Genomic DNA, 141,641 nt, shown 5'->3' with positions numbered 1-141,641 from the left:
ATTGTTACATCCGTATTTTAAAGTTTCCCATAATACACCCCAGGATGCATCATCTAGACATCATAGATATGTGACAGAAAAGGTGTGGCCTCAGGTAGAGCTTGAGATCCAGGCATGCCCCTATCACTCAAAAATATAGACTTTCACACATACCTGAGTCAAGTCAAATACACCCCTTTGTCTTGTCTGGTCTTCATCCCACTATGGGGTGGGTAGGCACTGTGATTGAGGTGGTTGTGATTGAGATGGTCTGACACTCTTGGGGCAGGATACCACCTGCCACGACTCCTTGGGAAGGCCCTGCTGATGTGGGGATTATGGTGGGCTCACTAACCTCCCCTTAGACATCGTTTCCCTGGGTCCCAAATGCCATCGGAACTGAGAAGATCGATACAACGATGTGATTTCTTATGAATTTCTACGAGTTTTCCCATTGAGCCAGTACATAGATACATTTATCGGTGAATTGCTACATTTGGTAATGTGCAGCGAGACTCTTTGTCTTTGCCTCATGCTGTGGAGAGGCAAGGTTCGTGGGAGGAGGTTTCTCACCCCCCCCCTTCCAATTTCCTCCTGGTAACAGCCACACCAGCAGTGCGGTGGCTGAAGAATGAGTCCCCAATGGGGCTAATGGTGTCTCCCAGTTCTGAAAAGTCCAAGTACTGCTCTTCTCAAGAGTAGGAGCCTGCACCTTGACCCATCTGCTCTCTCTCCTCCCAGCCAGCTCCCTGTTGCCCCATCCAGAAGAGGGTCCCTCTCATCAGGAAGATGGCGGGCTCTTAGCACGGCTATCCCACGGCGATGTCGGGGGCATCTTCCGGCAGGCGGGGAGCCGGGTGCGAATGAGGGTCCGGAACCGCAAGGACGTGGGTAAGCAATTGCAGCGGGCGTTTGGGGGAAGGGGGTGGTGAGGGGCATAAAGTGAGGAGCAAAGGAGCCTAGGAAAGGTGAGGAAGGATAGAAAATGGGGGTTGGTGGGAGCATTGCAGAAGCTGGAGGTCTGAGGGAGGAGGAAGGGCAGGCATTGGGGGATTGAAGGAAGGAAGGAAGGAAGGAAGGAAGGAAGGAAGGAAGGAAGGAAGGAAGGAGAGAAAAGGCATTGGAGACTATCTCCTCCTCATGCTGACTCTTTTGATTCACTTCCAGGAGTTTCCAGCGATTTGAACACAGCTGATATCGATGTAGGCGAATGTCCCCGGAGCCCCGCCTACCGCCTCCCCCAGCCCCAGGTATTGAAGGCCCTGGGAAAGGGTAGCTGGGGACCCTGGATGGGGAAGGGGCTGTCTGGGTGCTAGGTTTGAAAGGTGGTCAGAGGTAGGGGGGATGGAACTGGAGCGAAGGGTGAGTCAGGGCTGGCTGGCAAGTCTATGCCCCAGGCAAGGACTGGCCCTGCACCCCTTTTTCCGATGCCACCCTCGAGGCTCTGCACTTACTTCCCTCCCCACTCTAAGGCCTGCTGGCCTCTGCCACTCAGTTTCTTGTGTCTACACTGACCTGTGGGCTCCATTGTCTTTGCCTACCCCACTGTTACCGCCTGTGAGAGATCCAGGATTGGTGGAGCCAGACAGACTTCACTTTGTATAGGGGAAAGGCAGACCTATAAGGTGGTTGTTGGGAAACAGGGGGGAGAGAAATGAGTAAAGGGTGTCACTCAGTCAAGGAGCACATGCCTCCTGGCAGTAGTTATAATAACCACAAATTAATATACATAAGGATGGGGCAGGTCAGATAAACCGAAGTACAGTGGTACCGCGGTTTAAGTACCCAATTGGTTCTGGGGAGCCATTTGCTCCCCGAAAAGTACTTAATCCGAGTGCCTCTTCCACGCATGCGGGAAGCGCTGATAGAGCGCTTCTGCGCATGCACGAACCGCGCAGATCGCTTCTGCGCATGCGTGCGCCATGGAACCCCATGCGCCACGGAACCCGGAAGTAAAATTCTAGTTTGGATTAGGTTTAGTTCACGATGCTGGATGTCACTATAATTCAGGTTCAGTTCTGAGCCAAGTGGGAAGGCACCATAAGGCACCCTGCCTTGCCATTGGCACCTCACAGATAACTGCACTGGTGACTTGCAGGTGTGAATGTACAATTGCGAACCTGGAGGCACCTTCCATCACCTCCTGCATTCATGTGTGAACAGGCCCTTTAAATAGTTTTGAAAACGAACTGGGGAACAGTGGTACCTCGACATCTGAACGACTCAACTTCCGAAGTCAACAAACCCGGAAGTCTTTTCGCCCCGTGCACGTTCTGCGCCTGCGCAGAAGCAAAAAATCATGCTTCGCGCATGCGCAAAACAGGCACTTCGACAACCGAAGACTTCGACTTACGAAGAGCGCCGCGGAATGGATTGCCTTCGTAAGTCGAGGTACCACTGTATTCACACCTGTTGCCCATGCTGACCAAGTGGGAAAAGTCATCATCTAGGGCAGTATTTCTCTTTGAGTATCAGATGAGGGGAGGCAACAAGAAGGGGGATGACTACCACCCTCAGACTGCTCCAGTTGGAGACAGGGATGGGGAAGCTGTGTCCCTGCAGATGTTGCTTAGCTGCAGCTCCCACCATCCCTGACTATTTGCTGTGCTGGCTGGGGCTGATGGACTCTTAACAACATCTGGAGAGCCACAGCTTCCCTGCCCTTGCTGTACCCAATAGCCTGAGCCAATAACTCGGGGCAATCCTTATAACCTGCCTTTGTGGTTTCTCGCTCTCTGCTCTTCAGGAGACTGGCCAATATTCTGTGGAGCTGCTACGAGGACCCAGCGGTTTTGGCTTCAGTTTGAGAGGCGGAAGTGAATATAACATGGACATCTATGTCTTGGCCCTCATGGAGGGCGGACCAGCCCAGCAGTGTGGCAAGATTCAGGTATGTGATGCGGTTTGGGAACACCCAGTACTGCGGTGACGCTGGCGCTGGGCAAGTGCGAACCTGGCTGGTTTCTTGAATGGGAAACCACTTGAAGAGCCTCACCTGGGAAGATGTGATCTGTGAGTCAGGAGGTGGCCAGTTCAAATTTTACCATCGTCCATGAACTTGCTAAGTACTCTTAAGCAAGACACTGATCCTCAACACACATTTGTTTCCATAGATTATCCATAGATAATTATACTGGCCTACCAGACACGCTTTAAAAAGAATACACAAGAATAATGCATGTGGAACATTCTGAACTAACTCTCAAAAAGTGTTACTTTAATGCCACACACTATGATTATCAGGTTCCCCTGAATGGGCACCAATATGTGTGTGTTCTGCCTGGAGCTGTGCATATTCTATTTTCAGCATATTCTACCTTCAGAATTACAATTATTATTACTATTATTATTATTATTATTATTACATATTATTATTATTATTATTATTATTATTATTATTATTATTATTATTCCTCGCCCATCTGGCTGGGCAGCATACAGCACACAGAAAATAGTAAAACATTAGACATTAAAAATTTCCCGCTACAGGGCTGCCTTCAGGTGTCTTCTAAAAGTCAGATAGTTGTTTATTTCCTTGACATCTGATGGGAGGGCGTTCCACAGGGCGGGCGCCACTACCGAGAAGGCCCTTAACCATGCCTATCCAATGTGTGGAAACACATTGTGAAATCTCCAGAACAAAGCAAAACCCAGCCAGCTCTTGGCAGTGATAGTGAGTTTTACACCGTGGCAGGTGAGCGACCAGCTGGTAGAGATCAACGGAGAGCCCACGGCAGGAATGACGCATGCTCAAGCTGTGGAGCACATCCGCAACGGGGGGAGCCGGATACGCCTGGTGCTGAAGAGGGGCAACGGGTTCGTTCCCGATTATGGTACGTCCACAGACCTGGTCCTTTCTGCCTGTCCCGTCCCTCTCTTCCTCCACAGTACAGATAGTCAGCCTCAAGCCAACCCCGCGGTTAATGCAGCACATGAGAAATGATCGCAGGGAATATGGGATGGCCCAGGTGGAAATTTCAGGTGGAAATAGTCTGGCCCGTTTCCCCTGCCCCACCAGCACCTCTTCCCCTGACCCCTAAGGGAGAGGAGGAAAACCAGGGTTAGCTTCTCTGTTGCAAGATAGGGGGCATAACCCAGGGTGATAGGCCTTGTAATGGACTTCTCCCAGTTTCTTTAAAAAAGTATTTGCTGCTTTTCTGAGCAAAGCCTGTCCAAAGGGGCTTACAACAATAAAAAGTATACATACTAAGGACAAAACAGATTTTCAAAACTCCCCACCTTTTCTCTTTGGAGGGTGTCTGCAGAGAGGCAGGTTCTGGGTCTGCAATATTCACCCCCTCTCCTCTTCTTTTTTCTTTCCTGCCCTGCCGTCCTCCGTCCGTCTGACCCACCATACACCACCCTGACCCACCCATGGTGTTGTCTGACTCCCCCCCCCCGTTCTCTGCCTAATCTGTGCCAACCTCACCTTAACCTTTTCTGGTCTGCTTTGCCTTCCTGGTCTGTGATGGCTCCATCCCCCTATTCCCGGTCTGTGCTGGCCTTGTAACTTCCCTGTCACTTCCTCTCTCCCCCCAAGTCTCCATCTGTCTCCGCCCCACAGGGCAGCCGCTGGCCAGTCTGGCTCTCTGCGTGACCAACTCCCCGCGGGGGGAGCCCTGCTTCTGCCTCGTGGGACGGGTCGAACATAAATGGTGGGTGTCCAGCCCCCAGTCGGACCAGCAGAACCACTCAGCCCAGTCCCTTTCTCTCCCATAGTCTCCCAGGGAATCATCCTCAAACAACAAGACCAACAAGAACTCTGCAGCAGGTGGAGCCACTTCTCCTTCTTCCCCTGACTTCCCACCATCACATTAGAACCCTTCCCTAGTCTCCCTGCTCCTGTTTCCCCAGCGTCACCCCAACAGACCCCCCCCCCAAGCCAAGGCTGTGTGTATTCTGCAGTTCTGCACAAGTACAGAAAAGAAGCAGAATTTTGGGATGAGCTGCATAGTGCAGCCACTTCAGACTCCCGGGGCTGAAGACGGACGTACCCTTTTCGTAGCAAGGGGGGCACATGTGCATTCTGTTGAAACATACTTCCATTCTGCAGGGCTGGGTGCTAAAATAGCAGAAGCCAGCCACGAGCAGCACAGCTTGGTTGCTGGTTGTAATGTCACAGAGCCAATCACTTGTTAAATTGCAAGTCTTGGCTGAGTGACACATTATAATTTCTCTTTTAAGAGCAAATTTCTTACCCCTGGGGTTTTGAAGACTGTCTTTAAAGCATGCTAAAAAAAAAAAACCTTAAGAGGCAGATACTTCTATGCCAGGCATCCCCAAACTTTGGCCCTCCAGATGTTTTGGACTACAATTCCCATCATCCCTGACCACTGGTCCTGTTAGCTAGGGATCATGGGAGTTGTAGGCCAAAACATCTGGAGGGCCGCAGTTTGGGGATGCCTGTTCTATGCCCTGCATAGGCCATTGTCATTGACTAGTAGAAGCAGAATAAATTATGCAATCTAAATATTCACGCTTGCATAATTCAGCTTTCACGGTGCAGAATTGTGATTTATTTTTTTGTGTGCCCTGCCCATAGCTACCATTGCCTCTGGTTGCCTCCCCCATTTTCCATTTCTCACTGATTTGTCTGGAATTCCTCCTCCACATTTTAGCACATTGTGAAACATTATAGACCTGTATATGTAATACTGGATTCCTTCCCAAACCTCTTTCCAACTCCAACTTGCTGCACCCACCTAGCTCCTCCCCCCCCCTCTAGAAGCCTCCCTCCAGCCCAGCTAGGACATACACAAACCGCCCAAGTGCCATGTTGCCAAGCTGGCCCGGGGTGGTACCCCAAGGCAGAAGGGAAGCTTGGATAGGATCCTTGCTCTCTAGAAGCCCAAAGGGCAGGAAAGCAGCCTGGGAGATGTGAGGATGCTGCCCAGGGGTCCTTGGAGGGAAGCCACAACAGCTGGACCACTTTAAACTGGTGGGGCAGAGAGGCCTTTTCGGTGAAAAACATTCCAGAGGCAAAGTTCCCATACAGAGCCTAGATCCAATCTGGTGGCCTCAAGGAGCAGTAGACTGAAGAAACCCAAGGGAGCTCTCAGGGATATCCAAGAAAACAACAGAGCTCCCCCCCTCCAAAAAATAAAGCAGCCTTCACCAGTCTTGAGTCCCCATTTGTTGTTAGACTACAAGCCCCATCATCCCCAGCCAGCGTGGCCCCATGGTCAGGGGTGATGGGAGGTGTAGTGCAACAATACCTGGGGACCAAAGGTCAAGGAAGGCTGCCCTAAGGTTTCAGAGATGAGGGATCATATCAGAGTATCCTGAGGGATGTGGATTCCTGGGCAGAATTGGACGCTGGAGCTCCACATCGTGGCTGCAAGGCAGGCTTCCTCAATCTTGGCTCTCCAGATGTTTTGAGACTACATTTCCCATCATCCCTGACCACTGGTCCCACTAGCTAGGGATCATGGGAGCATACCTGCCAAGTTGCTGTCAGAGAAATAAGGGACTGGGCCGGAAATAGCAGACCGGAAGTAGCGCTGCCGCCATTTTGGAACTGGGCGGAGCATGCTCAGAAGTGACTTTTGATGCTGCTTTGCCCAGTTCCAAAATGGCCGCCATGCCAGAAGTCGCACTGCAGCCATTTTGGAACTGGGCAGAGCAGCATCAAAAGTCGCTTCTGAGCATGCTCCGCCCAGTTCCAAAATGGCCGCCGTGCCAGAATAAACCGGGGAAAAACAAAAAAATCCGTTTTTTCAGCTAGGAACAGCTGGAAAAACGGGGATTTCCCGGGGAAAACGGGAGACTTGGCAGCTATGCCTGGGAGTTGTAGGCAAAAAACATCGGGAGGAAGCCTGCTCCAAGGAGTATTTTTAAAATACAGCTGGTGATTATTTTAGGTATCGGAGAGGCAGCCACATTAAACATTCTGTCCTGTCTCCACCCCACCAGGATCTGCCTGCCCTGGCACTACCTGCCTGGCCTTGCCCAGAATGCCAGCATTTTGAAATCAAACCTGGGCAACTTTACCCCCAAGGCAGGGTGTAGCTTGGGATGAGAATTTTTTTCTTTCGTTTCCTTTCTTTTTCAAAACAAAACCAAAAACCCACCCACTCCGTGCAGCCCACCTTGCCTTCTACCAGGCATAAGCAAACTCGGCCCTCCAGATGTTTTGGGACTACAACTCCCATCATCCCTGACCACTGGTCCTGTTAGCTAGGGATGATGGGAGTTGTAGTCCCAAAACATCAGGAGGGCCGACTTTGCCTATGCCTGCCTTATATACCGAGGAAGGATGTCTTCAGGGTCTAATCTCTCCTGTTCTGCCCACCCCTCTTGTTTTTCTCCCCCCAGACCGTGAGTACAGTCAGAGCCCTGCCAGGTTGCAGCAGGCGCCGGAGACCGAGGACAAAGCCAGGCACCGGCACCGGAGAGCAAACCCCCCTGGGGGTCCCCAGTATCTGGGTCAGCCCCCCTGTGACGGGGGCAGCCGGGAGGCATCGCCCAGCAACAAGCAGCGGCAGCAGCTCCAGCTCCCCAAAGCCCGCCAGTCTAGCTGGCCGCACCGCAGCTCCGCCAAGGCTCCAGGGGAGGAAGACGAAGATGGAGAAGGGGGCTGGAGGCCCTTGCGGGAGCAAGGGAAGGGCGTGGAGGGAGGGGGGGACAGCTGCAAGCTCCTCTCCCCCAGGCCGAGCAGGAAGCTGCGCTCAGACCTGGTCCCTGGTCCCTGGCTCGTGCCCAGCAAGGAGCGCCTGTCCCGGGCTCTGTGGGGCGTCTGCATGGGCCAGGGGGAGGAAGAAGAGCAGAAGGGTGACTCGGGGAGAGGGAAAAGCATGGAGGTGAAGAGGCGCAGCTAAACCCAGCACTCTTTGCGGCTCCGCAACGCAGCCGTGTCGGGAACTACTCAGTGCCTGGGGCAATGGCCCTGTCCACCCCCATCCGGACTATGCAATATGATTTTCTTTATTTTCCTTTCCTTTGCCCGCTCCCCATATTCGTACTATGCAATGGCAGCTTCTGTCTTGCGCTCCCTGGCCCCCATTCCCCATCCATACTATGCAATGATTAAACACAAACACAAGCCTCCTTCCCCACCTTCCTTGGGGATTCTGCAAGGCAACCTTCTGTTTTGCTGCTGCTTCCACCGCTCCCAAGGACTGCGGTGGTAACATCCCTTATGCAACCTCCTGCCCTGGGTGGACTATAACCTATTGCAGTGCTACTGAAACTGTGTTGCGAAGATCCCAGGGGGGGCTAGGAGAAGTTTTATCCAGGGAGAAGATCCATAATGGCAGACAGAAAATGGGCTTGCCTGCTGTTGCCCACCCTGCAATGCCTAGCGCCAGAGGAGGGGTGGGGGCCATGTCCCAGGGCATTGGTGGGGACCCTGCAGCCTAATATGGTCAGCCAGGCCTTAGAGGTTGGCCTGCCAGGCTGTGCTGAGTGAACCACACACCCCTTTACCACACCTGACATCATATATATGATGTCAGGCACAGGAAACTTCAAACTATGGCTTACAGTGACAGAAGAAAGCACCAGGTTTTTAAAAGGTCACCTTTTGCCTGCAAAGGCAGGAATCGGAAGTGCGCGTAGGTTACACTCCATATTCTTCCTTTGTGGCCCCTGATCAAAATTAGTCTACTTGCAATGGCATGCTTTCGAACTGCTAGGTTCGAACTGGCAATGGGAGCTCACCCCGTCACGGGGATTTGAACCGCTGACCTTCCGATCAGCAAGTCCAAGAGGCTCAGTGGTTTAGACCACAGCGCCACCCGCGTCCCTTCAAAATTAAGATTACCAGACGTCAGGTGACTGACAGCAGGGTGGAGCTGGCCACTGTCAACGTGGCTGATGGAGGGGGCGTGCCACCTCTGGATCACCTGACACCAGGTGACTGACAGGTGGCTGCTGCGACTGGCCCTCCATCCCCATCCATTTTCCTGCTGCTGTTCTAGGGTTTGCTCTCAATTTGCACAATGCAATGACTGCATCCAACGGGTGTCACTAGTACTTGGCACAAACTGAAGGTGCAACACTGCCATCAACAAGCCCAGAACGTTCTGTGGGAGGCACACTGGAAGTCTGTCAGCAGTTAGTTAATGGGAAAGGGTTCCCCTGAGACTTGATCGTTTGAAAACCGCTGGCCCAATGTTCCATTCACAAAATCCATTGAGACTCGGTAGCAGTGAGAGTGTTGGGGAGCCCAGGGTTCGAATCTCTGGGTGACCTTGGGCAACTCATTATCTTTCAACCTAACCTGTCACTCAGGCTTGCTGTGAGGATAAAATAGCAGAGGATAAAATAGCAGGTATGGTGCTTTGAGCTCCTAGGGTACACCAAATTGCAACAGATCAACGAACAAACCCATTCCACACTGACTCATCTACTAAGGAACCCCTAAGCCCCCTTTTTTTTTGTTTTTTGAAAAGCCCACATGTTTCAGAGGATTCTGTAGAATTACTTTAGACCAGGGCATGCAGTCAGTTACCGCACACAAGCAGAGCACATTTCTGGAACATGCTCAATACTCCTCCCTTGCAGGGAAGTTGAAAATTGGTTGGAGTGGGCAATTCAGGGGGAGCCTCTTCTGCCATGACCGATCTTCTCCCAGAAGACTCACGTGCTTCTGAGGGAACCTCTGGAGCATGATTTGAAAACCACCGTTCTAGTGTCCCTTATCACATCACTTCCCAAGACCGTGCAGTGTGGTCCGTGCCATTCTGCTGCTGAACCACCTCCCCTTCGCTGCCCCTTAGCACAGTTCATTCTCCTCCTCCCCTCAGGCTGTGCAGTCATCCACCAGCCTCACGGACCTTTCCACTCCACTGGTGCCTCAAGCCCCCCCACAAGTGCATGGGCTGGTGATCCCTGCCCAGCCGCTCAGAATGCAATGGTACTCTTCACTCTGCTAGTGCCAACCACAGCGTGCATGAGAGCCCTCATGTGCTAAAACGCAGACTTCGCATGCCATACGGGATGCCTGTGGCTCAGAAGAGCCATGTATTTCTGTGCCATGTGCACACCCCAGACATGCCACCACCCGATGCTACGAAAACGAGTATAATATATAGATTCTTGTTAATTTGCGAAGGAGAATGTGTTGTCCCGGGGGCAAGTTGTTTCAGCTTCTTCTAATCAATCATGGGCACCGTTTGCTCCCACCTGTGAGCATTGTTTGGCCTCCTGTGTTGAAAAGGCACAGCAAACATGGGGTTGTTGTGTTGGTGAAGGATTGCGGGGTAAAGAAGTGAGACAGCACACTCCTAATGTTTTTTTTTTAAAAAAATTGTGGTTTCACATTGCATCTCCTGTTTAGCTCTCAGTTCCTTCTCTGATAATATATCTGCGCAGACACTTTGCAGCATATCCGGAGGTGGTGCTGGCACAATCCTGGGGCACACAGGCAAAAATTGTGTGCCTTGTGTCACCATCCTTTGTCTGGGGAGGGCGGGGGGAAGGTCATACGCATTGCATGCTGTATGCAAAACATGAACTGACATGAAATGTGCATGTCTCCAAAGGGTGCATTTGGATAAACTCTGGGCAGGGCTTCGGCTTTATACAACTGCGGGGTCAGGGATTCACATAAATGGGCACATGTAAGACAAACCCATGGGGATATGCATGTCCAAGGCCATGGCGCACCTAAGAAGCCCAGCCCCATTGCATTCAGGAGGCCTTCAGAGGCCCGGCAGTCAAGCTTGAAACCCACCGTGCAAAGCCCCAGAAGCTATCTTATCATGCAATACTACCACCCACACAATGGGAAAAGGTGCTGGGTCACAATTCTTCCTGGAGGCTGCATCAAAGTATCCTCCTGGTGCATTTATAGGAGTGGGTCATCTCAGAGGTGAGAAGGAAAGGCTCGCTTCACATGCTCAGAAGCATTCTGCAGTCCCAACCCATAGTTTTAAGCAATGCATGACATGGGAGTCTAAGGCTCTATGACCTGCCCTGGTTGAAACCCCACTTAACAAGGACTGAAGTTGATTCTTCTACTGTTACAGATGCGGAAATAGCTGGCTTTTGGCTAACCTGATACAAGAGGGGCCAGGGCTCCTGCGCTTTGAATGATTGTGCAGGTGCCATTTGGGTGGAGGTGGGAATGTCAGTGACACAAGAAATTGCTTTAGATATGTCTGGCAGTGCAGTTATGCCATAGGAAATGTTCTTTTTTAAAAATAAATAAAAAAATCTATAAATTAAAAGATTCTGATTTTGTTTTAAAACTGCTTTTGATTTATTGTCTTTGCTTCCTCAAACTGCATAATCCATGATCGAGGTTCTGAAACCTTTTTAGGGATGGAAAAATCACTGCTTAGGCCTGGTAAACTCCCTGAATGAATCAAGAGCGATAAGAAATTCCCCAATCCAGCTTCAGTCCTGTGTAACAACAACAGTGAAACAGCGAACAGTTTTTATGTTATTATGTTTTAATATACTGTATGTTGGAAGCTGCCCAGAGTGACTGGGGAAACCCAGTCAGATGGGCAGGGTATAAATAATAAGATTATTATTATGGAATAGGACATCCCTATTTTCCTTGGAGAAATGTTGGAGGGTATGTAACTAGGCTTTGGGAAAGCGGTGGGAGGACTCTAGGACCCTGTCATCTCCTTAGAATTATAGAGTTGGAAGAGACCACAAGGGCCGTCCAGTCCAACCCCCTGCTAAGCAGGAAACACCATCAAAGCATTCCTGACAGATGGCTGTCAAGCCTCTGCTTAAAGACCTCCAAAGAAGGAGACTCCACCACACTCCTTGGCAGCAAATTCCATGGTCGAACAGTTCTTACTGCCAGGAAGTTCTTCCTAATGTTTAGGTGGAATCTTCTTTCTTGTAGTTTGAATCCATTGCTCCGTGTCCGCTTCTCTGGAGCAGCAGAAAACAACCTTTCTCCCTCCTCTATATGGCATCCTTTAATATATTTGAACATGGCTATCATATCACCCCTTAACCTTCTCTTCTCTAGGCTAAGCATGCCCAGCTCCTTAAGCCATTCCTCATAAGGCATCATTTCCAGGCCTTTGACTATTTTGGTTGCCCTCCTCTGGACACGTTCCAGCTTGTCAGTCTAAAACTGTGGAGCCCAGAACTGGACACAGTACTCCAGGCGAGGTCTGACCAGAGCAGAATACAGTGGTACTATTACTTCCCTTCCCAGCATCTTAAAAAGCGGAGACATCACCTTGCCGACAAAGGTCCGTATAGTTAAATCTATGGTTTTCCCAGTAGTGATGTATGGAAGTGAGAGCTGGACCATAAAGAAGGCTGATCGCCGAAGAATTGATGCTTTTGAATTGTGGTGCTGGAGGAGACTCTTGAGAGTCCCATGGACTGCAAGAAGATCAAACCTATCCATTCTTAAGGAAATTAGCCCTGAGTGCTCCCTGGAAGGACAGATCGTGAAGCTGAGGCTCCAATACTTTGGCCACCTCATGAGAAGAGAAGAATCCTTGGAAAAGACCCTGATGTTGGGAAAGATTGAGGGCACTAGGAGAAGGGGACGTCAGAGGACAAGATGGTTGGACAGTGTTCTCGAAGCTACGAACATGAGTTTGACCAAACTGCGGGAGGCAGTGCAAGACAGGAGTGCCTGGCGTGCTATGGTCCATGGGGTCACGAAGAGTCGGACACGACTAAACGACTAAACAACAATTACTTCCCTTGATCTAGATCAGGCATCCCCAAACTGCGGCCCTCCAGATGTTTTGGCCTACAACTCCCATGATCCCTAGCTAACAGGACCAGTGGTCGGGGAAGATGGGAATTGTAGTCCAAAACATCTGGAGGGCTGAAGTTTGGGGATGCCTGATCTAGATGCTATACTCCTATTGATGCAGTCCAGAATTGCATTGGCTTTTTTAGCTGCCACATCACACTGTTGACTCATGTCAAGTTTGTGGTCTACCAAGACTCCTAGATCCTTTTCACATGTACTGCTCTCAAGCCAGGTGTCTCCCATCCTGTATTTGTGCCTTTCATTCCCCCCCCCCCCAAGTGTAGTACTTTACATTTATCCCTGTTAAAATTCATCTTGTTTGCTTTGGCCCAGTTGTCTAATCTGTTAAGGTCATTTTGAAGTGTGATCCTGTCCTCTGGGGTATTAGCCACCCCTCCCAATTTGGTGCCATCTGCAAACTTGATCAGGATGCCCTCAAGCCCATCATCCAAGTGGTTTATAAAGATGTTGAATAACATCTTCCCAAAGCCCAGTGCCTCACCCGGTTTTGGGAAGGCAGCAGTATGAGGGTTGGGGCTGGGAGGTGTCAAGTGTTACCAAGGGCCGTCAAAAAGGCCTTGAGGGCCACATGCGGCCCTGGGGGCCACATGTTGCACCATCCTGGTCCAGACTAAAGAGTTGGCAGGGGAGTCAGAATGCCCTAAAGCAGTGTTCCTCAACCTTGGGCCTCCAGCTGTTTTGGGACTACAACTCCCATCATCCTGAGCTAGCAGGACCAGTGGCTGGGGATGATGGGAGTTGTAGTCCCAAAACAGCTGGAGGCCCAAGGTTGAGGAACACTGCCCTAAAGTGAAGATATAGGTAAGTGCCTCAGTTTCAATGAGCAAGCTGGAACACCCCGTCAAAGGAAATACCGTACCTCCATACACATCAGCACACAAGCCAACAATTTCAGTGGCCAGAGACAACTCCTGCCGTGCTGGTTAGATTGGTTTTCTAGGAAAGGCTCCTGCCTGCCACCTCATAAACTGGTTTATTCAGCATGAATTCCAAAGCCTTGAGAAGCACCATGCTGTTCCTTCCAACCCTAAAGTGTTCCCATAAATATGTCTGAAGGGGATGCTTCCCCTGAAGCCCTCTGCTGCGGTGGCTGTCCCAGATTTCAGGGGGTCACAGATCCACTCTCAGCGCCACCAAGACAGCAGGACACAGCAGAAACAACACGCCCCACTGCTCTGCCACTCCAAGTGCAGGGTGCCCACTGCGTGGAAAAGGTGTCTCACTTTAAACCTGTAGATGGCTGTTAATGACTGCTGATGACTGCAAATGGTCCTGGGGGGGAGCAAGGGCTGAGGCGCTAAAGAAAGCTTGACCATGCATAATGAGATAAGAATCCAATGTCTTTATTCATCCCAGGTGGCTCCATGGTTTTTAAAAACCAGGGCCATTTGCAGTCATCAGCAATCGTTAACAGCCATCTACAGGTTTACCACTCCCATCAGCCCATCACCCATTCCCATCACCCCCACCCTCTGAATATACATAAGGGTTTGGTGGATTCTGTTTCAGTGTATCTGACGAAGTGTGCATGCACACGAAAGCTCATACCAAAATAAAAACTTAGTTGGTCTTTAAGGTGCTACTGAAGGAATTTCTTTATTTTGCTTCAACTCAGACCTTACCTGTCAGTTTAAAGCAGTGTGCAATCTTAAACAAGAAAAAGAAGCAGTTCAGTCAGCACATATTTACCACCCAAGGATTAGTCCAATTAATCTATGAAGACCAATCCTTCCATTGTGTCCTGACGCTTTGTTAGGGAGGTGGATCGGTACTCGCTGGAGGTCAGACAAGCCCCCTCCCTGCTGAACTTCCAGCACTTACTGAAGAATTCTTCTTTATTCCAGCAAGCATTTTAACGGAACTCAGATTGTTATCATTTTAACTCAATTTTATTTTCATTGTACTGAGTTTTTTGTACTAGAGGCACTGTAGTTAGGCGGTGCATACATTGTCAAAACAAAATAGAATGAAATGATCGGCTGATCTCTGCTCACTGGGCACTGCAGGATTTGACAACAACAATTCAATGTGTCTTGAACATGGGTAGGCAAACTAAGGCCCGGGGGCTGGATTCAGCCCAATCGCCTTCTAAATCCGGCCCGCGGATGGTCCGGGAATCAGCGTGTTTTTACATTGAGTAGATTGTGTGCTTTTATTTAAAATGCATCTCTGGGTTATTGGTGCGGCATAGGAATTCGTTCATTATTTCCCCCCAAAATATAAACCGCCCCCCCCACAAGGTCTGAGAGACAGTGGACCAGCCCCCTGCTGAAAAAGTTTGCTGACCCCTGGTTTTGAATGTTGGACAATCTCTCCCCTGCTTTCAGAGGGTGACCTCTCAGAGGGAGAGAGAGGCAGACTGTTCGGAGCCAATTCCGATGGACTCATCTACACAGCTGCAAATAAAACGTTTTAAATGTGTTGTGAAGTGCAATATATAAATGTGACGCTAGATGGCAAAAGTGAGCTATGCAAATTTCAATATATTTTTCAAAACTTTTTTTAAAAAATAAAACAAAACAAAGCATTATCCCAGTGTGTATATTCCACTTAGAGAAAGAGAAGGACCGAGATAAGAGCTAGCCAAAGATGAAAGCGCTTGGGGTGGCCTTTTTCTGAGAATTTGAGGATGGGTTAGTGAATCTACTTCCTGGTGTTAGGAGTCTTTGCTGCCATTGCACTCCACTTTTAATTTTGTCAGTGAATCGACAACTATGGAAAAGACAGCATAAATATCCAGTGCACTCTCACCCATGGGAAACTAAATCCTGAACTGTAGCTTCAGAGAAGTGAATGTGTTCTGTTGTTATTGCTGTTCTTAGGAGCATTTGAGATGCCCAGGAATAAATGGCTTCTAAGTTTTAATGGCTTAACTTTTGTGTCACTGGGGCAGTGAACTAATGAGAGGGGCAAGGGAGGAAGTTTGGTTGCTGAGCATCTTAAAAAGCAGAGACATCACCTTACCGACAAAGGTCCGTATAGTTAAAGCTAAGGTTTTCCCAGTAGTGATGTATGGAAGTGAGAGCTGGACCATAAAGAAGGCTGATCGCCGAAGAATTGATGCTTTTGAATTATGGTGCTGGAGGAGACTCTTGAGAGTCCCATGGACTGCAAGAAGATCAAACCTATCCATTTCTTAAGGAAATCAGCCCTGAGTGCTCACTGGAAGGACAGATCGTGAAGCTGAGGCTCCAAGACTTTGGCCACCAGGGCCGGCTCCCTGGAAAAGACCCTGATGTTGGGAAAGATGGAGGGCACAAGGAGAAGGGGACGACAGAGGACGAGATGGTTGGACAGTGTTCTTGAAGCTACGAACATGAGTCTGACCAAACTGCGGGAGGCAGTGGAAGACAGGAGTGCCTGGCGTGCTCTGGTCCATGGGGTCACGAAGAGTCGGACACGACTAAACGACTAAACAACAACAACAACACCTGAGATTAATTAGGACTTTCCTAAAAAGTTAAAAAGACAGCCTCATCATGCTCCCCCACCTCTTCAGATCAGTTTCATGGACTTGAGAGAGATGGGTATAAAATCTCATCTTGGTGTCATCTTCCCAGTTCAAACCCTATCCTGCCTTGCCCACTGCTCAGCAGTGGAAAAATATAAAGCACCCATATATAGTACTAAGAATGCTTGCAATTGCAGGACAAAAAGCAGGACAAAAATAAATATTATTATTTATTATTATTATTTAAGTATCTAGGAAAGATATTTATTTAAGTATCTAGGAAAGATAGGGACGCAGGTAATGCTGTGGGTTAAACCACAGAGCCTAGGGCTTGCCGATCAGAAGGTCGTCGGTTCGAATCCCCGCGACGGGGTGAGCTCCCATTGCTCGGTCCCAAATCCTGCCAACCTAGCAGTTCGAAAGCACATCAAAATGCAAGTAGATAAATAGGAACCGCTACAGCGGGAAGGTAAATGGCGTTTCCATGTGCTGCTCTGGTTCGCCAGAAGCGGCTTTGTCATGCTGGCCACATAACCTGGAAGCTGTACGCCGGCTCCCTCGGCCAATAACGCGAGATGAGCGCCGCAACCCCAGAGTCGGTCACGACTGGACCTAATGGTCAGGGGTCCCTTTACCCTTTACCTTTACTATCTAGGAAAGGGAGGGTTGTCTCCTCTGCTTTTTCCAATTTCCTCATGAGAGATGATTTGAAAACATATGTGTGTATTTCATCTTTGTCCGTTAACTAGCTGGTTAAAAGGCAGGTGACTAATCAACAAAAATGCTTGGCTCTGTTGATAGCAGTACTCTGCAAAGACAGCTCGGTGTGAAGGTCCCCATGCCAGCTGCCAAATCCATACTGACTGCAGCAGCTAAGGAACAGCGAGCGGATGCCTCTGGGACTGTGTGGCAGATGGCACATTACAGTACAGCCTCTGGCGACTGGGTGTAGATCAGGATAGAAACCAGCCTGCTGTTTATACATGGTGCAGCTCAGCCCCGCTGCATTGCACTCCCACGTCCTCAGCTTTAGTTGTGTGAATTGGCCCTTACAGGATCAGGAGAGGGACACCCACACAGGTCTTCCACCTAAACGTTAGGCATGAAACACTCGGAGCTCTGCGTTTCTGTGCCGTTCCATTTTCGTTTCCTTTGCAACAGGCGAGCTGCAGTATGCCATTCCTGGCAGGTGTCCTGCTCTTCCGCGCCCCTCCCTTGCCAGAGTCGAGGCTTTCCAGTGGAATTCCAGGCAAGCGTGTTGGGACCCATCTGTGCCAAGGAGGAATGCAGAGCAGGGAATCCTGTTGGTCCTGGAAATGGAGAGACCTGGAGGGAGTGTCTGAGGAACCAGCCCACCTAGGCTGAGTCATCGCAAGGAGACAGGATTTAACAAGAGATGGGGCAAGGTTGTAGCTTTTTCTATTCTGCGTAAATATACTGAAGTAGACACACATTCAGGGCCAACTGGCCTTGAGCTCAAAGGGGCCCTCAAATTTAGACACTTCCTGCATTTGATATGTTTTGCAACATGTGTTTGTATGCACATCAGACTAAAATGTGTTACTCACTGCTTAGAGAGGCAAGTTTACGCAGATAAAATATGTAATTTGATAGAAGATATACTTTTTGTTATGTGATACAGATTTTTCTTAATAGATACTTTGTTAATAATAATTGTTAATCAATGCTTTTCATTTAAGAATTCTGATGGCACAAACTTAGATCATGATATACATGTTCCTCTCTGATCGGCTGATTATATAAACAAACCTTCCCTTCCCTTCTGCAAATGGGCCAGTTGTCTCTGACACTCTGAGAGGTCCTGCATTCATTTGAGGCAATTGTGATGGTCATGAATTTCTGAAACTGTGATGGCCTGACCAGGGGGCTACATAGGTACACACCATCCATTTAAAGCACCCTCCGAGAAATCTGGGCATTGTAATTTGCCCCCTCAGAGAGCTACAATTCCCAGCAGCCTTAAGAAACTGCAGTTATCGGAATTCTTTGGTATGTGTGCACTTTAAATGTGCTTTAAATGCATAGTGTGTACACAGCCCAAGGGTGTTGTGTGAACTTGAGCCCAATGTATTTTGTGCGAGGCTACAAATCTCCTGCCCCTTCGCTTCTCTTAAACACTTAAAACCCTTTGCTCACATCCCAGCCACCTACCAGAGTTTCATACTTGTGGGGTCACTGGAAACTCCATGTCTCCAGGTCAATTCTGTGTCCAGTGCAGCTGAGACCCTACCTGACTGTCTCGCCAGAGTGGTGCATGCTCTAGTTATCTCTCGCTTGGACTACTGCAATGCGCTCTATGTGGGGCTACCTTTGAAGGTGACCCGGAAACTACAACTAATCCAGAATGCGGCAGCTAGACTGGTGACTGGGAGTGGCTACCGAGACCACATAACACCAGTCCTGAAAGACCTACATTGGCTCCCAGTACATTTCCGAGCACAATTCAAAGTGTTGGTGCTGACCTTTAAAGCCCTAAACGGCCTCGGTCCAGTATACCTGAAGGATTCTGCCCGGACACTGAGGTCCAGCGGCGAGGGCCTTCTGGCAGTTCCCTCGCTATGAGAAGCCAAGTGGCAGGGCCTTCTCAGTAGTGGCGCCCACCCTGTAGAATGCCCTCCCACCAGAGGTCAAAGAGAACAACAATTACCAGACCTTTAGACGGCATCTCAAAGCAGCCCTGTTTAGGGAAGCTTTTAATGTTTGATGGATTTCTGTATTTTAATATTTTGTTCCCCAGAGTGGCTGGGGAAACCCAGCCAGAAGGGCGGGGGTATAAATAATAAATTATTATTGTTATTATTATTATTATTATTATTATTATTATTATTATTATTATTATTAGTACAAAAACACAGCCATAGAAGGTGAAATCAGCAAAGTCCTGTTGTTGTTTTTTAAAAATTAAAAAATAAAATCAAACATTACCCAAACCAAATGGAAAACATATGCTTTTCTAACTGAGCACACTTTCCATACTCAGCAAAATGATACCGTGATAACCATCTCTGCGACAGTTAATTAAAGCAGCTAATTTGCCAATTCTGCCCATCTAAATTGATTTCTTCAGCCATTCTGGAGCATGTTAATGACTCCCAATGCTTCACTCCAACAATTTTGTCAGCCACTGAAAGATGTTTCGATAAGGGTCTTATCGCTACAAGCATCTGAATGTGTTTAAGGATCTTGCCTCACCTTAATCCCACTCTTCACAAGGAAACCTGTCAAAGCTCTTTAACACGTGGGTGCTCCGGCCACCATAGAGCTATACACTTCCCAAAATTTGGGAGTCATTTCCAGCAATTGAGCTAAGAAGTAGTTTTGTCATCAAGAGGGCACTCTCAGCTGCTTTTAGACAGACTACAGAATGCAATAAAAACATTTTGCATTTCAATAATTCACCCAAGTCTTCCAAGTGTTTAAAATATGACATCAACGGGCTTTAAAAAATCCTACAAGGAAGATCAATTTAGCAACCACAAGTTGCTAAAGCAGGGAAAGAATGGCTTCCCTAAGCCCACAGTAGTAAGATTATGTTCATACCGTGTTTCTCATATTATAAGACATGTCTTATATTCATTTTTTCCTCAAAAAAACACACTATGGCTTATTTTCAAGGGATGTCTTATTTTTTTCCTCCACCTCCTGCCGCGGCCGGCATTGCTGCTGCACCTATCACTATGTCTTATTTTCGGGGTATGGCTTATATTCCTTGAATGCTTAAAAATCCTGCTATGGCTTATTTTATGGGTATGTCTTAAAATATGAGAAACAGGGTAGCTGGGGTTTGGAACCAAGACTGCCCCAGAGCTGTAACACCAGCGCGTTGGTGCAGCCCTACAGCTTCCCTCCTTGTTCAAAAACATGTTGGGGGAAAAATATTATAAACCAGGGGGACCTCCCCGCCCTGCCCCACAGAGGCATGCAAAGTGAGCAGGACTCTCTCTTCTGCCCCCTCTGCCATGTCTTCCTCTTGTATTCCCTTCCTCCTTTCTACCTTAGGCCTGAGCTCTGAAGCCACGTTTTGTCCACCCCTATCCTAAAGTGGAGTTGTCTCTAGGAGTACAGAACTACCAGTGGCATTTAGCCCAAATTAATTGACTGGAGAAGGTTGTCCTCCTCGATGTTTCCTAGAGCTGGTGGTGTTTGTGGTGTGTGTAACATGGCACTCACAACTACTGCCCTGGTCAACTGTGCCGTGGCCTGCTGGCCAGCTGAGCTTATGCATCTGGTTCCCACCTGCAAACACTCTGTGAGGTGAGTGGGGCTGAGAGACTTCAGAGAAGTGTGACTAGCCCAAGGTCACCCAGCAGCTGCATGTGGAGGAGAGGGGACGCGAACCCAGTTCACCAGATTACGAGTCTACCGCTCTTAACCACTACAACATACAGCTTCAGCATACACTTCAACATACAGCTACGGGTTGAACAAGAGACTAGCGCAACATGCACAATGTATATTTCAAGCACTAGGTTACCACTTTAAACAATCGTGGCTTCCTCCAAAGAATTCTGGGAGCTGTCGCTCATTAAAGGTCCTGAGAGTTAATAGGAGACCTCTATTCCACTCACCCCCTTCATGGATCACTGCCTTGCTGTGGCGAAGGGGCTTAAATAACTTAGAGAATTGATGCTTTTGAATTATGGTGCTGGAGGAGACTCTTGAGAGTCCCATGGACTGCAAGAAGATCAAACCTATCCATTCTGAAGGAAATCAGCCCTGAGTGCTCACTGGAAGGACAGATCGTGAAGCTGAGGCTCCAATACTTTGGCCACCTCATGAGAAGAGAAGAATCCTTGGGAAAGACCCTGATGTTGGGAAAGATGGAGGGCACTAGGAGAAGGGGACGACAGAGGACGAGATGGTTGGACAGTGTTCTCAAAGCTACGAACATGAGTTTGACCAAACTGCGGGAGGCAGTGGAAGACAGGAGTGCCTGGCGTGCTCTGGTCCATGGGGCCACGAAGAGTCGGACACGACTAAACGACTAAACAACAACAACTATTCCACTCACAGCACTACAATTCTCAGAGTGGTCTTGACACTCTATCCCTCTGCCCAGGGAACTATGGGAATTGTAGCTCCGTGAGGGAAATAGGGATCTCCTAACAACTCTCAGCACTCTTAATGAATTACAGCTCTGAGAATTCCTCGGGAGAAGCCATGACTCCTTAAAGTGGTGCCATAGTGTTTTCAATGTATGTCATGAGTATGGCCTAGATTGAAGTATTCTGATGGAGCACTGGGAAGTGTGCAGTGATAATCGCTTCATGTATTATGGGTTATTTATGTGTATGTACACCATGACTAGGGTGTATCTGTACAGGTAGCACCTCTAGTGTGGAACACATTGTGCTCCTCTGGGTAATTTGTCCACATTTGGTCCCCACCCTGCACTCAGCTCTCACCTGTGGCTCCTAGAAGCTGTAAAGGTAAATGTGACGTGGTCTAACCACTGAGCCTCTTGGGCTTGCTGATCGAAAGGTCAGCAGTTCGAATCCGTGCAACGAGGTGAGCTCCTGTTGCTGGGTCCCAGTTTCTGCCAATGTAGCAGTTCGAAAGCATACCAGTGCAAGTAGATAAATTGGTACTGCTGCAGTAGGAAGGTAAATGGCATTTCCATGCATTCTGGCTTCCATCACAGTGTCCTGTTTTGCCAAAACAGTTTAGACATGCTGGCCAGATGACCTGGAAAAGCTGTCTGCAGACAAATGGCAGCTCCCTCGGCCTGAAAGCGAGATGAGCACCACACCTCATAGTCACCTTTGAGTGGACTTAACCATCCAGGGGTCGTTCACCTATACCTAGAAGCTGTCGGCACGTAGCAGTGGCCACACCCCAGAAATAGCTTTGACTGGCCAGCTAAACCAGGCTGAGGGTAGCCAATGGCTTTCAAACCCTCATTGAGTTAGGGACGTCCCCTGCATGCAAAGACAGGCTTGGGCAGATTGAGTGGACGTAACCAATAGCGAGTCCAACGGTCAAGAAGGTGGTTTCTGCATGTGCTGCGGAAGGAAGTGAGGGGCAGGTGGGGCTCGGCCACCTGGGAAGGGAGCTCATCGAAGAGAAGGAAAACTCTGATCCTAAACCTCCACTGCCTTGTGGGGTATCTCTGGGAGAAGAAAAGGCTAAGGAGTAAACCCTAGTGAAATGCAGAGTGGAGTCCCTAAGACAGTTGAATGGCATCTTGTGTGCCTCCTTCTGCAGCCAAGCTGGTGCCAAACATATTGCTCTGCTTTCCTTTGGACCACATCCATGAGGCGGAGAGGGGTGTTGTCCAGGGTTATGAAAAAGCATGAGAGAGAAGACTCCTACGCTCAACTGGCCATCTTTTCAACTGGCCACAACACTTGTGTCTTTAAGACAGGTAGTTTTTATTTGCTCAGACATTAGTTGGTGGTGATGTTTGTTAGCGTGCCATGCTGAGAAAAACATCACCTGCTGGTTTCTGCAGACCAAGCAGCTGGGTTTCCCCTCCATCATTTGGCAATCCTGCTCTCCAGTGAGGACAGTCAGGTGCTTAAGAGACACTGTAGACATAATTGTTGTCTTGTTTCTTCTCTCTGGGGGACCAGCAAAGCTGGCAGATACCTGGACAAGAGCAATAGCCTAGAAATGAGGAGGTGGGAGAAGTATCATCTTCCCTGGCTGTCCCCCCCCCTACCCCTGCAATTCCCCCCCCAAAAAAAGGATGCACTTTGGGGAATAAGTGGGGAATGCCTGTTAATCCTGACGTCCCATCATGTGGGAAAGTGCAAAAGAAAAATGGCCGACTGCCTGAATGCAAAAAACATTCATAGAATTGTTGAATTAGAAGGAGCCGCGAGGGTCATCCAGCCTCCTGCAATGCAGGAATTTATTGCCCAACATGGGACTCAAACCCACGACCCTGAGATTAAGAGCCTCATGCTCTACTGGTGGATTTGAATCACTCTTTAGCCAAAAGAGCCCCCGGAAGAGTTTAAAACAGAAATATGTGCAGTTGATATCCTAATGCAATAAAAAGGTAAAGGGACCCCTGACCATTAGGTCCAGTCGTGACCGACTCTGGGGTTGCGCGCTCATCTCGCATTATTGGCCGAGGGAGCCGGCGTATAGCTTCCAGGTCATGTGGCCAGCATGACAAAGCCGCTTCTGACAAACCAGAGCAGCACATGGAAACGCCGTTTACCTTCCCGCTGTAGCGGTTCCTATTTATCTACTTGCATTTTGATGTGCTTTCAAACTGCTAGGTAGGCAGGAACTGGGATCAAGCAACGGGAGCTCACCCCGTCACAGGGATTCGAACCGCCGACCTTCTGATCAGCAAGCCCTAGGCTCAGTGGTTTAGCCCACAGCGCCACCTGGGTCCCAACGCCACAAAGTCCCATAAATACACGCATGCATGCGCACACAGCTAAAAATGATCCTGTGGGCTTGCAAAAACAAAATTAAAAATTACTCTTTCCCTCCCTTGAACAAAAACATTGTTTCTCACAAAGGGATATTTGGGGGGGGGGGTTTAACGTGGTGGTGTGTGTGCAAATGCTGATGTAAAAGCAATTTGGTCACAAGCCACTATTAAAATCAATGGTCTTCCTAAGCATCTGTAACTTTATGCTAGGTGATGGCCACCACTTCCGAATGTAACTTGGGGAGAGGAGAGGACTCAGTGGTGATGAATGGACACCCCTTGTGACTGCTTTCTGGATTAGATTGCCTAAGGCAGGGGTAGGCAAACTAAGGCCCTTGGGCCAGATGCGGCCCAATCGCCTTCTCAATCCGGCCCGCAGACAGTCCAGGAATCAGCGTCTTGTTACATGAGTAGAATGTGCCCTTTTATTTAAAATGCATCTCTGGGTTATTTGCGGGGCCTGCCTGGTGTTTTTACATGAGTAGAATGTGTGCTTTTATTTAAAATGCATCTCTGGGTTATTTGTGGGGCATAGGTATTCATTCATTCCCCCCCAAAAAAATATATATAGTCCGGTCCACCACATGGTCTGAGGTATGGTGGACCAGCCCATGGCTTAAGAAGATTGCTGACCCCTATGGGTACAATCCTATATGCATTTGCCTCAAATAATCCCCACTGCACATAGTGGGATTTATTTTCAAGTCAGGACAGGGGGGAAATTTTGATCTGTTCTCATTTAAATCCAAGCCTATAAAATTTGCACTTTCTAAGACAATGTGAGAACCAAAACACAGCCAATCTTTGAAATTCACACTCATCCAAATATTGTGATGTGGTTTTCCAACCAGCCAAAGTTTACAAAAATGCACAAATTAAGGGAAAGTGTGCACCAAAAGGAATATATTCCTGAATATAACAAAAGACCATTATATTGTGATAAATTGCTGACTTCAATCAAAACAGCGTACAACAAAATGTGAAATTCGCACTAAATAATAGTAATCACAAATTGCTGTAGAATTGTAGGGAGCTGAATTTACTATTGGAAAAAATGAGGAATCGAGAGAACTGCAACTGGCAGATCTTTCCATCTCTACTTCCAGGTAAGCATGCACAGAATTGTGGTTGTTTGTCCTGTGCAAATTGGGAACTCGGAAGCTTTTGCATGGGAGACGGGTGAAAATTGCACAGGGCTGCCCCTGGTAGCAATTCCCACTTCTTCCTTTTAAAATTCTTATAACACCACTATTAAAGATGCGGGCATCCATCCATCTAGCCCACTTCCCCACTGGCCACTACCTGCTTCTCTGCCTCTGTCGTAATGTTGGCTTCCTGTCTGAGGGCAGGAAGTGGAGTCGGGCTCTTGTCAAGTGCAAACATTTCCACCCTGTTTGACTAGATCCCGATTGATTTCCGTGTCACCCTGCCCTGCTGAAAACCCTGATATAGTGTCACTACCCATGTTGGTTAAACTGGCAAAGACTTTATATGGAGGCGTGGCAATTCAAACCTAGTACATTTCCGAAAGATTGAAATAATCTGGAAAAGGAGAAAGAAAATATTGTTACCGGTAGGAGTTTGCAGGGGGGACAGCCATAGCTGTCAAGTTCTCCCCTTTTTTAAGGGAAATTCCCTTATGCTGAATAGGCTTCCTCGCAAGAAAAGGGAAAACTTGACAGCTATGGGACAGACCCCTCGTAATCTCTACATTCAATGGTTAGAATTTGAGCAAACTCATAAATTCATGGATTTAGCAAGGGCTGGAAATAATACTGGCTCTCTTCCTCTTTAGGCCAGTGTGGCAACAGCTCACTGGGGGTGGTTCTTTGAAGAAACAAAAGGCTGATAATGGCCTGTTTTGCTTGATAATAGTAGTACGCCATTGGCAAAACATAAGACCCGCTGCCCTGTAGCTTCTGGGGTAGTTTACCATTGGCCTGGTATAAGCAACACAAATCCTGAGTGAAGTCCCTAAGGCCTTGTACGCCTCCTTCCAGCAACTCCTGCAGCCAAGCTGGTGCCAAATGTATTAGGTTGCTTTCCTTTGGACCACATCAGTGAGGCCGAGAGGGCGATCTTGTCATCTGGGCAAAGTGCACCCTTGCACTTTGGTGCTGCAAATGCAACAAAAATAATATGGGACGCACAGTGGTGAAGGAACGGCATCCCGTACGGACTGCGTATGTGCGGCATCCCGTATGGAGTGCGCACACGCAGCAGCCTGTACAGATGCCCGTATGGACGGTGCATGGGCGGCTGCTCTCACGGTCGCTGTGCGAGAGGCAGCCCGTACGGACACCCATATGGACGGCGTGCAAGAACGGCAGCCCGTACGGATGCCATGCAAGCGGCGCCCTTACGGACTGCATGTGCCCTTGGCCACTCTACAGCTGGGGGGGGAAACCAGGGGCCATCTTGTCACACACACCCCAAGAGTGGCACATGGGGCAGTCCACCCCCTCCGCACCCCGCTTCGTATGCCCCTGGGGAGGCAGCAGTTATGAGTTATAAGTTCAACCTGATTGGCATGAAGTACAAGCACTACGTGTTACCTTCGTTGGTGGCAGAGATCATCGTGCCCCACTGGTCAGCTACTGTTTGCCTTAAACCAGACAGCCCCCGGTCCTTAAAGTGCTGGCCTGCCACTGTCCACTGCTTCAATGGGTGCTTGGAGCTCAGAGCATCACTCAACAAGTGGCCCGAACTTTCTGAATTAGGCAAAAAAGAAAGGAAGCAAACCGTCTTGCACCTAGCAAGCTGGAATGTCAGGACCATGTGTCCTGGCTTGTTTACTGACTTGCTGCAGGTCAGCGGTTCGCAGAAGATGGTCATCATTGACCATGAGCCGAAAATGCTCAGCACTGATGTTGCTGCTCTACGGGAGACCAGACTCACTTTGACTGCAAGCCTCTGAGATGGATTGCCTCTGGCAATGAGGTCATCCAGAATAGGCTTCGCAGTGAGGAATTCCCATCTGCCTGTGATAGAACCGCTGACCTCAGGACACTCAAGACACTTGCTTTCCCTCCGCCTCACAACCACTTCCAGTCTGGTTAACACCTTCAGGGTCTAGGCGCTCTGATATTCAAACCAACGATCAGTTTTATGAGGAACTGGACCAGGCTGTCCGGAGGGTCCCAGATTGCGAATACCTATTTCTGCTGGGAGATTTCAGTGCAGAGTTCAGAATGAACATCACACATGGGACAAGTGCATAAGCCTCTTTGGTACTACTGGCAGCATGAATGAGAACGACAGCCTCTGCAACACAAACACCTTATTCTCTACCAAGATTCCAACTACCGGTAAACATCAGAAAAAAACCAGGGGTCCCCCAAACTAAGGCCCGGGGGCCGGATGCGGCCCAATCGCCTTCTAAATTCGGCCCCCGGACGGTCCAGAAATCAGCATGCTTTTACATGAGTAGAATGTGTCCTTTTATTTAAAATGCATCTCTGGGTTCTTTGTGGGGCATAGGAATTCGTTCATATTTTTTAAAAAAAATATAGTCCAGCCCCCCACAAGGTCTGAGGGACAATGGACCGGCCCACTGCTGAAAAAGTTTGCTGACCCCTGGGAAAAACCATGGGCGCAGCTAGGATTTATTTCAGGAGGAGGGCAGGCTTTATGTTGGGGGGTGCAGAACCAAGTTATCTGTGACACAATTGGTCAGTTAGTTAAGTATTTTTATTTATTTACCGGTACTTGATTGGGAGAGGCGGATCCAACCCACTACGCTCATGGGAAGAACTTACTGACAGAGCCACAGGCACCAGGTTCCGCCCAACGGGGGGTGGGGGGAGCTTGGAGCGCACGCGTGCCGTCATGTATGATCTATTTGAGATTCCTGCATTGCAGGAGATTGGACTAGAATGATGCTCGGGATCATACCAGCCAGTTAACTCCACCTTGGGGATGAGGAACCTTTGCCTCCAGAATAAAATACATGAGGGGGCGCCCCCCCAGCTGATGGGCATTTTGTGATTGATTATGCGGGGTTGGGCTTACCTGCCCCCCCAATATTATATTCAAGTTGACACCCCTGCTCGGGATCCATCTCATCCCTAGTCGGCTTGCAGTAACGTCCCTCTGGAAGTGGCGGGCTCTCCTTCCCCGAGAGGATTTTTTAACTGAGGCTAAGCTCTAGGCTCAAGCCTGTGGGGTGGGCGAGTCCCGATCTCGCCTCGGGGCTTGGCGTTCCGTTTTAGCACCCAAGGGTGCGCAGCCCCTGCCTGGCTCCTCTACCCACGTGGGCTTCGGCGGAAACGTACAGGGGTGTGTATCGCCGAAGCAGCTGGAACCCGCCGCCCGCTACGTTCAGTAGGATTGACTCCAAAGTAAAAGCTGGCTTGCGGGGATGGTCGCCGCCGCCGCGCGAGGCATGGCACTGCCACCCAGCCCGGCTCTGGTGCGCCGCCCCTGCGCGCGCCCGCCTCGATTCCTTATTCGAAAGCGCCCCAGCCGGCCCTTTTCCTCCGGCTGCCCTTAAAGAGGCAGCGGCGATTACCCAAGACGCTCTGCCCAGCCCGCCGCCGCCGCCACACCCCGCGGGCCGCCTTCCCCGCCCTCCCTTGCCTTGCGGAGCCCGCGCTTGCGACGAGAAGGAGAAGAGCCGCGGCAGGAAGCGAAGAAAGCGACGTCTCCCCTTTCCGACGAGGGGCGCCGCGCTGCCATGGAGTCGTCCAGCAACTCCGAAGGGTGCATGGGGCAATGTACCGGCTTCATGCGCACTCACAAGGGAATGATCCTCCTGGCCGAAATAGTAAGAGAGGGCGCGCACGGGCGGGAGGGCGCGATCTGCAAAGGCGGGAGGGCGCCCAGGACAGGAGACTGGGTGGTTCACTAACTTCTCGGAGCGGCGGACGCTGCGCTTTGCCCAGAAAACTTCTTTCTCGCGTTTCGATAACCCAGCTCCCTCCGGACCCCACGTCCAACCAATCGGCGAAGTTCAGGTTTTCCAAAGTGGCTCGGAGGGATAAGTTGCAGCTGGGGTGCTGCAGCAACATGACTGTGTGGGTCGGACGGAGCCTGGCACCCAGCCCGTCCCTCCCAGCTCTGCCCCCCACCTCCGCTTTATAAGTGGCTGAGAAAGAACAGGCGGTCACGTCCGTTAGTGGCGCCCGCCGAAAGTTGTTGGCATGTGTGGCACCGGGCGGAGGTGCTTCCCTCGAGCCCCTCGCCACCCAAAGCTTCCCCAGTACCCTCGATGCTCGTGCCAGCCCGCTTCCCCGCGCTGGGGATGGAACCCAGACATCCGGGTGGCTTCACCGGCCCCGCTAGAGATTGTGCCGGGCGGGGAAACGCCCTGACGGGGCAGACAGCGCAGCGCTGCCTCGGCTGAGGAAGAGTTAAGGAGGAGGGACAGCGGACGTGTCTCCCGCGCGTCGTAGGGCCGCGGGTGGAGGAGGAGGATCACGGGACGGCTGCTGTCCAGGGGGAGAGAGGGAGGGACGGTGTTTGGAGACCGAGCGGGGGCCCCCGCAAGCCCAAAGGGGATGGATGAGCGAAGGACAGTTATCCCTTAAGTTTCTTCCAACGGAGAGTGAGCCATGGACGCCTTAAGTGCGTCGGTTTGCATTCGCTGAGCCCCGCTTTTCTCTTCCTGCTCGCTGCCACTTGATGCGCTTTCCCTTCCTCTTCCCTGCTGCAGCTCGATCTCGCCCCGGCGCTTTGCTTTGCGCGAGTTCGGCATCGTTAAGCTCCGCGGGGCAGAGACCCATCGGCTGCTGCCTCCCCTGGGCCGTGGGCATGGCGAGCATAGGGAGCCAGACTTAAACAAGCCGGACTTCCCGGGTCCTCCCCCCCCTCCCCTTGATGCCTGCAGGTTTGGAAAAGCAGCGAGGCAGAGGAGGAAAAGGTGCTTGCGGTCCTATCCCCGCGGCTGGCGGTTGTTCGACGGCCTTGGGGTGCCTTTACTGGCTGCTTGCCTCTCCCTGCCCGCGCAGGGCCTTGGTTTTTGGGTGCGGCTGAGCGTGTGCCTTGCTGGTCGCCTCCCCGGAGCGCCGGGTGCGCGCATCGCCGCGAGAGCGGGTGACTCACCGTTCCCCGTTGCTGGGCACAAGAGTGTGTGTGTCTGGCACGGTCATTGGGAGTGTCTCTTTGCGGTTTGAATTTATAGCAGTAGTTGCTAAACAGTTGCAAGCTTGTAGGACCATGTGGTCCCGCTCCACCTCCCTATGACATATATGGGAAAGGATAGGTTCTCCCCACCCTTCTGAATAAGCTGTACAGTATATTTATCCTCACTAGTTGTCCTGGGACTTAGTACACGTAGGGGTGCCAGCTTTTATTTTCCTGAAAATAGAGCTGAACTTGCCCCACACCATCACATGGCCTCCTGCTTTCAGAGGGGTTCTTCTCGCTGAATTCTTGCTTCTCATGCAGTTGTTAAAGGGGTACAAGTTTCTCAAGAAAAATAAAAGACATTACAACCCTCTTGCTCTCTCATAACTTGCCCACAAGAACTGCTTCCAAGTAAACCTATTTTTGGCAACTTAAGCCAGAGCAAGGAAGCTACGCAGCCTATTTCAATACCAGGGTTCAGCGCTGGAATATGTGGAAGGGATGAGAGTATTTCTGAGCATAAGGGGGGGGGTAATGGAGCCACACACACCTGGGATTAGTGGGGGGGGCACAAGGTCTTTCAGACCAGAGGTTGGCACTACCAGCCAGCTTTGCTCTGTAGCTCTTGGGGTTCTTAAATCCCCCCCAAAAAATGCTTATTAAAAAGCCTCAAGACAAATCATTGGGAGAATAGATCTATTAACAGCAAGACAAGAAAGTAGAGCTTCCACGTTCAGTGGCAGTAATGTCAGTGAATACCAGTAGCTAGCTGGCAGGAACCCTGAGCAGCGAACAGGGTAACGTTTTGCGTTGGGGAAAGGCTGTCACTCCGTGGCGGAGCATCTGATTTGCATGCAGAAGGCCCGGGTTCAATCCCTGGCATCTCCGGGCACAGCAAGGAGAGATCCTGAAGCCCTGGAGAGCTGCTGCCAGCCAGTGTAGGTGGTCAGATTCAGTCGAAGGCACCTTGCTATGTTTGTGTGCAAATCCCACTTGTCTGTTCTTTACCTACCCCTGGAAAGTGACTTGTAGAAGTGGAGCAGGATCCTCCCTTAGTCTTTTCAAAGAGGGATAGGACAATATGGCTTCTGTCTCCATTATGGGTGTAGCCCTTTTCTCCGCCATCTGTGGCAGAGAAGTTGTTGGTCTCCCCCCCTCCCTCTTTCACAAATCTTTGCCACCTCCATTAATAATTAACAGGAACCGTTTTTTTTCTAATTCAGTTTTTCAGCCCTGAGAATTGGAAGCAGAAACCTGGACGTCTCGAGTCCTAATACAAGTATTTTACCTTCACAAACTGGAGGGTCTTAGGAATGTAGAAAACTGCCTCATGCAAAGTCAGACGGTTGGTCCAAAAAGGATGTGCTTTAGCCAGCTTTTTAGACATCTTTGTTGCGACTTCCCTCCTTTTGCATGATTCCTTGTTTGCCATGTTATCCTCACAACAACCCTGTGAGGTAGGGCTGAGGAGAGTGACTAGGCCAGGCATAGGCAACCTTGGCTCTCCAGATGTTTTGGAACTACAACTCCCATGATCCCTAGCTAACAGGGCCAGTGGTCAGGGATCATGGGAGTTGTAGTTCCAAAACATCTGGAGAGCCAAGGTTGCCTATGCCTGGACTAGGCCAACAACTCTCACTGAGCTTCATGGCTGAATTGGGTTTATAACTTGGGATTTTTCAGTCTTAATCCAAAACTTAATCTAAAACCGCAGCACCGCTCTAATTCTGTGTTATGGAAACCAAACAGGAGATTGCTACCGTATTGCTCAAATGCTGCAGGGCCGATAATCTACTTTTTTAATCTTAGAAGAGAGCATGTTCTTTAAGGCTGCAGGGTTGGGTGTTGTATCTGCATGGGAATGACGGAGGGTTTTCCTTTTTTCCAAAAGGCGGGGGCTAGGAATAAAGAGCAGGTCCCAACAAGGCCCACAAGGAAGGCGAAGAGAACAAGGGAAGGATTTATGTTTGCCTGTGTGCGCTACGCCCTGTCACTCCCAAGGGCTCTGGGTGCAGGTGCTGCCCTGCCCTGTTTTTAAAATAGCAAGCAAAGACCACATGTTCGTTGAGTCAATTTCTCTTTATCCAGTGGCTCCCATCTTGGTGGGATGAACAAAACAACACCCTCTGTGTCTGACTGCCCCGTTAAGGCCCAAACACAGAAGAGAACATGGATTTGTTCCATATTGATTGAGGTGAAGCAAGTCCTACGGTACTGCTCAGTCTATGTACAGTTGCTATGTCAGATTAGAATCCCGCTTTGCCTGTATTAAGCCAGTGTAGTGTTTGGGGATGAGGAACTTGGTGTGCTCTAGATCAGGCTTCCCCAAACTTCGGCCCTCCAGATGTTTTGGACTACAATTCCCATCATCCCTGACCACTGGTGCTGTTAGCTAGGGATCATGGGAGTTGTAGGCCAAAACATCTGGAGGGCCGAAGTTTGGAGATGCCTGCTCTAGATGCTGCAGGACTGCTTCTCCCATCATGTCTGAAGGTGGCCCCTGTTGGCTGGGGCTGATGGGAATCAGAGTCCGGCACTGCTTGGAAGGCTAGTTGAGAAGTTGGAATAATGTACGTAGCAGCCTAATGTCACCTAAAACCCGCTCCTGTTTCACTCCAGATGCCAGGCATTCAACAGGGGAAATTTTGCATGCCAAACAGATACTCTACCATTGGCCAGTCCTATGGCCAATCATAGCATTGTAGAATTGTAGAGTTGGAAGGGACCGCGAGGATCATCTAGTTCAACCTCCAATCTTTGGCCCAACTTGGGGCTTGAACCCATGGCCCTGTTCTTCCAACTGAGCTACCCCTCCTTATATATCAGGTTCCCCATCCCTGATATAGCCTGGCAAAGGAAAATATTATTTTAGGACACTCAACCCATTCTTTACTTTTACCCGGTCTTTTGTCGACACTGTCAGTATCTGAGTGTAATCCTTGCCATGCTATATAGGTGACACACATTCAAGGATGGTTCTGAGACAGCGTGCAAGGCTGTCATTTGGAAAATGAGCTGAAATTGCTCCTGCTCAATGTTGCAGTTAGGTGATTTCTGACTCTGGTCTTGGAGTTCCTCCAGACTTCCTTCTGCTCTGTGCTTTCCAGACACAAGTCTATACTTTAAAGCTCTGCAACCAAGCAGTGGTTTATTTTTTGTCCTATTGCTTTCCTCAGGAACAGCTACATTTTACTTGTGAATTGGAGCAAATGGCAAGCTGCAGAAAACACATCTCTTCATCATCTTTTAGTCATGGTTTGGGAGTGGGGGGAAAATTCCAACCAGCTTTACTAAGGACCAATGAAACAGCAAAACAGTGAACTAGCTTTCAAGTTCCATAGAAATATCCCTCAGGCCTTATGTTAAAAGGGAGGGGGAAAGAGTGAAGGAAAATACATTGCTGGTAGAATAAATGTGAGAAACCCTTTCTGCAAATATCCACAGACTAATGTGGATCAGCAGTAGCTATTACAGGTGAAACTTGGAAAATTAGAAAATCGTTGAAAAGTGCATTTATTTCAGTAATGCAACTTATTATTTATTATTTTTCTTTTAATTTTACAAATGCTTTCTTTTGGAAATTCCACAGTAATAAAACCAATAGTTACAATAATACAAGAATAAACATCGCTATTACATTTCATTAATTACATTCCATTTATAATTGACAAATAATTACAATTACAACAAATAAAGGCTTGACATATTTTGCTTTGCATTTCATGCATCTATCTAATATATTGGTTTCACCTTTTAAGTTGCATTACTGAAATAAGTGCACTTTTCAACAATATTCTAATTTTCCGAGTTTCACCTGTATTATACGTTACAGGAAAGTAGATTCTGTTATTAACAGAAGTTATTAACAATATACATTATACAGTATTTCTCATCAGATCGTTTTGAGACATGTGGGCTAAATTAGGTTAGTTTGTTAGAACAAGACGCACTCTCCCTTTTGGAAAATGTACAAGCATGCAGTTAATTCAGTTAGCATTCATTGGAACTAATGGGTTCCTTGTAATGCTGAGAGCAAGTACTGTATGAAGATATTTGGCTGGTTCTTGGCCTACGAAAGCTGGGTTAAAAATCACAGTAGGGATGGAATCCACAGAAGCCAAATTAGGTAGTATAGCTTAGTAGTTGGAGGGCCTGTAGTCTCCCCCCGCCCACTGACACATTTCTATTATTTAAGCTAATTGCCCAGTCCTGTGATTCCCCTCCTCCTGTCAGGTAGCTAAATTCAGAATCAACCAAAGTAGATACATAAATGCTGGGACCCAGGTGGTGCTGTGGGTTAAACCACAGAGTCTAGGGCTTGCTGATCAGAAGGTCAGCGGCTTGAATCCCTGCAATGGGGTGAGCTCCCGTTGCTTGGTCCCAGCTCCTGCCCACCTAGCAGTTCGAAAGCACATCAAAGTGCAAGTAGATAAATAGGTACCGCTCCGGCGGGAAGGTAAACGGCGTTTCCGTGCGCTGCTCTGGTTCGCCAGAAGCAGCTTTGTCATGCTGGCCACATGACCCGGAAGCTATACGCCGGCTCCCTCGGCCAATAATGCGAGATGAGCACGCAACCCCAGAGTCGGACACGACTGGACCTGATGGTCAGGGGCCCCTTTACCTTTTTAGATAAATAAATGCAGGCAGCAGCGTTGATCCACTAAAGGTGGGTGGGGAGAACACTTTCAAATAACACAAAACTTCTGTTAGGACTAACTAAAAACCACACTAGTGTTTGAATGTCACAGTCTCCGATAGGGTTTGCGTTTGCTTTGGTGTGTTTTTTTTTAAAACCAACCCAAGCATCAGTATTTGAAAGCGGCTCAATGCGCAGGAGATAATGGCGATTGCCCCTCTGTCACAAGCTTCCCTTGCTTATATCTATGCAACAAGCGGTGGTTGGTTGGCCTCATCTGCTCAAGAGCTTACATCCATTTCTGCCCAGTTGGCAATATAACTTCCAGTTGTCTGTACCAAGCCCTTTTAAAAACCCATTTCCTTTTCTCTCTCAACTTTGCCCATGTAACAGCTCTGTATCCTATGCCTGGGGTGGAGGACGCATGCTTAATTCCTTTCCATGTGTTATGGGAAAACTCAGCACACCCCACCTTTTTGCTGTAATTGCAATGATTTGGCACATACAGGGATTCCCTGGTGCTCAAAGCACCTCCCATACATTAGCTTGATAATAACCCAACTGCTCCTGCAAGGTAGGGCAGGGGCGTAGCCAGGATGAAAATTAGGGGGGGCAAGGGGTGGGGCCAAGAGGCAGGAGCGGGGGGAGGGGCCACAGTGGGGCAAGGAAAGCTCCCTTCTCCCTTGCCAGCTTTCCCTCCACCCGCCCTGGCGATCGGCAGGGGCGAGGGGGCGCCAGGATCAGCCCGAAATCGGGCTGCTCCGATCCCCTCCTCCCCCTCTGCGATCGCCGGGGCGGGTGGAGGGAAAGCCCCAGAGCCGCGCAAAGCGGTTGCCTGGCTTTCCCTCCGCCCGCCCCACAGCCAGCCAGGGAGAAGGGAGCCGTCCCTTCTCCCTGGCTGGCTGTGGGGCGGGTGGAGGGAAAGCCCCAGAGCCGCGCAAAGCGGTTGCCTGGCTTTCCCTCCGCCCGCCCCACAGCCAGCCAGGGAGAAGGGAGATGGCACCAGGCGGGCAGCGGGGCAGGGTGGCCAGCGGCCCTGCTTCTAGGGGGGGCAATTGCCCCCTCCTGCCCCCCTGCCTACGCCCATGAGGTAGGGCACCCCTGCTATGCCCATCTTGCGGATGAGAGCGGTTTGGTGCCCTAAGGCAAGCTGGCGAGTTCATGGCTCGGGATGTTTTTAAACTAGGGGACGGTCCCGGCTTGCATTCTTGGTTCATCTGTCAGCATCGTACCTGAAGGGATGCATGTTTGGCTGCTATCCTTCTCCAGCTCTATCTTGTGCCTTTCCTTTGATTCTGCCACCCCCTATATTAGAAGACCTGGCTACGCTGCTGCTTTTAACTGTTCGGCATTCCTCTTGGGCTCTTGCCGTGGCAATTCTTTCCCCGCCCTTTATTTCTGGTCTGTGAAAGTGGAGGCCTGTTCCTTTACGTTTTTTACTGTGGACCTTCGCATACTTGGCAGGAGGCTCCTAGTTTGTTTAGCTGTTGCCCCAGTGATTCCCTTCACACACACACGCACGCTGCTTCTGCCTGGCGCGCTGGCAACCCCAGTGTGCTGACGAACAGATTGGCCCTTTGTTTCCAAGGTCCACAACTGGAATGTCTAGCTGTAATTGTGTCTACCAGTTGCCACAGCTGGAACATTTCCTTCCTGCAACTGCTCTTCCTTCCTTGGAGGGGAAGCCCTGTGCCCTCAGACATCTTTGGAGAAGGCCTAGGAAACCCAGGTTAAATCCCTGGCATATTTAGCTAAAAAACACATTTGGTAGCAAGGCCGGGTGGCGGGTGGCGGGCAGGGATACCCATGCTTGAGAACTGGAGAGTTGGAGACTCTGCCCCCCGCCCCATCTATATATAGAGACCACAAGTGAGAGAGACTCGAGGCCCAGGCATGCTTATTTTTCTCTCCCAAGATCTGCCCGTAAACAGAATTCTAGTCCTACAGGCTCTGGCAGGTTAATTGGCCACAAAGCAGATGGAAAAACCCCTTCCCCCCCAAGGTACCTATGTAGCAACAGTCCCCACCACACCCAGATATCCTTTGGGGTGATACATTGGTACATTGACGTATGAAAATAAATGGCTGCTAGATTATGTTACCAAGCTAGAAAACTTTATCATCTTACATGCAGCATAATGTCACTTTGTAGCTTGCATTTGATAAGTTTGTGGGTGGGTGTGGGTGTGGGTGCACATACACACACACACACACACATACACACACACAGAGAGAGAGACAGACAGACAGACAGACAGACAGACAGACAGACAGACAGACAGACAGACAGACAGACAGACTGCCAGCTACTTGGAATGCAAGCAAATACAAATCTCTGGTTTTTGGTTTGGGGGCTGGAAATCCACTAAGCTGTTAATTTATCCTGGTGCCCAACATGCTGGCTTTGTGCAGAGAAGCAAGGCCAGGTAGTGCCTGAGAGTGAGAAATCTAGTGTGCGTCCAAGCCATGCTTTTGAAAATCTGCCTTCAGCAATCTCTAAATGTGCTCACCCCTTTCATGAATCAAATTCTTGGCAAGGAAAACAGGCCCTGGTGCCATCATGCAGAACTCACTGGCTCAGAGTTCCCCACCAGTTTTCCTTGGTTCGTCCACCTTGCTTCCAAGATTGGTTCAGTTCCACCAAAGCTGATCTATGTGAAATGGTGGAGAAATTATTTCTGAAAGGCTGGAACATCTGGTCAATGGAGCATGGTCGCTTTTGGAGACAGAACTTTGGCAACCTGGACCAAATATCTCCCATGTAGGGAAACCTGAGGTTAGGTGTCACTATACTAGTTTATACTAGGATTATGGCTCAAGGCTTCTTTGCTAAAAAGCATCTAGGTTGTGCAATGCTAGCATACTGGGGCAGGCAGAGATGTACCCTAATATGTGCTGGAGTATTTGCAAAGAAAAGGTCCGAGGATATCAGACCACCCTGCTCAGCAGGGCAAGCCCAAGACATTTTGGCACCTGAGGCGAACCGTAAAATGGCGCCCTCCACAGGGAAGAAGGGGTGAGTGAAGATCTACATCGGGAACAAGGATGGAAGGAGAACAGGCAGCACCTCAGATTTTCCAAGAGGCACTATAGAGGTGGCATGGGGGGCGGGGGCCAAGGAGGGGGCAGATCCAGCCTTGCAGAAGCATGCTGCAGCCTTTTTATTATTTTTATTATTATTATTTTAATTTATTATTATTATTATTAAAATAAACTTTATTGATTTGCAAATTAAAAATACACGCACGATCACACCAAAAAGTAAATGAAAAAGTCCAAATCATAACAAACAATGACAAAACTTCAGAAAGAACAAAAACAGAAAAACAAAACAGAATCATACATATACCAAGAATAAGAATAATAATCATTATGAACATAATCGCAATCATAAATTAAATCATAAAGAACATAAACATGATCATAAATTAAATCATAAAAATCCTAATTTGCGCAAAATTGGAAAAGCGAAAAAATTCCGAAGATAGAAGATTGGCTAGTGAAATTAATGGGATATAAAAATTTGGCCATAAAATATGGGATCTCAAAAGGAATAGGGAAGGAGAAAGCAGGGAAAGAGTGGGATTCCTTTGAGATATATTTTAAAAAATAAGGTAGAAAAAGCGAATCTTGTGGCAGATTTATGAAGGGCGAGGAAATTAAAGAAAAAAGAGGAATTGGAAATAAGCATGCATCAATCAAGAATGGAATGAATCAATATATAGGAATGGCTGGAAGTAGGAGAGGGTGGGAGGGCAGGGGTAGAGGACTTTAATCTTAAGAAAAGGACAATAGGGGAATTTCGGGTATGAAAGAGAGAATGAATGTAAGAGTTTGTAATCCCCCCCCCCATGCTGCAGCCTTGCTGCCACTGCAAGAGCAGCAGTGGGTGGGGCATTCCTTGGTGGCTGGATCTGCTGTCCCTGTCGATCCTGCTGCCTGAGGTGGCTTCCTCACCTTGTCTCATGGGTGGAGCAGCCCTGTTGCCCAGGCTTTCCCAGTAGTGCACTCCCAAGAAGGCTGCTGAGCCATTTTCATTTCTTTGTTTTCACACCAGAATTACTATCGGTTTATACTGAGTCTCAGGTAATCCTGCAACAATCCTGGTAATAAAGGTAAAGGTAAAGGGACCCCTGACCATTAGGTCCAGTCGTGACCGACTCTGGGGTTGTGCGCTCATCTCGCATTATTGGCCGAGGGAGCCGGCGTATAGCTTCCAGGTCATGTGGCCAGCATGACAAAGCCGCTTCTGGCAAACCAGAGCAGCGCACGGAAACGCCGTTTACCTTCCCGCTATAGCGGTTCCTATTTATCTACTTGCATTTTGACGTGCTTTCGAACTGCTAGGTTGGCAGGAGCTGGGACCAAGCAACGGGAGCTCACCCCGTCACAGGGATTCGAACCGCCGGCCTTCTGATCAGCAAGCCCTAGGCTCAGTGGTTTAGCCCACAGCGCCACCTGGGTCCCAAAACATTAAAACACTACCTTTTCCTCCAAGGGACTCAAGGTAGCAAATGTGGTTCTGCTCATCATTTAATCCCCACAACAACCAAGGCTGAGAGGCAGTGACTGGCCCAAGGTGACCCTGTGAGCTTCATGGCGGATTTGAACCCTGGTCTCCCAGGTCAAAGTCAGACACTCTAACCACTACACCACACTAAATTGTCTACTGCAACTATATACCAATATATTATTATTATTATTATTATTATTATTATTATTATTACCCCACCCATTTGGCTGGTTGCCCCAGCCACTCTGGGCAACTTCCAACACATACAAAAACATCAAACATTAATAGTAACAATCTGATCCAATATAAAAAGACACAAGAACTTTAAAATAAATCATATCAAACAAAGCAACATTCAACAATCCATCAGAATCTAATAGTAAACACTAAAATTAAACATCAGCAAATAATACACTCATCAACCACAAGAAGGAATTACCGGTACCAATCTATAATCAATAAAAATAACAGCAAATCGCAGTGCATAAAATACCATGAAACATACAAAACCATGTAAAAAGATCAAATTGAGAAACAAGGACGCACAACTTATAAAACTATTAACAAAAACAAAAACCCTCTCTTCCCAGCTGCTGGTCTGGGAAAGGCTTCCAGGGCTGGAAAATGGGGCAAGGCAGGTGGAAACGGCATTGCCTGATGATGAGGAAAAAAGGTTCTCTCCCCTCATAAAATCATATGTCATTATGTTACCTGTTTACAACAACTAACTAGGGCTGGGTGATATCCGGTTTTCAACATTGTGATATATCACCATCTAAACATGATGATACATTGATCTATGCTGGGGTAGGAGTGGGGAGATTGTTCCACTGCGCGAGCAGAAATGCTCACGCTGTCAGAACAATCTCCTGAGCATGATGTTGAATTCCACACACAGGCTCCATCAGTGGAGGGAGAACATGGCCGTTGTGGCTGCTAGCTGAGCAGTTATAGCAATAGGGGTACGGCAAAGGGAAATACCTGCCTGCCTAGCTAACAAGGGCTGTTGTAAGTTTTTAGGCACCAGGCGAAAATATTTCTCTTTAATCAGGCCTTTGGCTGATTGACATTCTATGTCCTTTTAAATGTGATTGTGGGAGGGAACATTACTGGTTTGGCTTTGGTTTTTTATTATTATGTATTTTGTGTTCTCATTTTGTATTTTTATGTTGTGAACCACCCTGCGATCGTCAAATAAAGGGCAGTATACAAATTAATAATAATAATAATAATAATAATAGTGTGCTCTACATAGCAGGCCATGAGATCATTTGGAGTTCCTAAACCTCTTGCTGGAACAGGTAATTTTCAGTCCCAGGGTTTCACTTCTGAACCCCAGCCTACAACATGAGCTCTTTGAAAAATGCTTCATTTATGATTACTATTAAGTCTATTAGGGACCCAGGTGGCGCTGTGGGTTAAACCACAGAGTCTAGGGCTTGCTGATCAGAAGGTCGGCGGTTCGAATCCCTGCAACGGGGTGAGCTCCCATTGCTTGGTCCCAGCTCCTGCCAACCTAGCAGTTCGAAAGCATGTCAAAGTGCAAGTAGATAAATAGGGACCGCTCCGGCAAGAAGGTAAACGGCGTTTCCGTGCACTGCTCTGGTTTGCCAGAAGGGGCTTTGTCATGCTGGCCACATGACCTGGAAGCTGTCTGCGGACAAACGCCGGCTCCCTCGGCCTATAGAGCGAGATGAGCGCCGCAACCCCAGAGTCGGACACGACTGGACCTGATGGTCAGGGGGCCCTTTACCTTTACCTTTTATTTATTAAGTCTATTATTTGTACCCCACCCACCTGACTGTCATTCACCTCCCCTTTTCACGAGTTCTGCCCTTTGATGGCTCTTTTTCTCCTTTCTCTGCCAGATTGCCTGCATCCTGATCCTGATCTGTTATGGAGCCTCCGTGACACCAGGCTACTCGGGTTTGGCCGTCTTCATGCTCATTTACGGCATTGTCATTTTCATCTTCTTCATGTGCAACTTGCACCACCAGATCACTTTCATCCACTGGGGATGGACGGTAAGGCTTCTCTTCTGCCCCTGGCACTGGGATCGGGCAGGGCATTCGCATGGCATGCCCAAAGGGCCTGGGAATGTGGGGCCCACGTCACTTTACAAGAGCCTTCCCCACCTGGGACTACAACTTCCATCATCCCCCAGTCAGCATGCCCAAATCGTCTGGATTGTGGGCAAGAGAGGGGCAGATTGGGTTGTGGTTCAATGGGGACGAGCAGCTTGCATGTGTCTGTTGCTTAAAAGTATAGGCCAGGCATAGGCAAACTCGGCCCTCCAGATCTTTGGGGACTACAGTTCCCATCATCCCTGACCACTGGTCCTGTCAGCTAGGGATGATGGGAGCTGTAGTCCCAAAACATCTGGAGGGCCAAGTTTGCCTATGCCTGGCATAAGCTTTGCCCCTGCCCTACTCCTTCCTCCAGTGTGCTGGGGAGGAAACAAACCATAGGTTCTTCTTCAGGTTCCTTGTCAATCAGCACTCACGGGATGTCCCCCCAAACTCAAGAACAACACTTTGCACACCAATATGAAATCATTCTGCAGTTTGTCCCCCCACCCCTCGCTGACTGGCTGAGGACAGGGAGTGACCGTGACCCGAGCACAGTGCACTGACCTGCTGTTCATTCACTTGAAACTGCTGAAAGCATGGGTAGGCAAAGCATGGAGCCAGCCCAATCGCCTTCTCAATCCGGCCCACAGATGGTCCGGGAATCAGCATGTTTTTACATGAGTAGAATGTGTGCTTTTATTTAAAATGCATCTCTGGGTTATTTGTGGGGCATAGGAATTTGTTCACCTCCCCCCCCATATAGTCTGAGGGACAGTGGACCGGCCCCCTGTTGAAAAAGTTTGCTGACCCCTGGGGTGGGGTAGGGAGGTTTTCTGTGTGGACAACCATGGACTTAGCCAGGATTTTTGTTGAGGGGGGCAGGACTTTGTTGGGGGCGGGGGCAGAACCGATTTGATTGGTCAATTAGTTAAGTATTTCTATTGTTTTACGTGATGGGGAGGCATCTTCTTTGACAACCCTGGTTCCAGTATTAACTTTTTTCCTCCCTTTCTGTTGCCTCCTTTTAGGATTTCATAAGGGCTCTCGTTGGGGCTGTTGCTTTCCTCATCACATCCCTTATCGTTCTCATAGGACACAGAGATGGAGCTGGCATCGCAGCTGCGGTAGATAAAAGCTAACAAAAATTCATGGAGGGCAGGGAAAGGAAGCTGGAGTCAGGGCTGTCTTAAGCACCTTTGGCGCCCTGGCGCCATGGTGCGACGGATCCCTCCGCCACCCGTCGCCCCGTTTTCTAGTGCGGCAGGCGGCTGGGCTCAGCGCGCAGCGCGGTCACCGAGGGCGCTGCTGTGCGGCGGGCGGGCGGGCTTGCTGCATGGCGGGGTGGGCGGCGGGCGGGCAGGCAGGCACGGCTGCGTGGTGCCCCCCCCTGGCGGACCAGCGCCATGGCGCACTGCGTCACCCAGCCTGGCCGTAGAGCCGGCCCTGGCTGGAGTGCTGATTTGGCCAGCAGCAGAAAATGTTGCTGCAAACAGGGAGACACTGGCACATTTGGGCTTTGCTAGTTGGAGAACTCCTGTCAGGATCTCCTCCACACCCCTTGTAGCAGGCCCCCTTGAGAAGGGACCTCCAGACACAATAAAAGGGCTTTCTGCAGGCACAGCTATATGGCATGCAAGCAGTAAGTGGAGAGGTCAAAGTTGTTCATCCTTTCTCATAGCACTTCGTGGACACCCAACGAAGCTGAACTTTGGAAGGTTTAGGACAGATAAAAGAAAGCGCACATTCAAACTATGGAAGTCACTCCCCCAGGAGGCAGCGACGGCCACCAACTTGGATGGCTTTAAAAGAGGATTAGACAAATTCATGCTTCTGAATACCAGTTGCTGGAAAACACAGCACGGTTCTTGTGCTCCTGTTCTGCTCACTGGTTTCCCACCGACATCTAGTTGGCCAGTGTGACAACAGGATGCTTGACTACATGGGCTATCGGCCTGATCCAGCAGGCTATTGTTATGTTCCTTCAGGAGGCCCAGCTACCAGTCCAGGTTCATATCATATTCTGTGTCACAGCCCTAGCAGCAAGCCGTCTGGCTTAGTCTCCATGAAACAGTTGCCTCCTTCAGTATGTGGCAAATTAGCTAGCATGGACCGCTGCTGCAGGTGTCTTGTCAATATGCATGCGTAATCCCCAAATACTGTGCCCAATCGGCTGTGCAAGATCTCATGCCTCTGTACCCAAAAGTGATCACTACGTATGGTCCTTCAGTGGTATAAATTTGGTGCCTTACTGAAACAGTGCATGATTGATTGGCTGTGCCTCTGTGCGGTGAATCCTGTATAAACACAACGGGGGCCCATTGTACTGCATACACATTCTGCTTTCAAAGCATATTCAAAGCACATTCTTTCCCTCAAATAATTTTGGGCACTGTAGTTTAAGGGTTCCTGGGAGTTATAACTCAGAAGAATAAACTGCACTTTGTAGGGTCTTCAAAGGTCCAGTGTGCACTGCAGCTTTGTGTACGTTTCCGAGCACAATTCAAAGTGTTGGTGCTGACCTTTAAAGCTCTAAACAGCCTCGGTCCAGTATACCTGAAGGAGCGTCTCCACCCCCATCGTTCTGAGGTCCAGCACTGAGGGCCTTCTGGCGGTTCCCTCGCTGCGAGAAGCCAAGTTACAGGGAACCAGGCAGAGGGCCTTCTCGGTAGTGGCACCCACCCTGTTGAACGCCCTCCCACCAGATGTCAAAAAGAAAACCAACTACCAGACTTTTAGAGGACATCTGAAGGCAGCCCTGTTTAGGGAAGCTTTTCATCTTTAAGAAATTAGTATATTTTAATATTTCTGTTGGAAGCCGCCCAGAGTGGCTGGGGAAACCCAGCCAGATGGGCGGGGTATAAATAATAAATTATTATTATAAATTATTATTGTGTTGCATTGGGTTTCCTCCTGTTGAGAACTTGGGTCTCCCAAACACAAGGAAGTTATCGTAGCTTATGGCTTTTTCACTTTTGCAGTCACCATTTTGCCAAACATATACTGTTGGGTACCTTCAAGCCATGCTGATTTTTTAAAAAAATAAAAAATTGTGAGCATGAGCTTTAAATCACCCCCACTCGAACTCAGTGGGACTTCAGAGAGCTTAACTTTGTCCAGCTCATGCCCCAAATAAATGCACAATCAGTGCAACCGAATCAAAATTGCCATGCCTCTCTGCGCAAGTAGCTATTTTACTTTCAAAGAGGCAAATGTAAACTGTCCATCTTTGCTGGCATCCACTTTTCTCTGAAACCACTTGCCCGATTGGGTTGCAATTTTGACACAACGTTCCAGACCAATGTGGGTGTGTTTGCATACACTAATATTACATAGATGGGACACCTATCACAGGTAAAAACCTGATTTTGGGGGAACACAGCGCCCTCCAGTGGACATCAAAGGAACATACACCTCATCTGCTGCCATTGGCTGCATACTAGCAGTGACATCACATCATAACAGAACATTCCAACCAACTGAATAAGGGCCTTTAACAGAAAACAACACCAATGCGGGGGAACCGGCCAGGCCGCAGGGGTTTGCAAGGGGGGCAGATAGAGCTGTTGGGGTTATGGGTGCTGTCATGTGGAAGGAAGATGACATCACACGCGGGAACTCTGAAGGTGAGGGGACTCTGAAGGTCCATTTAACAGACTGAGCCACAGCAATGTGTGGCCAGGCCAGCTAGTAATAATATAAAAAACTCAAATCCGTTTATTGTGAGGACCATGCCTGTACACAAATATCAACACAACAATAATTAAAAATATTAAAATTCATTGCATACTATCCCAACAAAACCTTCATCCCACAAGACAGGAAGAGAAGGAAAACAAGCAATGAGTTAAACAGATGATGAAGGGGTCTTTACATTGTCATCCATAAATCTTTCCCTGGCTTTCATGGCCTTCATCACAAAAACCGCTACCGCATGGGTAATACGTGGTAATACACCCACTTCCTACCTGGAGTACAACTGCAGAAACATACTCTTAAAAGCAGATCGATGCCTATACTAAACTTGCACTTCCTTCCACAGGTGATTGGAATGCTGACAGGAATCCTTTTTGGCTACGATGCCTACACCATCTTACCAACCCTCAGGAAGTCACATGCAGCAGCTCCCACTGGTAGGTCTACTCTGTGCAAGGAAGAGTGTGATCCTGTGGCTCTGAGCGGCTCTTAGATGGCTTTTGCTTGGCGCATCAGTAATCGGACAGACATAAGAGAACTTGCTAGCTAGCACGCACATGCACACACGGTTGAAGAGTTTACATGCTGAACAAGCCCAACTGTTTTGTTTTATTTGCAAGCCCCAGCCTTCCTCACTCAAACCCCTGGCTGAGTTGCCATTCAAGTTCTAACTACTCAGAAGCTGGGTGCTCTTTCCTGTTTACTTACTCTGCATCCAATTCATTCCCATTGTGAGCATGGTAGGTTGTGAGTATTATAAGCACTGTGTTTTGATATGTTTCCCGAGCAGGGGCACCATGTACAAGAGGCCGAGGGGGGGGGTGAATTTTCAAGGAGGTGACCAGGTCCCCTCAATATTCCATGGCCTACCCATGGCAGGTATGGGCCCCGCCGGGCCTCCCCACACATGGAGCTTCCCCACAGAGCAAATTTCTCTCCACTTTTACTGTGTGAGGTGATGTCCATGCTTGCAGACCTTCAAATTGTAGTTGTGGGTGGATTTGGGATTAGAACATGCAGGGAAACCAGATGATGGAGAAGCAGGATGGACAAGTCAGGCAAGGAAGAGAAGAGGGAACATTGTGAAGCAGCAGCTGCCAGGACCTATTCAACAGTCCAGGAAAAAGGGAAGTTTTGCAAGTTGATCTTGTGATTTTGCAAGTCACACTGACTAATGTTTTTGCTGCTTACACCACTTGTCTAATCTTCCTTGTTGAAGGTTCACGGTTCCACTTGGGGGGCAGGAGCTATGTTTTGTATGGTATTAAAGTCATAGGTGGCGCTGTGGGTTAAACCACTGAGCCTAGGGCTTGCTGATCAGAAGGTCGGTGGTTCGAATCCCTGTGACGGGGTGAGCTCCTGTTGCTTGGTCCCAGCTCCTGCCAACCTAGCAGTTCGAAAGCACGTCAAAAATGCAAGTAGATAAATAGGAACCGCTACAGCGGGAAGGTAAACGGCGTTTCCGTGTGCTGTTCTGGTTCGCCAGAAGCGGCTTTGTCATGCTGGCCACATGACCTGGAAGCTATACGCCGGCTCCCTCGGCCAATAATGCGAGATGAGCGCGCAACCCCAGAGTCGGTCACGACTGGACCTAATGGTCAGGGGTCCCTTTACCTTTACCTTTAAAGTCATAGGGGCTAAGCCCCTCTTCTGCACTGCAAGGTGCAGGCATTTGTAGGTCGATTAATGCACCACTCACTTGACGGTGCTTTTGATGGTTGTTTGTTTGTTTATTTGTTGTTGTCTTGCCCAGTCTACCAGATGTTTAACTGCTATATACAGCCTTAGAAATTAGCACATTTTGCACCTGGCTTTGGACCACTTTCGACCAAGTGAAGAAGCCTGGACTCCAGGATGGTGTCTGACATTCTCCACTATCTGGAGATGCATACCTGGGGATCCTTGGATCTGGACTGTTTTCACACACTAATACCCCATCCTGTCCAATTCTATCCATTATATTTTATTTGTACAATCAGAATGAATTTCTGGAACCAATAGGCTTTTTCTGTGCAACCTGAGCAGCAGCAGTCAAAGTTAAGAAAAAGAGGTCGGAATAGGCCAATATCAATGTGCACTCTCCCTGAATCAAGTGACTTTTCTTATTTAAGTTCTCAAAGCTCTTAACTGAGCTTTGAGAACTACTCAGATGTTTAACGGCCTTGGTCCAGTATACCTGAAGGAGCGTCTCCACCCCCATCGTTCTGCCCGGACACTGAGATCCAGCGCCGAGGGCCTTCTGGCGGTTCCCTCGCTACGAGAAGCCAAGTTACAGGGAACCAGGCAGAGGGCCTTCTCAGTAGTGGCACCCACCCTGTGGAATGCCCTCCCACCAGAGGTCAAAGAGAATAACAATTACCAGACCTTTAGAAGGCATCTCAAGGCAGCCCTGTTTAGGGAAGCTTTTAATGTTTGATGGATTTCTGTATTTTAATATTTTGTTGGAAGCCACCCAGAGTGGCTGGGGGAACCCGGCCAGATGGGCGGGGTATAAATAATAAATTATTATTATTATTATTATTATTATTATTATTATTATTATTAACTGTGAACCAATCCCAGTCAGTCCCATCATTTGAAAAATAAGACTTTAAAGCTGTCTTGCCCCAAAACTACAACTAGGCATTCCATTTTGGCAATTGTAACCTTTGTTTAGGGAGACATTTGGCCCCTAGCTTATATATCTGAGTTTCTAACACTGGCTTACCCTGTTTCTCCGAAAATAAGACGTAGCCGTAAAATAAGCCATAGCAGGATTTTTTTTACGCATTCAAGGAATATAAGCCATACCCCGGAAATAAGCCATAGTGATAGGCAGTTTAACCTTTTAGGTTAAACCAGGCATATCCAAACTGCGGCCCTCCAGGTGTTTTGGCCTACAACTCCCATGATCCCTAGCTAAGAGGACCAGTAGTCAGGGATGATGGGGATTGTAGTCTAAAACATCTGGAGGGCTGGAGTTTGGGGGTGCCTGGGTTAAACTGTACCATACTTAATAAAAAAAAAATAAGACATCCCCTGAAAATAAGCCATAGTGTTTTGTTTTGTTTTGTTTTTGAGGAAAAATAAATATAAGACGGTGTCTTATTTTTGGAGAAACACGGGTTTTTGGAGAAATACTAAAGTCATACCCAGAAGACACCCCCCCACCTCCTTAAGTATAACTAGATATACTCAAAGCGCTTGACCAAACTGAATGGTCATTTGTGTTAAAGATACTGGAGATACTGAGTGTGAAGAATCACTTTCTTCATGTAGCAACCATGCAAGTCAGTGCCTCTTTTGCCCTCCAGAGTGGACTGCCAAGTCTCTTCTTCTCTCTCTGTATTGATGATAAAGCTATTTTATCTTATGTTATTTTCTGCCGATTTTGTTGTTCCTTGTTCTTTATCATCACTTGTTACATTGAAAGCATGATGATTTTGGCATTTGTCTGCTCCTTTACAGTTCCTACAGATGGGATCTGAAGACACGCCGTTCTCTTGCTTCCACATCATGACTAGGCCCCAATCCTGGACCCATCGCCTTTAGCTTCCTGCTGGATGTCCTGGTAGAAAACTACCCCAGCCTATAAATTTGACAATTTCATCCCTCTCTTCTGGACGTCTCTGTGTGGTTTCACCAATTCTTGAGAAAGATATTTCCACTCTTATTTCTGCCAACACTCTCTCCTATTTCTGACTTAATTGTGGAAAACAAAGGTAGCTTCTGGCAACTTGACAAAATAATTATTGGGAGTATTGAGGGAGGATGGAGAGGGGAAGCTTCAAATCAGTTTAGGGGCTCAAGCAGTTTACACAGTGGGCTGAGGGGGGAGGAAATGGGACCCCTGGATTCTATCTCCAGTTCTAGGAAATGTGGGGTGGAGAATGGAGTGGAAGAGAACTCCACAGACTCCTTTTAAGTGCCTTCCTTTTTCTGTGCCTCAGTTTCTCCTCATTTAAAATGGGGAGAGCGGACCAGAGGCTGGTGCTTGCATCTAGTTAGCTTATGCTCACTCTGGGGTCTCCAGCCTAAGAGATCACTGTTTTTAAGAAGCATAATAATAAAAAAGCTTAGGGAGCGGGTGTTTTGACTCTAGAAGACAATGGACCTAGTTCCTTTGAATGTTGTTGAGAATTTATTAAACCACCTTGACTGCCAATTATAATGGAAGTGATTGCCTTTTTTTTTGTTGAACTAACACTCAAGCTTCATCTCTCCCAGGCAGCCTTCAGCCAGCCTGCCCAATATGGATCTCTCTCTTTGTTCTCTCCTTCTTCTTCCCAGCACATTTTGCTAAAGACATTCTTTACCTTTCACCTCACACCCAGTTACCCTGGCAACTTTCTGTCTGCCCAGGCCCAAAATCCCTCTTAAATGGGCCATCAACACATTTCTGTCATGTTAGCGCCTCTATCCCAGGTGAGGCCCTAGCTTGGAAAAAGCTTAGCCCAAATTTTTCCGCTAGACTGCAATCTTCCCTTCAATACTCCAAATGATCAAAATCCTACCATTTATTAATTTCCAGGTTTTAGGGGGGTGCCCCCCAAAAACTCACAACAATATAAATATATAAAGTCACTTCCCCACCACTCCTTGCACTTCTGTGCTTCATGTGCTGCAATTCTGCATAAACAAAAATATGGTCGCAAAGATGCTTTGGAGTTGGGTGGGTGACACCTGCTGAAATTTTATATCTGGGGGGGGGGCTGAGTCACACCTTGGGGGGTCAGAGAGTGGGGCTCCAATGCTCTGCTTAGTTTTATTTCCTCTTAGTTTATTGCTTCCACTCTAATGTAAAATGAGCAAACGTTTCAGAATGGTGAAATATATGCAAATACAGTCGTACCTCGGGTTACGAACACCTCGGTTTGCGAACAGTTCGGGTTACGAACTGCGCAAACCCGGAAGTGTTTTCGCCGCGTGCGCACGGTCTGCGCACCGCGTTCGGGTTACGAACTGTGATCCGGAATGGATCGCGTTCATAACCCGAGGTATTACTGTATGCCCACTTCCTTGGAAGAAAACATGGATTGCTTTGGTGTAAACTTTTGGCTTTTTATTTTGGTGTCATGCAAAGTGGTCATAGCCTTGGTTATGGGCTCTGGGTTTTTGTGGGTGGGTGGGTGGGTGAGTGGGTGGGTGTGGGTGGGTGGGTGGCAAAAGGGTACAGGTTCTTTTTCTTTCTAGGGAAATGAGGAGCTGTTGCATCACATCTCTTTCCCCTCCATGGATTGTGGGCAGAGAGAAGGGAGGAAGGGGGAGGTATGTTTTTACTATCCCACCCTACTCCCTTCTCTATTGCTTTTTCTTCCCTTTCCTATCTGTCCCTCAGGCTGCTTGACCTATTGTATGTGTGTGTGTGCTTATTCAGTGAAACAAATGTTTTAAAATGCAAATAAAAACATGGCTGAATTAGTACTAACATCTGCTTGCTCTTTTGAGTGCCTTTATAAACACTTTTGGCCACATACAGTATTTTCTGTACAGCCCACTGTAAGACTTTCCTTGCTCCCCTCCACTGCCTTCTTTGAAAGAAATTCCGTTTTAAAGCACATGGTATCTAGCCCTCATGAAGAGATAAAATTCTGATTACACAGACAAGGCACCATTCTGCAGGGCCCATGATCACTGCACTCTGTGACTTATTTATCCTTCTCTTCCTTCTCCCACCCACTGACCTTCTTTCCCTCAGTCTAGTTTCGGCTAGACTGGGGAAGCCCATCAGCCCAATGTGGCCCCTGGAGTAGCTTGGCGGGGCTTCTCCCGTTTTTTAAATCTCAAATTGCATTGGATCTTGTGCATGTGGTGGAAAGAGAAGTCTCCTAAAAGATCCCCTTCAGAAGGACGTTCATGAGCTCTTTTCTTGCTCCCATCTCACTGTAGACTTCCTTAAAGTTGTTGCCATCTAAGAAGGGCTAGATTGATGTGGCCATTGCCGTTCCACACTCATAAATGCTTGGAGCTAGGAAGTGATCCAAAGGTACTTTGCTGAAGTGAAGCAGACTCTACAGAATGCCCGAGGCCACCTAAAAACCCAGATACATGCTACACAGAACACCCCAAAGGAAAAGTGGGAAGTGAAAGCATTAATGAAGGCCAGGCCAGCTCTCCAACCCCCAAACTGACTACACAGTGGCTATCGTCAAGCTCCATCTTCTTTGATGACACGGTACATGCAGAGAATCATTTAAAAAAGAAGGCAATTCATGGGGTGCGGGAAACAGCAGCTGTTGTTGTTTAGTCGTTTAGTCGTGTCCGACTCTTCGTGACCCCATGGACCAGAGCACGCCAGGCTCTCCTGTCTTCCACTGCCTCCTGCAGTTTGGTCAAACTCATGTTTGTAGCTTCAAAAACACTGTCCAACCATCTCATCCTCTGTCGTCCCCTTCTCCTAGTGCCCTCAATCTTTCCCAACATCAGGGTCTTTTCCAGGGATTCTTCTCTTCTCATGAGGTGGCCAAAGTATTGGAGCCTCAGCTTCATGATCTGTCCTTCCAATGAACACTCAGGGCTGATTTCCTTAAGAATTGATAGGTTTGATCTTCTCGCAGTCCATGGGACTCTCAAGAGTCTCCTCCAGCACCATAATTCAAAAGCATCAATTCTTCGGCAATCAGCCTTCTTTATGGTCCAGCTCTCACTTCCATACATCACTACTGGGAAAACCATAGCTTTAACTATACGGACCTTTGTAGGCAAGGTGATGTCTCTGCTTTTTAAGATGCTGTCTAGATTTGTCATTGCTTTTCTCCCAAGAAGCAGGCGTCTTTTAATTTCGTGACTGCTGTCACCATCTGCAGTGATCAAGGAGCCCAAGAAAGTAAAATCTCTCAGCAGCTACAGCACCATGAAGTTGGCAGAATAGCCTTGGTCATTCTTTGGGTTGTTTACGGGAAGATGTAATATCCTCATGTGTGCTCCTTTAGCAAACAGGAGACAAATGAAGATGATAAAATGTGCTCAGAATGTGGGGCAGAAGGAACCTCAGCATGGCAACAACCTGACTGCAAATTTAGCCCAACTCCTCAAGCACTCATATGCCAGGGAAGTTCATGTGTTGTCGGTTATAGTTGGGGCTATGAATTTGGCACAGGAGTATAAATAATAAACATGGGATGCCCCCCTGGAAGGAGGGAAATTCTCCCTGGAGGACTAAATCTAACTTAGCAGCACACTGTGGCTATATTGAGCTGAACTCCGCTGCGTGAACGACACTGCTTTATTTTTATCCTTAAACGCGAATGCTTTGAGGGCCAGCTCACACACCCAAGTGCTGTGTACACAAAATCTCCACTAAATAAATGGGTACAAGCCTCCATTGAGTTGTTTGAAACTTTCTCATTACTTAGCGTCCTTAGTCTACGGTAATCAAAGCTGAGTGTATTCTGTATTTCTGTAGGTACACCGAGTGGGCAACATACGAATCATCATTTTGATTTATTAAAAATAAAATGCCACGTTTCTTGTCCATATGCTTACAAGGCAGTCTTAAAAGTGTATCAGCACTGCCCACTGAAATCTCCAAAGCTGGCTGCTTTCTGCTACGTTAGTGTACCGGTATGTTGGTGAAGGAAGCACCCTTGGGTAAAATAGAAGAGGTGAATATAAAGGAACAAAGGATTTACTCCGCTGTAGCCTGCCATACAGTTTGGGGAGACAGAGAAAATTGCCTTGTATGTTTAGGTTAGCTTCCAGGGGCTTCGTTATGAAACTAGTGACGAGTGCACGGAAGTGTTTTATCTTTCCCTCTTTGGTTCAAGACGGGGATGCAAGAAGTCACCATACCCCTTCTGCACAGAGGACCATTCCGCGTGTTCGCTGCACAGCATCCTGCTTTCCTTGTTAAGGCCCGACACCCTGCGATGATCCACTGCAGCACAGAAGTGTTTTCATATATTTTTATTTAAATTTCAATTAAATTAAATCCTCAATTAGAAAAAAAAAACACCACCCAATTTTTAAAAATTGTGAACTCAAGAGATACACAAAGTGCAAGGAGACAGGACAGAGAAGAGTAGTTTGAGGTGGATTGAGAATATCTGTTGCAGGCTTTGCCCTATAGAGGACAGCTGGTGCCCATCTTCGATTGGGTGCAAACCTGTACCAGATGTAGAAAGGAGTTCACCCCCACAACACATACACACCAAACACCTGATCTATAGAGAAAAAAAGCACCCAGAGTTTGAAAGCAGGCAATTGATAATGGCAACTTGAAAGTCAATGATCAACAAGGGTCAACCCAGAAGAGGTGAGATAAGTTCAGAGGCCACAGTGGAAAGGTCAAAACCAAAGTTCAAGGGTTCCCAGGTAAGAAACTGCATTTGGAAGTTCATAGGGCACAGTGCAGAGGTTCAGAAGACCATCACTCCGAAGGTTCAAGACAGAAGGGTTAATTCGTGTTCAGGAGGTCACAGTGCAGAGGTCAAAAGGCCACAATGGAAAAGAAACACAACCAAAGTTCAAAGACCACCAGAGACAGGAGTTAAGGTTCTTCACAGAAGGGTCACATCTAAAGATCAAAGGTCACCATGGAAAAAGAGAGCTTGAGGGTCCCTGAGGAAAGGTGAGGGAATTTCAATGGTTGCAATGGAGAGGTCACTTGAAGAGGATCCCTGGCGAGGGGTCGTGAGTCAAAGCAGTCATGGCAGACGGAGCAAAGGTCCGTGGTTCCAAGCCTAAATCCCGATTTCATACTTGGGATTCTTGTGGCCGAAGTCCAGAGGGTGGAAGTCAGGTCTATGCAACGACGCAATTCTTGTCCCGGACCACTCGCAGCCTCCGGCGCTGCCGCTTACGTATCGAGTCAGTGGGTGGCGTGGACTCTGTGGGGCTAGCTCCGCCTCGTAAATGGGGGGGCAGGGGTATCGGCTCCCCGAGAAAATACCCTTCTTCCTCTGAGGAGGAATCGGAGGAATCGGAAGAGCTGAAGTCCCATCCCCGGGGCGGGTAGCGCCGGTGCCAGGCAGGAAAGGCCCCCTCAGAAGCAGAGTAGGAGAGGCTCGCTCCTCTGCCCTCCGCTGTGCCTTTCCTTGCCGGCCGCCAGCCCTGGCTCCCCAGGTTGAGAGAGTTGTCCGAGGTGGAGCGAGGGTGTCTGCGGCTAACGCTTCCGTTCTGAAGCAGCTGGGTGTCGGCGGAGGTCTTCTCGAGACCAGGAGCACTGGGCTCTCCCGAGACCAGGGGCTCCCGGAAGCTAACTCGGGGTGCCCCTCCCCGGGCAAAGCTCGCCATCCCCAGCTCAGGCCCCTCGCTGGGTCGCAGCTGGGCAGGTGCTTGGAGTTTGGAAGCTGAGCTGCTGCTCCAGTCTGGGATCTTGGAGGAGTGTATACCCAGCTCCGGCATAGAATGGCGCAAGGGGGATGTGCGTTGGAAACATGGCCGCCTCTCAGTCCCTGGGGTGGGGGGTGTGGAGAGAGAGAAACAAGACTGTTAGAGAAAGAGGCCCAGATTCCAAAGCAGAAGGCCTTCCCCAAATAACACCCAGAAGTTTTGTGGTGGTCATAAGTGTGGGAATGTTAGGGATGTGGATTAGGATATATTATTAGATAGATCCTATCCAAGCTTGTGTTAGCAAGCTTCCAATATCAGCAGAGTGACATTCCCCTTTTGTGCGCAGCAAAGCGTGTGCGCTCAGGTTTGCTAAAACCTGTACAATATTATACTTCCCGGCAAAGTCCCCTTTGTCCCTCTTAAAAGAAATTCACAACACAGTGTTTATAAAATAAGATAAGAGTTTACTTACAGCTTCATCCTGAGTTAACAGCATAATCTCAGAAAGGCAGGCTTGCTTAGAAAAGTTACAGTTATATACACGTGGAGACTACTTGGTAAAGTAAGGCTCCATTTGGTCTCTGTCTTGGCTGCAGGCCAAGATGGAGAACCATCCTAACTGGAGATTCTCTGGAGATGTGTTCCCATCGAAGGAGAGAAGGCTAAGAGAGTGAATGGCTGCTGGCTAGGGGCTTTTGTCCCAGCTAAACCATCTCATTTGCATGTCTGGGGGAACAGGAACTTAGTCAGGTGTTCCCTCCAGGTGAGTTCCTGTTAGTGGACACTCTAGGAACTGTTGTGACTTGTCTGCCCCAGTGTTCCATCCCACAATAAGATGCCAGATTTCCCCCCCCCCCAAAAAAAATATATCCAGCAACACACTTGGTTCTGCCTCACCTGTTCCTGGCTCCTGGTCCACGGCTGGTGGGGGGCAAGTGGAAGTACCCCGAGAGGTGCATTTGACTGGCTCCTCGCAACTCTGGCTGCAGCCCGAGCCGTTGCTATCTGGATCCGAGAGCTCCTCTGTTTCCGTGGGCACCTCCTCCCCTGCTCCAGATAAGCCACTCCAGCTCCTTCGGATCCTTGGGGCCGAACTAGCGGGTGCTGGCTGCCCTCCAAAGGAAATGGAGCGGGTGACATGGGAGGAGGAGGGCGAGCGCTGGGCCTGAACCCGCCGTTGCTGCCAGCTGGCTCGTCGGGAGTCTTGGGAGCGGGCACTCTGGAAGGCCGAGTCGCAGGAGTCCGAGCCGTTGGGGTCCTCGCCCAGGCTGCAGGCCCGAGAGCAGAAGATCTGGCCCTGCTTGGGCAGGAAGGGCTTCCCCAGCAGAGGCTGGTGGCAGCGGGAGCAGCTGAAGCAAGCATCTGTGGCATGCCAGTGCTGGCCCTCGTAGGTCATCTGGCCCTGGTCAATGCCTGCGGAGAAAGGGAAGGGAAGGCCAGACCAGGGGACAGGTCAGTGCTGCATTTCTGCACGAGAGCACAATGAAGATCTGGGGACAGGGTGGCTAAGAATCTATGATTGAAAAAAATAAAAATAAAATCGGATTTTCTTAATTTACATCAGATTTTTTAAAAAAAAAAAATCAGATTATTATTATTTATTTAAATTGGATTTTTTAAAAAAATAAAATGCTTTTGGAGGAAAAATCTTTCTAAAGAAAGTGTTCCATTTAAGTTACATTATAGTCCAAAGGCTATTCATCAGAAAATAAGGATTTGTTTTAAGTTTTTCATGTGTGCTAAAACTCAAGTTTTTTTAAAAAAACAAAAACCTATAACCACATCAGTTAACAAACATGGATACATATGCTATGATGTTATTGTTTTACCGTATGTACAAGACAACTGGGCATATAAGAAGACCCCCAACGTTTCCATTTAAAATATAGAGTTTGGGATATACCCCGGGTGTCCCGGACGCCTGCAGCTTGCTCTTCACCAAAATGTCCGCAGTGCCAGAAATTGCTTCTGCGCATGTCCAGATGCAATTTTTGACTTCCGGACATGTGCAGACGCGATTTCTGGCGCCGCTCGGCAAGTCTCGGCATATAAGACAACACCCGGCATATTAGACGACTCCCGACTCTTGAGAAGATTTTCCTGGGTTTAACAGTCATCTTATACGCCGGAAAACACGGTAGTTAAATAAATTGTTATTAAGGAAATGATTGTTCCTCTCCTTCCAATAAAGTACAGCAAAAAAGTACAGTTAACTTATTAAACCTCACAATGATTTCATAATTACCTGTCTATGTATTTCTAATAGAATTACCAAATCAGTAATTTTGGATATAACTGTAAAAGCTACTCTGAAAATTTATTATTCCAAAAATAAAACCTTCATCTGGTTGTAAAGATTAAGATTATACCAGCAAGAATGAGTATTTTAAAAAATGATTTAAATCAAGTCTTACTGACTAGTGATTTAAATCAAATCCACCCTATCTGGGGATCATGTCACCTCTGGCCTGGGAGCAATTGTGGGTTTCGGGGGAGTGCAACATGTTTCTGCCTGCACCAGGCACCGAGAGGCCACCACAACAATGACAAACATCGCAAGGTGAGAGACGCCAAATTTTGGCAGCTCATGGGGTGCTGCTAAAATTCTAATGCCCAAAGTCTGCCACTGCTGGGTTTTTTCCCCATTGCAGCTGTCTGTGGCTGCACCGTAGCCGGAGCTGAGTTTTTCCAACGCTAAAGAAACACTCTGCAAACACAGAGTTCAAGTTGACTGAGCCCTGGCATGGAAACCATGTTCTGGAGACAAACCTTGCCTTGCTTCCCTGTAAAGCATAGCCTGATCCAATTATCTGAGAATTCATAAAAAGGAACCCGCAAATATCCCCCCCTTTACCCTTGCTGCAGGAGACATGCAAGGAGAACCCAGTGCCCATCTCATCTAAAAAGGTAAAGGTAAAGGTGCCCCTGACTGTTAGGTCCAGTCGCGGATGACTCTGGGGTTGTGGCGCTCATCTCGCTCTATAGGCCGAGGGAGCCGGCGTTTGTCCGCAGACAGCTTCCGGGTCATGTGGCCAGCATGACAAAGCTGCTTCTGGCGAACCAGAGCAGCGCATGGAAACAGCGTTTACCTTCCAACTGTAGCGGTACCTATTTCTCTACTTGCACTTTGATATGCTTTCGAACCGCTAGGTGGGCAGGAGCTGGGACCGAGCAACGGGAGCTCACCCCGTTGCAGGGATTCGAACCGCCGACCTTCTGATCAGCAAGCCCTAGACTCTGTGGTTTAACCCTCAGCGCCACCTGGGTCCCTGCCCATCTCATCTATCACCCCATTTTTTACAAAAAGTCTACCTGGAAACCTTAGTTCTAGAAGCCAAATAGACTGTGCGGAAAGCACCCGCCTATTCAAAATAGCATCCATACCAATGTGCTCGCCACAGGCATCACAGTACTCTGCGTAGAGGCTCTCATAGCAACGGCAGCAGTAGGGGCGGCTCTGGCGCATGATGTACCGCTGCCCACCCAGCGCCTCCTCGCACTCGAAGCAGCAGAAATGGCGCATGTGCCAGTGGCGGCCTTCAGCCTCTGTGCATTCGTCTGCAAAGATAATCTGTTGGGCGGGGCAAGAAAGGAAGGGAGCCACAAGTCAGAAGGGAGGGAAGTAAACAGAAGGCAGACCCTGCAGCCCTTTTGTAGGGAATCCCACTCACATTCAACACAACAACTTTGAGCAACTCAGAAAAGTGAGCCGAGGGGCAAAGAGGAAAGTGTGGGGGAGGGGAGCCCAACAGCATTAAGCCAACCGGAAAATCCCTTCTGAAACTCCAGGCACGGCAAACAGTTACCGCCTCTTCCTGAAGTAGCTGTCCCAAGTGCCCTTTCTGAACACGTAGAAATCTGCTCTGCCAGGGAGGTTTGGGAATCTGAAATACACACCTCTTTCCCTTTGGTTCCTCGCTGGAAGTGGTTTACAATAATAAAAACGACAGGTATTTTTTTAAAAAAATCCAAGAATGAAACAGTCATAAAAATAAAAACAGACTCCAAATTCCAATGGCATAATGATGATCCATCAAGGAAACAAGGGCAAAAATGACTTGAGTCTTTAAGGCTTTCCAAAAATGCAAGGTTGCAGAAATGGGGTGGCAGGTGTAGATACTAGCTGAGTTAAACCAATATTTTAAGAGTAAGAAGAGTCCTGCTGGATCAGACCAAAGGCCTAGCACAGGCATCCCCAAACTTTGGCCCTCCAGATGGTTTTGACTACAACCCCCATCTTCTCCAACCACTGGTCCTGTTAGCTAGAGATCATGGGAGTTGTAGGCCAAAACATCTGGAGGGCTGCAGTTTGGGGATGCCTGGCCTAGCAGAACCCGAGCTCAGCAGCACTCTCCCAACCTGTAACTCTCAGCTAACAATATTCAGAGGCCAACTTCCTCTGATAGTGGAGGTGGAACATTTATGGATTTATCCTCCATGAACTGGCCATACCCCTTTTACAGCCAACACTGTAGAAGGCCATCACTACAATTTCTAGGGAGATGTAGTTCCGACTTCGTGCTTTTGTGGTTTATATTTACATTGGTTTTCATTGTAAGCCACCCAGAAATGTTGTGGAGTGGCATACAAATGCAGGCAGGAAGGCAGGGAGGCAGGGAGGAAGGAAGGAAGGACCCAAATGTTTTTTTTAAAAGGCTGCATTACAAAAATCCCCAGGAGGACACTTGTTCCTCTTTGCCCTTCCTCAGCTTTCCCTTCTAGTCATCAAAATAACTAATGACCCCTCCCAGGGGTGGTGAACCAGTGCCCAATTTCTGCTTTTAAAACTAAAAACTAGTCATCGCCCCCCTGTCCCATGGTCATATCTCCTAACATTCTGTGTTGTGTTAAATAATTTAAATTTTAAATAGAAATTTGCTTCTTGACTCAGCAAAGCTAGGTCTGATCAACGTCTGGCATAAAAGCATGCAACCTGGTGCACAATTTGGAGAAGAAATCTCAAAACGTGTGTGTGTATCAGGGCTGCCCTATTTCAAAAAGTGAAAATCTGGACCGACATGGGTTGCAATACGCCTGGATTTTCCCAGGCATTTTGCCGATTTCTGCCCAGACACTGCTTCCAACTACAGTATTCTGGGTATGTCTGGGAAATTCCAGATGTATGGTAACCCTAGTATCTATCTATCTATCTATCTATCTATCTATCTATCTATCTATCTATCCATCCAGTATCCCCACCCTGTGGCCTTCAGTGTGTCTGGCACAAACCCTCACCTCATCGCAGGCCTCACATCGCGGTTTGAGGCGCTCGGCGTGGTGACGCCCACAGTAGATCTTGCCACCCTGGTAGAAGTAGATGAGGTCGACGAGGAGCTCCCGGCAGGTGGTGCAAACAAAGCATTGTGGGTGCCAGCAGGCGCCATGCCCGGCCCGGCTGGCAAAGACCGCAATGTCCCCACCACATATCTGCTTCCCGCACTGCCAAGGGAAGAGAAACCAAGAGCACTTAAGACTTATATAGGACTTTGCAAAGGGTTTGAAGGACCACACATACCATACAGAAGCCACAGGCTCTCCACCTCTGCTTTAAACCTAAACTGTCCAAGGCAGTGATCACCTTTCGAGACTTTTAATTCAAGGTGCTGCTTATTACCCAGAGTGTCATAAATCAGACCAGGCCTTAACCAAGCTACTGCATTCTCCCATATAACCCAATGAAACTAGAGGCCTTCAGGGGAAGGGTATTTCCTCTTCAGAAATAAGACTCCCCAAGGCTCACGGCAGGGCCTCCTCTGGGGTGGCACAACTGTCAGCCTCTGTTGGGAAGCCACGCTTCTTCTGGGGCTGCTCAGAAAAAGACAGGAAGCTTTACAAGGGTGAGCGTGCTGTGAAATGACCTTGTTGTCGCTTTATTGCTTTTGTGCACAGTTTGTATTTCTAAACATTCTTGTTTCATTTGAGAATTTCCGCTGAAAGGCAAATTAAAAAAAGAGAAGAACAGAGCCACGGGTTGGGATATTTGTGTGTATTAAAAGAGTCAAGTACTTCATCTGAACACTAGATGTTGCTGTTGCTCCTCCAATGTATTTTAACTCTCCTCTTGTACCAGGAGCCAAAATTCAAAATTTCTGTATGGGAGGTGCATGGCCCACATATTTCCTCTTCTAAATTTTTTAGAGACCAACCCTTCCTGTGTATCACAGAACGCAAATACAGTGAAACAGAGCTACCTTCATAACTTTCTTGGGGAATTGCCACAGAGAGAAAGAGAGAGAGAGAGAGAGAGAGAGAGAGAGAGAGAAAGAGAGAGAGAAAGAGAAAGAGAGAGAGAGAGAATTCTGCAGCCATAACACACTGCCTACTGCAGCCTCTGCCAGCATTGTGCCCTCCAGTTGCTTGGGGGGCTGCAACTCCCCCCTGCAACCATGCTCGCTGGGAACTGTCGTTCACCAACATGAGAGGGCGAGGAAGGAGGCATGTGGCAGCAACACTAACAGAAGGCTGGAAGGAGGCTCTCGCCAGGGGACTGTAGTAGCTGTCAGAAATGCTAGCTGCTACAATTGCCCACGTTCACAACAAGGAGTGAATCAGAGCCATGCCAACCATTCTTATCTCTGACATGCAGAGATGGGTGGAGAATGGAGCTCTTTACCAACACACAATGGCCCAGGAATGACCCGGAATAGAAGCAAGGGTGTGTTCTGGGATCACCCTGGAATTTGCTGCCCTTGCCAACAGATTGTAACCCTGATTCAACTTCCAGTGAAGCAACATCAGCATCGAAAGAGCAACTTTTGCAAGCCCCACTTGCGTAGAATTCCCTATAGCACCAGCACTACTGGTATGGGAAGGAAGAGCATGAATCAAGAGAGCAGGAAAGACCTTTCACACCATACAAATTGGGCCTAAGTATGGACATGGGTGGCGCTGTGGTCTAAACCACTGAGCCTAAGGCCTGCAGATCGGAAGGTTGGTGGTTCGAATCCCCGCGACGGGGTGAGCTCCCGTTGCTCGGTCCCAGCTCCTGCCAACCTAGCAGTTTGAAAGCACCCCAAAAAGTGCAAGTAGATAAATAGGTACCACTCCGGCAGGAAGGTAAACGGCGTTTCCGTGCACTGCTCTGGTTCGCCAGAAGTGGCTTAGTCATGCTGGCCACATGACCCGGAAAAACTGTCTGTGGACAAATGCCGGCTCCCTCGGCCAGTAAAGCAAGATGAGCGTCGCAACCCCAGAGTCTGGGGGTTTAACTGTCCGGGGTTCTTTACCATTTTACCTTTATGGATCTAATCATGAAGCCCAACTGATAAGACCTGAACTTCTGGATTCAGGTTCAGCACAGTGGATTTAACAAGCCACCAGAGGTTTGTAATGGCTTCTACATATTGAGCTGAACCCCCGAGAACCTGCTGTTGCGAGTGCTAAACTAGACCGTGGATTTTTGTTTAGTTAACATGTCTCCCTCTAAAAAATCCAGTGTGGGGCAGAGGAGGAGGCCCCAATTTGAAGGGCAAGGGTGACCACTTCTCCCTGCTCTCCTCCCCTCGGCCTGAGTACACCATGTCTGGAGACACCAGCTGGGCAAAGTTGACCCAGGAAGTGTGGAGTGTATGGTGAGAAGCAGCAAGCAGGAAAAAGGGCTAAGCAAGTTTCTCCCACCTGCCACTTCTCTTCTCCAAAATCACAGACCTTCCCTGCTGCTGCTGCTGCTGCTGCTTTCTCAATATTCAGAAATAAACGATAAATTGCAAGAACTCAGGCCAAAAGAAGATGGATTTCAAATAAATCTTCACAAGATTTTATTGATGTGATGCAGAGTTTAAATGGGAATCAATCCCAATGTTGAAGGCAAATAAAGGTAAATTCCAGTAAAAATCAGGACAAGGCCCTGTTTCGACTATTCTTCGTCAGCAAAGATTCACAGGTCAAAGTGTACCAAATATGTTTGCCTTGAAGACGAAGAATAGTCGAAACAGGGCCTTGTCCTGATTTTTACTGGAATTTACCTTTATTTGCCTTCAACATTGGGATTGATTCCCATTTAAACTCTGCATCACATCAATAAAACCTTGTGAAGATTTATTTGAAATCCATCTTCTTTTGGCCTGAGTTCTTGCAATTTATCGTTTATTTCTGGACTTTCCCAAGAACTCCAATTTCTACTGCTTTCTCAATATTCAGCAGTGGACTGGGCTGCCTGCCAACCCCAGGTCTTCTGCCGGAGATCCAGCTTGGCTCTGAAGACTTTTCTGTGTTCAGTCTCCCAACCATTCTTCAACCCTGTCCTGGTTCTCAAACTGTGTTGACCCTGGCAGTGCCAGAGGGAGGCCCAATACCTGCTCGCAAATGGCTCCGGTTATGGTGACAGGGAAGAGCCGGACAGTCCCACGTCCCAGGTTCTCTCGCTTTCGTTGCTGTGAGAATAACTTCAGTTCTTTCGCTTCTTCCTCTTCCAGAGAGCTGCAGTACTGAGCCTGGGCAGAGGGTTTTTTTGGGATAGGTGGGGGAGATGGGAGAGAAGAGTTAGTAAACGAGGGCCCAAAGCAATGCCGTAAGGATGTCTTCTTGTCTTTGAGGCAGGGCGGCTGCTGCTGTTCCAGAAGCGCTTTGCCTCTGTCCCCAAAGGGAGCCCCCAAAGAAAAAGGGGCCAGGAAGACACGTCCTTCCATTGTAATTAAAACCAAGACCAAAAAAAAGAGGACTCAGCTGCTTAGCTCTCATTCTGGTTCCAGGCCTGGGGCACAAAGATCAAAGGCAGCAGCAACGAGTGGAGCCACACAGCCCTGCAGCCAAGCAGTGACTCGAGGGAAGGTGAAACTTTATAAGGAGGAAAATAAATAAAATGTTTGCCCTGCAAGGATGAAACCGCACAGCATGTCAAAGCGGGAAAGATTATGTCAGCGCATATCTGAAGGTCTTTTTTCCAAACTGTGTCTTAACACAGAGAATTCACAGTGGTTACCCATTCAATCTGCAAATGGAGGTGGGTGGGATTCAGATAGCACTGCCTCCACCATCAAAACTGTCCCTGTAAAATCCTGCACTGAAGCTGCAAATGGCTAAGAAAACACAATTTGCCCCTTTGGAATGATGCTGTTATTATTTACAAAATACACAGAGTAAACAGACAACACGGTGATGTTGGCGAAACAATGAAAAGGTAAACCACCGTGAGGTGCAAATATATGTATATACAACCTTCACATATACAAGGAGATTCAAAAATGTGTGCAAAATCTCATGCTCGAAGTCATAAAAGTCCAATATAACGTGCAATAATCAAGTCCGACAATAAAGTGCTATGATGTATCATGCGTTCTTATCTCTTCCCATATGTTCTTATCCCGACGGGTGGCCACCTTCTTGCCCGTTTCACAGGAATGGTTTCCTCAGGGGGCGGACTCTTTCAAAGGTTCATGTGTGAAGGCTTAACAAGACTGCCAAAGCTCACAATTCTCAAAGATTGGTCATTATTTACAAAGCACCACCAACGTAACACGGTGATTTACAGAGTTTACATTCAGAAGCAAGCCAGGGCTCTGCCCCAATTGGCTTACCATCTTAACTACTGTACAGCATCTAATGGTGTCTGTGACACAACAGCAGGGGAATGGGGCAAGTCAACCCCCACTTTCTCAGCACCATTTTGAAACGTCTGTCTTCTTTCCCATTCCATGCAAGAGCAGATTGTGATAGAGTTCACTTTTTGACAATGATAGGGTTGTTGTTTTTTTGAGGGGGGGGGAGATTCTGAGCTTGACTCTTCGCTTGTGCCCCCCTAACAGCCATCACCTCAATCAGGTGGCGTCTTACTTTTTGAAACCCAAACTTGGCTTTTAGTCCCCGTTTAAAAATGTGGCGAGATTCTAGACCAGGTCCTGGAGGTAAATAAACTACAGAGGCCACCTTAACCCTCCCTCCATCCCTTCCATCCTGATTGGCTACCGATGGACATGGGACGGCACCCATAGAAACCTATTGGGTTGCACAGAAGAAGAGTTTGGATTTGATATCCCGCTTTATCACTACCCGAAGGAGTCTCAAAGCAGCTACCATTCTCCTTTCCCTTCCTCCCCCACAACAGACACCCTGTGAGGTAGGTGGGGCTGAGAGACTTCATAGAAGTGTGACTAGCCCAAGGTCACCCAGCAGCTGCATGTGGAGGAGCAGAGACTCGAACCCGGCTCCCCAGATTACGAGTCTACCACTCTTAACCACTACACTACACTGGCTCTCACAGCACTGCAGCTTCCATCAAATGCCTGCCTACCGTGTTTCTCCAAAAATAAGACACCGTCATATTTATTTTTCCTCAAAAAAAAACACGGTGGCTTATTTTCAGGGGATATCTTTTTTATATATATTAAGTCTGGTACAGTTTAACCTGCAAGGTTAAACTGCCTATCACTATGGCTTATTTTCGGAGAAACACGAGACCTGTCTCGTCCTTGCCCCACCCTCCTTCCCCACCTGGAGGAACCCAGCAGATACTCAGCCTTGGGCTCCAGCCAAACATTGCCCCAGGACAAGGCGCACCCTTGGAATGGCAGTCCAGCTGTGTTAACCTGGCACCTGTCGGATGAGGACCGCAGTCCTTGCCCTCCCGGAGCGCAGCGCCTGGCACTAGCTGGCCTTCTCAAAATCCCTTGGCAAAGGGCCATGTTGCGTTATAGCACCCGGAATCAAGAAATCACTACTGTATACTTGTTTCCTGCGCGCTGAATGGCATCGGGTGTCTCCCAGCCCTCTCGTTACAAGGAAGGATTAACCGCAGTCCCCACAGCTGGTTTCTCTAACACTAATCAGGATCTCTATATACAATCCTTTCCCCCCTCCCCATCATCATCATCTTGGGAAGGTTCGAGAGTCCTAATCTTTTTCAATCTCTCCGCGTGCAGAAACTCTTCCAGCTCCCTCAGCTCCCTGTGTTTGCTGCCCTTGTTCCTTTGGTTTCAGAGAAAGGACCAGCGAAGTGTTTGCCGCATGGGGGAAAGCAAAAGTGAGGTCTATACAGGGTGGGGAGCGCACGTGCCATTTCCAAATGGTAGGAGCATAGCTGCCAAGTTATCCCTTTTTTTAAGGGATTTTCCATTATGCTGAATAGGCTTCCTCGCGAGAAAAGGGAAAACTTGGCAGCTATGGGTAGGAGTCCTCTTTCCTGGGAAATAATCCCAGCACCGTCCTGATTAGAACTTCCAATATGAATGAGAAGTGGTTTTCTACTGTAACACCAAATACAGATGATTTTCACCGCAGAGTTGCCAAGGGATAGCAATGCCACTCCACGCGCGTAGGAATCATATCATAGAATAGAATCATAGAGTTGGAAGAGACCACAAGGGCCATCCAGTCCAACCCCCTGCCAAGCAGGAAACACCATCAAAGCATTCTTGACATATGCCTGTCAAGCCTCTGCTTAAAGACCTCCAAAGAAGGAGACTCCACCACACTCCTTGGTAGCAAATTCCACTGCCGTACAGCTCTTACTGTCAGGAAGTTCTTCCTAATGTTTAGGTGGAATCTTCTTTCTTGAAGTTTGAATCCATTGCTCCGTGTCCGCTTCTCTGGAGCAGCAGAAAACAACCTTTCACCCTCCTCTATATGACATCCTTTTATATATTTGAACATGGCTATCATATCACCCCTTAACCTTCTCTTCTCCAGGCTAAACATACCCAGCTCCCTAAGCCGTTCCTCGTGAGGCAGGCATGTCAAACCTGCGGCCCTCCAGATGATTTGGACTACAATTCCCATCTTCCCCAACCACTGGTCCTGCTAGCTAGGGATCATGGGAGTTGTAGGCCAAAACATCTGGAGGGCCGCAGGTTTGACATGCCTGTCGTAAGGCATCGTTTCCAGGCCTTTAACCATTTTGGTTGCCCTCTTCTGGTCAGTGGCAGCTTTCTTACCAGAAGTTCAGGTGCCAACTTCTTCCTCCTACCTCTAAAAATCTCACAAAGTTCTAAAGTTTAAGGTGTTTCTGCGTTTGTGTGTCTACACCAGGGATGGGGAACCTGCAACCCCCCAGGCGTTGTTGGATTACAACCCCCACCATCCCTGGCTACCGGCGATGCTGGTTGGGGTTGACGGAGGGCACCACAGATTCCTCACCACCGATGCAAACAGAGAACCATCCACAGAGCACCAGTTCTTGATAACAAGCAAGTATAAAGAGAGCCCAAGCCTGCCCATACCTTTCAGTTTGAATACAAGCACAAGGGAGAAAAGAAGACCATCTTCCAATATCTCAAGGGCTGCCACAAGGAAGATGCAGCAAGCTTGTTTTCTCCTGCTCTGGAGGCTAGGACCCGAACTCATGGCTTTCAAGTTACAAGAAAGGAGATTCCGGCTAAACATCAGGAGAAACTTTCTGGCGGTAAGAGTCGTTTGGCAGTGGAACAGACTCCCACAAAAGGTGGCAGACTCTCCTTCCTTGGAGATTTTTAAGCAGAGGTTGGGCGGCCACCTGTCGTGGATATGCAGATTCCTGCATTGCAGGGGGATGGACTAGATGACCCTTGGGAGTCCCTTGCAACTCCAAACAATCCAACACACGTGTGCCCATAATATCACAAAAACACCCAGGTTAAGACCCCAGGCTCCTGGCAAGCGAAACGGCAGGATACAAATAAAATAAAAATGAAATCCTGCACAAACAAAATAAAAATGAAATCCTGCACAAACAACATTTTTTACATTTGCAGTCAGTTAATGGTCACTACACACCATCTGCCTGCATCCCCATCATAAGACAGCCCTTCCCCACGGAAAGTGTTTTGCTGGCAACGTCCTTGGCCTTGCATTGTGCAGACCGGGCCTAGCCATTTCGAGCAGCGGGAGGTGGAATCTGGCTGGGAAATGGCACTGTGCTGGGCCTCTCCTTTAGAAAGCACTTAGCCTAATCATTAATCCAGCCCCCTGGGAGCAACATACAACAGCGTTGTGAATGGGAAGGGCAAAGGTATTTAGCACAGCAACCTTCATCGGATTACAATCTGAAGTGGAGGAGACCCCCCAGGCCACAGATCTCCCCCCTTCGCTCTTTCCCTGCATACATACAGAATCAGTGCTGGGAATGCTCAGCAGCCCTGTTCAAGTGTGGAAACTGTTTTCCCTAAGACATGGGTAGGCAAATTAAGGCCCGGGGGCTGGATCCGGCCCAATCACCTTCTAAATCTGACCTGCAGACGGTCTGGGAATCAGCGTGTTTTTACATGAGTAGAATGTGTGCTTTTATTTAAAATGCATCTCTGGGTTATTTGTGGGGCATAGGAATTCATTCATATTTCCCCCCCCAAAAAAAAAATAGTCCGGCCCCCACAAGATCTGAGGGACAGTGGACCGGCCCCCTGCTGAAAAAGTTTGCTGACCCCTGCCCTAAGACCTCTAGTTTCCATTAAACATTTCTAGTTTTTCTATTATGCTTTATTGAGACGTAGTATGTGAACCACGCTTCGTGAATAGGGTCCAAAGTGAGGGGGCAGGGGCCGGGGAGCGAACACATCTGTGTGACTTGCATGATTTTTACATTCTGAAAAGTTCAAATTCTCCTTGGTGATTGATCTGGATTACCTTGGTGAATCATTCTTAAAAAGGAAAGCGGTGGGGAAACAGACTATACATGAAGTGCTGTGCATTAATTAGCATAATGCGCACGACCCGTTTCGAGAAGAATACCTGCTTTTTTCCACTGTGATTATCAGCCTGCCACACACATGCAGATTAATCCCAGTAGTGCAGATCGCAAACAGAGAGCAAGAGCATTGCCTATGGAGCAGATACCAGGTACCTGCTGATGACTGAAGGCAAGAGGACAAAAGCCACGCACAGAAAGTGAGAAGGCAAAATAATAATAATAATCCCCACCTCAAGCAAGCAGGCAAAACAACCACAACCACCCTTGGGAAATTCCTTTCCAATTCTATAGCTGGCAATTGCTAAACGCAGAGTGGCTTTTACCTGTTGCCCTCCAGACATCTTGCTGGACTCCAATTCCTATCAGCCCCGGCCAGTATAGCCAGTGGTCCAGGGATGATGGGATTTGTAGTCTAACAACATACAGAAGGTCACTCGTTTCCCATCCCTGTGGGCCCTTGATTTGCATGAAAGGATCTATAAACTCCCCACTGCCAAACGGATGGGAAGCCCAAGTTGGGGAAAGGAGGGCGGGGGGGGGGGGTGTCTTGAAAAATGAAGTTTGGAAATGGAAGTAGGACTGTTTATCATCATCATCATTTATTTCATGAAATATATATACCATTTGACTTAAAAAAAACAACACACCACCCCAAAGGATTTTATAAAAAGATAAAAGCAAGAAAAGCAAGAAAAAATTACAACAATACTTTAAAAACATACCAAAGGTTAAAATTCTAAAATATGTTAAAATTCACATTTCGAAGCAGCTGGCAGGCACTGCCACACAAAAAAGATCAAATTCTCACGGACGGGTATTAATGTGGCACCTGTAGGATAAGAAGTTCAAAAGCAATAGGTGTGGGGAGACAAGCACCCCCCACATGCATTCAGTAACATGAGAGGGAGAAGTGTGCCGAACCCCTAGACTAGCCCAGCCTGCAGTCCCACATACAACATTAATAATAAAGGGCGCTACACATAGAAGTCTCTTCCTTGTGATTAGGAACCCTGGACTGCTAATGGAAGCCTTTTTGCAAAGTTGCTCTATAAGGTATTAAGGTTTGGATTTGCACCAGCCCCTAGGGGGATTTTCTACAGCCGTGGGGCAGCCACCAAGGGCACCTCTGTAGTACACGCCCTTGCTGTTCAAACACAGTGCCTGGATTGTGGCAGTCACAAAGGTGCTCTCACTCAGTAGATCTGAAAAGGCAAAGATGAAAAGGAGAGAAAGCAGTTTCTGAGGTTTGCAGGCCCGAAGTCCGTAAGGGCTTTATAAATCAAAAGTCGCATATAGAATTGAGTCCTGAAAGTCATGTGAAGCCGATGCAGATGTTGAGCCCTGACTGATGCCCTCCCAGCAATCTGGGAATGAGAAACATTGCACAGAGACCTCCAGGCAGCCATCAAGGGCAGCCCCACATAAGAGGGCCTTGCCGCCTTTGAATGAATGAATGAACAAGCGAGCAAAGGAATGAATGAGAGTTGCCAGGTCCTAGTCAAAGAAAATGAATGTTAATTTAAAACAAAAAAAGTCTACCCTGCTTTTCTACTGTATGGGGAAGTTTTTAATATTCTATTATGTTTTTGTATATGTTGGAAGCCGCCCAGAGTGGCTGGGGTACAAATAATAAAATGATTGTTTAAAAATATATTATTATCAATGCACTCAAAGTGATATATAGACACAAAAATATTAATAAAAACACTAAACCAGCAATAAGGAAACAGCAGACACAGAGAGAAAAATCTGCAACAAATACGTGTCTGAAGAAAACTCACCAAAACCCATCTCACAAACAGAAAGAAAGGGAGCCTGTTGGATCTCCCCAGGGAAGGAGTTCCATAAACGTGAGGCAACATCACCAAAAAGGCCCGGTCCCTAGTGCCTGCCAGCTGTATTTCTAAAAGTAGTGGACTAAACAGCAGGGCCTCAATTGCAGCCTTCAATGATGGAGCTTGCAAAACATACACCTGGTCACCACCCACAGGGTTACCTGTAATCAACCTGGTGGCCTACAGATGTTGTTTGACTACAAAGCCCATCATCCCCAGCCAGCACTGGGTGGGACTAACGAGAGTCATAGTTTGACCCTAGTTTACAGCATCCTTTTGAATTCTGCTGCAAAATCTGTACGGCCGACACTAGCCCTCTGAGCTCGCAAGAACACCCTTTTCCTCTTAAATATTCCTGTTCCTTCTCAGTGTGAAATAATAAAATGCCCTTCTCACCTCACTGTCATGGGGGGGAAGCTGGTGGAGCAGCTGGCGAATGCGGTACCTTTCCCCAGGGCTATTGACGTAGGGGACTTTGTCCTCTGGGAGGCAGCTGAAGAACTGATAGACCTGCAGGTAAAGAGAGCCATTAGTGGGTCAAATAGGGGAGACCAGAGTGAAACTCACAAGGGCGAGACCTGCTGCCCAGCAGCCCAAAAAGAGGCCTTCTGCTCCATCTCCACGTTTTCCAGGAGTCCAAGGAAGGCAAGTTCTTTATAGGAATGTTCAAAATGTGGAAGTGAATTTGGATTTACGTGGTGATCTCCTTCAGGCTACATCAGGCATGGCCAAACTTGGCCCTCCAGCTGTTTTGGGACTACAACTCCCATCATCCCTAGCTAACAGGACCAGTGGTCAGAGATGATGGGAAATGTAGTCCCAAAACAGCTGGAGGGCCAGGTTTGGCCATGCCTGGGCTACATTCATACCACATGTTTAAAGCAAAATGATGCCCCTTTAAACAGCCATGGCTTCCCCCCAAAGGATCCTGGGAACTGTAGTTTGCTAAGGGTGCTTAGAGTTGTTAGGAGAGGCCCTATTGCCCTCACAGAGCCACAGTTCCAGGAGTGGTTTAACTATCAGTCCGTTTTCACAGGGAACTCTGAGAATTGTAGCTCTATAAGGAGAACAGGACTCCTAGCAACTCTCCAAACCACAGGGAGAGACCACTCTGAGCTCAGCGCATGGCCTCAGAAAAAGCACTCTCTCTTGGGTTCTCCTGATAATCAACAGGATAAACAGGGTAAACACCTTATACAATGAAAGCAATGGAAAGTCTTAAAGAAATGTTTCTCAGTAATCAGCTTAAAACAAGAGCTGTGCTAATCAGATTACAAACAGCCTGGTCTTGCTGAAGTGATCAGATTTCACAACACACACACACACACACACACACACACAAAGGCAGCAAATTTTGTAATTAAATTGACACTGCCTCTTTTTAAAAACTTCCTACCATTTTGTTCTGAACAATCCTCAACTTTATTAAGGTAAAGATCAGACCAAATGACTTCCTTTAAAATAAAAAGTGCACCGATTCTCCTAGCCTGAAAAATTTAGAACATCAGTTGACCCAATAAATTGCTTCTGAAATTTAGAGTTGATCCATGGTTTCAATGGGACCTAAATTCAACTAATTTAATCTGCAATTCTGTGCTCACTCACCTGAGAGTAGATCCCATTGAATTCAATGGGGCACACTTCTGAATACACTCCTATGGGGTTGCACTGCTAGTCTGGATCCAACCCAATGTCACCTTTGCTCTGATTTTGCATCTCACAGAAGTAGTTTTTCTCCTCACTAGAAATGTGTCCCTGAATGCATTCTATTAGTCCCACTTCCCAATACACAAAAATTGCTGCCATCCACTATTATAGGTTAGTCAGAGAAGGAAAACACTTGTGACAAAAGGAAAAAACAGCCTTTCATACATTTATTTGGAACAATGCTTTTCAACAATGAGCTCTCAGTGAAAAATTCTTACCCTTTGCAAGATAGAGGCTTGTATCCAATGTATCCTTATATCCTTCCAGTGCAACAGGACTTCTTCCCCACCCCTACTGTGAGCCCCCTAAATCTCTTCTGTGGGTTCCCTTCCAACCCCCCAGAGCAGATTTGAGGAGGGTCCAGGCTGTGTGTGGTGGGAGAAGAGGAGGGAAAAGTACCCTTGCACTAGTGGGAATCCTTGCACTGACAGGTCAAGGGATTTTGATACCACACACAGCCCATCATAGTTCGCACGTCATAGTAAGCCAGGAATAATCCACAGCTTATTGTCTAAGTGAATTGCACCTGCCTTTCTCCTTACTAAAAAAATTCCTTCAGTAGCACCTTAAAGACCAACTAAGTTTATATTTTGGTATGAGCTTTCGTGTGCATGCACACTTCTTCAGATACACTAGAAACAGAAGTGTCAGACCCTATATATATACAGAGGGTGGTGGGGGTGGGTGGGAATGGGAGATGGGCTGATGGGAGTGGTAAACCTGTAGATGGGTGTTAATGGCTGCTGATGGCTGCAATTAGTCCTGGGCTGAGGTGCTAAAGAAAGCTTGATCATGCATAATGAGATAAGAATCCGATATCTCTATTCATCCGATATCTCTATTCTCTATCCATGGAAACACCTGGGATGAATAGAGATATCGGATTCTTATCTCATTATGCATGATCAAGCTTTCTTTAGCACCTCAGCCCAGGACTAATTGCAGCCATCAGCAGCCATTAACACCCATCCACAGGTTTACCACTCCCATCAGCCCATCTCCCATTCCCACCCACCCCCACCACCCTCTGTATATATATAGGGTCTGACACTTCTGTTTCTAGTGTATCTGAAGAAGTGTGCATGCACACGAAAGCTCATACCAAAGTAAAAACTTAGTTGGTCTTTAAGGTGCTACTGAAGGAATTTTTTTATTTTGCTTCGACTCAGACCAACACGGCTACCTACCTGTAACTTTCTCCTTACTGTTTGTGATGGAAGGAAACAAACCATGATCCCTGGCTTAGCATTACATCTGAACTAGAAATTGTGGTTTGCTTTGTCCCAACAAACTATGATCTGTACTGAAGATTTGCTCCAGTTTATTGATTGCTGTTTGTTGATATGAAACAGACCACAATCCTTGGTTTGGCTTAATTGTGTTCTCTGGATGCGAGCAAAGAGGAGATAAACAGTCTGGGTGGGTGCATTACAGTAAACCATTCACTGATTTTCCATGACGTGTGAACATGTTCATAATGATTAGCATTTGCTAGTTATTAATGGCCCTAACTTAGTAATGTCTGTTCATTTCAGTGGGTCTATGCTGAGCAGAACCTCCACTCAATACAACCCCTGTGTTCCATTCCCCACCCAGTCAAAAAAATGCACTGGGTGACTTTAAGGAAAGTAGACAAGTTGGATGTTATTACAGAGTAAGAGTTTTGCTTAAGTTTTTAAAGCTGATAGGCGGAGAATCGGAAGTCTGTTATTTTTCTTCCTTTTAGTTTTTATGTTAAAAATGCTTGATATTTGATGTTATTTCTGAATATTGTTTTTTCTTTTTCCCCAAGCTTTAATAAATAATAATTTTTTTAAAAAAAAGTTCTCTGGGTGACTTTGGGCCAGTCATCATCTCTCAGCCCAGCCTAGCCTACCTCATAGGGTCATTGTGAGGGTAAAGTTGGGGGGGGGGATAAGGATTTATGATGCCGAAGGAAAACGTAAAGGTAAAGGGACCCCTGACCATTAGGTCCAGTCGCGGACGACTCTGGGGTTGCGGCACTCATCTCGCTTTACTGGCCGCTTTACAGCTTCCGGGTCATGTGGCCAGCATGATGAAGCCGCTTCTGGTGAACCAGAGCAGCACACGGAAACGCCATTTACCTTCCCACCAGAGTGGTACCTATTTATCTACTTGCACTTTGACGTGCTTTCGAACTGCTAGGTTGGCAGGAGCAGGGACCAAGCAACGGAAGCTCACCCCGTCACGGAGATTCGAACCACTGACCTTCTGATCGGCAAGCCCTTGGCTCTGTGGTTTAGAGCACAGCGCCACCCACGTCCCTGCTGCCGAAGGTAGGCGATAAATACCGTATATAACAAATGTCCTTCCCAACTGCTTTCCTGACTGCACTTTCCTTTTCACCTGTTCCTAAGAGAAGAGGGTCTCCCTCCGTTCAGTTGTATGAAATGAGGGGAAAGGGATGGGGCGATTTCCCCTCCCTCTCCTGACGAAATGGTCCTCAATGCCTTGAGAGGGTGGGAAGGGGACTGGGCTCTCCCTAGAAGATTTTCCTGGTTAACCTGGAGCCTGTGGAATTCTACCCTCCAAGGCAGCTGCCTGCACTCCCTACCAGGTTGAACTGGCTCCTGTCTGGCGGTGGATCTAATTTAACTCCTCAAGGAGAACGGGAATCCTGGATCCCAAAGGCCAGCGTTTGTGTCTCGGTGTGGTTATTTACTATAGTCACCAGCCTCTGCTTCCCCCCCCCCTTCTAACAACCAGCCTTAATAAAACAAAGAGAACAGCTTGTAGTTTAAAGGGTATTATTATAATCTTAGATTATCATGACGTGGCCAAGGGTGTCTGTAGCAAGGCTTCTGGGTCAGAAAGGCCCAGAGGGGTTCATCACAACTGCCTCCTCTTAACAGGGCTCCAACAGCACAGAGCATATATTTTTCTCCTTCCCAACCCCTTCTGAAATTTACCAATTACTTCCTCACTTATCTCCGTGACCTCCTTCAAAGAGAGAAGCTACGTGACATGAAACGGCAGCTTTGAAGGCCTCCAATTTACGCTACAAACCTAAACTAGTTTTGGAAGTCGTTCCCTCTTCCTGAGAACTCTGGGAGCTGTAGTTCAAGTTGGATGGGAAGGCAGGGGCATCTAACATTGTGTGTGTTGGGGAGCCATGACAGTTACACTAGGACAAAACTGAGACCAAAGTAGACAGTTTTGCAGTTGAGGACACAAAACCCCAAGGTATAAACACTACAAAAAAATTACCATACTTTCCTGTCTATAAGACGCCCCCGTGTATAACACGCCCCCTATTTTGGGGGACTCAAATTTAAGAAAATGGGGGGAGACAGCACAGAGTTGTTGAGGTTTTTTTTTTTACAAAGGATTACCCCCAGGGTTGTTGAGCTTTTTTTTAGGGGAGATCACCTGCACCCGTCGCAAAATCCACCTCCCGTCTGTTCCATCGCCAGCAGAAGCTGACAATCACCCACCCAACTGCCAGAGCGTCAGCCAATCAACAACACCTTTGACGCAGCAACCAATAACACGCACAATAGCTGCTGAGAGCCGCAGCAGCACCAATCAAATGTCCACCCTATGCACCACCCATGTATAAGACGACCCCCCCACACACACACTTTTTAGCATGATTTTTAAAGGGGGAAAAAATGTAGTCTTATACACAGAAAAGTACGGTGATTCAATAAACAGCCGATTATTTGTTTGCAAATAACTTTAAAGATACAGAAGGTCCAATCTTGGATCCCCAACAGACCCTGGTGCAGAGTTACCTGCTCAGGCTTGAGCCCTGGGGGCACCCAGGCGTATTCCTCAGAGGCACAGCCAGAGTCATCGTCTGAGATCGAGTGGCGCTGGAAGTCAGAGATGAGGCGGCACATCATCCTCTCCAGGTCGACAGGCACCATGCGCACCGCATGCTCCTCCCTTGGGCACTTGCAGTGTTGGCAGATCTTCCTGCAGAAGAAGGGAAACGAAAGGCCTCCAGGGATACAGTCCCCAAACACCAACTAGACCAGGGGTAGGCAACCTAAGGCCCGTGGGCCGGATGCGGCCCAATCGCCTTCTCAATCTGGCCCACGGACGGTCCGGGAATCAGCGTGTTTTTACATGAGTAGAATGTGTCCTTTTTATTTAAAATGCATCTCTGGGTTATTTGTTCATTCCCCCCCCCAAAAAAAAATATAGCCTGGCCCACCACATGGTCTGAGGGACGGTGGACCGGCCCATGGCTGAAAAAGGTTGCTGACCCCTGAACTAGACCCTGAGACAACCAAGCCGCTCAGCACAGCTCTACAGCTGCCTCAAGATCCTCTTAACACAACAGGCAGGTGCTCCTCCTCAACGCTTTGCCATAACTCGCCCGCCTGTTGAGCCCTAAGAGACACAACCCTGATAAATCTAAAAGGTGCACCAAGTCTAAAGGTAAAGGTAAAGGGACCCCTGACCATTAGGTCCAGTCGTGCCCGACTCTGAGGTTGCGGCGCTCATCTTGTGTTATTGGCCGAGGGAGCTGGCCGTACAGCTTCCAGGTCATGTGGCCAGCATGACAAAGCCGCTTCTGACGAACCAGAGCAGCACACGGAAACGCCGTTTACCTTCCCGCTGTAGCGGTTCCTATTTATCTACTTGCATTTTGACGTGCTTTTGAACTGCTAGGTTGGCAGGAGCTGGGACCAAGCAACAGGAGCTCACCCCGTCACAAGGATTCGAACCGCCGACCTTCTGATCAGCAAGCCCTAGGCTCAGTGGTTTAACCACAGCGCCACCTGGGTCCCCAAGTCTACACAGTCTGCAAGTCTACACAGAGGCAGAGACCTCAAAGGTCTCTGTAACCACCAGTTATAAGGGGAAGACAGGATGTTTGAGTAGCCTTATAACAAGATACTGTAGGTTCAAACTTTATGGTGTGAAGAAAGCCGGGTGGTGGTGGTGGGGGACCACTCTGCTAATTCATCCTTACTCCATACCACGTTCATTTTTTGGTTATTTATTATAGGCATTCTGCCCCACTCCTTCATGCAAATCCCCCAAAGACAGCTTACAGTGCAAATTCCCATGTTTGCGGTTTACCACGGACCCTGCAATGTAAGTGGCACAGACCACACTTACTTCCCACCAATCGCCCACCCCCAATCGTGCTGTTAAGCACAATGTTCATAATGAGAATTACTCCATCCCCACAAAACGGGAATGCAGGTGTGGGGTGAAAGGGCCCCAACGGCAGGCCATGCTGCTCCTGCAAAATGGGGCCATCAGCTCATTAGAGAGAGAGTGTCTTACAGTCTCTGCAGGCAGCAAGACCACAGCAAGGCAACTGCGTGACAAGTGCCTGGAAATGAACGGGGACAATGAAAGATGGGGGCTACGCCAGGGTGGGGGCAGGGGGCAGGCGGAAATGAAGTGAGTGATGGAAAGAGACAGAAAGGAAAGGCTCTTCCACTCCACTGCTTTCCTGCTGCAGTTCAAAAAAAAATGGGGGGGGGGACGGGGAAGCTGAATGTGAAAGGGAGAAAAATGAGTCTGGAGTGATGTGTCTGCAAGAGGAAAAGAGAAGAGATGAATGTGAACAGAGAGGCAAGGGACAAATTAGAGCTACAAGTAAGGATGTGAAATAAGGAGAATCCAGAGTGACAGGAGGAAAGGGGGCAAGGTTTTAACTTGCTTATCTAGATTTCTGTTCAGAAAGGCTTGAGGGGCAGCAGGCAGGGTGCTAAGGACAAGACGGGAGGAATGAAAGACAGAGCGAATCAAATCAGCAAGGGAGAAAGGGAGGAAAGAGTCGCACACCCTGCAATTTCTTTTCTTGCTCAGAAATCCATCCTGCCGTGTTCAATGGGACTTACTCCCTGGAAGGGGATGGCAGCCTGAAAGACTGAAAAGGTTGTGGATCCACAGGGGTCTGGATCCAACTGAGTTTCTCTGCCCCTAGAAGGCTCCTGGATCCAGCAGGGGCTTCCGTGAACAGCTGGGGGAGAGGCCATTTTTGCTGATTTCCCCCCTTTCCTTCTGCAGCCCACCTCCCCAAATGTGCTCCAGGGGGTCGGGGAGCCTTCAAAGCAGCATGGGAGGTGTCAAGTGAGAGAAGGGACCCAGTTAGATATACAACCCATGGTAAAGAAGGACAACACAGCACAAATAATACTCAGAGGTCCAATAAACATTGAGACAGTGGGGGGGAGGATCTCACAGAAGATGCGAGGGAGATTTGATGGAAGGAGGGAGGGGCAGCGCATTCTCCTACCTCCATCCATGCACTAGGAAGCCTGGGCACTGCTCTCCGCACCTCTGACACGGTTGGCCCCGGTCAGGGTCCTCCACCTCTGGCAGCTGGTGTGGGACAGAGGGGCAAGAAGTCAGCCGCAGAAACATCATCAGCACCAACATCCACACACACCAGTATCACCAGATAATACCCTATACAGCCCTGTATCGGGAAGTTTTTAATGCTCAATATTTTACAGTACAGTACTATGTTTTTATAGATGCTGTAAGCTGCCCAGAGTGGCTGGGGAAACCCAACCAGACAGGAGGGGCACAAATAATAAAATTGTTAGTATTATTACGACAGTGCACACTCCCACCCGGAAGCCAGCATCTACCCATCACAACAATACAAACGCAACACGTAGGCTAATAGTTAAAGGTAAAGGGACCCCTGACCATTAGGTCCAGTCGTGACCGACTCTGGGGTTGGGCGCTTGTGACGACCAGGTGTCCCACTCTCTCTTACTATCATTGTGACACAGGAATCCAGAGGGGAAAACACCCACCCTCTTCTCCTGCCGCCTCAAAAATAAACCCCTTTTACTAGTGGGTTTCTTAGTAAGGAGAGCCTTCCAGCTTGCGTGGCCTGGTACCTTAAGAAACTCTAGGCTGTCCGATGGAATAACCTCTTGCCTACAGTAAAGGGTCTCCCTCAGTTGGATTCCCCACTGTAAAAAGTTTGCCCTTTTCACTCTGGCAACTCCTTGGCACCTCAGGTTACCCTTCAAAGCCTCCTCCGTGTAACTCCAGGACACAAACTGCCACCTCCCTGCCTGAGGTGAGCTTTGCCCTCTCTTGAGCCACCACGGCTGTGAGTCCTGGTACCTCGCTGGAAAAATAAAGACGGACCTTTTTGGCAAAAACAGAGATGAAGTTTTATTGTGTTAAAAGCATAAGTGTTTCTTTAACGTGTCATGTATTTATTTGCCTTGTTCCAGTTGTACAAGAAAAAACTCAGTCAAACATTTAACTTTAAGTTTTCCTAGCCTCTTCACTTTCTTCATACAAGACACCACACCTTCCTCCCTCTCCCTCCTAACTGACCAAACCGACACTCCCTCCTTTTAAACTGGGCACAGTCCCGCCCCCATCAGAATTCTATGTCAGTCAGGCTGGAGGTGGGTTAACTCTTTGCCAGCCGGGTAGGAATAAACGTTTCAAAAGTGCTTCAATTTGTCACAGCGCTCATCTCGCATTATTGGCCGAGGGAGCTGGCGTATAGCTTCCAGGTCATGTGGCCAGCATGACAAAGCCACTTCTGGTGAACCAGAGCAGCACACGGAAAAGCCGTTTACCTTCCCGCTGTAGCGGTTCCTATTTATCTACTTGCATTTTGACGTGCTTTCGAGCTGCTAGGTTAGCAGGAGCTCACCCCGTCACAGGGATTTGAACCGCCGACCTTCTGATCAGCAAGCCCTAGGCTCAGTGGTTTAACCCGCAGCGCCACCTGGGTCCCCAGGCTAATAGTTAGTAGAGAATATATAATAGAATAATGATATCATTCGAATTATAGGAATAAGTCAATCGAAGTTCATATGTACAATGTAACAGAGTGGTAGCGAGGACCGTCAAGCCCTGTGTTCAGAACAGACGTCTAAGGACAGTCTCACAAAAGTTTCAACAGAAGACGTCTCAAAAGTTTCAAAAGTAAAGTCTCTCAATAGTCTTTCAAAAGTTTCAGTAGAGGACCTCTCAAAAGCCCCAAAAGGACAGTGTCTACGGAATGATACTACTGTTTCGTAATACAGTAGTCTTCATCAGCTGGAAATAAGATACAAGGCATACAACCGATGAATGACAACAAAACTGAGCTACCTCAGTAGTACTGGCTTATTCCTATAATTTGAATGATATCATTATTCTATTATATATTCTCTCTCTACTAACTATTAACCTACATGTTGTGTTTGTATTGTTGTGATTGGTTCTTATTGCAACACAGGGGTTTGTTTTTGGTTCAGCATCTACACATCAGCAGGACCCATTCACCAGGTGTGGCACCAGCTCTGCCAATCTCGCCAGTACACCCTCATCGCTATGGTTTGCAACCGTTGATTGCCATCAATATGCAACCCCCATTACCACCAGTACTGACACCAGCTCTGTCCATCTGCTCCCATCGGTCAGGAATCCTGAATAACCAGGAATCGGCAACCACACACCGGTTCCCTTTTGACACCGGCTGTCCACGTCTTTGCGACTGTTCCCATCTTCAACTATATATTTTGGTAGCTCGCTATGCATTTGGACGGACAGCGGCTAAGAAAGCGTTAACCAAATTTTACATGATGGTTCCCGAGATCAAGGAACTCTGGTTTAAAACGCAGATTTCAAAACCGCACTGATTTTTGGAGAGGGGTTTCTTAGAATTCTCAGGCAATGCCGGGTACAAGGCAGCTAGGAGAAGATATTTAGCATTTATTTGTTAATTACTGTGTTTATATAAGCATCATTTCTCCATGGAGCAAAAGTTGGCGCACATGGCTCTGCACCTCCTCATTTTATTCTCACAACAACCCTGTGAGCTGGGTTAGGCTAAGAGACACTGACTGGCCCAAGGTAAATCAGTGAGCTTCATGGCGGAACCCCCTCTGTGGCTGCTACACTGTCTCTTGGAATAAGGGTCTGCCGTTGTGAAGCAGATCGCCTGAAGGCAGCAGCATCTTAAGCTTAGAGACATTTCTACAAGGTCCCTTGACTGCGGCCCCAGTGACAGGGGCCTGTACCAACATGGGCAGGTACTTCCAAAATCAGGATGTCCACGCATGTTTGTTAATGGCAATATATTCTCTCATACTAGCCCTGTTCAGAAAGTGGTGGGGGGGGGATGAGTGTTCAGACCCCTGGGCTCTCACTTGTGGGGTGCCTCAGGGTTCTGTCCTCTCCCCCATACTTTTTAACATCTACATGCAGCCCCTGGGAGAGATCATCAGGGGGTTTGGGTTGGGTGTTCATCAGTATGCGGATGATACCCAGCTCTACCTCTCTTTCAAATCAGAACCAGTGAAGGCGAAGAAGGCCTTGTGTGAGTGTCTGGAGGCGGTTGAAGGATGGATGGCGGCTAACAGATTCAGGTTGAATCCTGACAAGACAGAAGTACTGTTTTTGGGGGACAGAAGACAGGCAGGTGTGGAGGACTCCCTGGTCCTGAAAGGGGTAACTGTGCCCCTGAAGGACCAGGTGCGCAGCCTGGGAGTCATTTTGGACTCAGGGCTGTTCATGGAGGCGCAGGTCAATTCTGTGTCCAGGGCAGCTGTTTACCAGCTCCATCTGGTACGCAGGCTGAGACCCTACCTGCCCGTAAACTGTCTTGCCAGAGTGGTACATGCCCTGGTTATCTCTCACTTGGACAAATGCAATGTGCTCTATGTGGGGCTACCTTTGAAGGTGACCCGGAAACTACAACTAATCCAGAATGTGGCAGCTGGACTGGTGACTGGCAGCGGCCGCTGAGACAGTATAACACTGGTCTTGAAAGACCTAAATTGGCTCCCAGTATGTTTCCAAGCATAGTTCAAAGTGTTGGTGCTGACCTTTAAAGCCCTAAATGCATAGCTGCCAAGTTATCCCTTATTTTAAGGGATTTTCTCTTATGCTGAATAGGCTTCCTCGCGAGAAAAGGGAAAACTTGGCAGCTATGCTAAATGGCCTCGGTCCAGTATACCTGAAGGCGCGTCTCCACCCCCATCGTTGTGCCCGGACACGGAGGTCCAGCGCCAAAGGCCTTCTGGCGGTTCCCTTGCTGCGAGAAGCCAAGTTACAGGGAACCAGGCAGAGGGCCTTCTCGGTAGTGGCACCCGCCCTGTGGAACGCCCTCCCACCAGATGTCAAAGAGAAAAACAACTACCAGACTTTTAGAAAACACCTGAAGGCAGCCCTGCTTAGGAAAGCTTTTAATGTTTAACAGACTATTGTACTTTAATATTTTGTTGGAAACCACCCGGAGTGGCCGGGGAACCCCAGCCAGATGGGCGGGGTATAAATAAATTATTGTTATTGTTATTGTTATTGTTATTGTTATTGTTATTGTTATTGTTATTATCATTATTATTACTCCTGACTGTTACTTGCAGCAGCCAGAGACTTGTGGGTGAAATCCTGTCTGCACTTTGGCCTTTAAAAAAAGGATTTGTAAGGAAGCATATTCCTGTCTGAGAGCAGCAAGGCACTGTGGGAGAAGCATAACTTCGTTTGGGTGCCGGAAGCCACCCACAGGCCAGGACCTGCCTCAGCTCAGTTCAGCAAGACATAAACAGGCCAGACGTTGGCCTCCTGCCACCGCAGGTGGCTGAGAAAGTGGGCAGCAAAGTGCCTTAAAAACAATAATGGGGGGGAGAAACAGTGGAAAGGCCTCGATGTGGAACAAGAACTTTCCTAACTCTCCCTTCCTGCCACTTTTCATCCATCTTGCCTCTTTGGTGTGGGTTTCCTTGCGCCAATGAACAGCTAAGAGAGGAGAGTTGACACACCGGGAAGGTTTGGGGGGGGGGGGAGAGAGAGAAGGTGCCAGGAGCCGCTCCCACTTCCCCCAAGGCAAGAATTGCTGAAGCAGAGCCTGGAAACCGGGCAGGGGAAAAAATCCCTTTGGAAAAAAGGACGAACCGAGCACAACAGAATCAAGATGGAGGCAGTAGAAAAGGCTAGCTCTGGAGCCTCAGTGAAAAATTCCTGGCACCCCCGGACACCCCCCACCCCCCTGAAGTTTCACTTTTAACTACCTGCTGTCAACTTTATATATTGTTCTCATTTTTTTAAAAAAGTGTCCCATTTCAAGCTGTGGAAAGGCAGCACAAAACCTTTAAAAATAAGTAAAAGCAAACTAGGGAACCATGATCTCTACCTGGCCAGAATTTTTACCCATCTACCAGAATTTCAGTCTTCAAGTCTGTTGCCATCGCATAAAAATATAAAGCAAATGATCATTTGTGTGTTAAAACACACGTGTTGTTATGAACCTGTTCTCAACAGAAGAGTGTGCCCTTCAGTTTTGGGAAGCACTCTGTATACGCTCAAAGGCTCTGCCATTGCAGCAACTTTAAAAACGAGCTTGCCATCGGAAGGGAACTGTCCGTTCATAGAGGAACGAATGTGACCCTTTGATTCTTCTATATATATATATACAGTGGTACCTCTACTTACGAATAACTCTACTTACGAATGTTTCTACTTACGAATGGAGCTCCGCCCACCATCTTGGATGCGGTTTAGATAGGATTTTTTTCTACTTACGATTTTTTAGATAGGGTTGCTTCGACTTACGAATTTTTTCTCCCAATGCATTCCTATGGGATTCGACTTACAATTTTTTTCGACTTACGAATGTGAGATGGAACACATTAAATTCGTAAGTAGAGGTACCACTGTATCTGCTCAGGAAAAGGCCCCCTTAGCCATGCCCACAGAGGTAAGGTTTTTGAAACGAAAAGGTGACAGCCACCACCAGGAAGGAGCAAAACTGTACCCAAAATTTATGACATGGTGCTGGAGAGAGTGCACAGTATCCACAAGCAAGAGGATTCTTTCCCCCTCACATCTGCCAACTGCTGCCACTACCCATCCTCCTGCAGCTTAGAAGGGATTTCAAAGGAAGCGGGAGGAGATCTATTTCATCAGATGCAGCTTTGGGAAATCAAATCTGCCAGAGCTGACGTAATAAGCAATCTCCCCCCACCCCCCAAATCCCAGATTTGGGATCCATCATATGTGGCCCCTATGCTTTCTCCCACACAACAGTTGCTCCCTGTTCGAGAACCCCTTCGCCCGCGCCACCCCCACCAGCCCTCCACCCACCCCATGGCCCAGCATGACCCCCAAATGCCTTCAATAATCCCAGTGTTAACTGAAAGGGAAATTTCTTCTCCTGATCCGTTACGGCAGGATTTGGGTCTGTGGAGTTCCCAACTGCAGCGTCGCACCGAATTACGGAAATGTATAGACAGAGAACCCTATTGAACTCCTGCTCCTACACAACCTCTCTATCCTTTTCTCTTGCTCAATCTCCACCCGCCCACCAGCCCCATTCTACACCTACACACACAATTTTGTGAGTCTCTGGGCCCAATTTCACCTCGAGGTTTGGATGTCCGCCCACTGCCAATATCTTGCTCCAAAACCCACATCTACGTTCCAAGAAAAGTAGGTGGGAAACAGAGGAAGAGGAGCGGGACAGTCGACAGGTGGCCCGTTGGGGTGGCAATCATGCAGATTGAGTTTTGTGCACCCACAAAAAGGTGCCCACTGCAGCTGCCGAACTGCACCTGTCAGCCCCAAGCCCTCAAAACCAAACAAGAGGTGTGGACCTCACCTGGATTGCTCTCGAACAGGGAAACCAGGTCAGCCAGGAGGCCAGTCAGAGAGTTAACAACCCGGTCCCCATCCACCCCAAGGCAGAGGCAAGGCAGGAAAACAACAGAAACCTCCACTCCCATGGACACCAACACTGGGACAGGAGCACAACAAATTAAGGGCTGCAGGTGAGCCTTCAACGAAGTCTTCATTAGTGCAGACCCACTGAAATTAAGTTAGACGCATTAATTGCAAAGGGGCTGCTCTGAGTAAAACTTAGCTGAAGTTTTACTAAGTAAAACTTAGTTAAACCTAGCTCTCCTGCTAAGGGTCTGCAATAAGTCCACCTGAAGAATGCCTTGAGATGACAGCATCTCCACATCTGTTGCCATGGCTACAGGGGAGCCTTCTCTTGTCCAACACAACCTTCATCTTCCTTACTGCTGACCCTGTCTGGTGCAATATCTCCTTCAGGGCAGCTCCTGCATAGGAACCTTTGCTGTATAATTGCCTCAGTTGTCTTCTTCAGGAGCAGCACAGGATCTCCCATCACCCCAAACGCAAACTTCACAGACTTGATTTCTCATTTCCCACCTTATTTCCCTGCCTTTGCGTCCGGAGAGATCCCTGCCAGCTGTGATCTTCACTCCTTCGACTCCACGACTTTGGAGTTAGCTGCCGAAGAGTTACCTGCTCTCTTAAACACCTCCGCCCATTCTCTCTTTGCCCCTTAGGCCTTGGTTGGAGAACTCCCTCCCTCTCACAACACAAAACTTGCCACCTTTCTTCCTCTTCTGGCAAACCCCACCTCTTCCATTAAGCCTTTGGTTTAACTCCTTAGTCTTCATCTCGACTCCAGCTGAAGAGAAATTAATGGCACCAGTGGGAATTTCACTCCCCCCCACAAGCTTTGCAGTCACTGGGGTGGAGATAGGGAGTTTGCAGCTGGAGCAGGAAGAGATTAAATAGCCTTTTCCTGCGCTGCAGACCCCAAAAACAACAGGGCAGGGTGGGATGTCAGTAATGAATTGCACACTGAGACAATTTTAAACGGTACTTTGCCTGTTAACTCATTTAGTGTCAAGAGTGTCGTGGCACTTGACTAAGTGGACACAAAATGCTATAAGAACAACACAATTCATACATTGGGAAAACTCAGTGTCAGCCATAGCGGCAAGATTTAGGGACAGACGTATATCATCTGCAAAATAGGAATTGAAGAGACAAAACCCTATAATTTTTGTAGCTCAGAGACCCACAGAATCCCTCATGAGGCCTGGAACAGACCCCAAAGCATTTTGGATCTCTTGGCAACGTGATGCTCCACAGCTACCAGCACATACACACAATTACATTTTTCTGTTTAGGCCTTGGAGAGCCACCGTCAATCAGTGCGGACAATACTGGCCTAGATGGGCTAATGGCCTGATCCAGTAGAAGGAAAGTTCCTATGTACCTTGCCTATAACATCTCAGATTTCAGAGCACTGATATATCAAGAATATGGTTATATGCTAGATATAAAACAACAGTATTTCATAGGAATATGCAGCATATTTAAATGTATTAAAATAAACACTTTCATATTCCCAGCCACCAACTGCTTCCCCACCTGCCCACAAAAACAAAGGTTAGCATTGTCTCTGGTGTGCTCTTTAGGAAGGAAGTGGACCCACGCAATCATCAATCCACATGCTCAAATTTAGGACAGGGGTGGTATGTGCAAGCAGGCGCTCTTGGTTATTGGTAATGATGGAATATAGGTTTGGAGGTTGCGCTTTAGAGGTATGCAGGACCAAACCATTTGTTGTTGTTGTTGTTGTTGTTTAGTCGTTTAGTCGTGTCCGACTCTTTGTGACCCCATGGACCTTAGCACGGCAAACCATTTACATTGAAGTAAATTTGCTGCAGTCCTCAAGTAAGCTGACTTTACTCTTGCATGGCCCACTCCAGAAATTTATTTCAAAGCCATAAGAATGCACACCTGGATCTCTTAACAGTAAAGGCAGTGGTAGGCAACGTGGTACCCTACAGAATTTGTTGAACTACAACTTCCATAATCCATGATGGCCAGGGCTGATGTGCACTGTAGTCCAGCAACATCTGGAGGGTTACTCCAGAGTTCAGGAATAGCTAGTCTGGTCCTTAAAATATGCTTTTGTTTAAGAACAGTCTTCCTGGATCAAACCAAAGCCTCTCTATAACATACTTTGCAAGAATCCCAATTATCTGGCAAGCACTGTCCATGAGCTGCCTCATGAACACTTTTTGAGGACTTGGCAACAAAGTACCCCACAGCACCTCTTTAGGGACTTAGAGGGCCCTAGCACCCCAGAGTAAGCCATTATAATCACCTTGGGTTACAGCTACAACAATTCTCATCAGAATTCCCTCAAGTCATCAACCACAGTTTATCGGTACCGTATATTCCGGCGTACAAGATGACTGGGCGTATAAGACGACCCCCAACTTGTCCAGTTAAAATATAGAGTTTGGGATATACTCGCCATATAAGACATACTACCCTGTGTATAAGATGACCCCCGACTTTTGAGAAGATTTTCCTGGGTTAAAAAATAGCTTTATACGCAGGATTATACAGTAATTTCTAGAGGGTGTGCATGGTCACACACAGCACCAAACCAGGAGCCAACAGCATTTTCTGCAGCAGCAGTCCTTCCATGAGTTGGGCAACACATTATCCCACAAGGGTCCATACTGCTCTAGAAAACGTCTTACAATGTTTCTAGGCCTCAACCTTTCTCAGCATCTTCTCTGGTCCTCAGAACGGTGCCATATAACTCCTCTGAAATGCCTTGGGATGCCTATGCAATGGCACAACACAGGGGCCCACTGAACCCTATATTGTCCAGAGTCCCAACATCTGTACCAACCTTTTAACAAACTTTTACAACACATACTCCCCGTACCTCAGTGTCCTACTAAACCCTTAGACCTTAACATCTAACCTATTGCTTTCACAGCCATCTCCTGTAACTCAGTACCCCATAGCTTCTTCTGAGCACAGGAAAGGGAAGCCCTTGCACCACCTAGTAGCTCCATAAAAAAGGTAAAGGACCCCTTACAGTTAAGTCCAGTCGCGGACGACTCTGGGGTTGCGGCGCTCATCTCACTCAATAGGCCGAGGGAACCGACGTTTGTCCGCAGAGTTTTTCCGGGTCATATGGCCAGCATGAATAAGCCGCTTCTGGTGAACCAGAGCAGCACACGGAAACGCCATTTACCTTCCCGCCAGAGCGGTACCTACAGTATTTATCTACTTGCACTTTGATGTGCTTTCGAACTGCTAGGTTGGCAGGAGCTAGGACTGAGCAACGGGAGCTCACCCCATTGCGGGGATTCAAACCGCCGACCTTCCGATCGGTTTACACCACATCCCCAAGTAGCTCCATAGAAAGCCTTATTTATGGTACAACAGTCCTTTTAAAACTCTTGCAATATGTTAGTGCAAAAGATGCCTATGCCTGAGTGGCTTTTTTAGCAAGGCTGTGGTGACGGAGGTGAAGCCTTATCAACAAATTAAAAATTAGCACAATGCTGAGCCCAGATGGTATCCACCTAAAAGTTCTTGAAGAACTCAAATATGAAATTGCTGGTCTTTAACAAAAAACATGCAACTTCTCCCTAGAATTGACCTCTGTACCTGAGGACTGGAAGATGGCCAAAGAAAACTATTTAAATAATAATAATTGGAGGAATCTAGGAAATTACAAGCAGATAAGCCTAACATCTGTTCTGGGTAAATTTGCGGAAATTATTAAACATAAGATTATCAAGCATATAGAAGAACAAGCCTTTCTGAAGAAGAATCAGCATGGCTTCTGCAAAGGCAAGTCCTGTCTCATTATCCTCCTAGAGTTCTTCAAAGGTGTCAACAAATATTTGTAGAAGCTGTGTACTTGAGTACACCCGGGAGAAGCTGTGTACTTGGGTTTTTATACGGTTTTGACAAAGTTTCTCACAAAATCCTAATTGTACTTAAACCTTATCGGGGTCTGAACTAGTAGTGCCAGACCACAAAAGAGGCTGTAAGGTTGTGAAGGCTAGGTCAGTGAAAATGCTGTCTTAACATGTGGCAGCTGTGAAAGGGGTGAATTCCACCTTAGGGAATCATAAGGAAAGAAATTGAAAATAAAACTGTCAATACTGAAATGCCCTTATACAAGCCTATGGTAGAACTACACTGGGAATACTGTGTATAATTCGGGTTGCAAAAACTCAAAAGGATATTGCGGGGCTAGAAAGGATGCAGAAAAGTGCAATCCAAATGATCAGAGGACTGGAGCGCAGTGTTTGGGGGTTGGAAAAAAGGTGAGTAAGGGGTGGGCATATAACACAGCCTGGTATATAAAATTACACCTAGCATGGAGTCAGTGTATAGAAACAAGCTTTTCTCCCACTATTATAAAATGAAGGGAGGGGGATTTGCGACAGACAAGAGGAAATTCTGCATCCCACCCTGGAATGCACTACCACAACACGTGGTAGTGACCACCTAGGGGGCTTTTTTAAAAGGACAAATGCATGGAGACAAATGCATGGAGAAAACGACCCATGGCCACTGGCCACGACGGAGATCAGAAGCAGCCCGCCTGGGAATAGCTGGAGAGGCCAGCTGCGCTCCCGTCCGGCTTGGGGGGTCGCCTCCTGTAAAGAACAGGATGCCGGGCGAGACAGGCCTCGGGTCTGATCCGGCACAGCGGCTCTTCTTCTGAGGTCCCGATTCCCTCGGAGACAATTAGCCCTTGGGGAGAGGAAATGGGGTAGCAACGCCCCTTAGGGACCCTCCTCTCCGCCCTCCGAAAACCCCTCCCCCCGATCCTGGGGTGCCTTTGGCCCTCCCGCCCCTTCCTCGCCAGCGAGCGCTGCACCGGCGCGGGCCTCGTCGGTGTCCCGGCAGGCTGGCTCCCCGCCCTCCGCAGGGAGAGAAGACTCACGGCTCGGGTGGATCGACGCCGCCGCGACCCGCGCTGAAACATGGCCCCGATCCCGCCGTCTCCAGCGCCCGGGCGACTCGCCCACCTCCAGGCTCCCGCTTTGCGCCCGGGCGCTGCGGCGGCGGCGTTGCTCTTCCCTCCCCAGGGGAGGAGGTGCTGCGTGCCGATCCCTCCCTGCCGCCAGACACCCGGGTCCGCCCCTTCGCCTTCCCAGCTACACGCCAGGCTCCCGTCCCTCCTCCTCGTCCTCCTCCTCCTTCCCGCAGGATCGCCTTCTCCCTCGCCGCTCTCCTCCTACCGGCTTCTCCAGTTTGCTGCTGAAGTCGCGCATGGCGAGGCTCAGCAGCCGAACAAGAGCCAAAAAGGATCCAGCGAGCGACCCTCCTGCGACCTCTGCGCGCGCGGTGGGGTGGCCTCCCGGGAAGAGGTGAGGGGCCACCCACCATGCAGGATTGAACCCCCGAGTAGCGGGGTAGGAGCAAGTAGCTTTGCATTGCGCCACCAAGCTGGCCTGGGTTTCTGCAGCCGCCGGGGCTCCTCCAGTCCCTCCAGCCCCGTCCTCGCCGGTCCTTTCCCGCTGTCACCTCCCATCCATCACCCTCTTTAAACCCCTTCCCCGCATCCTTTCTGTGCCCGCTGCTGTCACTTCCTATCAGCTCGATCCGTTTTCCCTTCCTCTGGCCTCCCTGCCACATTCCTCCTATCCAGACCCCCAGCCACTCCTTCACCCACCACCTTAGAACAAGGCACCTGCCTCCTTCCATCCATCCATGCATTTTTTAGGGGCCTCCTCGGCTCTTACCTACAGAATATAAAGATGTTTCGTTCAGTTTGATTGCTTTAGCCATTGGCCCCTAACAACGTTAGCACAAATGAGTAGCTAATCACTTATTTGAAACGTTACTTCTCGCCTGCTTAATTTGCAACATGATGGTAAACAAATTCAGTGTCAAATTTTGCTATCACACACACACACACACACACACACAAAGATAAAGGTACTTTAGAAGATATCTCAGTGTTTACCTAGCAAATTTTAATATATAGACCAGTAATTGATTTGTGTACCTGGGAGAGAGCTTCAGCTTTGTGACTCTGGACTCTAATAAACAAAGAGGGAGGAAGATCTAAGACATTTATGGTACTGTCACAGTAGCACAAGTGAGACTTTTATGGAATCCTACCAAGTCTGGGCTATTACCAAAGATGGCATCATTTGGAGACTCGCCAGTGTAAACTCTCTCCTGAAGCAAAGTTTAAGTATATACTTCTAGCCCATATTTGTACTTGAGCATATTAAAACAAGGGAGCGAGCAAGCCTAGATTTGCTAATGTATGCCATTATAATTGTGAATAAAAAACATCTTGGGAGTATAATTTTAAATTCCATCTTTGCAGCCTGCAGGTTACACTGGAGAAGATAGCGAATCCCTTCCTCTGCAGGAGATAATTCACATTTTGGTATCACCTACTACTGTCATCCCCAGCAGAATTGCCGGGCAGTGTAATAGGTGGAGCATTGGACTTGGATGGACGAAGGAAGGCCTGGGTCCAAATCTCCACTGGGTGAATTTGGCCTGGTGAGCTTAGCTCATCACTCTGTGAAATCTGGGCTCTACCTTGCAGAGCTGTTGTGAGGAAAAACCCCGGAGGAGGAGCAGGATACAGGCTGCATGCACACCATACATTTAAAACACCTCTCAAACAAGAATCCTGGGAGCTGTAGTTTGTTAAGGATGCTGGGAATTGTTTCTCTGTTAGGGGTAAACTGCAGTGCCCAGAATTCTTTTGGGGGAGAAGTGCCTTAAATGGGCTTTAAATGTACTGCATGTAAAAATACGTATATACGGTACATACAACAAACTAGTGGACTCAATCTAACACAGAATTAAGCATGCTGTTTCAGCCAATTAAGAGTGTAAAACACTATAAGGGACCAACGCTTATATGTGCAGCGTCAGTTCACAAAACGAATTGACTCTATATAGATGTTCTAGCTCCTTCCCACTTCTCCCTTCCCTTCTAACGCACAAATCACACATTTTTCAGAGCTTGAAGGCAGGGATGCAAATCCACAAGAGAGTAATGGTAGCTATATTTGTGTACTCCTAATATCTCACCTTTATCCAGCACTTTATTTACATGGCAGTTGGAAGTACCGGTACTGCATACGGTAGTTCATGTGCATCCTATGTCCTCGTAGCAAACTCAATCCTCCGACTGTGGATCATTATGTATCTGTCATGGCACCATCCACTTATTAGAGGGAGGCATCCCTAGGCTTGGAGGGGTCAGCAACCTTTTTCAGCCGTGGGCCGGTCCACTGTCCCTCAGACCTTGTGGGGGGCCGGACTATTTTTTTTTGGGGGGGGGGGAATGAACCAATTCCTATGCCCCACAAATAACCCAGAGATGCATTTTAAATAAAAGGACACATTCTACTCATGTAAAAACACCAGGCAGGCCCCACAAATACTGGTAACCCAGAGATGCATTTTAAATAAAAGCACACATTCTACTTGTGTAAAAACACCAGACAGGCCCCACAAATACAGTACTGGTAACCCAGAAAGGCATTTTAAATAAAAGGACACATTCTACTTGTGTAAAAACACACTGATTCCCAGACCGTCCGCGGGCCGGATTTTGAAGGTGATTGGGCCGGATCTGGCCCCCAGGCCTTAGTTTGCCTACCCATGGCTTGGATCAACCCAGAAGTCTGCAGAAGTACCCCCCCCCCCCAAAAAAAAACCAACAACTGTGGAGTGGGAGCCATCCCAAAACAGCCCAATGGGGACTGAGCATGCCCAGCAGCCTTAGAATGTTGGCTGCTGGGATGAGGAAGGGCGCAATGGAAAAATATGGGGGGGGGGGAATGGTGCATTCTGGAAAAGGGCACGGCTGGCTTTTGTTTGCAGTAAATAAATAGAACAACAATAACTGCATCTATGAATACAAGCAAATTTAGAAGAAGAAAAATCCGGTGCCAAGGAAGACGGGCTGGGGAGGGAAGCCTGGAGCGGCTAGAGCAGGGTCCCCCCAAACTAAGGCCCGGGGGCCGGATGCGGCCTAATCGCCTTCTAAATCTGGCCCGCCAACGGTCCGAGAATCAGCATGTTTTTACATGAGTAGAATGTGTCCTTTTATTTAAAATGCACCTCTGGGTTATTTGTGGGGCATAGGAATTCGTTCATATATTTTTTACAAAATATAGTCCGGCCCCCCACAAGGTCTGAGGGACAGTGGACCGGCCCCCTGCTGAAAAAGTTTGCTGACCCCTGCCTGGGCTAGAAGAAGCACAGCAGGACAGTGGCATCAGGCTGGGCTCTACTATTACACAGAGTGAGGCCACTGTCTCAGGAAATGTATGCCTATCCCAGTGAACTGCTCCATATCATACAATGTATGCCTCCATCCCTTGGGAACCCCCAAGCAGGGGCCGGAACTAGACTTTATTTTGGCACCCTGCAACTCACATTTGCACACACACACACACACACACACACCCTCAATGGCAGCCCTCTGGAGGCTTCGCCGGGGGCAAAAGCCTAGCTAGCCCTCCTGTAGCTACGGCTCTGCCGCCAAGCACTTGGGGACCAGCACAAGCATTGTGGGAAGATCCACCAATCCAACTGACACCGTTTGGAAGAGGAAATTACCCCAGTGGGATTGCCTAGTTCTGAGCAGGGGTGGGGAGCAGGGGGGGGGGCCTTTCAGGCATGGACTATTGCTGATTGGATAACTGCAGCAACTTCCATGAGCAAATGAGTCAGTGCCATAGATTAAATCATCACAGATAATAATTTAAAAATATGTCTACTGTATAATAGTTTGGGGAGGCCCTGCCTGAGAGGGGGAGCTTCTCTGATAACCTACTTCCACCATGTGTCGGAAAGCGGAACTGCAAGCATATTAGTATGGCAAGCCCACCAGGGTCTGGTTCACACGTGCAAGCTCATCACCCTTTTTGACTGTACAAAGTGACAAATTAGCCATGATAACAGATTAATAATCACAGATAGAACTTGCTTGTAATTAGATTGTGAGCCTGCAGGCAGAGAGACTGCCTCATCTTTTAATATAATAGACATCTTTTAATGTGCAATAATATAATTGTAGGCATTTTCTAAGGCTGCATACCTTTCACAATACCTTTAAAGCAGTGTTTCCCAACCAGTGTGCCTCCAGATGTTTTGGGACTACAACTCCCATCATTCCCGACCACTGGTCTTGCTAGCTAGAGATGATGGGAGTTGTAGTCCCAAAACATCTGGAGGCACACTGGTTGGGAAACACTGCTTTAAAGCATATCTTTCCCCCACCCAAGAACCCTGGGAACTGTGGTTTGTTATGGGTGCTCAGAATTGTAGCTCTGTGCGGAGAAAACTACTGTTTCCCAGATTCTTCGGTGGAGTGTATCTTCTTCTTCTTTGGCGATCACTCTTAGCTGAGTAAGTTTGTCTTCCATAAACACGGTTTTGAGTCCGTAAGTGACTGTGGAGGCCAATTCGGGACCAACACATCCTTCCACAGTGGTTTCCAGGTGGGAGTTGCTCACGGTGTGGATTTGCCAAGCGTGCCTTCCTCTTAGCACGTTTCTCCCTTGCATCCTGAGTTTGGGTTTCTTCAAAGGCCATGACACCTTTGGTAAAGGCTGCTCTCCAATTGGAGCGCTTGCAGGCAAGTGTTTCCCAATTGTTGGTGTTTATGTTACATTTTTTAAAAAATTTGCCTTGAGTCAGTCTTTAAACCTCTTTGGTTGACCACCAGCATTACGCTTTCCATTTTTAAGTTCGGAATAATAATAATAATAATAATAATAATAATAATAATAATAATAATAATAATTTATTATTTATACCCCGCCCATCTGGCTGGGTTTCCCCAGCCACTCTGGGCGGCTTCCAACAGAAAAACAAAACACAGTAATCCATTAAACATTAAAAGCCTCCCTGAACAGGGCTGCCTTCAGATGTCTTCTAAAAGTCTGGTAGTTGTTTTCCTCTTTGTCATCTGTTGGAAGGGCGTTCCACAGGGCAGGCGCCACCACCTAGAAGGCCCTCTGCCTAGTTCCCTGCAACTTGGCTTCTCGCAACGAGGGAACCGCCAGAAGGCCCTCGGTGCTGGACCTCAGTGTCCAGGCAGAATGATGGAGGTGGAGACGCTCCTTCAGGTATACTGGACCGAGGCCATTTAGGGCTTTAAAGGTCAGCACCAACACTTTGAATTGTGCTCGGAAAAGTACTGGGAGCCAATGTAGATCTTTCAAGACTGGTGTTATGTGGTCTTGGTGGCCGCTCCCAGTCACCAGTCTAGCTGCCGCATTCTGGATTAGTTGTAGTTTCCGAGTCACCTTCAAGGGTAGCCCCACATAGAGCACATTGCAGTAGTCCAATCGGGAGATAACTAGAGTGGTTGCTTTGGAAGACGATCATCAGGCATCCGCACAACATGACCAGTCCAATGAAGTTGATGTTGTAGAATCATTGCTTCAACACTGGTGATCTTTGCTTCTTCCAGGACAGTGATATTAGTTCGCCTGTCTTCCCAAGTGATGTGTGCAGAACAGAAGTTCGGGGGGGGGGGAGTTGCAGGCAGAGGGAAATCAAACAGGTAAAGTGCATTAGAAGAATGCACCCTCATTCCCAGCAACGTGCAAATGCAGCTTTAAAGGGAGTGAGGAAAACAACATCACTGTTTTAAGCCACTAACATGCACATAACTTGTCATAAGAAGCAACAGGGTAGAAGCAGGATATATGTATGTACTGTGGAATACGTTAAGTGGAAGAACACAGAAGTGTGTACACATCTCATTGCTAACACTAATGGGAAAAGCAGACTCGGGTGAGGAAGCCCTGCTTCAAGGCATTGTGTCTCCCATTTGTCCTCAAGATGGTGCCCGTTGCTGTCATCACCTATCACAGCAAACACATTTCACAGGGCGTGCCACCAAAGTGTCTGTGGGCGGCCCCTCTTCATTTATAGTTCTAACTTCATGGCTTCCAAAATATAAGGGAAAGAAAGGTCGCTTCCTGAAGCACCTGCCAAAGAGTGGAGAAAAGTGGGTTCTGGAGGAGAGAGATGCATCAAATTGTCATCTGTTATTTATACTGTGCTTATCAGGCATCATATGAGGCACCCAGGTGGCTCTGTGGGTTAAACCACTGAGCCTAGGGCTTGCTGATCAAAAGGTCAGCGGTTCGAATCCCTGTGGCAGGGTGAGCTCCCGTTGCTCGGTCCCTGCTCCTGCCAACCTAGCAGTTCGAAAGCACATCAAAATGCAAGTAGATAAATAAGAACAGCTACAGTGGGAAGGTAAACGCCGTTTCCATGTGCTGCTCTGGTTCACCAGAAGTGGCTTTGTCATGCTGGCCACATGACCTGGAAACTATACGCCGGCTCCCTTGGCCAATAATGCGAGATGAGCGCGCAACCCCAGAGTCGGTCACGACTGGACCTAATGGTCAGGGGTCCATTTACCTTTACCTATCAGGCATCATACAAATATTAAAGCAGACATGGCTTTGCCCTCAGGTTTACAATAAAATAAAACACAAACGAGACACGGGTGGCACTGTGGGTTAAACCACAGAGCCTAGGGCAGGCATCCCCAAACTTCGGCCCTCCAGATGTTTTGGACTACAATTCCCATCATCCCTGACCACTAGTCCTGTTAGCTAGGGATCATGGGAGTTGTAGGCCAAAACATCTGGAGGGCTGCAGTTTGGGGATGCCTGGCCTAGGGCTTGCCGATCAGAAGGTTGGCAGTTCAAATCCCCGCGATGGGGTGAACTCCCGTTGCTCGGTCCCAGCTCCTGCCAACCTAGCAGTTTGAAAGCATGTCAAAGTGCAAGCAGATAAATAATTAGGTACCGCTACAGCGGGAAGGTAAACGGCATTTCTGTGTGCTGCTCTGGTTCGCCAGAAGCGGCTTTGTCATGCTGGCCACATGACCTGGAAGCTGTACGCCAGCTCCCTCGGCCAATAACGCAAGATGAGCGCCGCAACCCCAGAGTCGGTCACGACTGGACCTAATGGTCAGGGGTCCCTTTACCTAAAACACAAAAGGAAAAAGGAAATAGGCAGCTACAGGAATACATTAATAGGAGAAATGACCATCAAGAAAAAAGAAGGATCATGAAGAAAAAAGCAAGAGTGAAAACTAAACATGAATTTTCAATAATTTCTTAAATGAGGGAAAGATGTAAGCTACTCAGATTGACGGTGGAAGATTTAGATTTATTAGCAGTGGAATGTATGAACCATAAAGTCCTCCATTCAAATCTCACCTCAGCTATGAATTTGCTTAGGTTATTGATCACCAATGTGGTGCCCATGGGCACCACTGTGCCCACCTGGGCCTCCTATGGTGCCCACAAGAGGTTTCAAAAGTCCACAATGCTCAAGAGAGCATTTGCTCATCCTGCTCAGTTCCTCACTGTATTGGCCCAATTTCTCTTGGACATAGAACATCCCCCACCCCTTCAACATGGCCACATTTCACTGGGTGCCAAGATTGGACACTCCCTCAGCGGAATGAGCAGGAGGGCTCCCAAATGCAGCAGGACTGGCATGCCACATATCAAAGTCCTGGAAGTTGATATATATTACCATCTGAAGAAAGAGGCACCACACCAGATGACATATCCAGAGTCAAAAGCGACCTAACTGCATGGCGGAAAGGAGGCAAGAGGAACTCAACTTGGCTTCTGTTTTCCTCCACCGTCACCCCACTTTTCGCTTACTGGTTCCTGGGTATTAATTCTCTGCTGAAAGGTGCAGGAGGCAGGCCACAGCTGCTGTATTTTTCTGCCCTGCTGAAGTTTCCCTATAAAAGTCAGTCCTGCCCTGTAACATGGCTGACTCCCCTCTCTCTCCCCGTATCTCCTCCTTATCTCTGCCTTCAGCTGGTGGGTGGGGAGAGGCAGATCCAAGGGGACTTCTCAGCTCTCTGACTAGACCGCTCAGAAGTTGTTCGACTTCAGTGCAGGTCAACAGGTAGGAAGAAAGGGCTTGGGGGGGGGGAACGGGACGCTTTGGGATTTCATTTTCTCTCTTTTCTACCTCTCATTGAATATGAAAACAGATAAAAATGGAGGCAGCTCTTTGGCTGTGAGCATACTGAACTGTGAAGGCGCATTCAAAGCACCTTCTTCTCTCAAAGAATTCTGGGCACCGTAGTTTGTTAAGGACTGCTGCGAACTGTAATTCTGTGAGGGGGTAAACTACACTTCACAGAATTCTTTGAGGGAAAGAATGTCCATTGAGTGTGCTTTTATTGTGCACACAGCGTTTCTGCTACCTGTCGGTGTTCATTTCTTTTCTCTCCACCCGCCCTCCACCCCAGCACCTAAATTAAGGATCAGCGACTGGAAGCCCCTTAGGTCCATGCAGATTTTTTTTTGGGGGGGGAGTGTGATGATGTGTACTGCATTGGCCTCCAGACTACCAACTAGCCAGGAAACAAGCAGTCTAGCTTGCTTTTGAGACTTGATTTCCAGGAATCAACAGGCGAAGCTTTCCAAGGTATGGAACTCAACACTGTAATCTGTTTATGGCTGTAGATTAGGGATGAGGAGCCTGAAACCATCCCGTTCTTTTGTTGGATTACAACTCCCATCATTACTGAACATTGGCCATGCTGGCTAAGGCTAATGGGAGTTGGAGTTCAACATTGATCTGGAGGGCACCACATCCCCTATCCTTGCTTAGAAGATCAGTGCCATCAAAGGGACAACTAGAACGACAGCTTCAAAAAGTTGGTAATCTTCATTGGCTCAGCAGTCTTCAAACCTTTCTCAAAGGGCTGTCCTGAAAAAAGGTAGTTGCCATCCAGGAGGTAAGAGTGGTTGATCTTTCCTATTTAATTTCATTTTTATATTATTCTGCATAACTAAACTGTTTCTCCTTTAGGGAGAAGCCAGACTTTATATAGCAAAGGCATGTAATGGTCTCTGAAAAACAGCTACAAGGATGCCGTGATCCAAAGGGGTGGGGTTGTTAACTCCCTAGCTATTTTTCCACCCTAAGTTGCTTCACAGCTGCTTTCTCATGCTCAGGAGTGCCAGTTTAAATAAAATACATCACATGATGCGGTACATGGACACACTTTGAATGATAATGTCCATTAACTTTTGGGGAGGCGGCCCCCTCAAATATTTTATTGGGGGGGGGGGGCAAAGGGACCTCAGCCCTTAGGACTTGGTTTCTATGCTCATGCCCCACTGCAAAGATATGGGTACCAGTATCTTTTCCTGTGCAAACAGAAAAGCAGCTGGATGGATGGAGGCAGTTTTGATCAGGAAATAAATGGTAGGGGAAGGGGTAAGGAATCCTTTACCCCTGCCATTCCTCTTGGGATCACAGCTTCCAGCACCTAGTTTTAATTAAAACAAAAATGTCATGAGATTGGTACACATATCTGATATGCAATGCATAGCTTGGCTCCTAGTCTCAGTGCATCTTAAGAGCATCAAAAGCAGCCCATTGACTCACTGTTTCACCTTATGAAGTTAACCTTCATTCCCCTCCCAACTCATTTATATTATGAAGTATCCCTGTCTCTTTCTAATAGTTCATTTTCAGACATGATGCCTATATATATATATATATATATATATATATATATATATATATATATGCACATTTTTGGCATATTATTATTATTATTCCAGGCTACTTCATAAGCTAGCAATTTGTTATTATTCCGTTGTATTATTTCTATTTCTATTATTTGTATTATTCCATTGCTACTTCATAAGCTAGCAATTTGTCTCCAAGCCCAAGTCAAAGTACAAATTCAGTGGTGCCTCGCTTAACGAATGCCCTGCTTAACGAAATTTCCGCTTAACAAAAGGTTTTTTCTAGTGGAGGTTGCCTCGCTAGACGAATTCGTTTTACGAAAAATTCATCTAGCGAATCACGGTTTCCCATAGGAATGCATTGAAATTCAATTAATGCGTTCCTATGGGCAGAAATTTTTTTTAAAAAATTCAATGCATTCCTATGGGATTCGCTAGACGAATTTTTCGTTATAAGAAAAGACCCATGGAACGAATTAAATTCGTCTAGCGAGGCACCACTGTTCTGGTTTTTAAAGCCCTGAAGCCACATATTGGGGAAACATAGCTGCCAAGTTATCCCTTTTTTAAAGGGATTTTCCATTATACTGAATAGGCTTCCTCGCGAGAAAAGGGAAAACTTGGCAGCTATGTGGGGAAAGGTGATCCCAATGAACATGTCTCAGCCCCAGACTGTTATCGGCCACCTTTTCCAAGATGTCCCAACCTGGCCATTTGGAGCAAGAGTGGAGGCCTTACTGTATGTCTCCCCACTGGATGAAAGGAGACACCTGAGGACATAGGAGAGGGTCTTTGGAACTGAAGCATCACTGCTATGAAATGGCTTCCCAGGCTCCATCACTGCTCACCTGCCCTGCAGGGAAAATACTGGCCAATTGCTGTGTTCAGCATGTGCTGCCATTTTATGATCGTCTTTATGAAAAGTTGGATTGTATTTTTGTATTGCTCTTATTACTGATTGGTGCCTTGAGGGCCTTTTCAGTAGAAAGTGGGGGGGGCAAGTAAAAATTAGTTAATCAATAAATAACATCTCCCAGAATTGCTATCTATTTATATAAAAATGTAGAAGGTCCATGTTTGTTAAAGCACAATGTTCTCCGCAACCGCTTACCCGATCGTTCTCAAATTTGGCCACAACCTCACATTCCCCTACGGGAGTGTTTCCAATACACCTACTTTGGATAGAACTCACATAGGACAGGTAAGAAACCTGGATTTTTGTATTTAAAAAATTGTACCCTCTAGTGGACATCTGACTCACACACGACAAAAATAGTTCCACAATCCCACCCACTCCCAATCGATCCCCACCACCCCGGCACACAACCCGCCCCATAGGCCACGCCCACCCCAAGACCAGCCCGATCCCCATCTCGGACCGTCCACGGAGTAGCCCACTGTAGAGCCCTCCCCGTACCGGAGATCACGTCACCACAAAGGACCAGGCCGACCCGAGGCCATCCACCTCCCCGACCCCCGACCCCCCCCGGAGATCACCCCGACGCCACGGAACAGACTGCCCCGAGACCAGCCCGATCCCCATCCCTCGCCCACCCCGGAGATCCCGCCAACACCACAGAACAGTCCACCTCGATACCACACCAAACTGGACTCACACGCACCCCAAAGATCCTCCCGCCACTGTCAACAAGGACCACGCTGCCCTGAGACTAGACCGTCCCAGAACCCCCATGCCCCCCAGAGATTATGCCACCACCACCACAGACCCACCCCGAGACCACCCCGCCCGACAGATCTCCCGATGACACCCTCCACCCTCCCTGAGACCAACCTGCTCCAGACCCCCACACACACCCCGGAGATCCCAGGGGCCAGGCCAGGCCACAGCCCAGACCCCGATGCCAACGCCACTGCCTACACAACAGAGACCAGGATACCCGCCTCCTCCCCTACCACCACACTGACAACCCCACGACCCCCATCAGAGGTAGACTGGACCCCACTGGGAGTCACAGGGATGAACCAGGGGATACAGGGTGGGGGAAGTCACAGGGATGAACAGAGGACTGGGGGGTCCTACAGGAAGGGGGATCAGAATAGTCACAGGGATATGCTGGCAAATTGGGGGGGGCACTACAATGCGTGGCAGGGTGCAGCTAGTGCAAATATAAAATCCTCACTGTAATAGTGTACATTCAGGTTTTTCAACTGAGTTGTTATTGATGATGTTGTTGATGATGATGAGTACAAACATTCACATGTGCAACAAATAGTGTAAATGAGCAGAGGCAGAGCTAGCTGGTCCAGCACCCGGGGGTGGGGTGTGCGTCCCAGGGGGGCAGGGGGGCGATGTCAACCCCCTCCCCGGGATGACACCCGGAGCAGGCTGCACCTCCCGCACCCCCTTCCTACGCCAGTGTAAATGGGTAGACTTGCTATCCGACCAGGAAAAAATCCTGATGCTTTTAACTGCAGCTGAATCTTCGGGAATAAGCCTGCAGAAATTCTTGTGAGTCTTACCGTATCAACTGCTAATCAGGCTTCTATTTAAAGGCACAGCTACAATGGCCAGTTTAAACGTTGGCAAACCTTTGGGAGACACTGAGAGGCATTTTTATTGCCTCTTTGCTTGGGCTTTCGGGTGTGAATTTTTAGGAGCTACCTTATTTCTGTAATCATAAGAGGTTGTAAGCTGTTTTTAATATTGCAATGTTGTGTTTTTATGTTCTAACCTGGCCTGGGACCTTAGAGTGAAAGGCAGGTAATAAATTTAATAATGATGATGATGATGATGATGTGTGTGCGTTTGTGAAAATGTCTTTGGTGACCTACTGCTTTAACACACCCCATCATGCTATGTACTCTTTCCTACTGTCTAGTCTGTGTTGTGAACACGTGAAACTTTTTCCTCAATGCTGCATCTGCATTCACAAACATTATGCATTGGAGCCTGTCATAGAATCGTAGTATTGTAGAGTTGGAAGGGACCCCCGAGGGTCATCTAGTCCCCTGCAATTCAGGAATCTCAGCTAAAGCATCCATGACAGATGGTGATCCAACCTCTGCTTAAAAACCTCCAAGGAAAGAGAGTCCACCCTCCCCCCAAGGGAGTCGGTTCCACTGTCAAACAGCTCTTCTCTTCTCTTCTCTTCTCTTCTCTTCTCTTCTCTTCTCTTCTCTTCTCTTCTCTTCTCTTCTTGGCAACCCTAGCACAGAATAGTACAGTGGTACCTCTGCTTAAGAACTTAATTCCTTCCAGAGATCCGTTCTTAACCTGAAACTGTTCTTAACCTGAAGCACCACTTTAGCTAATGGGGCCTCCTGCTGCTGCCGCCGCACTGCCGGAGCACAATTTCTGTTCTCATCCTGAAGCAAAGTTCTTAACCCGAGGTACTATTTCTGGGTTAGCGGAGTCTGTAACCTGAAGCATCTGTAACCAGAGGTACCACTGTATCAGAAAAGGCACCTCTCAATAGCGGAACATATTTTAAACTGGCATTTAAAGTGAGCTTTGATGTAATAAATTCATATCTTATTCTTCCTCTCCCACCTACCCTGCATTCCATGAACTGGCCTGTCCTTGGACCATTTCTTGTCTTTAACTCCTACTCTCTTTACTCCTTTTCCCCTTGGCACAAAGTACAATGGCTAGATAAAAAGCAAGCGTATTTCCCATCTGGCTTCCTGTTCTGTTTTCAAAGGTACTTTTGCAGATTGCGCTGTATGATTTCGGCGAGTTTTGCAGAATAGAGAGTGCACCTGTGCATTTGCTTACTTACTTACTTCTCTTCAGGTTCTACTTCTGATTTGTAGCCAATGATATTTACACTCGAGTCTTCCTTAGCTTTGTATAGTTCACTTTGCAACAGTGGACTGTTTTGGCTGCACTTTACTAATTCAGCGAATCATGGCGGAATTCTCCCAAGCATTGCCCAGTGACCAGGAAAAAAGGCAACAACATCCTGTCAGGCTCTTCTGCCTTTAAGAGAAGCTCCATGTGCAGAACTTAGCAGGTGACGTTTTTGCAGCATGGACACGGACATTATCTTTTGCTAACATCTGCACTTTGAGCTGCTGTGAAAGTTGCTGCTACTGTAACCAGTGGGAAAGCTCTATTTCGCCTCCATGTTTTGGTTTGGTTTGTTGTTTCGGTGGGGGAGCCCCCCGATGTTTGAGGAGATTTCTTATATTGAGGTGGGGAATTCAAACATACAATTCCCACTAGTGCAACTCAACAAAAGCTGCTACACACGATAAAACTGATTGCATCTGTGATGGACCGTGGATGTCCAGTTAACATTTTGGACTGCTCTTTTCAGTGGTCTGTATCCTGCTGTGAATGCAGACTGACCACCCCCAACCTGGTGCCCTCCAGATGGTGTTGGACTCCAGCTCCTCTCAGTCCCAGCCAGCATGGCCCAATGGACGGAGAGGATGGGAGCTGTAATCTAACAATATTTGGGGAGCTACACATTCCTCGTCCTTGATCTACAGCCATCTGGAGGGGAGGGCAACAATATAATGTAATATAGACTCTATATTACAGAGACCCAAAGTTTTCAAAACAGAGAATACAAGAGAAAGATTGTGGTTCAGTGGTTTGGTTCTAATATTTGTTGTTGTTGTTTAGTCGTTCAGTCGCGTCCTACTCTTCGTGACCCCATGGACCATAGCACGCCAGGCACTCCTGTCCTGCACTGCCTCCCATAGTTTGGTCAAACTCATGTTCGTAGCTTCGAGAACACTGTCCAACCATCTCGTCCTCTGTCGTCCCCTTCTCCTAGTGCCCTCAATCTTTCCCAACATCAGGGTCTTTTCCAGGGAGTCTTCTCTTCTCATGATGTGGCCAAAGTATTGGAGCCTCAGCTTCAGGTTCTGTCCTTCCAGTGAGCACTCAGGGCTGATTTCCTTCGGAATGGATAGGTTTGATCTTCTAGCAGTCCATGGGACTCTCAAGAGTCTCCTCCAGCACCATAATTCAAAAGCATCAATTCTTCGGCGATCAGCCTTCTTTATGGTCCAGCTCTCACTTCCATACATCACTACTGGGGAAACCATAGCTTTAACTATACGGACCTTTGTCGGCAAGGTGATGTCTCTGCTTTTTAAGATGTTGTCTAGGTTTGTCTCCCAAGAAGCAGGCGTCTAATATACTGTATTTTTAAAAAGTCTTACTGGCGCATATAATTTGAAGCAGCACTGGAACCTAGAGGAAATCTTCCCGGGGGGGGGGCAATTTTCAATCTGGCTCCACATCAAGGAGGACTGGAGCAGATGATGGGCAGTTTTCTCTACTTTCCAGGAAACCAGCCTTATCTTTTGCATGCACCCTTAAGGACCAAGATGCAGCTCTGCGTCTCGAGTTCTTTAGTTTTAATCATCCAAGCTGGCCTAGGGTGTATCTTTTACAAGTCAGATTAAACTCAGAGGGAGTTATCAGCTCCCAACATACAGTACTTTCACACCCTTCCCATGCCTGAGCTCCATGTCAGATGGGCCATCGCTCTAGTTTTTCATTTTTTCTGATGACACACGTAAAAAAATGCAGGTGCTCTTTTATCCCGGATTAATTAATCCAGGATAGCTGCCCACACTCCCTAATGTTGTGCTCACTTGACACCACTTGCGGTCACAGTTCCACACAATGACTGTTGCTGCACCCTCCCCACTTCCCCTGAGTGGAAAGAGGTTCCATTGGCAGCGCTACCTTTAGATGAGAGCGCACTGGCAAAATAGGGGCCTTGGCAATATTTGTTCTAGTTGGAAATATAAGCAGGGAATAAGTGGAAGCAAACAGATGCTGCCTTCATAGGGACACTCAAGGATTCTGCTTGTTCCACATTTTAAAGCCGACAGACCTGAGTTGCATTTCCTGGGTCAAAACATGGTTATCCTTTTTGTACTGACACTTCTACAAATTTTGTGATACAGTTCTCTGCTCCAAACCACCACCACCACAACAAAACAAAAAGAAAATGAACACGGGGGGGGCAGAGTTTAGGATAACTTGTAGAAACAATGCACATTTTAATGTGGTTTGAAATTTTCAGCAGCATGACACAAAAAGGGAAAGGAACCGACTTATGAATGAACACATGTGAAAGGCTATGACTCTAAAGCACTTTCAAAGCACATTTTTTCTCTCAAAGGTACAGTGGTACCTCGGTTTATGAACACAATTGGTTCCGGAAGTCTGTTCATAAACTGAAGCATTCATAAACTGAAGCGAACTTTCCCATTCAAAGTAATGGAAAGTGGATTAATCTGCTCCAGACGGTCCGCGGAGTACGTAAACTGAAGTGAACTTTCCCATTGAAAGTAATGGAAAGTGGATTAATCCGTTCCAGATGGATCCACGGAGTACTCAACCTGAAACGTACTTAACCCGAAGCATGGGTGTAATTGGTTCCGGAAGTCTGTTCATAAACTGAAGCGTTCATAAACTGAAGCGAACTTTCCCATTCAAAGTAATGGAAAGTGAATTAACTATGAACTGGTCTTCGACTGTAATAATAAATAAATTTGAAAAAAAAATTGAATTAATCCGTTCCAGATGGGTCCGCGGCGTTCGTAAACCAGAAATTCGTAAACCGAGGTGTTCATAAACCGAGGTTCCACTGTACAGTGTATGCCCAGCCTAGAGATCTCAAGTGAACGAATCCATCCACCCCCACTTGTTGGCGACCCCATCTTACTCTGCATTCACATTAATGCCATTTCTTTCTCCTAACACAGGCCCTCTGTCTTTATCATTTATATGGATGGCATCCGTCTGCCTTGGGAGACAATGAAATAGTGTGTCTTTGGGGGTTACAGGAGAGTTACAGCACCTGCTGTGGCTGTCGAGACCGATATGGGACAGACATGTTTTGTTATTCCAGACAGAAATTCAGTAGATTCTCCATGCTGGGGGGAAGCTGAATTTATGGAACCACAGAATTTCTGCCTGCCATCTAGTTCTCAAAGGCAATGTGAGGGGAGAAAAGGTGACAAAATAACCAAGTTCTTTCACGAACCACCTGCATCTCCCGTGGTTTCTTTTAGGAGGACGTCTCCTTCCCAAGATTGAGCTGCATATTGTCTGAGTTTCAGCCCCTAATTTCCTGGGTCCCACCTGTGCAGCGCTGTCTTTTCTCTCTTTGCCTGTGGGTTTCTCCCCTGCTTCCTTTTGACCCCTTGGGAATCTGGAAGATTGTTCTCTTTGAAGCAGAAAAATGCCTCTTAAATCATACCTGCTCTGCCGGATGCCCTGCCTTGCATGCTGTGCTTGTCCTGTTGCCGTGAGTGCTGCAGGGCTAGAAAAGTCTGCACCTGCCGAAAACTCCCTCTGCTGTGCAATTATCAAAGGGACAGGAAGCTTGTCATGTATTGCAGCACCTGGTCTCTCTGCTACTCCCAGAACGACCATTCATAAGGGCTCCTTAAGGCAGAGGAGTTAATCCAGCTACACCCTACAATTTACTTCTGAGTAAACTTGCAAAGAGGTTCAGGTGGTACCACACCATAGGTGTTTCTCAGTCCTACTGCCAGTGTCATCTCCCTTCGTGGAACTACGGTGACGCTAGTTATAGACCACACCTTAAACAGTCATGACATCCCCAAGGGATCCTGGGAACTGTAGTTTGTGAAGGGTGCTGAGAGTTCTTAGGTGACCCTTACTCCCCTCCCAGAGCTACAGTTCTCAGAGCGGTTTAACAATCATTCCCTCTTCCCAAGGAAGTCCAATAATATAATCTCTTTTTTTAAAGTAATTTATATTGAATTTTACAAAAAGAAAAAAGCAACATCCATATTTATACATTGTTATAACATCCGTATTCAAAAATAGAAAAATATAAAAAGAAAAAAGAAAAGAAAAGTACAACAAAAAAACCAAACATCAACATATACCTATCATTTTTTCTCATTTTTATAGGGGACTTCCTCGGGTCTCCTTCTAACGGTTCATTGCATATCATTCTTGGCATATTCTATATCTTATTGTCCACTTCTAATTACAATATCCTTTTCTCACTTTTACATCTCATTATAATATCTAACCTATTTTCAATTATATCTCACTTAATTTCTTTTTCTGCAACTTCACATTTGCTTATAATTCTCCTCATACATCAATTCTACAATATTTTTTATAATAAATTCTAAATTTCTTCCATCTTCTCCTCTCCCCGGTCACGTAGTCTTCCGGTCAGGTCAGCAAGTTCCATGTAGTCCAGCATCTTTATTTGCCATTCTTCCACTGTAGGTATCTTCTTTGTCTTCCAATACTTTGCTAATAGCATCCTGGCCGCAGTTGTGGCATATAAGAACAAATTTACATCTTTCATAGGCAATTATTTTCCTACTATGCCCAGTAGGAAGGATTCTGGTTTCTTAATAAAAAGTGTTTTTCAGCACTTTTTTCAATTCATTATAAATCTTTTCCCAGAAATCCTTAACTAATGGGCAACTCCACCACATCCAATAATATAATCTCAACTTATAGAAAGATTTAGCGATATCTGTATTCAAGGGTAAGAGATCGTGAAAATTAAGGACGTGGGATAGAAATGTACCAGGTGACCTTTCTAAGGCCAGCTCTGCACAGTTATCACAATTGGTATGTCTGTGGCTCCCCAGATGTTGTTGGACTCCCAACTCCAAGCCCCAATCAGCATGGCCAATGGTCAGGGATGATGGGGGTGGGAGCCTAAGAACATCTGGAGGGCCACAGGATCCTCATTCTGGACTTAAAGCAAGGGAAGCTAGGAAGGCACCCACTTACATATACATGTCTGGGAACTCGGACTGTATGGCGTCCACACTTAGTACTGAATCAGTGGTGTGACACCAGTATACACACAGCAGCTGCGTTTGTTGGACAGGGTAGATCTGTCCTAAGCCAGGACCACACCTCTTTATAGGAACAAAAAAGCCTGCTGACCAGATTGTTCATGTTACGTGACTGTTTTACGTGTCTGCCTTCCTGAATTATATGCTGCACAAATCTATATTTCCTCTATTTTTGTTGATGCAAAAATAGCCCTAAACGGCCTCGGTCCAATATACCTGAAGGAGCGTCTCCACCCCCATCGTTCTGCCCGGACACTGAGGTCCAGCGCCGAGGGCCTTCTGGCGGTTCCCTCACTACGAGAAGCCAAGTTACAGGGAACCAGGCAGAGGGCCTTCTCGGTAGTGGCACCCACCCTGTGGAGTGCCCTCCCACCAGAGGTCAAAGAGAACAATTACCAGACCTTTAGAAGGCATCTCAAGGCAGCCCTGTTTAGGGAAGCTTTTAATGTTTGATTTCTGTATTTTAATGTTTTGTTGGAAGCCGCTCAGAGTGGCTGGGGGAACCTGGCCAGATGGGCGGGGTATAAATAAATTATTATTATTATTATTATTATTATTATTATTATTATTATTATTATGCACTAGCAACTAAAAGGCATTCCTCTCATCATCATTTGAAGAAGTGGATTTAGCTTGTCACTTTTTATATTGCACTGTGGGTGTGTATCTGCTAGTGTGCCAGTCAGACAGGTGGTGGTGGTTGTTGTTGTTGTTGTTGTTGTTGTTGTTGTTATTATATCATTGCTACCTTGAAAAGATAGCTCTCAATGACATGTTTCAGTGCTCAACTTGCTGGCCTTAGGGGTGCTAGGAAGGGAGCTGGTTGAGGGTGAATTAAAGGGTGTTCCCTTCTCTGGGTTATTAATGCAGATCTCATGTGGTCTAAAAGGAAACTAGAGCCTTAAGATTACTTGAGAAAAAAATGCATGCCACAAACATACAATTTTTTTCTGAGTGAGTGAGAAGGCCCTCTTGTGAGAATAATAGTTGATTTTGTTTGTTTGATAGATGTAGGCTCTCAGGGCAGCATTCACTTAAAAACCACACGCAGAAAAATGCAAACTTAAAACAATAAAATTGCAAAACCAGCAGACTATAACAAAGTAATCAAGTTCAATAGGAGGCATAAAAACACAAAATCCAGCTCATCTCAGCATGCTGGAATGCCCTAGGCTAAGTGTGGGGAAACCTTGGCCCTCCAGATGTTACTGAACTACAACTTCCATCAGCCCCAGCATACACGTCCAATGGCCAGGATTAATGGGGGTTGTAGTTCAGCTACAGAGCTGGACCATAAAGAAGGCTGATCGCCGAAGAATTGATGCTTTTGAATTATGGTGCTGGAGGAGACTCTTGAGAGTCCCATGGACTGCAAGAAGATCAAACCTAGAGGGAGAAGGAAGAGTGTGAAATTAAAAGACACCTGCTTCTTGGGAGAAAAGCAATGACAAACCTAAACAGCATCTTAAAAAGCAGAGACATCACCTTGCCGACAAAGGTCCGTATAGTTATACTGGTTTTCCCAGTAGTGATGTATGGAAGTGAGAGCTGGACCATAAAGAAGGCTGATTGCCGGAGAATTGATGCTTTTGAATTATGGTGCTGGAGGAGACTCTTGAGAGTCCCATGGACTGCAAGAAGATCAAACCTATCCATTCTGAAGGAAATCAGCCCTGAGTGCTCACTGGAAGGACAGATCCTGAAGCTGAGGCTCCAATACTTTGGCCACCTCATGAGAAGAGAAGACTCCCTGGAAAAGACCCTGATGTTGGGAAAGTTGGAGGGCACAAGGAGAAGGGGATGACAGAGGACGAGATGGTTGGACAGTGTTCTTGAAGCTACGAATATGAGTTTGACCAAACTGCGGGAGGCAGTGGAAGACAGGAGTGCCTGGCGTGCTATGGTCCATGGGGTCACGAAGAGTCGGACACGACTAAACGACTAAACAACAACAACAAAGTTCAGCTACATCTGGACAGCCAATGGTTTCCCACATCTGCCCATGGCAAATGAAAATGTCTTTGCCTTGTGCTGACATGTCATCGGAGTTGGTGGCAAGCAAGCTTTTCTGGGGAGACCATTCTAATTAAAAGTGGCCACGATTGAGAAAATCCTCTCTCCAGGCACCATTATTCAAATTGTTCTATTAGTATTAATTAAAAAACTACTGTACTGTGGGAGTCATCAGAGCAATGAAAGCAAAAAGAGAAAAAGAATTCAGGACCCCATAGGCAAGGAGCTTGCAGCCAATATTCCAACAGTGCAGGAGAAAGACGGAAAGAAGGAAAGAGAATGAGGCAAGAGAAAAGAGGGAAATGGAGTTCCCTTTCCTCACAAAGTACTCCTAAATCACTTGCATTTGCCTAAGTGCTGAGATGGATGTTTGGTTTGGCCATGGCTGTGCACATACTATAAAGCAAATTCAAAGTGCATTCTTTCCCTCAAAAGAATTCTTTGCACTGTAGTTTACCCCCTCACAAAGTTACAATTACCTGCAATCCTTAACAGACTACAGTGCCCAGAATTCTTTTAGGGACTCTTTGAATGTGCTTTAAGTGTAAAGTATGCACACAGCCCTTATAGCCACATATCGGATATTCTCCACTTGAAATGTTTTCCTTGGTGAGACTATCAGCTTGGGGTCAGGGGCAGACAGTCCAAATCTACCTCTCTCTCTCTCTCTCTCTCTCTCTCTCTCTCTCTCTCTCTCTCTGTGTGTGTGTGTGTGTGTAATTTTCAGGTTTATACATTTCAATAATTTTACAGTCATTTTAACATTTCAAAACTTGACTTCCTTCCCCCCTTTCTGCCGTTCCTTCAATTTATTTTTAATATTTTCTGCCTGTCCAAATTAACTTAATTTGCTCAATAAATAAATAAATAAAAATCCTTCCAGTAGCACCTTAGAGACCAACTAAGTTTGTCATAGGTATGAGCTTTCGTGTGCATGCACACTTCTTCAGATGGTATCTGAAGTGCATGCACACTTCTTCAGAAGGTATCTGAAGAAGTGTGCATGCACATGAAAGCTCATACCTATGACAAACTTAGTTGGTCTCTAAGGTGCTACTGGAAGGATTTTTTATTTTGTTTTGAAAGTGTCAGATCAACACGGCTACCGACCTGTAACTAGTTAATTTGCTCATTTATTGATCTACTTGAAATATATACTCTTATGAAACTGCAGGTTATTACAATGATCCTGCCAATATTCTTACCTGTTTACAATTCCTTTGTAAATATTCCATAAACCATTTCCATTCTTTTATTTAAAAAAAGGTTTGTTTTCTTGATTTCTTTTTTCCCCGGTAAGTTTCGCCATTTCTGCATAGTCCATAAGTTTTTGTATCCGTTCCTCTTTTGCTGGGACTCCTTCTACTTTCCATTTCTGGGCAGTCCAAATCCAGCCAGGTGGCAGCTCTTTTTTAACCAGCAAGTACACAATGGATGGGGACCCAGGTGGCGCTGTGGGTTAAACGACTGAGCCTAGGGCTTGCTGATCAGAAGGTCAGCGGTTCGAATCCCTGTGACGGGGTGAGCTCCCGTTCCTCGGTCCCAGCTCCTGCCAAGCTAGCAGTTCGAAAGCACATCAAAATGCAAGTAGATAAATAGGAACCGCTACAGCGGGAAGGTAAACGGCGTTTCCGTGTGCTGCTCTGGTTCGCCAGAAGTGGCTTTGTCATGCTGGCCACATGACCTGGAAGCTATACACCGGCTCCCTCGGCCAATAATGCGAGATGAGCGCGCAACCCCAGAGTCGGTCACGACTGGACCTAATGGTCAGGGGTCCCTTTAACTTACCTTTACACAATGGTTATTGCTTGGATACTGGTGAGCAATGCCCTGGTTCCTTCTTTGATACTGATCCCATTCTGTGGCTAAGGAGCCGTGGTATAGTCTCAGCCAAAGGGGCTCTCTCACCACCTCCCCTGACTTCTCTCTTTCTCTGTGTAGCACCAGACCTTAGCACACCGCAATGGCCTCAATCCTCCAGTGCTGCCCTTTCCTGACTCGGGACCCGGCCACCTTGCTGCGCCGATGTCGGCCCCTGCTGGTCAGCAGTGCCCAGCGCTGCCCTGTGATGGTGGCCCGAGCCTTCTCTCGTTCTCATGCTGACCAGCAGCACGGAAAAGAGACCCATGGAGATACTGGTGAGGCAGTGGGATGGGCTCACAGGCAACAGCCCTGAGTAAAATGTCCAGCTGAGGGGAGAGGGGCTTCATCCACACTCTGAAAGCACACCCTCAAAGAATCCTGGGAATTGCAGTTTGTTACATGTGCTGGCAACTGGAGCTCTCTGAGGGGCAAAATACCGTTTTCCCAGGATGTTTTGGGGGAAGCCATTTGCTTTCAATACACTTTGAATGTATGATGTGAATGTTATCATAAGACTCCCCCAAAAAACACAGTATACGCTCTTTCAACACAGGAGGGAGGGTGCTTTCATACAGTTATTAGATCTGGAAGAATCCAATATGGCAGTATGAAAGGCCAGTGGAAAATGAATGGATCATTTATCTATTCAGATATATTATGTGGTCTTGGGCTATATTATTCCAGAAAAGTATGGCAAGGGGAAACTGACAATGGCTTCATGCCATTTTATTCTACGTTATTGTAGTTTGAATATGCTGCTTAATATGCTTTGGGGGCCTTTGGGCTGCAAAACAGTATACGATAAATAAATAGTGCTTGAAAGCTCCTCCATTTAAAAGAAATTAAATCCTTGCTCATAGAAAACTACCCTGTCAGGATGAAGGCTACCAGTAGGTTCAAATCCTTTTCCCTTACAGGATAGTTTTTGTTCCCCACAGCCTGGGTTATTTTTTTTTTAATGTGGGGTAACATTATTCATCTAAGGCAGTTTGAAATGGTACAACCCCAGCAACGTCATGCTACATGATTTATTTTAATGAATATGGCCTACCGTGGCAGGTGGGAAATTGCCTGTCTGGACTGTAGTATTTCAGACTGCAGCGTCCGGAAAGCTAGAAAGAAGATTGTTTTCTGTGTGCAGGGAAATTTTAATTTTTTGTAGGAAGGAGCAATCAGTTATAGGGGCCCTATAACTGAATGTTCCTCCATTCCCCCTACCCCCACCTCCCCCCAAAATTGAAAGATCCAAGGTATGGAGACTCTATCTCCAGGATCACAATTCTTGCTAGTGATCTCTTATTTCCCCATTCCCTCTTGCCAGCTGATGCCTAATGTGGGTAAGAGTAGAGAGGACCTTTAAAAAAAACAAAAACTTTGGGACTTAGTAATTCTCTCACAAGGCTCAGCTGGGAAAAGATTTGCCAAATGGAGGAAGAATTCCATCACAGGAATACCACTTCTGCCACCTGGCATGGTGCAGTCCAGACACAGGATTCTGGGTCTGAGACCCGGCTCAAAGGCTAACCAACCCTGACACGAGAGGAAGGAGAACGGAAAGAAAAGATCCAGAATCAGGACTTTCTTTCAGCCAGAACTCCACTCCGGCTTCTCTCAAGTGGTCTCCATTGCCATTATAAGAGAACAAGGGAGGAGTTCACGGTGATTCCCAGCGCCTCTTTTTCTAGGAAAAATAGCTCTGTCCAAAAGATAAGGTGTTTGGATTTTATGGGAGGCAGGGCCAGAGCACAGCTCAGTGGCAGAGCACATGTTTTGGTCCAGATGGCTTCATCTCCAGTTAGAAAAGGTTTAAGGAGCAAGCGATAGGAAAGATATCGGTCTGAGACCTTCACCATACAACTCATACCATACAACATATGGAGAATCTGGGGTACTATGGTTCGTGAATGGCGCTGGGACTTTTAGCTCTGTGAGGTCAGTGCCATAGCTGCCAAGTCTCCCGTTTTCCCCGGGAAATTCCCCATTTTTCCAGCTGTTCCTAGCTGAAAAAACGGATTTTTTTTGTTTTCCCCCGGTTTATTCTGGCGTGGCAGCCATTTTGGAACTGGGCGGAGCATGCTCAGAAGCGACTTTTGATGCTGCTCTGCCCAGTTCCAAAATGGCTGCAGTGCGACTTCTGGCGCGGCGGCCATTTTGGAACTGGGCAAAGCAGCATCAAAAGTCACTTTTGAGCATGCTCCGCCCAGTTCCAAAATGGTGTGATAGAGCTGGGCGCACCCATAGCCTGACAAGGGACCTGGGAGGTGCTGTGGTCTAAACCACTGAGCTTCTTGGGCTTGCCGATTGGAAAGTCGGCGGTTCAAATCCCCATGACGGGGTGAGCTCCCGTTGCTCAGTCCCAGCTCCTGCAAACCTAGCAGTTCGAAAGCACGCCATTGATAGTAGATAAAATTGGTACTGCTGTGGCAGGAAAGTAAACGGTGTTTCCGTGCACTCAGGTTTCTATCGCGGAGTTCCGTTGCGCCAGAAGCGGTTTAGTCATGCTGGCCACCTGACCAGGAAAGCTGTCTGTGGACAAACACCAGCTCTCTCAGCCTGAAAACGAGATGAGCACCGCAACCCCATTTGACTGGACTTAACCGTCCAGGGGTCCTTTACCTTTACCTATAGCCTGGCAAGGCAGATTCCTACATCCAGCTCTGAAAAAGTCCAGGGCTGAGTGGGGTACAGTCCCTATGGGGGGGTCACCAGCTGGGTTCTCCTCCTCTCCTTCTTCTGCCCTCTAGGCTCCACCGCGCAGACGGCGCCCCTGCGTCTCCCCTCCACGCAGTGCCCTTTCATGGAGTCAGAGCGCAAAAGCGGCCAGAATTCCTTCGTGCAGGAGGCAAAACCTGAGGTCCAGGAAGATGTCAGGCCTTTCAAGTCAGGTAGGGAATGACGAGACCTGCATCATATGGGGAGGTGAAGCGGAAGGGAAACCTCCCATCCTTGGCTTTTCCCTAGCCATGACCCACTCTTCCTTCTCCCTCTAGGCATGTGGACTTCCCTAATAAGGGAGGTGCAGTCCAGCCTCAAGAGGAAGTTGCTCGATTCTGACAAAGCGTCACACCTCCTTCGGGACAACATGCCAGGTTAGTGAATGGGAGGACTCCCAAAACTACTCAGACGGGGAGACAGCGTAAGTAACACACACACACCTGCCGTGTGTGTCAGACGCAGAGCTAGCAATTAAGCATTCCAGCCTTGTCGGAGTTGGCTATCACTTTTTTCCCGCCCCAAAAAAGGTTACTTTTAAGTTGTGTAAGAAATAAAGCATACCCACCTTTAGAGGAGGCCATAGCCTGTGGGGTTTTTTTTCTCCCAGTCCCTGATGTTATACACATGCTGTCTGGTTGAAAAGAGGCAAACTTAAAGCAGCTAGTCACACAGAGACACAACAGGCAGCCTCCTCAGAGAGCAGGTTATATTTACTGGGACTCTTGATTGGGGCTGATTGAAGAGGACGAATGTGTCCTGCCAGCTCAAGGATTTCTGCTTGTGCACCAGGACTCTCCACCCTCCTGCCCCGCTCCACACCCTCTCCCAACCTGTTCCAGAGTGTTGGGGGAACCCCTAGAAAAGATTTAGGGATGTGTACAAGGGGAGGAAAGGGGGAGTATGGTCCATTGTGCAAGCAGAAGTCCTTGCACTGACGGAACATTCACATAGTAGTACTTTGGATACAACCCATGATGTCCAATCAAACTTAATGTGGCTGGGGTAACCCAGTCAGATGGGTGGCATATAAAAAATAAAATTATTACTAATGTTATTATTATTATAATGCAGAGATGGGGTGGAATTAGTTTCTTCCCAGGAGAGGCCGATTTGAAGGGCACGAGGTCAGTGCAGTAACTCATGCAGAGAAGCAACCGACAGTCTCCTCCAACCCCCTTGCCACCACTCCCTACCCCCTAATATCTTCTGCCTGGAGAGTCTGCGTCACTCTGTCTGACAGCATGGCCCATGATCCATCAGAACTTGCCCCTGACTCCACGGAAAAAGAACCTTCCTGCCCTCTCTCACAGGCTGCTGCTTTTCAGTAGGTTCTGGGCTTAGCCTTCCATTGGTGCTAGTCATCCATTGTAGAGAAATCGAGTGATTCACGTGGTTTGTTAACCAGCCCTGTGTTTTTCCTAGCAGGGAGCAAAGTGTTTGAGTACGACCAATTCTTTGAGGCAAAGATCCAAGCGAAGAAGCAAGATCACACCTACCGGGTCTTCAAGACAGTGAATCGTAGGGCCGACGCCTATCCCTTTGCCGAGGACCATTCTGGCTCCCAGGTGGAAGCCCGTGAGGTGTCGGTCTGGTGCAGTAATGACTACCTGGGAATGAGCCGCCACCCTCGAGTCATGCAGGCCATCCGGTGAGTGGCAGGTGTCCTGCAATGGAACTCCAGTACAAACTCTCTCCAGCCCACACCTCGTCTAGTTCCAATGGTCTGTTTCAAGCTGTTCCGCATTGCCCTTGAAACCTGCCCCAGTTTACTTTCGAAACTCAGTGTAATGGCCCTTTGACATGACCATGGGGTCGGAAAAAACAGGGAGAGGTGTTCTAGCCCCTAGGCTGAAAACAGACAATAGCACTTTTTGTTTTCTCTGGGGAGATGAAGGAGATTTGAAAAATGCGTGGCTGCTTGTGACATGAACTCTTGCCCCAATTCTAACCTCTGGTCAGCCTCAGCATCCTGAGGCCACTGCCCGGGACCACCCTGGCCTTCCCATCAAAATGTGTCCAGGTCCAGGAGTTGCCATTTAAATTTCCCACAATGCCCTTGTGGGAGAGGCATTATGTCAGGGGTCATAGTAGGAAATCAATAATGGGAATTGTAGCTCTGTGAAGGAGTAAACTAGAGTCCACCCCATACACTCAAAGCACTTTTTAAATGGATAGCTTTGCCCACATAATCTGTGAGGGGTAAACTACAGTTCCCAGGATTCTTTGCGGGGAAACCATTAGCTTTAAATGTGCTGGTTTGAAACAGAGGTGATGGTGGCACAGAGAAAATCAATGTGTGTGCCTTGGGGCCCTTTCTCAATCCTCTTTAAACTCTTGTAAAAGTGTTTTCTGTCTCTGACTCTAGGCAGTTTAGTGAGTAAGAGAATGAACAGGAAAGTCTCTGGTTCAAAGCTTACATCAGCCATGAATGGGTGGGCTTAGGCAAGACCCTGCCCTGTCAGCTTCAACCCCCTCCCCATCCTAATAAGCCTGCCCCACACCCTTTTTCAACAGACCCATGAAGATAGCACATGGTGTGGTTTTTGTATTTTATTGTAATGTGACTTTTAATTTTAGTTTACTCGGTAAACTGGCTGGGGAACTTTCTGTTATGGGTTATCATGGATTGTATCCAACATTGATCTTACACAGAGCCATAGCTGCCAAGTCTCCCGTATTCCCCGGGAAACCCCCGTTTTTCCAGCTGTTCCCAGCCGGAAAAACGGATTTTTTTGGTTTTTCCCGGTTTATTCTGGCGCGGCGGCCATTTTGGAACTGGGCGGAGCATGCCCAGAAGCGACTTTTGATGCTGCTTTGCCCAGTTCCAAAATGGCTGCAGCGCGACTTCTGGTGCGGCGGCCATTTTGGAACAGGGCAGAGCAGCATCAAAAGTAGCTTCTGAGCATGTTCCGTCCAGTTCCAAAATGGCGGCAGCGCTACTTCCGGTCTTCTACTTCCGGTCCAGTCCCTTATTTCTCAGGCCGGAACTTGGCAGCTATGCTCAGAGCAGACGCTTTAGGACTGATGGAAACAAGTCCTTTGATTTCAATGGGTCTGGTCTGAATTAACCCTGGGTGCTACTTAACCCAACCCCCTTTTTAAAATGTAACCCTCTTTGAGCACTTACCCATACCTGTAGATTTCACTAATGGTGGGGCAAACCACAGCTTCCAAGGAGGCAATTTTAATGGGATCGTGGCAAGGAGGCGAAGGGTGAACACGCTCCCTTCCTAGCACTGGGGTGGCCCCAATCTGAACCAGGCTCCCCACAGTTGCTTTGCACACAAAAAATGGGAAAGGGACCCAAGATCTGATGGTCTCATCTGGTTTGGCGATCCAGGTGTGATTCACCTTCTAAATTCGGCCCTTTTTGGAGCAAATCTCATTCTCCTCTTCTTCTTCCACCCTATCCCCACCAGGGATACTCTGGATCTTTACGGAGCTGGGGCTGGAGGCACCAGGAACATTTCTGGCACCAGTAAGTTCCACGTGGAGCTGGAGCAAGAACTGGCCAGCCTGCACAGCAAAGACGCTGCCCTGCTCTTCTCTTCTTGCTTCGTGGCCAATGACTCCACCCTCTTCACTTTGGCCCGCATGATGCCAGGTAACCAGGGCAATGCAGTGGGTTGGCCTTTAGGGCCCGGCTGGGAGTCAAGATAAGGGAAAGACATGGGGCTTTGCATGGAGAAGGTTCCAAGTTCAATCCCCAGCATCTCCAAGTTGCGCTGGGAGAAGCCCCGGTCTGGAATCCTGTGGAGACTGGACTGTGTTAGATCGACCAGTGGGTTTGACTTGCGATGGGTAGATTTGACCATGCTTGTTTCTCTCATTTTTTTCCAGTCTTAAATTCATTTCTCCATGTTTCTCCATTAGTTTTTAAAAGTCCTCCTGAAAAATTACCAGCATTTTAAGGCAAAATTCTCCTAGTTTTTTAACTATGCACGTACCCCAGTGTGTGCAATCTTGCATACTTTGCTAGAGAACTGTGTAGCAAATATAGCATAGTGCAAATACAGCACTCGGTGAATTTGAAAAGATGGCTGTGTTTGTTGTTGTTGTTGTTGTTTAGTCGTTTAGTTGTGTCCGACTCTTCGTGACCCCATGGACCATAGCATGCCAGGCACTCCTGTCTTCCACTGCCTCCCGCAGTTTGGTCAAACTCATGTTCGTAGCTTCGAGAACACTATCCAACCATCTCGTCCTCTGTCGTCCCCTTCTCCTAGTGCCCTCAATATTTCCCAACATCAGGGTCTTTTCCAGGGAGTCTTCTCTTCTCATGAGGTGGCCAAAGTATTGGAGCCTCAGCTTCACGATCTGTCCTTCCAGTGAGCGCTTCCAGTGTGTTTAGGTTTGTGTATTTGCTTTGGGAAGTCCAAATGATGTAGGTCGGTCCACCTTGAAATCATTTAGAATCATGCCATTGTAGACTTGGAAGGGACCCCAAAGCCATCTAGTCCAAGTCCCCATGGTAGAGGAATCACAGCTAAACATGAACTGGATCAAATTTCTCCCCCATACCAAGGATTTGGCTCAGTGTTAGGCAGGTTCCTTTGTCCTTATTCCAGTTAGGGGGAGAGCAGAGGCTCGGTGAGTGACCCTGAGGCTCCTTTTCCTCCTGCAGAGTGTGAGATCTATTCAGATGCAGGCAACCATGCCTCCATGATCCAGGGCATCCGAAACAGTGGAGCACCAAAGTATGTCTTCCGGCATAATGACCCCCAACACCTGGAGGAGCTCCTGAGCAAAGCCAATGCCGACACTCCAAAGATTGTTGCCTTTGAGACTGTCCATTCCATGGATGGTGGGTAATGCATTTGTATGTTGTTGATATTTCTTATTAGCTTCATAATGAATTTTCCGGACAACGTGGTAAAATCAAAATAAAACAAACAATTAAGCATATTAAGAGTTTCATCTTTTAGGACCCACCCTATTCCTGTGACTGTTTTTAATATTGCATTTTGAATTCTTGGTATGCCACCTTTGGACCTGATAGTGAAGGATGGGTAATAAGTTAATGACAATAGCAATAACAAGGCAATCAAATTTCCCTCTAAAATACAAAGTCAGCATGCAAGGATCAAACAAATACCAGCAGAAAGTTCATTTGTCCTAGAGGCTGGGAATCTGTGGCCCTCCAAGATGCTCCCATCGGCCCCAGTCAGCATGGGCAATAGTCAGGGATGCTGAGAGTTGTTGTCTGGAGGTCTACAAGTTCCTCATCCTTGATTTAACACAGAAGAGCTAAAAAAGAAATCCTGTGTTGGATTTTATCAAAGCCGAGAGCTCTGTTTTTCAAAACATTACTCTGCACAATTTCCTTACTACACCTCCTTTGCAATCCAGGCTAAAGTCGCCAGTAAGAATCATCATCCTTCGTGCATTAAGTCTTCTCTGTCTGCAGGTGCCATCTGCCCACTGGAGGAAATGTGTGACGTGGCACACCGCTATGGAGCCATCACCTTCGTGGATGAGGTTCACGCAGTGGGACTTTACGGGGCCCACGGGGCTGGCATTGGTGAACGCGACGGAGTGATGGGCAAGATAGATATCATCTCTGGCACCCTGGGTGAGTTTTAGGGGGAGCCACAGCCCCTAATGAAAAGGGGATGGACTACAGTGAAGGTCTGGGATGTTCTAGCACCGGGTTTCCTGAACTGTGAGCTGGGAGTTGAAGTAGGTGGCCTAAAAGATGGCCTAAAGCTCTATGGTCCTCGGTGCCACAGAGTAGCAAGTTAAGATGATGGGGCAGACTTGGTCAGGAAGGAACACCATGTTGGAGGTAAGTGGTTCTCCAGTGGCCACACCCTGGGAACAGCTTTGAAAGGCCAGCTAAACCAGGCAAGGGTAGCCAATGGGTCTCAAACCCTTGGTGAGTTAAGCACTTCCCCTGCATGTGAAGACAGGCTCCAGTGGATTGAGCAGAGGGGACCAATGGTCAAGAAGGCAGTTTCTGCACGTGCTGTGGAGGGAAGGAGTAAACCCTACGCAAATCTGAAGTGGAGTCCCTAAGGCAGTTGGACGGCACCTTGGACACCTCCTTCTGGCAACTCTTGCAGCCAAGTTGGCGCCAAACATATTGCTTTCTTTAGACCACATCAGCGAGACCCTTACCTTCCAAGTCCCGGACTGCAGAATCCGGGACCGGCAACCGTGTGACACCGGAAGTTGCGTCAACGTAACTTCCGGTGTCACTTTGCCCTTCTATGGGCACCAAAAATGGCCACCGCTGGCTTCGAAAGTCGCTTGTACGCATGTCAGGAAGTGCGTCGACACAACTTCCGGTGTCGCTCCGCCCATCTATGGGCACCCAAATGGCCGCCGCCTACACCGGAAGTCGCGTCTATGCACTTCCGGACATGCGTAGATGCGACTTTTGAAGCTGGTAGTGGCCATTTTTGGTGCCCATAGAAGGGCAAATCGGAAGGAGAAAAAATGGCCACCGGCAGGAGAAAATAACAGAGAAAAATGGGAGGCGAAGTGATACGGGGGGACCACTGGGAAAAGGTAAGTAAAAACGGGGTTTCCCGGGGGAAACGGGGTACTTGGCAGCTATGGCGAGACCACATCTTGTCACCTGGGCAGCCCAGGACCTCCATACACACCACCCAGGCTTGTGCCCTGGGGAGGTCACTTTGGTGCTGCTAATGCAGTGGTTTCACTTCACCTCCAGAGGCACACTCCATTGTCTGTCAAGATGCCCGCAGTTCCATCTCAAGTTGAAACAATGATACAAAATAAAACACGAGGTTTCTCAGTTTACCTAAACTAAGTGTGCAAGTTGCAGAACCCTTTAGGGCACAGTTTGGATTGTCTGCATGCAGAATTCACCATGGTATTTTCAGTGCAGAGCCTAGGTATGCTTCCAGAGTGCATCATGGATTAATGCCTGCCTTTTCCTCCCTCTCCTCGCAGGGAAGGCGTTCGGCTGTGTGGGCGGGTACGTGGCCAGCACCAAGTCTCTGATCGACACAGTGCGCTCCTATGCAGCGGGATTCATCTTCACCACCTCCCTGCCCCCCATGGTGCTGGCTGGGGCCCTGGAATCGGTCCGGGTCTTGAAGAGCCCCGAGGGGCAGGCTCTGCGCCGCTCCCACCAGCGCAATGTCAAACACATGCGCCAGCTGCTGATGGACGCCGGGCTCCCTGTGGTCAGCTGCCCCAGTCACATCATCCCCATACGGGTATGGCTCTCCAGGATGAAAACTACACAGAAACGGCCTCTCTAGTTTCCGTACCGTGTTCGCCAGGGGTGAAATAGGGAGGACTATTTCACCAAGTTTCTCCAGGGGGGGAGGAGAAATTATCCATTAGCCTGTAGCCCATTGGTAGACAAATTAAGGCCTGGGGGCCGGATGCGGCCCGGTTGCTTTTTTCTTCTTCTTTTTTTCTTTTTAAATATATTTATTGAAAATTTTTTCTCAAACAACAAAACATACAAAAAATACAAAACACAAAAAGGAAATACAAAATACAAAAACAAAACAAAAAAGAAAAATTCTAACTTATAACCCTTGTTTCCAATCTATTGTCTTCCTCATTCCTCCTCCTTCTGTGATTCTTTACATACCATCCGTTGTTGTTGTTGTTTAGTCGTTTAGTCGTGTCCGACTCTTCGTGACCCCATGGACCAGAGCACGCCAGGCACTCCTGTCTTCCACTGCCTCCCGCAGTTTGGTCAAACTCATGTTCGTAGCTTCGAGAACACTGTCCAACCATCTCGTCCTCTGTCGTCCCCTTCTCCTTGTGCCCTCAATCTTTCCCAACATGAGGGTCTTTTCCAAGGATTCTTCTCTTCTCATGAGGTGGCCCAAGTATTGGAGCCTCAGCTTCACGATCTGTCCTTCCAGTGAGTGCTCAGGGCTGATTTCCTTAAGAATGGATAGGTTTGATCTTCTTGCAGTCCATGGGACTCTCAAGAGTCGCCTCCAGCACCATAATTCAAAAGCATCAATTCTTCAGCGATCAGCCTTCTTTGTGGTCCAGCTCTCACTTCCATACATCACTACTGGGAAAACCATTTAACTATACGGACCTTTGTCGGCAAGGTGATGTCTCTGCTTTTTAAGATGCTGTTTAGGTTTGTCATTGCTTTTCTCCCAAGAAGCAGGTGTCTTTTAATTTCGTGACTGCTGTCACCATCTGCAGTCATCAAGCAGCCCAAGAAACTAAAATCTCTCACTGCCTCCATTTCTTCCCCTTCTATTTGCCAGGAGGTGATGGGACCAGTGGCCATGATCTTGGTTTTTTTGATGTTGAGCTTCAGACCATATTTTGCGCTCTCCTCTTTCACCCTCCTTAAAAGGTTCTTTAGTTCTTTAATCATCCGTAGTAAACTCTAAATCTTGGATGCGGCCCAATTGCCTTCCCAATGAGTAGAATGTGTCCTTTTATTTAAAATGCATCTCTGGGTTATTTCTGGGGCCTGCCTGGTGTTTTTACACGAGTAGAAAGTGTGCTTTTATTAAAAATGCATCTCTGGGTTATCTGTGGGGCATAGGAATTCGTTCATTTTTTTCCTTCAAAATATAGTCCGGTGCCCCACAAGATCTGAGGGACAGTGGACTGGCCCCCCTGCTGAAAAAGTTTGCTGACCCCTGCTGTAGCCTCTCAGCTGTGGCTGGGCTCAGGCAGCCCCAGGCAGCATGGTCCTGTCCGAGGCTGCAATGCTTCCGAATTCCAGTTGCTGGAAACTGCCAGAGCGGGGAGAGTGCTTGGGTCCTGCTTGCAGGTTTCCCAGAGGCCTCTGGTTGGCCACCATGACAACAGGACGCTGAACAAAATGGTTAAATGGCCTGCTCCAACAGGCTCTTCTTATTGTTATACGGAAATATGATCGGGATGATGATGGCGATGATTGAGAGTCCTACAACACCCGTAGGGCTCTCCAACAGGAGTAACACAGCTTCTTTCTTTGGTCACATCCACACTTTACATTGAAAGCACATGGCTCCCCCACCCCTAAATAACATTAAACATGAGAAAGAACTTCCTGACAGTAAGAGCTGTTCAGCAGTGGAATTTGCTACCAAGGAGTGTGGTGGAGTCTCCTTCTTTGGAGGTCTTTAAAGCAGAGGCTTTACAGGCATATGTCAAGAATGCTTTGATGGTGTTTCCTGCTCGGCAGGGGGTTGGACTGGATGGCCCTTGTGGTCTCTTCCAACTCTATGATTCTATGATTCTAAATAATCCTGAGTGTTGGGAATTATAGTTCTGTGAGAAACTACAGTTCCCAGGATCCTTTGGAGGAAGTTGTGACTGTTAAAGTGGTATGAATGTATTTTAAATGCATGGGGTGGTTGTTCCCCCCCCCCCCGACATTATTTATTTATTGCTGCTGCTGCTGCAAGCAAATATGTTGGAAGTTTTTGCATCCTCCACAGGGTCCTGGACCTAACACCATTCTGAGTATTTGGGTGGTGGTGGAGAATGATGTCTCTTACACACACACAAAGGGTAGGAAACTCTCCGAGAAAATTATGCAAAATGGCCTCCTTCCAGTGGGAGGAGTGGAGGAGGGTGGGGAAAGCCCAGAGCAGTCATGGGTTCAATCTAGTGTTATGGGTAGGGGACCACAGTCGTCTGAAGAACAGCAACAGAGTGTATGGCACAGTCTGGCCAATATGAAGCACCGAAATCTCAATTTCACCAGGGAAATCCCTGATATTAATATTTGTTGTTATTACTTTTATGCTACATTCACAGCACTTTACAAAAGTGTAAAAGGACTCCTTCCGGTTCTATTTAAATCAAAGGGACTTAATGGCAAGATGGGAGGACCAAGGAACTAGACCTCCAGCTTCCCTCTCTTAGCAATGTACGGTTCTCTCCTCCACAGGTTGGAGACGCAGCCCTGAATTCTCAGCTCTGTGACCTGCTTCTGTGTGAATACAACATCTACGTCCAAGCCATCAATTACCCTACTGTGCCTCGGGGGGAGGAGCTGCTGCGGCTGGCCCCCTCGCCCCATCACACGCCACCCATGATGGATTACTTTGTGGGTGAGTCACCAGGAACACATAATCTAGTCGGGACCGTGTTCCCTGTAATAAAGACTACAGTGGTACCTCGACTTACGAACGACTCGACAACCGAATTTTTCAACTTACGAACGGGGCAATGGCCGCGCGCTTACGAATTTCTCGACGTCCGAACAGAAACCACGGCAGTTTTAGATAGGTTTTTTTCGACTTTTTAGATGGGGTTGCTTTGACTTACAAATTTTTCCGTTTCCAATGCATTCCTATGGGAAATCGCGTTTCCAATGGCGCTTTTTGACTTACGAATTTTTCGACCTACGAAGGTGCCTTCGGAATGGATTAAATTCGTAAGTCGAGGCACCACTGTACTGTGTGGTTCTAGAGTAAAGGTAAAGGGGCCCCTGACCATCAGGTCCAGTCGTGTCCGACTCTGGGGTTGCGGCACTCATCTCGCTCTATAGGCCGAGGGAGCCAGCGTTTGTCCACAGACAGCTTCCAGGTCATGTGGCCACCATGACAAAGCTGCTTCTGGCGAACCAGAGCAGCGCACGGAAACGCCGTTTACCTTCCCGCCGGAGCGGTCCCTATTTATCTACTTGCACTTTGATGTGCTTTCGAACTGCTAGGTGGGCGGGAGCTGGGACCGAGCAATGGGAGCTCACCCCGTTGCAGAGATTCGAACCGCCAACCTTCTGATCAGCAAGCCCTAGACTCTGTGATTTAACCCACAGCGCCACCTGGTTCTAGAGTAGCAAACACTAGTAACGGTAGGCTTAGGAACATGCAGTTAGGAGTTATAAAAAGAAAACCCTGTTTGCTAGTTTTTAACCCCCCTCCAGAAAATGAAGCCGTTAACATAGAAATGGAAGCTGTGGCCTCATTCGTATATAATGCTAAGCCATAGTTGAGGACCTGCATCCCTTCTTCAGTACAGCTGTGAATAAACTAGGAAGCATTTGCTTCTGCTTTCAAATAACGATGGTTTGGTCAAAAAGCCAGAATTATATGCCAGTTTACAGGTGGATCATAACCCACAGCGGGTGGCGCTGTGGGTTAAAGCAGGGGTAGGCAACCTAAGGCCTGTGGGCCGGATGAAGCCCAATCGCCTTCTCAATCCGGCCCACGGACAGTCCAGGAATCAGCGTGTTTTTACATGAGCAGAATGTGTCCTTCTATTTAAAATGCATCTCTGGGTTATTTGGGGGGCATAGGAATTCGTTCGTATTTTTCTTCAAAATATAGTTCGGCCCACCACATGGTCTGAGGGATGGTGGACCGGCCCACGGCTGAAAAAGGTTGCTGACCCCTGGAGCTTGCCGATCAGAAGGTTGGCGGTTCGAATCCCCGCGACGGGGTGAGCTCCCGTTGCTCGGTCCCAAAGATCTAGGACAGATAAACGAAAGTACTTCTTTACATTACGCATAGTCAGTCTCCCAGGAAGCGATGGCCACCAACTTGGATGGCTTTAAAAGAGGATTAGACGTATTTATGGAGGAGGAAAGGGCTACCAGTGGCCACTAGCCACAATGGCTATGCTCTCTCTACCTCTGTAGTTGGAGGCAGCTATGCTTCTGAATGCCAATTGCTGCAAACTGCGAGAGGGGAGAGGGCTCTTGTTTGCAGACTTCCCACAGGTTGGCAACTGTGAGAACGGGATGCTGGACTAGAATGGCCTCTGGCCTGATCCATCAGGCTATTCTTAGTTACAATAGTTCAACAGCTCCAGGGGCATTGGTCCACAAGCCCCAGCTGCTGCTTAGCACAGACACCACCAATCAGCTGCCCATTATTCAACTTAGCAAAAAAATAAAAACATTAAAATGAAATTTGCCATTTGCATGGTTCGGCTACATTTAACCCCTCCTTCTTCCATTCCCTCTCCAGAGAAGCTCCTGGCAGCCTGGCAGGAGGTAGGGCTGCCTCTGCAGGCCGCAGTCTCCCCCGAGTGCAACTTCTGCCGCCGCCCGCTCCATTTTGCCCTCATGAGCGAGTGGGAGAGGGATTACTTCGGCAACATGGGCCCCCGCTACATCACTCTTTGCGCCTGAGGAGCCAGCCTCTGCACACATACACAGTCTTACTGGAAGAGACGCAAGGATGTCAACACTTGGCGCTGCCAAATGGAAAGAGGGTATCCGAGTGTAATAAAAAATATGCCACTGTCGCCTTCGCTGCCTCTCACAGTCATGGAATTTAAGTATCCAAATGGGCAGGGCTTCTCTAGGTGGCAAGAAGGCACAGGCCTCTACTTGCCACAGGGGTGGGGAACTGAGAGCCAAGGGGCTGAATGCAGCCCTCCAAGCCTATCTGCCCCCCAGACCATACTCTCCACCAGCCCTACTCTACACCTTCTTTGAGCATTTTTTTTTACTGAATGGAACATGTCCTCGAAGTCTCTTGCTCATCTGCAGACTTACACCAAAAATGGAGGAATAGGAATTTGTTTTCAGCACCAAAGTTGAGCTCAACATTCTTTCCATTCCAGGGTTCCTCCTAATATTTTGTTCTTGTTTGAATTTCAATAGCCTAATGTAGAAGAGGGTCAGGGAGGGGGTGAAGCCCTTTGGTTGGTGCTACCAAATTGGGAGTCAGAAATCTTTGCTGATTTACTACAAAATTTCCAGGAATCTCCAGATAAGCTCCTGATCTACCTCCTGCCCATACCTGACATAGGATTTGTCCACACTGACCTTTTGCCCTGTGCTTTCTAGGCACAGGTTTGCACTTTCCTGGCCCATGTCTGAATGTTTTCCCCAACCGCTAGCCATTTTGCTTGAGAAACCCATTCTTTAGGTGAAGGTCTTGTGTGAGTGCCTGGAGGCGGTTGGAGGATGGATGGCGGCTAACAGATTGAGGTTGAATCCTGACAAGACAGAAGTACTGTTTGTGGGGGACAGGAGGCTGGCAGGTGTGGAGGACTCCCTGGTCCTGAATGGGGTAACTGTGCCCCTGAAGGACCAGGTGCGCAGCCTGGGAGTCGTTCTGGACTCACAGCTGTCCATGGAGGCACAGGTCAATTCTGTGTCCAGGGCAGCTGTCTATCAGCTCCACCTGGTACGCAGGCTGAGACCTACCTGCCTGCAGATTGTCTTGCCAGAGTGGTGCATGCTCTGGTTATCTCCCGCTTGGACTACTGCAATGCGCTCTATGTGGGGCTACCTTTGAAGGTGACCCGGAAACTACAACTAATCCAGAATGCGGCGGCTAGACTGGTGACTGGGAGCGGCCGCCGAGACCACATAACACCGGTCTTGAAAGATCTACATTGGCTTCCAGTACGTTTCCGAGCACAGTTCAAAGTGTTGGTGCTGACCTTTAAAGCCCTAAACAGCCTTGGTCCCGTATACCTGAAGGAGCGTCTCCACCCCCATCGTTCTGCCCGGACACTGAGGTCCAGCTCCGAGGGCCTTCTGGCGGTTCCCTCATTGCGAGAAGCCAAGTTGCAGGGAACCAGGCAGAGGGCCTTCTCGGTGGTGGCGCCTGCCCTGTGGAACGCCCTCCCATCAGATGTCAAAAAGGAAAAGAGCTACCAGATTTTTAGAAGACATCTGAAGGCAGCCCTGTTTAGGGAGGCTTTTAATGTTTAACAAATTAGTGTATTTTAATGTTTCTGTTGGAAGCCGCCCAGAGTGGCTGGGGAAACCCAGCCAGATGGGCGGGGTATAAATAATAAATAATAATAATAATAATAATAATAATAATAATAATTATAATTATTATTATTTACCACTGAATTGGAGCAAATGGCAATTCAGGTTCTGCCCTTTAAGGCATGTGAGTAGTACCAGGGATGGTCAGCAGAGGGCTCCACTTTCCCTAAGCACACACATTGAAGGGGAAAGTTCCATGTCTTGCAATCCAAAAGACTGCCAGCGGGAATTTTCATGCATTATTCCCAGATAGAACAGCAAGATGCACCTTTTTGCCCCAAGGCAATCCTGTACAGGCAATATGAACTCATTTGTGCTAATCTGCAAAGCCTGGGCTTAATCCCTTTATCACCACAATAGCTGAAGCACTCAGGGCAGCTTACGCCACAGGGATCAGGATTGCCAAAAAACAATCCTGCCATTCCGCAGAATTAGAACCATTTCAATGTGCATAGGACCCCTGGCCTTAACCCCTGTTCAGCATCACCCAACTCTCTTTTCAGAGAACATAAGAATCCAACTTTCCCTTTTCCCACAGAGAAAACACTGCGGGATTTTCTTTTCGACATCTTTATTTTATCAAAAGTTAAAAAAATAAAAAATAAGATTCCCCCTGCCCCGAATAAGGATGAATCACCGCCCAGCAATTGCATCATTGGTATTACAGGGGTTTGTGGGGTTTGTGGGGAGGGCAGTTAAGGGAAAAGAACAACTTGCTGCAAGAGCACCTCTCCACCCAATGTTAAAGAGTTTGGTGGGCATGAATCCAGAAAATGCACATCACAAGTCAGGGCAGTCTGCGTGCGCATTCCCAAAGCTTGTGTTAGTCCTAGCACGTAAAACTGCTGATTTAATAAGAAAACCAATTAATTCTTCCTCTTTAAACAATGTTCCTGACTGCAGGGTCTGGCATCAAAGACCTCAAAACTCCCAGCATGCTCTGGTACAAAAGTAAGTTTCTACTGGCAGCCCAAAAAGATCCCACGGAAACTTTGGGCCTGACCTCTTTGACCCCCTGGCAATAAGCCTAGGCCTCACTCTGCCACAGAGGCTGCCTTCCCCTCTCTTCTTAGGCAGCGAGACATCCAGGATACTTTCCATTAGAAACCAACCCCTTCTTTTCCACTTAGGGGTCACGGCGCCTCTAATGTCCTCTCATTTCAGTTCTTCTCTCAATTCAAGGATTCCCCCGACTGGCCCACAGAAAGAAGTCACAGCGGGAGCGGGGATCTGACGGCTTCCCCAGAGGCCGGGCGCAGACGTAAAAGCGCCGCCCAGAGTTTGGTCCCGGCTTCTTCACTGTCCGCAGGACACAGGGCTCTCCATGGGCCTTGCAGTGAGGTGGGCGAGCAGGGCCTGGCAGCAGTGACTTCCACAGGGCAGCGGACTGGGTTGAACTAGAGGGAACAGAGCCTTTCCCACAATCCAGAGCTCCTCCATTGGCCATGCCCAGAGTGGGCTCCTCTCTCAAACTCCCAGCGCATGCCTGGGACCCACCAGCAAATTCCTCCACCCCATGCTCATCAGTGGTCCTTCCAGAAGCGTCAAGAGGAGGTTCCACCCCAGAATCTTCCGCTGTCCTCATTTTCATTACCGACTGGCAGTTGGCGCTGTTGGTGGTGGCCCTAGGCCTGCCGTTTCCAGCTTTGAAGAAGCTTCGCAAATCCCCTTGCCCCTTCTGCGGTGGGCCCACCCGTCTCTTCTTGGAACCCCCCGCAACACTTGGTTCCCTCCCGCCCCGTTTCTGCCCCCTCTCCTCTGGTAGGCTGGTCCGCTCCACTTTCACGAGGAAGTGATTGAGCTTCTGCTGGGTGCCAGCAAACTCGGGCAGGAAGCGGGTGCAGAGGGGTGGGCAGCGGGGCGCCCCCAGGCAGACACTCCTAAGCACCACCCACACAGGGCAGTGGTCGGAACCAAAGACGTCTGGCATGAGCTGGGCATCCTGTAGCTCTGACAATGCTAGTGCACGATCGGCCAGGATATAGTCAATGCGGGTGCCGTAGTTGAGCTGCCGGGACCCGGTTACGTTGCACCAGCAGGTGTAGGCGTCACTCTGACCAGGGTGCAGAAAACGGAACGTGTCGACAAAGCATTTCCCATCCTGGGAATCCTTGTCTGGCTCCCACAGGAAACTGTCCAGCCAGCGACGCCCAAGATGCTCCTGAAAGGATTCCTGCAGATGACAGTGGTGGAAGTGTTAAGGGCTATTATGCTCTCGGGGCATAATCCTAACATTTCCATAGTGCTTTCAAGTGCTGTCTATGCATTGGCTTCTTGTAACCCTTGCATCATCCTGAAACACAGGGGCAACTAACCTGCAGCCCTGCAGATGTCATTGGACGACGACTCACATCACCCCCAACTCTAGCCATGCCTATTTATTAATTTATTTAAAGAAGGTACCACTATAAGGGACCCAGGTGGCGCTGTGAGCTAAAACCACTGAGCCTAGGGCTTGCTGATCAGAAGGTCGGCGGTTCGAATCCCTGTGACGGGGTGAGCTCCCGTTGCTTGGTCCCAGCTCCTGCCAACCTAGCAGTTCGAAAGCACATCAAAATGCAAGTAGATAAATAGGAACCGCTATAGCGGGAAGGTAAATGGCGTTTCCATGTGCTGCTCTGGTTTGCCAGAAGCGGCTTTGTCATGCTAGCCACATGACCTGGAAGCTATACGCCGGCTCCCTCGGCCAATAATGCGAGATGAGCGCGCAACCCCAGAGTCGGTCACGACTGGACCTAATGGTCAGGGGTCCCTTTACCTTTAGGTACCACTATATACCGTTTTTCATCAGAAAATATCGCAAACTGGTTTGCAAATTCAATTCAGCACCTTTATTGGCATATATATAGCAATAAAATCATATAAACCATCTATACAAAATATAATTCTGAGACGTACAATGGAAAGGGGAGAGGGGAAAGGGATAGTGAGTCCTCGGAAGTCACTATTGTGTAGGCCCAACTGCCCCAGATTTGACTTCAAAAATTCTAGTCAAAAAGTGCACCATAGAATCATAGAATCATAGAATCATAGAATCATAGAGTTGGAAGAGACCACAAGGGCCATCCAGTCCAACCCCCTGCCAAGCAGGAAACACCATCAAAGCATTCCTGACAGATGGCTGTCAAGCCTCTGCTTAAAGACCTCCAAAGAAGGAGACTCCACCACACTCCTTGGCAGCAAATTCCACTGCCGAACAGCTCTTACTGTCAGGAAGTTCTTCCTAATGTTTAGGTGGAATTTTCTTTCTTGTAGTTTGAATCCGTTGCTCCGTGTCCGCTTCTCTGGAGCAGCAGAAAACAACCCTTCTCCCTCCTTTATATGACATCCTTTTATATATTTGAACATGGTTATCATATCACCCCTTAACCTTCTCTTCTCCAGGCTAAACATACCCAGCTCCCTAAGCCGTTCCTCATAAGGCATCGTTTCCAGGCCTTTGACCATTTTGGTTGCCCTCTTCTGGACACGTTCCAGCTTATCAGTATCCTTCTTGAACTGTGGTGCCCAGAACTGGACACAATACTCCAGGTGAGGTCTGACCAGAGCAGAATACAGTGGTACTATTACTTCCCTTGATCTAGATGCTATACTCCTATTGATGCAGCCCAGAATTGCATTGGCTTTTTTAGCTGCTGCATCACACTGCTGACTCATGTCAAGTTTGTGGTCAACCAAAACTCCTAGATCCTTTTCACATGTACTGCTCTCAAGCCAGGTGTCTCCCATCCTGTATCTGTGCCTTTCATTTTTTTTGCCCAAGTGTAGCACTTTACATTTCTCCTTGTTAAAATTCATCTTGTTTGCTTTGGCCCAGTTGTCTAATCTGTTAAGGTCATTCTGAAGTGTGATCCTGTCCTCTGGGGTGTTAGCCACCCCTCCCAACTTGGTGTCATCTGCAAACTTGCTCAGGATTCCCTCAAGCCCATCATCCAAGTCATTGATAAAGATGTTGAACAAGACTGGGCCCAAGACAGAACCCTGTGGCACCCCACTAGTCACTACTCTCCAGGATGAGGAGGAGCCATTGATGAGCACCCTTTGGGTTCGGTCAGTAATCCAGCTACAAATCCACTGAATGGTAGCATTGTCTAGCCCACATTTTACCAGCTTCTTTACAAGAATATCATGGGGCACCTTGTCAAAGGCCTTGCTGAAATCAAGATAGGCTACATCCACAGCGTTCCCTTCATCTACCAGGCTTGTAATTCTGTCAAAAAATGAGATCAGATTAGTCTGACATGACTTATTTTTCAGGAACCCATGCTGACTTTTAGTGATCACAGAGTTTCTTTCTAGGTGCTCACAGACTGTTTGCTTAATGATCTGCTCTAGAATCTTTCCTGGTATTGATGTCAGGCTGACTGGGCGGTAATTGTTTGGGTCCTCTCTTTTCCCCTTTTTGAAAATAGGGACAACATTTGCCCTCCTCCAGTCTGCTGGAACTTCGCCTGTTCTCCAGGAATTTTCAAAGATTATTGCCAGTGGTTCTGAAATCACCTCTGCCAGTTCTTTTAATACTCTTGGATGTAGTTCATCTGGCCCTGGAGACTTGAATACATCTAAACTAGCCAAGTATTCTTGTACTACCTCCTTACTTATTCTGGGCTGTGTTTCCCCTGCTGAATCATCTGCTCCATATTCTTCAGGTCGGGCGTTGTTTTCTTTCTTGGAGAAGACTGAGGCAAAGAAGGCATTGAGGAGTTCTGCCCTTTCTCTGTCCCCTGTTTGCATTTCACCATCTTCTCCTCTGAGTGACCCCACTGTTTCCTTGTTTTTCCTTTTGCTACGGACATACCCATAAAAGCCCTTTTTGTTGCTTTTAACCTCTCTGGCGAGCCTGAGTTCATTCTGTGCTTTAGCTTTTCTGACTTTGTCTCTACACGTGCTGGCTATATGTTTGAATTCCTCTCTGGAGATTTCCCCCCTTTTCCATTTTTTGTACATATCCCTTTTAAATCTTAACTCAGTCAAAAGTTCTTTAGATAGCCAGCCTGGCTTCTTTAGGCACCTTCCATGTTTCCGTCTCATTGGTATTGCCTGAAGTTGTGCTTTTAATATCTCCCTTTTAACAAACTCCCAACCATCATGAACTCCCTTCCCTTTTAGTATTACTGTCCATGGGATTTCACCCAGCGTTTCCCTAAGTTTTCTGAAGTCGGCTTTCTTAAAGTCTAGAATTTGGACCTTAGTATGCTTGGTTGCTCCTTTCCGCTGGATAATAAACTCCAGAAGAGCATGGTCACTCCCACCTAATGATCCTGCCACTTCTACCCCACTAACCAAGTCATCACTATTGGTTAGGACCAGATCTAAAATGGCTGATCCTCTTGTTGCTTCTCCCACTTTCTGGACAATGAAGTTGTCTGCAAGGCCAGTGAGGAATCTGTTCGACCTTATGCTCTTGGCTGAGTTTGACATCCAACAAATATCAGGATAGTTGAAATCCCCCATTACTACTATCTCACTTCCTTTGGAATGCTTGGCCATCTGTTCCAGGAAGGCATCATCTGTGTCCTCAGTTTGGCTTGGGGATCTATAGTAAACTCCCACAATGAGATCACTGTTGTTTTTCTCTCCCTTAATTTTGACCCAGATACTCTCAATTTGGCTTTGAAGTTTTAAATCCTGGATCTCTTCACAGGTATACATATCCCTAACATATAAAGCTACTCCTCCTCCTTTCCTGTTTGGTCTATTTCTCTTAAATAGATTGTATCCCTCTATTACTACATTCCAGTCATGAGACTCATCCCACCAGGTTTCAGTGATGCCTATTATGTCATATTTAGTTTGCTGTACCAAGAGCTCAAGTTCATCTTGTTTATTTCCCATGCTCTGTGCATTAGTATACAGACATTGAAGACCGTTGATCATTCCCCCATGTCTCTTATTTAAGGATATTTTCGTCCCACCACTAGGTCTGCATGCTGCTTGCTCCATTTGGTCCTTGACATTTGGATGATCATCTTCAGCATTTGATAGACTATCAACTCTAGTAAGTGCAGGAGAGTCATCGCTCAGCAGGAACTGGGTCACGAGTTGTTTATTGGAGGGGGCGCAGAGCCACAAAGAGGACACCTCGGGATCATCACGTAAGGAGTTAAAAAGAGGGCATTCCAGAATCATGTGGTGGTGTAAGGGGGAGACAGTATAGAGAGCCTCCCCCGTGCATCAGAAGTAGCGCCTCCCCAAGCAGTGATGAAAGCGAACACGCTGAGGAAGCCTATCAGGAAATGGAGGGAGAGGGCTGGGGCTCTGGCAGCATGGGAGAGACCCGGCTACACAGGAGGGAGGAAATAGAGGGGGAAAGGGGGGAGAAGGAAAACATGGAGCGCAGACCCTTTCCTCCGGTTCCGGAATTACGCAGAAGAAAGAGGGGAAGAAGGTTCACTGTCCCAAGACTCTTATGTTGGCGGAAGTCAAGGGGAGGGGCAGTGCCAGAATCTGCATCGGAATGAGCAGACATGATTTTACACACCTGTCTCACTGCAAATAGACTGCACTAATAAAAACTGTTTAAAAACCGGCATGCGGGACATCGTTACTCTAGAGTAGTCGCAAGAACCCCTGACAGGTGGTTTGCAAATAAGACTATGTAAAACAAAAATTAAAGTGTACCCGGAGAAGGTTCTCCACCCCCAGCCAGATGGGCAGGGTATAAATATTATTATTATTATTATTATTATTATTATTATTATTATTATTATTACGGTATTATTATTATTATTATGTGATAAATGAAGCATCCAACTCCACAACACAGAACTCCACTCGCGCAAAATCCACAACTATTAACCAAGTGTCCTGTAATGGTTAGAGTGTTGGACTATGACCTGAGAGACCAGGGTTTGAATCCCCACTCAGCCATGAAGCTCACCAGGAGACCTTGGGCCGGGCACCATCTTTTAGCCTAACCTACCTCACAGGGTTGTTGTGAGGATGGAATGGGGAGGAGGAGAACACCACCTTGAGCTCCTTGGAAGAAAAGGTGGCATATAAATGCAATAAATAAATAAATAAATAAATAATAAAGTAATAAACAAACGAACTATTAACACACCTGTACCTCAAATCACCCTACTGCGGCACACATTCACCCACACTCACATACTCCCCACCCTCACAGTCTTTCTTCCCTGGGTACAGGTAGGTAGCCGTGTTGGTCTGGGTCGAAGTAAAATAAAAAAATTCCTTCAGTAGCACCTTAAAGACCAACTAAGTTTTTATTTTGGTATGAGCTTTCGTGTGCATGGTATCTGAAGAAGTGTGCATGCACACGAAAGCTCATACCAAAATAAAAACTTAGTTGGTCTTTAAGGTGCTACTGAAGGAATTTTTTTATTTTTCTTCCCTGGGGTGGGTGAGGGAATCTGTCTCACTGTTCCTCACCCTCTAAGCCAGGCATCCCCAAACTGCGGCCCTCCAGATGTTTTGGCCTACAACTCCCATGATCCCTAGCTAACAGGACCAATGGTCAGGGAAGATGGGAATTGTAGTCCAAAACATCTGGAGGGCCGAAGTTTGGGGATGCCTGCTCTAAGCACACCTTGCAGACTTCATGATCCCCAAAGACCTTGGGAAGGGCTGGGCTCAGTGGCATAGCTTCTGCTTTGCATGCAGAAGGGTCCCAGGCTCAACCCCCAACATCTCAAGGTAGGTTGGGCTGGGAAGGTCTCCGTCTGAATGCCCTCGGTCTGAAACCAGAGCTGCAGCTAGTCTGTGATGAAAATGCTGAACTAGTTGGACCAAGGATCTGACTCAGAGTAAGGCAGCATCCTATTTGTCAGGACTCCCCACCCAACTCTGTGCATGCCTATGAGAAACAGATTTGCTGCTGCTGCAGCAGCAGCAGCACTACCAGGCCCTGTACTGTAAAGAGTAAAGGCAGCTGCCTGAAAGTGGGCAGCTTGCTCACCAGATCTCCCGGGTCACAGTGGTCAATAGGCTTGTGTGCTGTGTTGATGTCCCCCAGGATGACCACATGGCTAGACGGAGAGAGGAAATGTGCATGAGTCGCAAGGCAAAGAGGCAAGACAGCGAGACCCCATTCATCCCAAACAGTCCTGACTCCATAGAACAGGCACCCCCAAACTTCGGCCCTCCAGATGTTTTGGACTACAATTCCCATCTTCCCCGACCACTGGTCCTGTTAGCTAGGGATCATGGGAGTTGTCGGCCAAAACATCTGGTGGGCCGCAGTTTGGGGATGCCTGCCATAGAAGGACGGTGGACTAGAAGCTGGCTTGGACAGGGAAGGGATAACAGCTGAGGCAATGAAATATCATCAGCACCATTCATATAGGGCTCTTTGGCTTTCCCAAGGTTCCTCACATGTATTAGCAGCAATTCTTACAGCAGTCATGCATGGCACAGCTCAGTATTCTTCCCACATTGGAGATGAGGGTGGAGGTAGAGACAACAGAGGCTAGACCCAGGGGTAGCTGATCTGCTGACTTCCAGCTGCTGCTGTACTACAACTCCATCATCCCTGATCATTCGCCAGGCTGGCTGGAGCTGGAGTTTCAATGACTTCTTGAGGACACCATGTTGGCATCCCCTCTGGGGGATAGCCAATTGAGTTTGGGGCACTCACCAGGAGTTTCACAGCTTCGTCCTTTACAACAGTGCAATGCCTGGAGGCCCCAGTCCTGCCACTCCCCACCTGGCCTGGGCGGGGCCTGAGGCCTATAAGAACTGCTGCTGCTACCAGCCAGGAGGACTCCCCTGCTCAGCGCCTGGAGGCCCCAGTCCTGCCACTCACCATCTGGCCCAGGGCGGGGCCTGATGGGCTTTATAAAGGACTCTTGCCGCCGCCGCTGCTGGGCAGAGAGGGCTCCATTTTGTTTTGTTTTGTTTTGTTTAAATTCCTGTTATTTTTTACCTATGTTATTTTAAACTGCATTAAGGATGTATTCTTAGTTTTAGATTTTGATTTAAGTCGAAATTGTTTTCTATTCGGTTGTGTATTTTTTGATGTGGTTTATGTATTGTTTGTGACTTTTGTAATTGTGCTATTGCTGTATTGTTTTGATATTCGACTGGAAGCCGCCCGGAGTGGCTGGGGAGACTCAGCCAGATGGGCGGGGTACAAATAAAAAAAGTATTATTATTATTATTATTATTATTATTATTATTATTATTATTATCTCATGCAAACTTAACTAGGGCAACCTTTGCATGCTTGCTCTGGAATAAATATCACTGAACTCAGTGGGGCTCACTGATGTGGCTCCCTCCAGCTGTTTTGCTCTAACTACTCCACCAGTGCTGCTAGCTGTGGCTGATGGGAGTTGGAGTCCAAAACACTGGAAGGGACTCTGAGCACCAAAGGCTTGACTAGGGAGTAAGCCCCAGAATAAGCATGTCTAGGACTGCGCTGAGCCAACAAGAGGAGTGAGTGACACATACCCTCCAGCTCTGAGAAGTGCCTTGGCCCGAGCTTGCAAGAGGCGATAGAAACGCAGCTTGAAGTCCCCACGCTCTGGCTTTTCAGGGTCTGCACGAGGGCAGTACACATTGATGACTGTCAACGTGGTCTCCTGCTGTTCTGAAGTGCTGCAGTAAAAGGACAAAGCACATCAATGCTGTCGCACTTCAGTTACTAATGGCTCAAACTCCCCAATTCATGGCTGGCTAGGACAGCTATAGACACAGACCCATTAACATCTTCACAACAGGTTTAGGCAATTCCACTATCAAGGCTGAGGATGCTCAGGCAATTCCACTATCAAGGCTGAGGATGCTCAGGAAATTTATACAAGCCCTGTATAAATTTATGCTTAAGGGTTAGATCTCAGTTGGGCATTTCTTGGCTCACACTCTTAAGACTGCAATTTTCTCGACTACAACAGCTGTCAGTTACCAAGCATTGTCATTGGCCAATGGCAATAACAGGAACTTTCTGCAGACCCTCCCACTCCACCCCACCCCTTCCTGTTCCTACCGAATACGGTGACGGGTGATCACAGCCCGGCCCTCACTGTCCAATGCCTGTAGCTCCTCAGTTGTGAAGCCCTCTGTCTCTCCATAGTAACCAACTGCGCCATCGTGCTTAGCAAACAGCCCAGACAGGCCTTCTTCAGCTGCCTCTGGGGTGGCGCTGACCTTGCAGAACGTTGCAACACCTGGAAGACAGAGAGAGACTGAAAACAGTTTGTTCTGGGCTCTCAAAGTGGGCGATAAAGCTACCTATTTGATCCAAGATACAAGAGAAAGAAACAAATTGAAACCTCTGTACCTTACAGAGGTAAGGCACATCACTTTGTACATCACTTTGTGGGGTTTATTTAAAAAAATCAAGTGGGATACAAATTATATGCAATAAAATAAAATAAATAATGGTGGTTTGATTGGCGGTAAAAAGCAGGGGATATTTTTCAGGGAGGGAGGCAAATCGATGCCATTTGAAAGTGACAGATGAAGTCGCCACTTAAGACACAGCTACAGGAGTATGTCGAGACCTGAGAGGTGGCTGATCCCCTTTGCTACTGTCCACTAACCTGAATAGCCATTGCGGGTGCGACTGAAGCTGAAATAAGAGTTATAGCCCTCCACTATTGCCAATGGCTCCTCCAGCAGGTCCCCTGAGAACAAAACAGAATTTGGAAAGCCATCAGGCTGGAGACATGGCACCAGAATTTTTTTTTTTTAATGTCACACTCTTCTTTGCTTTTGTTGTCTTTTTCCTAATGTGCAAAAGGTTACAGGTTCGCCCAGCAATGTGGTCACAGCAATGCAGGTTCACTCAGCAATGTAGCTTACCCAGATTTTTTTTGCAGGGTGTGTGTGTGATTTTTAATGGAGGTCTTCCACCAACACTGTAAAAGATTTGCCCCTTCCTCTTTTGACTCCTCGCTCTCCCTTGCTTTACTCCTAGAGCAGAGGTGGAGGAATTTGCAGCCACCCAGGTGTTGTTGGACTGCAACTCCCATCAGCCCCAGCCAGCCTAAATCAATGGTCAGGGATTAATGGAACTGTAGTCCAACCACATGGAAGGGCCACAGGCTTCTCATCCAATCCTAGGCAAAGGGTACCCCTTTCCCAAATGTTTATCTCAAGGAGGGAAATATATCTCACCATGTTGCAGCCCTGCATCGTGCCCCTTTGCCTCTCATCTGTAGTTGGCACTGCCTTTCCCACTTATAAATGTTGGAGGGGTGTCAGACATGTCTTTTTAACCCATTCTGCTACCTGTCCCACACCCAATTTCAGGTTACCAAAACACAACTGTAAGAGGAAAGTAGGAACAGATGCCCAACGTTGAGCAATCTTACTTTTGATAATGAAACAAGGAATCTTCACCGTGACCCCTTGTGAGCTGGGGACAGATGGAAAGAGGCACAAGATTCTGCCTTACCCCAAAATATAGTTTCTTTACTCATCATGGATGGAGGGGGGGAAATAACGGGGAGTAATTCTACTTGTGAAGTTTATCACACCTTATGCACTTGTAAGGTCCTTGCGGCAGGGACCCCATATCTTTATCTGCCACAGACCCTGTGTTTTGTTTGTTTGTTGGACCAATGCCAGTTGCTTCCTTGTAAGCTAATGATGGGGATCCACTGGCACTGCTGTAGATGCTGCTGGACTTCGAAGTTCCATCACCCCTGACCTCCGGCTGTGCTACCTACCTGGGGCTGACGAGTGTTGTAGCTCTTATTATTATTTATTAAACTTATATACCACCCTTCACCCAAAGATCTCAGGGTAGTTAACAGCATAAAAACAAAGGACACATAACATAACAACAGATCATGTTATGTATGGAGGTAATTTTTACCTGTTTTACTATTTTAACTTTTGTAGTTTTTAAAGTAGGGTTGTAAATTTGTCTTTACTGTTTTATCTTTTTTGGTAAACTGCTTTGAGGGGGGTTTTATAGTAAAGTGGTGTAGTAATTTCATGGGAAAATTAAAAGCAATACCTCCTCCCGCGCCCACAACTGAACAACAACAGCAACACTGTCGTCTAGAGCAGGTACATCAGATTAATGAATTGTTTAAGATAGATAGGAAAAATGGCTTTGCAGAACAGAAGTCTCAGTTTACCAAACACTTATTAGATACAAATATCTACTACCGGTATCAAATATGTACAAACTGCTGTTGGAGTGGGAAACTAAAGAGAAATTTGTGAAATCGAGCATTATTAGGTGCGCACAAGATGTGGGTCACAATATTGACTATGAATTATGGGGAAAGTTGTGGAAAACAAATATGAATTTTATAGCATGTTATGCGATAAAAGAAAATATGATGAAAATGGCCCACAGATGGTATTTAGCACCCACCAGATTGGCAAAAATGTCTAAAAAAGAAAAAGGTATACGTTGGAAGTGTAATGAAATTGAGAGATCTTTTATTCACATGTGGTGGTCCTGTAAAATATTTAAGGAATATTTGGAAACTATATATAACGAATTTAAAAGATACTTTAAAAAAAAGCTTTCCCAAAAACACCCACGATTCTTCTCTTGAGGATGGTAAAAATGGAGGTCCAAAAACCCAAAAGAGTTTATTACTATACGCTACCACTGCAGCTAGAACATTATTGGCACAAAGGTGGAGAACAAGCATAGTACCCACTAAGGAAGAATGGCAGTGAAAAATGTTTGAATACGCTGAACTGGCTGGTCTGACGAACAGGATAAGAGAAAACAAAGATAAGAAATATAAGGAGGAATGGACGCTTATTGGCTATTTCAAGAACCAGTATAGAGAAATACAAAGATTAGCAGGTCTCGTGTAGATCCAGCAGAGTTGAAATTGATAAGAGTATTTAATAGATAACAAATTGGATGATTTAAAAGATGGGGAATACGCAGAGTAGTAGAAAAGCAAAGGCACCAGGAAAAGTGTGGAAGGGAAGTCATGTGGTATATACTGTACTGCAGGGACATCCAACTCCCAATAGACTGCAATCTACTCACAGTACAAAAAACTGGCAGTGATCTACCCATTGTTGTTTGATGGATCAAAGTTGTTTTGTTTTTGCTTTTTTAGGAAACAAATTAATGAATGGAACTGAATATATGAATGAATGAAACTGAATCAGCATTGCGATATACACAGAACATAATACCGTAAAAAGTCGATTATATAAAACACACAGTTGAGGGTCCTGAATCCACAGTCAAATAGTGGACCTTAATCTGATGGTCCACTTTTTTTTGTTAGGAAGCAAAAGTTGCTGAGCTTTTTTTGGAAATGCAAAGTTGTTCAGCTTTTCTTAGGAAGCCAGAGTGGTTGAGCTTTTTTTAATTCTTATTTGGTGGGGAAGGAGATCCCTGAGGGACCAGAGATCTACCAGGAACACCCCATGATCTACCAGTAGATCGCGATCTACCTGTTGGATGTGCCTGCTGTACTGTATATACATGCTGCATTTGGTGGGACAGGGGGGTGAACAGGAAGAGGTTAAATATGTTGTTCCTGTTTTTGAAAATGCAATTTTTTATTTTTATATACAGCAACCCTCCTCCTACATGTCGTTGAACTACAACTCCCATCATCCCTAGCTAGCAGGACCAGTGGTCAGGGATGATGGGAGCTGTAGTCCAACAAGAGATGGAGGATTTCCCCCCTCCCCCATCTAGTCTGGAGGAACACGCGTTCTCCATCAATGGTTCACGTCAGAACTGTCTCCACCCCGCCTGCCAGCCCTCATCCCCCGCCATGTCATGACATAAATCTTTACAAGGCAGCCGGCGCCCTACACGTTCACCCCCCCGCTCTGGACTGCTTATGCACGTGTGAACGGACGCTCCTCGCCTCGACTCACGGGTGACCTTGGTCTCTTGCAGGCAGATGACATCCGCCTCCAGGGAGTCCAGGAGCGGCTTCAACCCCGCGGGTCCCAACCCAGCCCGGAGCCCGTTGACGTTCCAGCTCGCAAGCCTCATCCCCACCTCAGGGGCGAGGAAAGGGACCGGGAGACTCTGCGGAACGTCATTTCCGGCCGCCAAGGCGAGGCGTTTGAAAAAGCTCGCAGAACCTCACTTCCGGTTTTGAACGGAAACGCCCCTTGTCTGGGAGAGGGAAGATTCAAGCTGTCGTCATTTATATTATATTATATCCCCTCCATTTTACGTTGTTGTTGTTTATTAAATTTAACTACAGCCCTTCATCCGAGGATCACAGGGCGGCTTCATAACACGTTAATAACCAAACCCTCTCCCCGCACAGTATTATTATTTCATATTTGCATCCCGCTAACAAACAAATGTTGAGCTCCAAAGCGGTTCAAAAAAAAATCACAATGCAACAAACGTCGCTGTACTACCCGTACTTTGAAGTGACAGCAAAAGACGGTTGCTTTGCTCCTCCTCGGGTGTTGGAAGAGGCAACGCAATGACTTTAAGCGTGTTCCTTTTCAAAGTAAATAGGGTTGTGCCAAGAGCCGCCCCGAAGCTGAAGTTTCACCAGAGAAAACATAAAAGGCACATTTCCCTTTCTGACTAGCAGAGAGTGTCGTAAGTATTGGGAAACAACCGCCTCTCCCTTCTATAGTAAAAAAAGAAAGATAGAAATAGAGCCAGCCAAATAATTGCCTAAAAACCAGATTAGCATGATTTGATTCGTGAAGTTATTGTCCTAAATCGGATATCATCAGACTATTAATTGATAAGCAATCACTAAAG

The 141,641-nt window shown here is 47.7% G+C and overlaps 5 protein-coding genes across 12 annotated transcripts in view; 3 read left to right on the top strand and 2 right to left on the bottom strand.

The window, feature by feature from the left end:
* Nucleotides 1–11,150, top strand: part of MAGIX (MAGI family member, X-linked) — a 15,385-nt gene extending 4,235 nt beyond the window's left edge. The window contains exons 2-6 of one of the 2 annotated variants that reach the window (XM_088658318.1): nucleotides 725–870; nucleotides 1,147–1,229; nucleotides 2,726–2,869; nucleotides 3,674–3,812; nucleotides 7,294–11,150. In XM_088658318.1, coding sequence (XP_088514444.1) covers nucleotides 843–870; nucleotides 1,147–1,229; nucleotides 2,726–2,869; nucleotides 3,674–3,812; nucleotides 7,294–7,796 — 897 coding nt within the window. In that variant the 5' untranslated portion in view covers nucleotides 725–842 and the 3' untranslated portion in view covers nucleotides 7,797–11,150. Of the gene's footprint in view, nucleotides 1–720; nucleotides 871–1,146; nucleotides 1,230–2,725; nucleotides 2,870–3,673; nucleotides 3,813–7,293 lie in introns of both variants that reach the window. The other variant, XM_088658319.1, reaches the window with a different exon arrangement.
* Nucleotides 11,151–28,169: 17,019 nt separating this feature from the next.
* On the top strand, nucleotides 28,170–48,671 carry PLP2 (proteolipid protein 2). Its single transcript, XM_060269016.2, has 5 exons — nucleotides 28,170–28,312; nucleotides 40,631–40,786; nucleotides 41,860–41,955; nucleotides 44,871–44,961; nucleotides 47,972–48,671. The coding sequence occupies exons 1-5, from the start codon at nucleotides 28,223–28,225 to the stop codon at nucleotides 47,989–47,991; spliced, it is 453 nt and encodes a 150-aa protein (XP_060124999.1). The 5' UTR covers nucleotides 28,170–28,222; the 3' UTR covers nucleotides 47,992–48,671.
* Nucleotides 48,672–52,393: 3,722 nt separating this feature from the next.
* PRICKLE3 (prickle planar cell polarity protein 3) lies at nucleotides 52,394–88,565 on the bottom strand. Of its 3 annotated transcripts, none has more exons than XM_035141045.3 (9): nucleotides 88,404–88,563; nucleotides 77,139–77,224; nucleotides 74,668–74,851; nucleotides 69,602–69,715; nucleotides 62,071–62,208; nucleotides 59,012–59,215; nucleotides 57,161–57,347; nucleotides 54,674–55,189; nucleotides 52,394–53,898 (listed from the first exon to the last, which is right to left on the bottom strand). In XM_035141045.3, exons 1-9 carry the CDS (start codon nucleotides 88,443–88,445, stop codon nucleotides 53,246–53,248), a joined length of 2,124 nt encoding a protein of 707 aa, XP_034996936.1. In that variant the 5' UTR covers nucleotides 88,446–88,563; the 3' UTR covers nucleotides 52,394–53,245. The 3 variants fall into 3 exon arrangements, with proteins under 3 accessions (XP_034996936.1, XP_088514721.1, XP_088514720.1); XM_088658595.1 differs by lacking the exon at nucleotides 88,404–88,563 and adding an exon at nucleotides 84,041–84,260; XM_088658594.1 differs by lacking the exon at nucleotides 77,139–77,224 and having other exon boundaries at nucleotides 88,404–88,565.
* Nucleotides 88,566–96,262: 7,697 nt separating this feature from the next.
* ALAS2 (5'-aminolevulinate synthase 2) lies at nucleotides 96,263–125,514 on the top strand. Of its 4 annotated transcripts, XM_060268747.2 has the most exons (12): nucleotides 96,377–96,403; nucleotides 96,970–97,244; nucleotides 110,734–110,930; nucleotides 113,400–113,540; nucleotides 113,646–113,744; nucleotides 114,796–115,018; nucleotides 116,790–116,974; nucleotides 117,992–118,171; nucleotides 118,775–118,939; nucleotides 120,286–120,554; nucleotides 123,209–123,371; nucleotides 125,235–125,514. In XM_060268747.2, the coding sequence occupies exons 3-12, from the start codon at nucleotides 110,756–110,758 to the stop codon at nucleotides 125,396–125,398; spliced, it is 1,764 nt and encodes a 587-aa protein (XP_060124730.2). In that variant the 5' UTR covers nucleotides 96,377–96,403; nucleotides 96,970–97,244; nucleotides 110,734–110,755; the 3' UTR covers nucleotides 125,399–125,514. The 4 variants fall into 4 exon arrangements, with proteins under 4 accessions (XP_088514722.1, XP_060124728.2, XP_060124730.2 ...); XM_088658596.1 differs by lacking the exon at nucleotides 96,970–97,244 and having other exon boundaries at nucleotides 96,263–96,403; XM_060268745.2 differs by lacking the exon at nucleotides 96,970–97,244 and having other exon boundaries at nucleotides 96,273–96,403; nucleotides 114,793–115,018.
* A 2,040-nt stretch (nucleotides 125,515–127,554) lies between these two features.
* APEX2 (apurinic/apyrimidinic endodeoxyribonuclease 2) lies at nucleotides 127,555–141,054 on the bottom strand. 2 transcript variants are annotated; one of them, XM_060268803.2, is made up of 6 exons: nucleotides 140,783–141,054; nucleotides 137,503–137,586; nucleotides 136,947–137,127; nucleotides 136,412–136,558; nucleotides 134,919–134,988; nucleotides 127,555–129,173 (listed from the first exon to the last, which is right to left on the bottom strand). In XM_060268803.2, the coding sequence occupies exons 1-6, from the start codon at nucleotides 140,901–140,903 to the stop codon at nucleotides 128,178–128,180; spliced, it is 1,599 nt and encodes a 532-aa protein (XP_060124786.2). In that variant the 5' UTR covers nucleotides 140,904–141,054; the 3' UTR covers nucleotides 127,555–128,177. The 2 variants fall into 2 exon arrangements, with proteins under 2 accessions (XP_060124786.2, XP_088514723.1); XM_088658597.1 differs by lacking the exon at nucleotides 137,503–137,586.
* Nucleotides 141,055–141,641: the final 587 nt, after the last annotated feature.

Source organism: Zootoca vivipara, chromosome 15, assembly GCF_965207765.1.
Source record: "Zootoca vivipara chromosome 15, rZooViv2.hap1.1, whole genome shotgun sequence".
Classification (NCBI taxonomy): domain Eukaryota; kingdom Metazoa; phylum Chordata; class Lepidosauria; order Squamata; family Lacertidae; genus Zootoca; species Zootoca vivipara.
Note: the sequence above shows the minus strand (reverse complement) of the source record. Positions and strands in the feature narration are given on the sequence as shown.

Excerpts from the sequence above, each read along its gene's own strand:
- PLP2 (XM_060269016.2), top strand. The coding sequence starts at position 28,223 with ATGGAGTCGTCCAGCAACTCCGAAGGGTGCATGGGGCAATGTACCGGC. Across the intron at positions 40,787-41,859 it reads TCATCCACTGGGGATGGACG|GATTTCATAAGGGCTCTCGT; the intron begins GTAAGGCTTCTC and ends GCCTCCTTTTAG. Across the intron at positions 41,956-44,870 it reads GAGCTGGCATCGCAGCTGCG|GTGATTGGAATGCTGACAGG; the intron begins GTAGATAAAAGC and ends TTCCTTCCACAG.
- PRICKLE3 (XM_035141045.3), bottom strand. The coding sequence starts at position 88,445 with ATGTTTCAGCGCGGGTCGCGGCGGCGTCGATCCACCCGAGCC. Across the intron at positions 69,716-74,667 it reads CAGGGCTCAAGCCTGAGCAG|GTCTATCAGTTCTTCAGCTG; the intron begins GTAACTCTGCAC and ends CTTTACCTGCAG. Across the intron at positions 55,190-57,160 it reads TGCCTGTGGCGAGCACATTG|GCATTGACCAGGGCCAGATG; the intron begins GTATGGATGCTA and ends CTTTCTCCGCAG.
- ALAS2 (XM_060268745.2), top strand. The coding sequence starts at position 110,756 with ATGGCCTCAATCCTCCAGTGCTGCCCTTTCCTGACTCGGGACCCGGCC. Across the intron at positions 113,745-114,792 it reads CCTTCGGGACAACATGCCAG|CAGGGAGCAAAGTGTTTGAG; the intron begins GTTAGTGAATGG and ends TGTTTTTCCTAG. Across the intron at positions 120,555-123,208 it reads GTCACATCATCCCCATACGG|GTTGGAGACGCAGCCCTGAA; the intron begins GTATGGCTCTCC and ends TCTCCTCCACAG.
- APEX2 (XM_060268803.2), bottom strand. The coding sequence starts at position 140,903 with ATGAGGCTTGCGAGCTGGAACGTCAACGGGCTCCGGGCTGGGTTGGGA. Across the intron at positions 137,128-137,502 it reads CACCCGCAATGGCTATTCAG|GTGTTGCAACGTTCTGCAAG; the intron begins GTTAGTGGACAG and ends TCTGTCTTCCAG. Across the intron at positions 136,559-136,946 it reads ATCACCCGTCACCGTATTCG|CACTTCAGAACAGCAGGAGA; the intron begins GTAGGAACAGGA and ends CTTTTACTGCAG.